The following is a 143,470-nucleotide window of genomic DNA, read 5'->3' as shown; positions in this document are numbered from 1 at the left end:
TATGACTACTTTTGTTACATAGCAGTTCGAAAGCACCTCAAAGTGCAAGTAGATAAGGAGGTACTGCTCCAGCGGGAAGGTAAACGACATTTCCTTGCACTGCTCTGGTTCGCCAGAAGCGGCTTAGTCATGCTGGCCACATGACCAGCTCCCCCGGCCAATAAAGCGAGATGAGCGCCGCAACCCCAAAGTCAGTCATGACTGGCCCTAATGGTCAGGGGTCCTTTAACTTTTAAGCCGCCTTGAGCCTAGCGGGAACTGTGGAAAAGCTTCGTACAATTAAAATTATGTATGTATGTATGTACGACTGAAGAGATGGTGACAGGGTGGGATCCTAACAGATCCAATGCCTTCACCTCCCAAGTCAAAATTCCCTGAATGTGGAAGTCTAGCATTTCGGGGAAGAGTTCTAGTCTAGCCTTCTACCTTAAACGTTAAGTGTCTATGTGCAAAAATAGGTGGTTTTTATATGAGGAAGCTCAGAGTCGTGCAGTTCTCGCGATGCACTCTGTGGTATGAGGTGCCAACAGGATTTTCTGGGCAAAGTACATGTTGATTAGGCCCTCTCTACAAATAAGAGAGAGTGGCTGGAGGTTACACCATGCTTTGCTATGTGTACAGAGCTACAGTCCTCAGAGAAGTTCAAAAGTCAATACCTCGTCTCAGAGAACTCTGGCAATTGTAGTTCTCTGAGGAGAATGTGATGTCAGCACCTTTACGGAACTACAGTTCCCAGATAAAGCACGCCCACACTGCTTAAAGATTGGTTTTCATTCCACCATTGTCCTCTGCCTTCGAAACAAAGGTTTAGGACTTTTCTTCACCTCCGTCTAAATAAATAAAAAAGCCTTCAAGATTTCTTATGGAGAAACTTCAACTACCATATCAAAACCAAACAAAGCCAGAATTTATAATAAGAACCCAAAGGTGCTTCAAAAAAGAAAGATCTAGAACAATGTTCTGTGGAGCTAAGAGGATTTTCCTTATTCCATCCCTTTAGCTTTCCATGACTGCAACAAGTTTCGTTTGTGGGGGGGTGTTTTACCAATAGGCCAATGGAGTCTTGCACATTGTTTAGCAACCATGCAGAAGAACAAAAGATTCTTGATACAACTGATCATACAATTACATAAAGTGAGCTACGTATTTTTGCAGAATTTTATCAGTTCTAAATTACACACACGCATCAGAAGAAATTCACTGCACAAGAATAATATTGGAGTAATCATAGACTGTATATAATGTATACAATCACAATGTAATAATATATTGTACTTAATATAACAATGTGTGTGAATGTGTATATGTAATAGATACTTATGTAACTCTAATACTGTGTTTTTGTCTCTCTCTCTGTGTTATAGATACATATGTTTCTCAATGTGCACATATGTATCATTAATAGGAAGAGGAACTGTGAATGGTCAACACTTTGCACAAATTTAGAAAATAAAAGAAAACCTGAGCAATGGATTGATTGCCAAAGTTTCTGTTCCACTTCAGCATCAAGGCCAGATAATTTGGAGTTCAAAATCCAGGGAGAAAATTTGGTTGGGGAAATTTCAGAAGCCATCCTAATGTTGAGGCAGTTCGACAGACTTTCTTCATGGTGTCCAAATTAGGTTCACATCCCACAAAATCACAAAAGAGATGCATGATAGCTCAGCTGGTTACAACGCGGTGCTGATAGCCCCAAGGTAGCAGGTTCGTTCCCCGTATGGGACAGCTGCATATTCCTGCATTGCAGGGGGCTGGACTAGATGACCCTCAGGGCCCCTTACAACTCTAGATTCTGTGAGTCTATGTTTTGAAAAGCAAGTATATAATAAAAAAGCTAGAAATACTAGAAAGGACTTGGGAATGGCACTTCAAAATATTTGGTTAATCTTTAAAAGAATGACCAACTTCCAGTTGGGCTGTGCCAATTTTACAAGGTGACCTAGAGGGGAGTTATGTCAGAATGTAGAAGTGGAGGAAATCTCTAGGGCGGTGGAAATCAAATATGATCTAATTGTCGTGCAGCGGTAAATTAATCAACACAGAGTCTTCTTCATAAACAGAATACAGTCATACCTTGGGTTACAGCTGCTTCAGGTTGCGTTTTTTTGGGTTGCGGACTGCCGAAACCCGGAAGTACCAGAACGGGTTTCGGCGGTCGCACATGTGCAGAAGTGCCGAATCGAACACTGTGGGTTGTGAACACTGCGGGTTGTGAACGTGCATCCCGCACGGATCAAGTTCGCAACCTGAGCATCCACTGTAAAAACTTTACTGAAGAAAATAAACTTGTTCAGAAACAGCATAGTTAAAGAGCATACACAGAGTGCTCATAGCAGCTATCTGATTCTTCACAGAGGCACACATCTTAGTTACTGATGAACTGAAGTCCTAGAGCCGCTCTGTCTGCAACAAGACACTCACATACTGAGAGCTGAGACTGACTCAGACTCTGAAGACAGACTGAGGCCCAGAGAGATGGCTGGTTACATTTACTGTACAGTATAGGGAACCCAAGATGAGTCACGAGTCACAGTGACATGGCAGTTTACTGCTAACGGTTACAGCTAGCAGGCTTGAAATGATTGTGTAGGTCTTGCCTTAATGCTTCTGCTCTTAAGAACTTTTGTCTCATGACACTAATTACAGTAGTTTGTTATTGTCTCTGAGGTCTTGATCAGCTAGCAGCTTATGATGGACAAAGATCCACACTGGATGTTGCAGCCAAGGAGATATATGCAATCAATTTTCCCTTGGCCAACCGGTCTCACTTCCAGAACCCCACAACATTTCTGGTTGCATAAGACATGCATTTCATCTGTCAGGTCACAAGAAAAAGATTTTAAAAAGAGTCGAGGATCAATGCCCAGGAGATTCAATATCACCTGTGTATGAAATTTCATGTTAATCTGATAAAACATACTTCAGACTTACTGGCAAGACATTAAAAGAAAATGCTGCCACTACCCCCAGGCTCAATTCATCTTGACTAAAAGACATTAAAGGCAAGAGGTGATAAACAAACATTAAGGTGATACTTGTGTGGAAGGGGGAAAGCCCCAGGGTTTGATTGTGTTCCAAATAAAATAATTCTGTCAAAAGGCCTTCCCTTCACTCTTGACTTTAGAACCCTTTCCTTCAGTGTTTTCCCTAAAGTGAAGAGGGCTCCAGACAGTCTCAGGCTAGATTAATACTCTGGCAGGTTTTACCTTGAATTGACACCACTTGAAATTCCCCTGTGGTTTGGTGGCTTAGGGAAGGACCTCTTCATGGACAAAATACAAGATAATCATAAATTTGGTGCAACTGTACCGAACTTGATTTCTCTCTCTCATATGCACATAACATACCCTGTGTCAGCAGCAGTACTACTTTTCTAGAAAGAGTTGCCGGAACTCACCATGAATGCTTCCCTTGTTTTCTTATAATGGTCATGGTACGCATCTGAGAGGTGCTGGAACTGAGTTCCAGCTGGAAAAAAGGCCCTGGACTCAGCAGATATTTTATTTGATTAGGGCTGCAATCCTATACCGATTTACTTGGAATTCAATAAGGCTTACTTCTGAGTAGACATACATAGGCTTGTGGTATAGATCCCACAGGGGGAGGGGGGGAGAGAGAGAGAGAGAGAGAGAGAGAGAGAGAGAGAGAGAATGAGAATGAGAGCACACTGGCCCAGTTGGCTCTTTGGCATGTTGTTGTTGTTGTTTGGATTTGATATCCCGCCTTTCACTCCCTTTAAGGAGTCTCAAAGCGGCTAACATTCTCCTTTCCCTTCCTCCCCCACAACAAACACTCTGTGAGGTGAGTGGGGCTGAGAGACTTCAAAGAAGTGTGACTGGCCCAAGGTCACCCAGCAGCTGCATGTGGAGGAGCGGAGACGCGAACCCGGTTCCCCAGATTATGAGACTACCGCTCTTAACCACTACACCACACTGGCTCTCAGGTAATTGTTCCCCAGATTATGAGACTACCGCTCTTAACCACTACACCACACTGGCTCTCTCACACTGGCATGACCAGGTAATTGTTATAGGTAAAGGTAAAGGACCCCTGGATGGTTAAGTCCAGTCAAAGGCAACTATGGGGTTGCAGCACTCATCTTGCTTTCAGGCCAAGGGAGCAGACAGCTTTCCGGGTCATGTGGCCAGCATGACTAACTGCTTCTGGTACAAAGGAACACCGCGACAGAAACCAGAGCACATGGAAACACCGTTTACCTTCCCACCACAGCAATACCTATTTATCTGCTTGCACTGTACGCTGGTGATGTGGGTTAAACCACAGAGCTTAGGACTTGCCGATCAGAAGGTTGCCGGTTCAAATCCCAGTGACGGGGTGAGCTCCCATTGCTCGGTCCCAGCTCCTGCCAACCTAGCAGTTTGAAAGCACGTCAAAGTGCAAGTAGATAAATAGGTACCGCTCCGGCGGGAAGGTAAACGGTGTTTCCGTACGCTGCTCTGGTTTGCCAGAAGTGGCTTAGTCATGCTGGCCACATGACCCGGAAGCTGTACACCGGCTCCCTCAGCCAATAAAGCGAGATGAGCGCCGCAACCCCAGAGTCGGCCATGACTGGACCTAATGGTCAGGGGTCCCTTTACCTTTACCTATGCTTTTGAACTGCTAGGTTGGCAGGAGATGGGACAGAGCAATGGGAGCTCACCCCATCGCAGGGAATCAAACTGCTGACCTTCCAATCAGCAAGCCCAAGAGGCTCAGTGGTTTAGACCACAGCGCCACCCACGTCCCTGTAATTGCTTTATCATTTTATGAACCAGGTGAGGGAATCTGATGGGTCTCCAACCCTCTGTGAGTTAAGGACTTCCCCTGCATGTGAAGACAGGCTCTGGTAGATGAGACCAGTAGTGGGCCCAAAGGTGTCATACTTTGGTGGTTTCTGCACGTGCTGCAGAGGGAAGTGAGGAGCAGATGGGGCTCAGGGACCTGGGCAAGTAGCTCATCAAGGAGAAGGAAAACTCTGATCCTAAACCTCTCCTGCCTTGTGGCTATATTCATTCATAAGAAAGGCTTTGGGAGTAAACCCCAAGGAAACATTCATAGTTGTTGCCTTGTGGTACATCTTTGGGAGAAGAAAAGGTTAAGGAGTAAACCCTACACAATTCTGGAGTGGAGTCCCTCAGATGGTTGGATGGTGCCTTGGACACCTCCTTCTGGCAACTCCTGCAGCCCATCTGGTGACAAACGCATTGCTCTGCTTTCCTTTGGACCACATCAGCGAGGCGAGGCTGAGAGAGGGGGATCTTGTCCTCTGGGAAGCCTAGGACATCCATATACACTGCACTGGCTTGCACCCTGGAGAGGTCACTTTGGTGCTGCTAACACAGCAAAGACAATGTGGGGGGAAGTACCGTAGTTACAAAGATACAAGTCTCTGCAGCCACAGCAGGTGGTGTGATTCTCCAGTGGTTTGACTTCACCCCCGAAGACACACTGTATGACGTTCTCTGCACTCAGGATTCCCAGTATTTTATTTGACTTTTCTTAAAAGCCTATTCGCAGTCTACGGATATCCCTGAGGGCAAACCCACACATCCCTGGGTCCTGTGGATGCATTTTTGTGATAAAGTTTGCTCATATTGTTTGGCAATCGCTTAATTCAAGTTGAAACATGGCCACTAACTATACTATAGCTATCCCCAAGCGAACCTTATCCTGACTGGAATGTTCAGTCTTAAAGGGTGTGCCCCAAAACTAGCAATATTGTGCATAACGTCACTGTCTTCATATTCTAAGACCCAGGGAATGATCAGCTCCTCCACTTTGCAGCTGCTTCAGAGAAGAGACTGTGTACCTTTCTTACAGCAGTGTCTTCATTTGACCTAGAAACTTCCATATTTATATTTAATGGGTTGTGTCTAAGTCCCAGGCAGACCTACTAAAATCAATGACTCACGTTGTCTAACTTAAGCCATTGATTTCAGTTGGTTTATTCTAACTAGGACTTAGTGGGATAACACAATGCATTTGTTTTAAAACATATCTGCACCTTTTTATATATTCCCAATATACTTGTGATATGATAAACTTGCAGTATATTATTACAGCTTTTTCTGCCACATATTCTTGTGGAGCTGAACATGCTCCAGAGGACTGAAACGCTTTGCTCAAATATAGGAAATTTTTTTTGTGTTCGATGAGTTGCTTATCCAAATACCATTTTGAAGGAAATCTGTATCATTTAGAGAACACCACTTGTAACTCACCATGAGGTGATCTCTTTGGCAAGATTCAGAAAGTGCCCAAAGCCATTTTTTCAACCTTGTTTTTGTCTGGGATAGAAGTATAGTATTGTCTGCATACAGTAAAACAGAAATAATTTTCAGACACAGCAAGTTGGAGATGATACAAACTCAGTGCTCTCATTTATTTAGAAACTGAACATGACGGGAGCCCAAATACAACCTTGCTTTACCCTTTTAGTAGATAGTACAGAGTCCATTAAGATGTGAGATGACCTTGGGCCACAACGTTTATCAAGCATGTTTTCATGCTTCGTTCCGTTCTTAGAAAATTGCCAGTTGTTTTTTCAAGACAGATTTTCCAGACACATAAATTCCTCAGCAGACACCCCACACACACACAAAAAAAGGAGAGAAAGTAAGGACAAATGAACACGATGCGTGCTTTGCTCCTTGCTTACATACCTACTATCAGTGGTGGTTTCTGCATAGAAGACAGCAGTTCTTGCATATTACACAAAAATGTACAGGACAATCCAATAATGATTGGATCGTAGCAGTGTAAATCCCAATTCAGTGACCCACTGTTGGATTCTCCTGAAAGTTGTCTATTCCTGCTGCATCATCAAACTTGTGCTGTGACAATTGGTACTTCTCAAAGCCTGGGCTTCTCTGGTTTTCACCAAGATCGCATGATAAGCAAAACTCAGCTGGTGGCGGAAACTGGTCCGTTTTACACTGCAGTCAATAGGGCCTGCACCACACGGTATTATCACTTGGGTGTTTGGGCTCAAGACTAAGGAACATACATATGGATAAAAAAGAAACCAGGATCACTACTTCCTGACTCAGAACATCCCTGTATAGTGTCAGCAACAGACATTGGCTTGAGCGTGTCCTAATCAGCAAGGAACTCCAAAGATTGCCTATATTTTTCCTCCTCCCTTCTTGCTCAGCCCTTCAACCTTGGTTCTGCTAAGTTCTTGCAGTTATAATCCCCTTTTAGCAATCTCACACTTTGGAAAAATATCACAGGTCAGGCCTCAACGCTTTCTTAAGGGCCTGTGCATGTACTGCAATTTTGCATTGGATGAAGACGGAACACAGAGTGTGATACAGGCCCAAGGCACAAACTAGAGAAGGGTCCAGCCCCAAAGGAAGCAGGGGTGACAAAGGAGATATGTGGTGTGCAGACCCTCCAAGTGTCCCTATTTTCCAGGGACAGTTCCGGCTTCTGATTTGATCCTGGAATATCCTACTTTTCCTTAGGATGTCCCTGTTTTCATTGGAGAAATGTTGGCATGGATGTAGTGTGGTAGTGGCAGTGGGGGGAGAGATCAGGCATCCTACAAGGCCCTCTTGAATGGTATGATTCTATTTATCTTACAAATACATACATTTGTAGTCGTAAGCATATGCATAATACTGTCTAAGGACCTATAAGATCTAGGGCTGCCATATTTCAATAAGTGAAAATTGGGACACAAAAGTTTTTGGGCTATTTTTGAGGCAATTTGCCAAAAAATCAACACTTCCAATATGGGTTGCTATACGCCTGGGTTTTCTGGGAAATCTCTACTGATTTCTGAAAATTCCTTCCATACGTGTCAGGCTTCAGGGGATTGGCTTCTTCTCCCCCAGCAACAGATAAGCAGAACAAGGGAAATGAGTCTTCTTACCAGTTAGAAACGTTAATAATCACAGCAAGAGAACAAAGAACACCTCTCCTAGAAATGGCGGTGCTCCCAGTTAAGGATTCCACCCCTTACATCCCTAATAATCTACATCACTTCTATGTCTTGTCATATGAGCTTGTACCCTCTGCGCTTTCTGTTCTGCCACTTTCTGAGCTCTCCGGAACTTCAGGGGAAGGGGGGTGAATACTATCCAGAGACTGTGAATCTGTCAGCATTCTCTCTCCCAGTGCTTCTTCTCCTAGCTGTTCCCCATCCAGTATTTCCCAGCTTCTGCCTTCTGAACTGTACCCCTCCGCAAACCACTGTTCCAAGTCTATACTGTCCTCTTGCTCCTGGGAAGATTCAGGATCAGGGGGAGGGGGTGGCTCCTCAGTGCAGCCCTCCTCAACATGGTTCCTGACAATGCACTATTTCCAGTGGGTGGATCCCAGATACATCCAGGAAATCCCAGATGTATGGCAGCCCTATAAGATCTAAATTGAAAATCTAAACAAAAACTAAACACGGTCATAGACGTATGATTTCTTATTTATTCATATAGTTAGTTAGTTAGTTAGTTAGTTAGTTAGTTAGTTAGTTAGTGGAAATGGGGTATGCCCTGCTTCCCTGCCCATTAGGATTCTCGGAAATGTTTGCAACATTTATTTTATTTTATTTTTTTTTTAAAAAATACATTTAAAAAAAATCTTGTGCTTGTGAAGGGGAGGGGGAGGATTGCTGAAAATAAAGCTGAGGATGTGAGAGCAGACTCTGCTGGATTCAGAAAGCAGAAGTAGATGAATGAAAGAGAGAGCAGCGAAGCAATGATGTGGAAATAAAGTGTATGCAGGGCAAGAGCTGAAGTACAGGAAAGCACATGACAAGGTAAACAAGCCCTATAAGAGGATGAGGATGTGGAAAGATGGGAGTGGTGGCCACAAAAGTGACCACAGATATGAAACCTGACATCATTATTAGCTTGTGTAAAACCGTGCATGGAAATATATTGATGCACAAAGTCAGCAGGAAGAGCACCATTAGCTTCCTTCTTCTTATGAAGCTTCCTTCCTATGATCATCTTCTGCAGAGATAAAAATCTTTGAAGCATTCACCACTGAGCATGCAGTCCTCATTTTCTTTAAGGACATCTGAAAAGAAAGAAAGAAAGAAAGAAAGCAGGCCACACTCACACCATACATTCAATACATTCAAGCGGGGGACCCCTAAAATCTCAGGCGCTGAAGCCTGAGAACAAGGAGACTCGGTGGGCACCTTCGCGCCCCCCGGTACCGTGAAAGAGCCTTTTTAAAGGCTACGGATCGACATCGGGAGTGAGCGCGGTGCTGAGAGTCGCTACCCAGCCTGCGAAGTGAAGCCGCGTCGCCATAAGCGGAGAGCGCCGATTCCTTCCTGAAAGGAAAATTCGAACCGATTCCCCGTGAGTAAGAACTGAAAAATAACCGGGACTCTTTCAATTTTAAAAATTGGGCTAAAAACGGGGGAGATTTAAACAAAGGAAGTCTGCCTCCCCCCGACTGCATGAAAGCGAAAGCAACGGAGCTCTAAACCTGCATCCGTTTAAATCCGTCTTTTGATCAGCTAAACCGGACACTTAAACCTTTGATCTCCCCTCTAGCAAGCAGGGCAGAGGGGAGGTGAATCTGACCATTAACTGCATGATTTATTTGGAGGAAAAAAAACCTCTGCTGTCTCATCTGTTTGAAAGTACGAAACGGTCTGTCTTCTTAATACACTGAACTGACTTTTCCCTGTGAAGTGATACTTTGATACAAAGTTTCTATACTGCCTGACTATTGCATATTATAAGAAGAAACAGTATAAATTGGGCAACTGTGGCAATCTGAAGTTATAAGTACTTAGTAACATTGACTTTGACTGTGCTAATCTCCCTTTTTCTCACTCTTTGGACTGTCTCCTTTGTTTTGGTATTTGGAAATTTTGCTCTATGGCCATTTTGATTTGCTCCCTCTAGAGGATAAAGTAAAGTTCGGCACGGCTTAAGACAGTGGAATTTTCCAAGGGAGAACAAATCCCGTGGGAATTGACCTTGACATGAGTGGCCCACAAGAAGAGATAGTCACAAGAGCCAAGATTAAGCAACAACAACAACAACAACAGTTGCAGCTGCAACAGGCAAAGAAAAGAGGCTCAATTTCAGGCGCAACAGCCGGATCAGCAGGAACAACAGGTCAAGACAAAGGAGCAGCCGCTTCCATGGAAGCTGTGACAGAGGCCCTGCTCAAGATAAACCAAACCCTGGAGTCTTTGACAAAACAGACTTCAGAGAACACACAAAAATTAACAGAAATATCAGCAAGATTAAACCAGAATACAGAATCTATAAATAAATTGGTAGAGGAGAACGCCACCACGCGCCAAATTGCCGAGGAGGCCAAAGCCACTGCCGGAGAGACACAGGAGAAGTTAGAGCCACTTGCCAAGAAGGTCTATGAGCATGATGCAACTTTGGCCTTGTGGGAGCTACAGAGGAAAGAGAGGAATTTAAAATTAAGACTGATTCCAGAGAATGAAAGAGACAACCTTGTGGAATATTTGACACGGGAGTTTGCGGGCTGCTGGGACCTTGAGGAAGACGAGTTCAAAATTACGACTGCCTTCAGATTGGGTAAAAAGCAAGATAGAAAGACACCGAGAGACTGTCTGATCACACTCAGATCCAAGGAGGAAAGAGACAAAATATTAGGATTACACTTTGAAAAGGCCCTGCAAATTGGAAATTCAGCTGTACAGATCTTCAAAGACATCCCAAAATACTTTTTGGATCTAAGAAACTTCTACAAGGACTTGGTTCTCTTGCTAAAGAAGAACACTATTCGCTTTAGGTGGGAGTTTCCACAAGGATTGTCATTTGACTACAAGGCAAAGAAAGTGAAAATAAAGACAATTCAAGATAAAGACAAATTTTTGGCAAAATACCAGGAGGACTTACAGAAGGGGACTGTGGACGTACTTGCAGAACAGAGGAGAGCACTGGACATCCTGAATCTCCCGTTTGGACAAAAACCACTACCATCAGAAGAAGAGCAACAACTTGGAGCTGTTGGAGGAGCCTTAAGAAAATAACAAGATGGCTCTGCAATTCCTTAGTTGGAATTGTAATGGGCTCAATGGGCCTCTGAAGAGAAGACAAGTATTTCATATATTGAATAGAGAACAATTGGACTTGATATGCTTACAAGAAACTCACATAACTAGAGCCCACAGGAGATTACTTTCAAATAAAAGACTAGGACAAGAATTTATCTCATCAGACAAAGTTAAGAAGAGAGGAGTTGTAATATATGTGAAGGAGAAATGGGCACCAAAAATGATATTTAAAGATGAACAAGGGAGATACCTGGCTGTGGAGATACAAGTACAAGGAGAAAAATTCTTAGTTGTTGGAATTTATGCACCAAATGAAGGCAAATCTGACTTCTTTAAGAGACTTCATGAAACTTTGACGGACTATCTGGATTACAATATGATAATCATGGGAGACATGAATGGCGTGGTCTCCACGAATATGGACAAGGCACAAAGACTAACAGTCACTAAAGAAGGGAGACTCCCTAAGACTTTTTTTGAAATGACAGAAAACATGGACTTGATAGACATTTGGAGAACAAGGAACCCTCTGGAGAGAGAGGGAACCTTTTTCTCCCAAGCAATGATGACCTGGACCAGAATTGACCAAATCTGGGTTACTAGTGGACTGGCTCCAAAGATTAAGAAAGTGGAAATCTGCCCAAAAACTTGCTCCGACCATAACGCCGTGAAGATGGAGATGAAACCCACAATAACTGGTCAATTTAGATGGAGAATGAATGACACCCTCTTTCGAGATAAGGAGATTCTCACGAAGGCCCAAAAGAACCTAAAAGACTATTTTGAAATAAATTTGAGGACCGACGTGGAGAAAAGAGTGATCTGGGACGCAAGTAAAGCGGTTATGAGAGGATTTTTGATTCAACAAAACTCAATAAAGAGGAAAAAACAAAATGAGAAAAAAGAGAAGATCTTGGAAATGATAAAGGAAGGAGAGAGGAAATTAAGAGCAAAACCAAAGTCTCAGGACATTTTAAGAGAGATCAAGTTATATCAAACCCAATATATGGAATTGATGAACCAAGAGATTGAATGGAAGATAAAGCAAATGAAGCAAAAGACTTTTGAATCAGCAAATAAATGTGGCAAACTATTGGCATGGCAATTGAAGAAAAGGCAGAAACTAAATACAGTTACAAGCCTAGAGGTGGATGGAAAGAACATATCTAAACCCAATGAAATTAGAAACTGCTTTTTAAGTTATTTCAAAAAACTCTACACTCAAGGCCCGCAAAATGAAGAAGATATAGATAAATTCCTGGGAAAATATGGACTACAAAATATCTCTCATCAAAGTAAGATGGACTTGAACCAGAGAATCTCAGAACAAGAGATAGAGGCTGCCATTCAGAATATGCAACTGGGCAAATCTCCGGGACCAGATGGATTGACTTCCAGATACTACAAATCGTTGAAGGAATGGTTGATTCAACCATTAAGAGAAGTTTGTAATGAGATTCTCGAAGGAAAAAGGGCACCTGAATCGTGGAAAGAGGCATATATTTCACTCATACCAAAGTCAGAGACTGAAAAGACCCAACTTAAGAACTACCGCCCAATATCATTGCTCAATGTGGATTACAAAATTTTTGCAGACGTTTTGGCAAAAAGACTCAAAAGAGTTTTGATGGAGATGATTCATAAGGACCAAGCAGGCTTTCTCCCTAAAAGACACCTGGCAGACAATGTAAGGAATGTAATAGACATTCTGGAAAAGCTAGAGGTGAATATAAACACTAAAGCAGTACTGATCTTTGTGGACGCGGAGAAAGCCTTCGACAACATTTCTTGGAGCTTTATGAAGAAGAATCTTCATAGGATGGGGGTAGGCCGGGGTTTTGAGAATGGTATGGCTGCAATATACTCTGAACAAAAAGCCAAACTGATTGTAAATAATGTTGTGACTGAGGAGCTTAAGATAGAGAAAGGAACACGACAGGGGTGCCCGATTTCCCCATTACTCTTTATTTCAGTTCTGGAGGTGTTGCTGAATATGATAAGAAATGACCAGCAGGTTAAAGGTGTGCAGGTCGGAGCTAAACATTACAAGTTAAGAGCGTTCGCAGATGACCTAGTATTGACTTTGCAAGAGCCAAACACTAGTACGAAAAAGGTATTAGAAATAATACAACAGTTTGGCCAGGTAGCTGGATTTAAGTTGAACAAGCAAAAAACCAAAGTTTTAGGGAAAAACCTAACAGATATAGAAAAAGAGAAATTTCAAGAGGAAACAGGTTTGACTGTGGTCAAGAAGGTTAAGTATCTAGGGGTTTATTTAACATCCAAGAATCAGAATTTGTATAAGGACAATTATGAAAAATGTTGGTCAGAAATTAAAAAAGACTTAGAAATATGGTCAAATTTGAAACTGTCAATGTTAGGCCGAATTGCAGTAATTAAAATGAATGTATTGCCTAGAATGTTATTTCTGTTTCAGACCTTGCAGATTATTGATAAGATGGAATGTTTTAAGAGGTGGCACAAAGATATCTCGAAATTTGTCTGGCAGGGCAAAAAGCCCCGAATTAAATTTAAAATATTGACAGATGCTAAAGAAAGAGGGGGTTTTGCCCTGCCGGACCTAAAATTGTATTATGAGGCAGCAGCTTTTTGCTGGCTCAAAGAATGGATGCTCCTCGAGAATACAGACATCTTGGATCTGGAAGGTTTCAATAATGCTTTTGGTTGGCATGCATATCTTTGGTATGATAAAGTTAACAGTGCCTTCAAAAATCACATTGTCAGAAAAGCATTGTTTAATGTTTGGACAAGATATAAAGATCTATTGGAAAACAAAACCCCTAGATGGGTGTCACCAGTGGAGGCTAAAGCAGTGAAAAAACTCAATATGGAGGTCGGATGGCCGAAGTATTGGGAAATTTTAGAACAGGATGGAGATAAGTTCAAATTACAAAGTCAGGAGAAATTGAAGCATAAAGTAGAAAATTGGTTCCAATATCGCCAAATAATGGAATTTTTTAAACAGGACAGGAAAGTCGGCTTCCAGGTGGAAAAATCAAAATTAGAAACCGAACTGTTAGAACCCAATACTAAGAATTTATCTAGAATGTATAACTTGTTGTTGAAATGGAACACACAGGATGAAACAGTTAAATCGGCTATGATTAAGTGGGCTCAGGATGTTGGACATAACATTATGTCAGCTGACTGGGAATGGTTATGGAACACCGGTATAAAATTTACGGCATGTAATGCCTTAAAGGAAAACATCATGAAAATGGTATACAGGTGGTACATGACCCCAGTCAAGCTGGCAAAAATTTATCATTTGCCCGATAACAAATGTTGGAAGTGTAAAGAGACTGAAGGTACCTTTTACCACCTTTGGTGGACATGCCCGAAGATTAAGGCCTTCTGGGAAATGATCTATAATGAAATGAAAAAGGTACTTAAATGTACTTTTTCTAAAAAGCCAGAGGCCTTCCTCTTGGGCATTGTCGGCCAATTGGTGACAAAGAAAGATAGAGTTTTTTTCATGTATGCCACAACAGCAGCAAGAATACTCATCGCAAAGTACTGGAAGACACAAGACCTACCCACTTTGGAAGAATGGCAGATGAAAGTGATGGACTACATGACATTGGCCGAGATGACAGGCAGAATCCGTGACCAACGAAAAGAGACGGCAGAAGAGGAGTGGAGAAAATTTAAAAGCTATCTTAAGGACTACTATAAACTTAACGAATGTTAAAATGTCGTGGTTTCCAGAAACAAAGGGGTATAGGGACATAAGATCAGAGTGTAAGAGAGGACTAAGATGATAGAGATTGGAAAGTAATAATTGGGAGTTGCTAGTTGAACTATGGACATTGGGATACAGAGAGGGGGGTATGGGGAAGTCCTAGAAAGAAGGTTTATGAAAATATGTTTGAAACTATACGTGTATGTTTGTCTTTTTTAATGTTTGTTTGCTTTTCTCAAAAATGTTGTAAAACCAATAAAAATTTTATATAAAAAAAAAAGGAAATAAAGTGTATGCAGGGCAAGAGCTGAAGTACAGGAAAGCACATGACAAGGTAAACAAGCCCTATAAGAGGATGAGGATGTGGAAAGATGGGAGTGGTGGCCACAAAAGTGACCACAGATATGAAACCTGACATCATTATTAGCTTGTGTAAAACCGTGCATGGAAATATATTGATGCACAAAGTCAGCAGGAAGAGCACCATTAGCTTCCTTCTTCTTATGAAGCTTCCTTCCTATGATCATCTTCTGCAGAGATAAAAATCTTTGAAGCATTCACCACTGAGCATGCAGTCCTCATTTTCTTTAAGGACATCTGAAAAGAAAGAAAGAAAGAAAGAAAGCAGGCCACACTCACACCATACATTCAATATGGTGGAAACACTCAAATTCTGGGAGCTGTAGTTTGTTAACGGTGCAAGACAGTTGTTAGCATCCCAGTCTCCCTTCCAGAGCTACAGTTCCCAGAATGGTTTCACATTCAAGGCGTTTTCACAGGGAATGAGGGGAACTGTAGTTCTGTGTGGGAAATAGGGGCCTCCTATATGGGTTAAACCACTGAGCCTCTTGGGCTTGCTGATCAGAAGGTTGGTGGTTCGAATCCCCACGACGGGGTGAGCTCCCGTTGCTTGGTCCCTGCTCCTGCCAACCTAGCAGTTCGAAAGCACATCAAAGTGCAAGTAGATAAATAGGTTTCCGTGCGCTGCTCTGGTTCGCCAGAAGCGGCTTAGTCATACTGGCCATATGACCCGGAAGCTGTACGCTGGCTCCCTCAGCCAATAAAGTGAGATGAGCGCCACAACCCCAGAGTCGGCCACGACTGGACCTAATGGTCAGGGGTCCCTTTACCTTTAACAACTACCAGGACCCTTAGCAAACTATAGCTCCCAGAAGCAGCTGTTGATTAAGCAATAAGCATCTACATTTTGTAGACAGCAAAATAAATGAGTTGGGGTTGCCCCCTGCGCAATTTATTACTTTGGGGCTGAAAATATTTAAAGGCAAATATTCAGTGCACCCCCACTTAAAATATCTACTAGGGCTTTGAGACAATCAGGCAGATTATCAAGATTTTAGTGTGCAGCGGGACGCAAAATGTGCTGTTAGGAAAAAAAGTGTGCAGTTGAAAAGTGGATAATATGTAGTTTGGAAATTGGAGATAGAAATGCTAAGCAACAGCGATGGCTTCCAACTTGGATGGCTTTAAAAGAGGCAGTTAACACTTCATCACATCCATGTAAGTATCCTTAAAGTTCTCCTTCTCTCTCTCTATGACCAGGGACATGAAAAAATGGGATTTGCAGCAGTCAAAATACGGTAACTTCTGTGGTTGATATTTTTTAGATTTCCATTGGCATGCGCTCAGGGCAGAGACCACTGCACACAAAAAATAACAATACTCCAGTGCAGAATCCTAACAAGCACAAACAGTTATCCTATGGAAGATGATTCTTGATGGAAACTTGGAGAGTTTGATATAGCCACATCCTTTGTTAATGCTGGATAAAAGACTTTCAGTAGCAGCAGCAGGGCTGCAAGATGGAGGGCTGAATGTTGTCCCTCCCTGACAATTGGAAAAAGGTTTTTAAAAAAGGTAAAGGACCCCTGGACGGTTAAGTCCAGTCAAAGGCAACTACGGGGTGTGGTGCTCATCTCGCTTTCAGGATGAGAGAGCTGGTGTTTGTCCACAGACAGCTTTCTGGGTCATGTGGCCAGCATGACTAAACCACTTCTGGCACAATGGAACAATGTGGTGGAAACCAGAGCACAAGGAAACTCTGTTACCTTCGCACCACAGCGGTACTTGTTTATCTACTTGCACTGGCATACTTTCAAACTGCTAGGTTGGCAGGAACTGGGACAGAGTGATGGGAGCTCACCCCCCTCCCAGCAGGGATTTGAACCACTGACTTTCCAATCAGCAAGCCCAAGAGGCTCAGTGGTTTAGACCACAGTGCCACCCGTGACTTATGTAGCTAAAACAGTGATGGAATGTTTTGCTTTTGAATAATGATCTCCATTTCTGGCTCCTCTAGGTGTGATTTCAGGACTATAGGTGATGGATAGCTCCTTTGGAATATTTGAAGGCTACATTGAAGACAAACCAGGTTGAGTTTACTCCCAGGTTGGCCACTAACGAGCCACATCTTGCTGTTCTAGATGTTTCTGGAAGATGAGGTGCTTCGGGGTTAAAAGTGCTGTCTACATGCTTCCCCAATACAATCAAAAGCACAACCTGTCCTTGAAACAGAACTTGACACCAGAAATGGAGGCAAGCTTTTTATCCTTGAGCTTTGTTGCATCTGACTTTCTCATTGCATCAGCACCCAGCACTCTGAGACAAGCTGTGTACATTTTCCTGAACTGAAAACAGGCGCATTTATCTGCATTCTTCTCTATCGGTTCTACATACAACAGGAGATGGGCAAAACGTAACGTGCTAGCACTACATTCCTTTTCAGCAAGTTTGGCCTTGAGGCTGCCTGTAGATTTTGCATGGTTTTCAAGATGACATACCGCTCCAGAGAGCCAGTGTGGTATAGTGGTTAGCATGTCAAACTAAGGCCTAAGAAGCCTGGGTTCAAAGCTCCATTCAGCCACGAAGCTCATTGGATGACCTTGAGCTAGTCACTGTGTCATGAACTGGCAGGACTACAGGGAGGAGGAAGAGTAGGAAGAAGTTCCCGGAGAGGAGTATAGCCGGCACTTGGAAACACCAGGACAAGCTGGGGATGGGGAAGGAGATGTTGGTGTAGGAAGTACTCACAGGGTAACAGAGAAAGGTGAGGGAATGGGGGGTCAATGCACAGGAACCAGAGCAACAGGCCCCATCACCAGAGCCAGAGGGCCCCTGTCTCCACGTACACAGTGGGCTCTGAGGCGTATGAAGCAGCGGGTGGGGGACTCCAGGAGGCTGAGGCAAGCGTTAGAATTCCTGCTCCATGATTGCAGTCATGGGATTTTTGTCTATCACATGACGGTGTGGGTTTTGACCCCACAGAGTGGGAAGTGACGGAGACAGGATGTTTGTGTTACTGTGTTCCGTGAAGTGGGACTATTGTCCTTTGTTCTTTCTCTCTTTGCTGTCTGATGCTAGAGAAAGAGGGAGCCATGTTGCAGTGCTCCGTGTGTGTTTATATGTAAATAAAGTAGATTAGCCAAAATGCTGAGTTGCTGAGGTCTGTTATGCAACTGCGCATACTCTGCGGATCCCTAAGTGTGCCGGTGTCAGTTGGCATTGGTCGCTGTGATATTCGGGCTGAAGAAAGCTTTTGAAGCTCCTGAACGATTGACCAGGAGGGAGGGAACATGCCAATCGGGCATGTGTCTCTACCAGGGTCCTACTTGTGTGTAGGCCAAGCTCCTGACAGCAAGGACCCACAGCCCAGCTCCCTAGCTGACCAGGTGGGGTTCACTAGCTCTGGGAGGAGGTATGTGATTCCTCAACTGGAGGAGGCTGGCAGCAGGTGAGAGTCCCATGCCTCATCACACCCAGATACTGCAGTCAGCAGACATAGTATAAAAGGGCAGCAGAGATGCAGTGCTGCATCTACTCAGCTGTTCATGTTGAGACACCTTGACTTGGATGCTCCTAGACCTCCATGGGACTGTGCTTCAGGTTTGAAGCGGGGCTGTATCTTGACTGCAGGACTTGGCTACTTGGGTTGACCCTGAAACTCGTTTCCTCACCTTTGGGCTTTTGCTTGTGCTGATCAACCTTCAGATTTTGCACTTGGACTTGGCACACTGACTTGTGGCCAGGTAGGCCAGGAGATCAGGACACACCATTTCTCTACTTAACTTACCTCACAGGGTTGTTTTGCAGATAAAGCAGAGAGGAAAGAGGGATGTAAATGATATTAATAAAATGTTACAGGAAGTACCCCAACACTATCATATGCTCAGTGGCGTAGCGTGGGTTGTCAGCACCCGGGGCAAGGCAAGTAATTTGCACCCCCTAACCCGTGGATTTGTGCCCCCTAACCCGTGGATTTGCGCCCCCTAACCCTAACCCCCAGATGTTGCGCCAGGTGCGGCCGGCACCCCCTGCACCCCCCACGCTACGTCACTGCATATGCTTTCTTACTTGATATGGTTGAACCCATCAGTTTGCCCTTTTCTGGCATTTTAGAGAAAAAGGCATGGAGACTTCTGTATTTGTATTGCAGCTTTCCCATATTCTGGTTTTTAACAGGATTTAGAGCTTAATTGCCTGTATTTGTACTCTGTAATATGCAGCCATTCAAAGCATGACATGAAGCTGAATGTGATGCTAAATTTGCCTCGGTCCCTAGACCAGATTTAAAGTTTGTTGAAGTTTACTTGAAAGCGCCACGCCTGTGGGACTCCAACATGCACTCAGCAATGTATGCACCATCAGATCACTGTGTTCCAATCTTGCTGGCCTTTGATGTTTCTTGCTCCCTTTACATTGACAAATTACATGCTCTGTCAACACAGTAGGAATGCTGTCATCACGGTGCGGTTGATTTGATCAGCGAGCTCGGTTTTATTTGCTGCAGATGTCATGTTGAAAAACATCATCTGCTTATTAGAATCCTTTCCTTAATTTCAAACCTGAATGCATGAAATTACAACAAACAAGTACTTGGAAACCAAGTGCTTCGGAATAAAGATTGCAGGCAATAGATATGACCAAAGCTGTTCGGAAACAGAATGTTCTCGATTATCAGTAGCTTATCAGCAGGCAAAACACTTCATGACTCTACTGGCAGCAAACTACGTAACCTCCATCCTTCAGGGCTGAGCTGTAAGCAGCAATCAAAGGGGATTCAGAGTCAGGAGGTCCCAGCCCAAACAGGAAGACATTTTATGGCACTTCCTGGGTAGCTGAGATCAATCCAGAGCCTAAGAATACTTGCCTGCCCAGAAAGATGCTCCAAACTGCCATTCAGATAGCACCTGCAAAACATCAGTGCATCACAGAATTGGAAGAAGATGTTTAGATTTTGAGATTGCTTGTCTTTTTTTGGAAATGTAGGCCAGGAGCCGAATAAAAACGGCACCAAGAATTATGTGGGAACGGAAGTCAAAGCTTTGGTTGCCATTTTTACTGCAGTGACTCCCTTCTCCTGAAGAGGAAAGTCATTGTTCAGAGACTGAACCAGGGGTCAACAACCTTTTCCAGCCATGGGCAGGTCCACTGTCCCTCAGAACATGTGGTGGGCTGGACTATATTTTGAGGGGGCGGGAGAACAAATTTCTATGCCTCACAAATAGCCCAGAGATGCATTTTAAATAAAAGGACACATTCTACTCTTGTAAAAACACACTGATTCCCGGACCGTCCGCAGGCCGGATTGAGAAGGCGATTGGGCCGCATCCTGCCCCCAAGCCTTAGGTTAGGTTGCCTACTCCTGGTTGCCTCTCCAACAGCAGAGGCAGCATTTAAGAGGCTCGTCACTTCAGCAGAACCAGCACACATATGTCCCTCCACATTCAGGTGGCATCTAGCCCCATAACAGCTCTTTGAATACAATATGGGCATGTCTTTAAGTTAACACCTTACATTAAAAATCTGACAGCACCAAATTATCAAAGGTTATTCACCAAAGCCAGACTAAACGTCTTTCCTTCTGCAGTGTTGGATGGCAGGTTGAGAGGAGTTCCCTACCAGGACAGACTTTGCTCGTGTGCTCAAGACATCGATTCTATAAAAGATACGAGCAAGCCAGGGCTGAACTGATATTACCCTTGCTGGTACCTTTCCCGGGAAAATCAGAGGCTCACTATGTCAGGTTCCTATTGGAAGACCGGACAAACGCTAGAACATTAGCAGTGACGAAGTTTTTATCGGTGGTTGCAAGAACCAATGATCCCTATCTTTAAGTCTGAACAAAATGCTTGTTTAACCTGGAAGTAGGCTGTCTGAATTGTGCATTGCTTTGTAACAATTTGTTGGGTCTCTGGACCATAATAAAGATTGATTGATTGATTGATATAGATCTGATAGAAGACCAGCTCTCGGTCCCATTACTATGTGGGTTCACATAAGCAAGTACAAAAGTATTTTTCTGCAAAGGAATTTTACGTCAGATTGCCTGCCTCAGCTTTCCATGCAACTGTGATGCCATTAATCGGGGGGGGGGGTGTGTGTGGAGCCCCTGCTTGCTTTCAGATGAGGGTCACACACTGCAAACAAGTTGCACAGATCCAATGTTTCTATGAGCACAACAGGCACATTAACTTTTGCACATTCCCATTTTGTCAGCCTTAATGCTCATCCACACCCGTGGGCAAAGTTTAATGGAATATAGGTGCAGTGACAGCAGATGGACAATGCCTTGTTTTTGCTTACTGGATTTTCTGTAGAAAGTAGAAATCTGGATTGAAATATATTCATATGCATATGAAATGTAGCATGCTGATTATGACAGTACAAAACTTGTGTACATGAGTGGCACCGATTCCACAATAGACTCCCATCTGAAAGCTCCCTAATTTAGGCTCTAGAAAATCAGACATGTCTCATGGTTTTGCATGTTAAGTGTGGCTAACCCAGATACTGCTGCCATTTGCTTGCCATGCTGATGGCAAAACCTTGCAATGAAAAATGACCTAGAGGTTTGTAAATTTCAAGTTGCTTTGATTATGTGACCTGACCTTGTAGCATAGCACTGGTATTAGTACAATTAATAATAATAAATGGCAGAATCTATGGCTTTGGTTTCTTCTATTAATGTAGTTCCCTTTCATTGATTTCCAGCTGGACAGGAAGTTACAGTTCTGTTCCAGTGGTGAAGCATTACATTTCATTGACATCTTGATTGAATGAAACAGTCCATTCATAGACTGTTGCTGTTATCTCTGCAGAAACTGCTTAATTGCAACAGGAAATGAAGGCAGTCCTCTCTCTCTCTCTCTCTCTCTCTCTCTCTCTAATGTTGCACTTAATTTTCATAATGCTTCCTTGGTTGGATGTTGGAAGAAAATAATGGAGCCTTTATATTTAGCTCAGCTAGTATTGTGGTGTTTTAGATTTTTGTCCCGTGGACTGTGCATTTAAAATAATCCGTTAGATGCTGTATGCACATAGAAGGATTAGAGGATATGCAAAGTTTAGAAAGCAAAATAGATCCATCTTTTAAGGGCTGTCAGTATAAAATACTCTCACTGCATTTACATTTAGCATTACATGAACAGCCTTAGCCTCCCCCTCCCCCGGCTAGCCTTATGCACTTATCGCCTCTGCCCTGGCATGTCCATGAGGAGAAAATCAAAAGCTTCCACTTAGATTAAGTGCAGTTTAGAGTACCATTATAGAATCATAGAATTGTAAAGTTGGAAGTGACCCCAAGGGTGATCCAGTCCAACCCCCTGCAATGCAGGGATCCAAACTCTCAAATTTGCTTAGAGAAAGCAAGTCAGATTTATAATACAGTACAGTGGTGCCTCGGGTTAAGTACTTAATTCGTTCCGGAGTTCCGTTCTGTTCTTAACCTGAAGCACCACTTTAGCTAATGGGGCTTCCCGCTGTCGCCGCACCGCCGGAGCATGATTTCTGTTCTCATCCTGAAGCGAAGTTCTTAACCTGAAGCACTATTTCTGGGTTAGCGGAGTCTGTAACCTGAAGTGTATGTAACCTGAGGTACCACTGTATATGGTTTGAAGCTGTCTTGTTTTCACTAACCATAGTTTTAACAACCTGGGTAGCTGCTATTAATCTAAAACAGAGGCAAAAACTTCTGAACTTCTCAGGGCCATGTAAGAAAAGGGAGAGGTGGCACGTGAGCCAAACAAATGTGACACTAGATGGCGACAGTGAGCTATGCAAATTTCAATGTATTTTTCAAAACATTTTTTAAAAAGCATTTTCACAGTGTTTTTTACATGTGTGTAGATTCCACCACGGTCTTTCATATAGCGTGGACTTACACCATGTAGGGCTTTATATGTCACAACCAGCACTTTGAATTGTACCTGGAAACAGACCAGTAGCAGATGAGCAACAACAAGCCATTAAATCTAGTCATGGGAAGAGAAACTTACCAAGTTTATTTAGAAGTAGGCTCCATAGTGCCCAATGGGAGTTTTCCCCTAACAAAACAACACAGTGGGACTTCTAAGAAAACATACCTAGGATTGCACCACACAATGAGATCAGTTGCAGGAGAGATTCTCTGCAGCCCATCTGCTGCATATGTAAGAGAAATAGCACATCTATCGGGATTAGAAAAAACAAAAAGTCTTTGTAAACCCTGATACCTTCCGGAGATTTTCATCCTCCTACCTTCACCACTGCGCAGAGCCCTTGTATAATCTTTTATTCCGTTTGTACGACTGGAAAGGGAAAGGAAAACAAGCTAAAAGCCTTGACAAGGCAGCATGGAACCAACATAGCAATGGGCTAATTATATGTAAGAATGGGGCTTTCTAAGCGGTAGGGCTGAATCCAAAGCAAAGCACAGAACTTGGAGAATCCCAAGTGAGCGGAAAGGTGGGGTTGGAGACACAGAAGAAACACCAGGATTTGCGGAGGAGGAGACAGATGTCAGAGGCGGGCAGTGAACATAAAGCACGGTGGAAAGAGAGTGATGTAAACATGAACCCTTCTTCTTCTTCTTCTTCTTCTTCTTCTTCTTCTTCTTCTTCTACTACTACTACTACTACTACACTACTACTTCAAGAAAACTCTTTCAAGTCTCTTGGCCATTTACATTTTTAAAAAAAAGGGGGGGGAGGCGAGTCCATACCTTCCAACATTTCTCTGATGAAAATAGGGATGTCCTATTCAATAACAATAACAACAACATCTGACTGGGTTGACCCCCCAGAGAATCTGGGCAACTTCCAACGTATATAAAAAACATAATAAATCATTAAACACTAAAAAAAAAAGAACTTCCCTATATAGGGCTGCCTCCAGATGTCATCTAAAGGTTGAATAACTGGTCTTGAGAAGTTGGCAGCAAAGGCTAGTCCCTTAGGGCGAATGGGGCCCTGTCCCACCAACCTCGGCCTACCCACTCTCCCCCACCTCACTTTCTTACTTAAAGCCAATCCAGGGGATGGCATGGGCTCTACTGCCTTCTGCCCTACTGGTCCTAGTGCTTTTTTTCTGGGGGTACTCAAGGGTACGTCGTATCAGCTCCCTTTTTTCTCTAGAAGAAAAGCCCTGGCTGGTCCCAACAGGCACCAGCCATTGCTGAAAGCTGCCTAATCTCTATACATAAGAAGTGGAGACACTCTTTTCATCCAAGGATCAAGCATCTGAGGGCCACATATTAATGGTCGGCAGAGTCATTTGGAGCCACATCAAACGTTTTTTGGGGGGCCTCCTTCATTGAAAATTTGTGGGTGCCTGGGACTCCACGGCCCCGCATAGATGGCCCCTGTGATACACACATACAATGTGAAAAGCTCTCAGACATAGGGGAGTTAATTGATATGCAATACAGTCGTACCTCAGAAGTCGAACGGAATCCGTTCCGGAAGTCCGTTTGACTTCCAAAACATTCAGGAACTAAGGCGCGGCTTCCGATTGGCTGTAGGAAGCTCCTGCAGCCAATCAGAAGCCGAAATGGATGTTCAGATTCCAAAGAAGGTTCACAAAGTGGAACAATCAGTTCTGGGTTTGCGGTATTTGGGAGCCAAAACGTTTGTCTCGCAAGGCGTTCGACTTCCGAGGTACGACTATACTATCAAAATGCGGGCCACACAAAAGTGGGGTGATCCCACTGAATTCCACCCTATACATTTGAGGCTACATTTTAATATTTTAATGTTTCAATATTTTAATGTTGTATTTTAATTTTGTTTTTAAGTTGTATTCGTTCAGCTTGTTTTTATTATTGCTTGTTAGCCACCCTGAGCCTGGCCTTGGCTGGGGAGGGCGGGGTATAAATAAAAATTATTATTATTATTATTACATTTAAAGCAATTTCAAAGCGTTCTCTTTCCTTCAAAGAATTCTGGGCACTGTGGTTTACCCATCACAGAGTAATAACTCCAAGCAATCCTTTATAAACTACGCTGCCCAGAATTCTTTGAGGTAAATACTGTGTTTCAAATGTGCTTTAAAGGTATAAGTGTGTACTTTCCAATTTAACATATAGAATAAGAGACCAAGAAGAACGTACGTTTAAAGAAGATTGGAAAACATTCATTGAATATATGGAAAATAACTGTATACAGCTGCAAATGCTGGCAGCATTCAGATAAATTCAACAGAGTGAATAATTTTTGATGGATGGATGTAAAGTGGGAAATAGATTTGAATAGCTATAGTAAAATATGGAGGGATGTATGATATGTAAAATGAACCATGGAAAGAGAAGAAGGGAATTCATTGGATATTTTAAAGTTTGCCAAATGTTTATTTGTAATTGTAAAACAGAAAATAAAATAAAAAATACTATTAATAAATTAAGGTATTAGTGTGGATGTAGCCTAAGTCCAGTGCTATACAATTTTACACTGTCCAAACAAGGATAGGTCACAGGAATTTAGCTGTTCCACATAACAAACCAGACCCAAATAATGGGCATCCATTAGCTTCCTGAACAGATTCTTTGTGACAGTTTTTTAAAATTTATTTAAGTATTGTGACAATACACAATATTAGAGTAATGTGACTGCCACACACACACACAAATCAGGAAGTTTTTGCTCACTTTTCATATGATGTGTGCGTTTGAGGCAGGGGTACCCCTTTTGTTAAAGTGAGAGAGCCTTTAACAGACATTTTTCCAAAGCAGTAACTTTTGCTATTCCATTTGTGCAAACCAAATATGAAGCTAAACCTTGGCACTTACTTTAAAGCACATATAAAACATCAAAAGGAATAACACTCTGCAGTTAATGACATTTTTTCCCCTGCCTTCAAAGAGAATGCCACATTAACAGCAAGTGCTTCAACACCAGTAAACTATCGCCCTTCATTCAGAGAAAGTTAGTTGTATCCAACTCCCATTGAATTCCTGGATTTCTGGTGCATAGTTACTCAGGGCACTTCTCTGCTATAGTCAGGTGGGATCCAATTACACACCAGCAAATTCAGGGTGCACAATCATAGAGGATTAGGAGATGCTGCAAATCAAAGAGTTACCGACGATTGAAGAATGGAGGATGAAGTTAATGGACTATGCAGAATTAGATAAATTAGAAGGATTTGAAACCGGCGAGACCAGAAATTCACGGAAGACTGGAGTAAATTTACGGACTATTTGAAAAGTGAAGAACAGACGACGTTTGTTGGGTTGCAAGAAGTTTTGTGAGGAGTATTATTACAAGTATTGGACAAGGGGGAGGATGATTTGTTAAGAGATGTAAAGGCAATATAAAGTTAAGAAATGCATAAGAAGTGGTTAAAATGGTGGATCATCAGCGGTGATGATGGAAGTCTAAAAAGGTTGTATAAGTGATAAGTTTTGCGGTACATTTTATAATTTATATGTTAAAATTAATAAAAAAATATTATAAAGAATAAGATGCTGCAAATCGGGCCCAATTTTCCCCAAAAATGGACTTTTGTGGTGGTGAAAATGTTGGGGGGACAGCCCTGGAAAGTATGGGACAACACTGGCTTGGTTGCAGTATTCTCTAACCATGGGTAGGCAAACTAAGGCCCGGGGGCCAGATCCGGCCGAATTGCCTTCTAAATCCGGCCCGCAGATGGTCCAGGAATCAGCTTGTTTTGACATGAGTAGAATGTGTCCTTTTATTTAAAATGCATCTCTGGGTTATTTGTGGGGCCTGCCTGGTGTTTTTACATGAGTAGAATGTGTGCTTTTATTTAAAATGCATCTCTGGGTTATTTGTGGGGCATAGGAATTTGTTCATCCCCCCCCAAAAAAATATAGTCTGGCCTCCCACAAGGTCTGAGGGACAGTGGACCAGCCCCCTGCTGAAAAAGTTTGCTGACCACTAACCGCCCCACAAACAAATCAGAATGAATGTTTATTAAATAGCCAAGAACATCTGAGTTTCCTTCAATAAATATCATTTTTAAAAAAAGAACATCTGAGTTTCCTGCTAACAAATCAGGATCAATGTTCAATAAGCAGGTCATCTCAAAGTGCCCTCAGACACAATTCTCACCATGTTCAATGGTGAGACTGCACCTAGTGTGTTTAGAATTGCAGCCTTACAATGAAATCCTATATATGTCTACTCAGAATTAAGTCCTATTGAGTTCTGTGGGGCCTGCTCCTGGTAAACATGTAATTTATAATCAGATTAAGAATTTGTCCTCCTCCTGCAGACCGGTCAATGTAGGATCGTAGATGAATGAGATCAATTTTTAAAAATGCACTATTTCCTGGGCAGATGTATTTTATCTGCTCTCAAATCAATATCTGGGGTTCTGCCAACAACATTTTTAAAAGGTTTATATGAATTGATAGATGTGTAGAGAGATATTTCATTTCCACCGACAAAGACTATGCTATGCTTTCTATTCACCTACCTACCTCCTATTACAGTACTGTATAAACTTTTCTTTGGTGTCAGCAGACATAGTGACAGAAATACTGGATATACTTAATAAGCCTCCGATTTATGCAGATCATACTTTGATTATGTTAACAACAGCAACTGGTCAATAAGGTAACTGAAAAATTGGCATTTACGTTGTTATTGAAAAGAAAATAGGGTTATAAATGCAATTAAAAGACAGCCACAGGAGTAATTTATCTGTGATCTCAGCAATGGCATTGGGAACTAAGTGAGAAGGCTTGGAAAATCACTAATTAGGAGAAACTTTTTGGTCTGCATACCTGACTGCCATGAAACTGGCCTCCAAACCAGAGGAAGAAGATGAGCATTTGAGGTTGAGAATGTGCTTGAGTCTGAGGCTGGTGGTCAGAAACTGGAGCCCACATAAACTAACAGAGATAGTGAGGGCCCTCAGCTGTCTCTCCCCCTGAGGAATCATGTCTCCTGCAGTTCCGCAGTTCCACACCTGCTCAACACTGCAGGGGGCCTACCAGACAGGAGACCATAGGGAGGAAAAGCATCTGCATTCAGACCAGGAATGGCCCTTTAAGAATCTACATTCTTCAAGCAACTAGGTGATGCTTAGGAGGGGTAAACTGGAGGCAGGACTTAATCAGGTTCACAAGGAGAAAGGTGCTTGCTAGGACTAATCTAAAACAGTAGTGGGTGGTACGTTGCTGCTCCCCTGACAGCTAAGGGCACCTCCCAGAATCCTTTCTATTGTGCATGTATTTCATTGTCCAATTCCTGTTCCATTAATTGCAGATAATAAGATAATAGCTAGGTGTCCCCCCCCCCGTTAACTTTTTTAAACCACTTCAAGTCAAGTCATTTTATTATGGTCAATGACCAGTATCAAAACAAAACACTTGTTTTCGGTATGTACTGTATTTTTCGCCCTATAGGACACACCGTCCCATAAGGCACACCTAGTTTTTTGGGGGGGAAATAAAGGGGGGGAAATTATTTTTCCCCCAGGTGTGGGGCTGCGGCGGGGGAAGCCTGAGCTTCCCCCGACCCCAGCCCCCAAACAGGCAGCTCTCTCCAAGCCGTGGGAGCCCAGCGCTGTCTCCCGCTGCTTGCTGAGAGGTCCGTGAAGCCTGGACACGCTGAGCTCAGCGCACGCAGGCTTCAGCATGCAGACAACTCTCCGCAAGCAGCGGGAGCCCAGCGCCGGGTTCCTGCTGCTTGCGGAGAGGTGCGCGAAGCCTGGACACGCTGAGCTCGGCGCGCGCAGGCTTCAGCATGCAGACAACTCTCCGCAAGCAGCGGGAGCCCAGCGCCGGGTTCCTGCTGCTTGCAGAGAGGTGCGCGAAGCCTGGACACGCTGAGCTCAGCGCGCGCAGGCTTCAGCATGCAGACAACTCTCCGCAAGCAGCGGGAGCCCAGCGCCGGGTTCCCGCTGCTTGCGGAGAGGTGCGCGAAGCCTGGAGAGCGAGAGGGGTCGGTGTGCACCGACCCCTCTCGCTCTCCAGGCTTCAGCGAAAGCCTGCATTCACCCCATAGGACGCACAAACATTTCCCCTTCATTTTTGGAGGAGAAAAAGTGCGTCCTATAGGGCGAAAAATACGGTATTTGTTCTCCTCCTCCTCCTCAATGTAAGTATCCATCTTTGTACTGAAAGATTTTTTTTATTCAAAAATTATTGTCTACAGTGACTGGCAATGGCTCTCTAGGGTTTCTGGCAGACATCTTTCCCAGCCCCTTCTGGAGATGCCAAGGATTGAAACTGCAAAATGGATGTTCTTCTACTAAGCTACAGCCCTTCGCCTAACAATATTTTTTTCTATAATCGGATTTATTTACACATAAACTAACAGAACCTATTGGAAGCAAGCAGGCTGTTAAAACAAGCAGGAAAACTAATCATTCTACTTCAGTTACAGGTTGTCTGCCGTAGTCGAAACAAAATAAAAAAAATTAATATTTTTTTTAAAGTTGCTGAATTGCAACTTATTACCAAACTTAAAACCATGGAGCGACCTGGTCTGAATAGAGACATTGGATTCTCATTATACATGATAAAGCTATTTTTAGCCATCTCACCCCTTGCTTTTTGATGTAAGACCAATTGCAGTCGTCAACAGTCAACAGGTTTACCACACCTATCAGCCAATCACCCATTCCCACCACCCTTCTGAGTAATACCCCTCTCCACCCTCTCACTATATAGAAGGGTCTGGTGACTTCTGCTTCAGTGTATCTGAAGAAGTGTGCATGCACACGAAAGCTCTTACCAAGAACTAACTTAGTTGGTCTCTAAGGTGCTACTGGAAGGAATTTTTTTTATTTTGCTTCTACTTCAGATTCTTATCAAGCAACAGGATAAAACTATCACGGGTCTCATCTGCTTTCAACCTAACTCTCTCTCTCTCTGTGTCGACAGATGAAAAAGAAGACTGGGCTTCTGTATCTTTAGTTGTTGAGAGGGAAGGAAGTTAATCTTACTAAAATGCCTTCTTCTTCACAACTAAAGGCGCAGGAGCTCCACTCTCCCTCTCTCTAAAAGCTAATTACCGGTCTGTCTAAATTCAAATGGGAACTGCCTTCAGTCTTTCCCCAAAACTTAAAAGGGTAGCAGATTTTCTAGGTTGGAGGCAGATTCTAGACCAGGCATAGGTACAAACTCGGCCCTCCAGATGTTTTGAGACTACAATTCCCATCATCCTTGACCACTGGCCTGTTAGCTAGGGATGATGGGAGTTGTAATCCCAAAACATCTGGAGGGCCGGGTTTGTACCTATGCCTGTTCTAGACCATTAAGGAATCTTAAATCCTTTTTGTTACATCCCTGAACACTTGGCGTTTTCCTGATAAATTTGATGAGGATATGGCAATTCACAGTAATCAAATCATTATACATGACTAAGCCATTTCTCACCTTCTCACCCCTTGCCTTTTCCTGTTAGACCTATTACAGTCGTCAACAGGCTCATCTCAGCTATCTGCCAATCTCCCATTCCCACCACCCTTCTGAGTAATACCCCTCCCCACCTTCTCACTATATAGAAGGATCTGGCAACTTCTGCTTCAGTGTATCTGAAGAAGTGTGCATGCACACGAAAGCTCTTACCAAGAACTAACTTAGTTGGTCTCTAAGGTGCTACTGGAAGGAATTTTTTTTATTTTGCTTCTACTTCAGATTCTTATCAAGCAACAGGATAAAACTATCACGGGTCTCATCTGCTTTCAATCTAACTCTCTCTCTCTCTGTGTCGACAGATGAAAAAGAAGACTGGGCTTCTGTATCTTTAGTTGTTGAGAGGGAAGGAAGTTAATCTTACTAAAATGCCTTCTTCTTCACAACTAAAGGCGCAGGAGCTCCACTCTCCCTCTCTCTAAAAGCTAATTACCGGTCTGTCTAAATTCAAATGGGAACTGCCTTCAGTCTTTCCCCAAAACTTAAAAGGGTAGCAGATTTTCTAGGTTGGAGGCAGATTCTAGACCAGGCATAGGTACAAACTCGGCCCTCCAGATGTTTTGAGACTACAATTCCCATCATCCTTGACCACTGGCCTGTTAGCTAGGGATGATGGGAGTTGTAATCCCAAAACATCTGGAGGGCCGGGTTTGTACCTATGCCTGTTCTAGACCATTAAGGAATCTTAAATCCTTTTTGTTACATCCCTGAACACTTGGCGTTTTCCTGATAAATTTGATGAGGATATGGCAATTCACAGTAATCAAATCATTATACATGACTAAGCCATTTCTCACCTTCTCACCCCTTGCCTTTTCCTGTTAGACCTATTACAGTCGTCAACAGGCTCATCTCAGCTATCTGCCAATCTCCCATTCCCACCACCCTTCTGAGTAATACCCCTCCCCACCTTCTCACTATATAGAAGGATCTGGCAACTTCTGTTTCAGTGTATCTGAAGAAGTGTGCATGCACACGAAAGCTCATACCAAGAACTAACTTAGTTGGTCTTTAAGGTGCTACTGGAAGGAATTTTTTTATTTTGACCACAGTAATCAAAGACAGCCAAAGTCACAACAGTCCTAATTTAAATAAGGTTGACATATTTTTAACAGTTCTTCCCCCCTCCCACTATATCTTCTGTAGCAACTATATGTGCAGATATTACCACATATACCACAAGCATCTCCTTGGGGAGCAAAGCTTTAGCTGCTTATTTTCTGAAGATCAAATGCCTGGTAAAAGCATTCCCCCCCCCCTGATCCGTTGGAGATCCAAAATATAAATAGCTCTTGATACAGAAAAGATATGAGGAGATGACTCAAAGGAAGAAGGGAGCATTAAAAATCCACAACTAGTAACAGATGGTAACTTGTGAGATAACCTGCTGAGTCATTAGAGAAGTGACTGCTTTGTTTGTAGTGGCAAAGAGAGATGCATATGCTGAAGTCACGTTTAACTTTGAGAACGTTGCTTCTACTAATCAAAGGGCATTTTTTGCATATGGGACTTGCTCGGAGCAGCTCTTGTTTCAATCAGTTTGCAATGCAAACATAAAACTTGCATTAGCCAGAAAGCGAGTTTATATTAACAAGAGTTTCTCTTCCACGGTAACAAGAAGCAGATGTTCACATAAATAGCATGTGAGCGGCTAAAAAGGTTATTTAAGTCTGTCGGCAAAATATGTGTTGCTTCTATACGTCATTTCTCCTTACAGATTTAGAATGCAGAAGTGATACTAGTGCATTTGGAGGCCACTGTAGTAAGTCGCCCCCCTCTCTCAAAACCTTTGTCCTCCTTATTCCCATAATAAAGCACCAATAGACCTACTTCCAACACTACATATACCATCAAATAAATACAAAATCACTGAGATGGTTCTGAGATGCCAGATTCCAGTTTAGCCACAGACAATAGTTCTTCCTCTCTCACAAAAGCAAATTAGCCATATAAACACCCAGTATCAGAGAAGAGGCACCCCACTCTCTCTAACACACCTCCTCCAGTGATAATGTGCTCTTTAAACAGAGAACTATGTCGTGTTTAGAGGGAGGCGGGTGGCGCTGTGGGTTAAACCACAGAGCCTAGGACTTGCTGATCAGAAGGTCGGCAGTTCGAATCCCCGTGACGGCATGAGCTCCCGTTGCTTGGTCCTTGCTCCTGCCAACCTAGCAGTTCGAAAGCACGTCAAAGTGCAAGTAGATAAATAGGTACTGCTCCGGCGGGAAGGTAAACGGCGTTTCCATGCGCTGCTCTGGTTCGCCAGAAGCAGCTTAGTCATACTGGCCACATGACCTGGAAGCTGTACGCCGGCTCCCTCGGCCAATAAAGCGAGATGACCGCCGCAACCCCAGAGTCGGCCACAACTGGACCTAACGGTCAGGGGTCCCTTTACCTTTATGTCGTGTTTATACATTCAGCAGAGTTGCAAAGTTATTCCCAATACCCAAATCTCAGCAGGATTTCAACACATAGTTCTGTAACTGAACCTTGTGGAATAGTAATCCTTGATCTTACCAGTGACTCAGCCAACTGCTAGTTGCAAACAAGGAAAAACATTCACTGTGGGAAACTGTACCAAAAAAAACTTTAAAGGTATGTCTGCCCACAGTGGGGAGAGAAGTCACAAATGACTGTGTGAAACACCAAAATCTCATTTACAGAGGTTTTGAATGACAGGGTGCTAACTTTATAAGTTTTTTGGGGGGACCCTGCAAAAAAATAGAAGGAATAGCAATAGCACTTACATGGCGATTTTGATGTATATCTCTTTAATACATGAAAAGAAAGTGTTTTAACTTCCAAGCATTTATGCATCAGCCCAGGACAGTTTTGAAACACAGGCTGGTAAAATGCCTGACTCATGAAGCAGCTGAGATGTGAGTTTTACCAGAAAAATGCCCATTGCATCACACCCCGCTTTTCCCTTCTCTATACATCTATTGTGGGCCTCATCACAATTCCCCAGGATGCACATGAAATAAATGTACAGTATCCTTATGTTACTCCAAAGCACCAACCTAGATATGCTCTCATCTTTCTTCAACATTTAAGCCAGAAACTTTCACTCTAGCCTGTTAAAACAAAGAAAACCTAAATTTCTCTATGGAACTACAGTGGTACCTTGGGTTAAGTACTTAATTCGTTCCGGAGGTCCGTTCTTAACCTGAAACTGTTCTTAACCTGAAGCACCACTTTAGCTAATGGGGCCTCCTGCTGCTGCCGTGCCGCCGGAGCCCGATTTCTGTTCTCATCCTGAAGCAAAGTTCTTAACCTGAAGCACTATTTCTGGGTTAGTGGAGTCCGTAACCTGAAGCGTATGTAAGCCGAGGTACCACTGTATGTATAAGATCACTTGTAAATGTATGATTCTTGAGCCTATAGTGTGTGGGTGTGGGTGTGATATTGCATTGTGGGAAACTCTGGGTCTTCCATAATCCCTAAAGCCTAGGGTCATGTAGGCAGGATGCCTATCAGGGAAGTGCCTAAAGGAGTTCCTCTTCCAGAATCTGCAAACACTATTGTGTTAATAGCCCCAGAAGGTTGTCCCTGTTTGCTCAGGTACCCTACATAAAAGAAATCTCTGCATCCTGCTGGGCACAGCTGTTATCACATAGACTACCCCAAGAAACTCTTATTTCCAGTGTCAATACTTTGTGTAAAGTCTGTCTGGAACTGTGTGAAAATGTGCTGATCTTCAGGAATGTGACACCCCAGTCTGCCTGACTTCACTTAGTATGTAAAAAAGGTAAAAAGGTATCTGATGTAACCATGACAAATATCCCAAGTGACCCTGAAGAAGAGGATACCCTCCTCCATGCCCAAAATGCAAACCTTTCAAGAGAGTGGGTTTTTCTTTGTTTTGGGTCCGTCACCTCCTGAGGGGGGGAGAGGGGGGACTTTGTTGCAACAGATAATAAAAGATCAGCTTTGCTTTCACTGGAATTCTGCCTCTGTCCAGTAACAAACTTGGGGAGTTGGGCCATCAAAACACCCAGGCTGCTAGTTTAACTTTTTGCTATTAATTATCTATTTGTAGATACGTACAAATGGCTTTTTTCTTTTTACAGAGAGGGACAGGCCCCCTGCCTCAAGGGGGTAACAAGACTAAATGTTGGCACTAAAAGTTACTTTAAAGAGGTGCAAGTCTGAGAGTAGTTACCCTGTTAGCATGCCTTTTCCTGATACAACAAATGAAGGTAGAAATTAATATTCAGCTGAATAAATATTTCCTCTTGACTCAGTGGGGTTGGTTATTGTGGGGAGGGGCAACAAATCAGTGACATTTTAGGTGACCATATCTCGGCTTAGCCCTTCCAGGAGGAGTGTGACGCTCTTGTTGCAATTCATCTTGCTTGAATGTGCAATACCAGAGGTAATGTAATAGAGACAATCTCCTTGCCTCTCCAGGCCAAAGTAGCACTTTCCTTATCAGATAGAGGCTACCTTTCTGGGTTTGCGAGTACTTTGTGACATTGTGAGCAGACTCAATGCACATTTAAAACACATGGCTTCCCCGTAGGAACTGTGGTTTCCCCATCACAGAGCTGCAAGCCTGGCATCCTTAAACTACAGTTCTCAGGATTATTTCGCGGAAGCCATGTCCTTTACATATATGGTGCAGATGCTCACTAGAGAAATCCCCTTTGGAGGATGACCTGGAGTGCACAGAGTAAAATACCACAGAGGAGCAGCTTGTGTTGAAGGCGCACAAGAAGGAGATCTGCAGCCTCAGGGGAAGCAACAATTCAACATTACCCCTCAAAGCACAAGTTGCCCCCATGTCACGGACAGAGGCAGAGGCTGACCCCCTAAGGAGTGCAAGGGCTGGCTCAGATAGCTGCAAAATGCCAAAGTGACTGCCTGAAGGATTCCTCAGGAGTAAATGAATACTTCCAAGTAAGCTAGTATATCAAATATGCAAGCAAAATGGATGACTTGCAGCTGTGTTCTGAAGGCTCAGATCTAATAGCCTTCAGTTCCAGTCCAAGCATGCTATGACACTATCTTTGCATCAGCTCTTTAGTACACAGACAGTACTCACATTTGTGTTTGTTTTTGTTAGCCATTTTCTGCTGGCACCCTTGGCCCCTTTATCGATATCTGCATACTCGTACCTCATCTGTATCAAAAACTGCTGGTACCGAGTTTTCCCTGACCCCCACCCCGTTTTAGATTTCAGACTGTTTTTGGACCTTGGTTTTCCTGTCGCCTTATGTTATGACTTTGAACTGTTTATTGACCTTGCTTCCTGCGTGCCACTCTTGCACGATTAAACTTTGGCCTACTGTGATTCAGGGATTTCTCTTGTTAACTTTCAGTCTCTCTGTGTGCCACATTGTAGGCACATTGATGTAATGCTCTTGAAAAAACTTAGCAGCTGTTTCAATGAAGCTGTTTTAAAATGTATGATTAGAGTATAAAAGCAAGTGCATGGTTTTAAAAGCTTATGTAAATTTCCCTGGGAGGGGAGTTATCGCTGAATAAATGTAGAATTTTCAAGGTGAATTCTTAGTGATCAAGCAATGGGGGAAAGGGAAGTAGTTTCATTTACTGCAGGTTGCTGTTAAAAGTCACCAAAGCACAGCTTGCAATGAAAGTTAGAAATGTTATGCCAGCCACTTGCTTAATGAATTTGTTGAGTAGGCTGGGTGGCAAGGAGGCAGGACACTGGCACCTGCAGTGGTGCCCAGGAGACAATTTCAGACACCCTAGGATCTGCTGGCATTAAGTTTTCACAGAACTTATACACTCTGCAAGGTTATATACGACATCACATAGAAAGCAAGTGCTTTCTGCATTTCTCCATCAGTTTCCTTTCCAAAAAAAGGCACACATACAAATGGCTTTCATTTTTGTAGGGCTGGGGGGGAGAAAGTGGGTTTCTTGCGCCAACAAGCGTCACACCCATTCCATCTGCGTTGCCTAATTTTGCCAGTTCAGTGGTACCTCGGGTTAAGTACTTAATTCGTTCTGGAGGTCCGTTCTTAACCTGAAACTGTTCTTAATCTGAAGCACCACTTTAGCTAATGGGGCCTCCTACAGCCGCTGTGCCGCCGCTGTGCGATTTCTGTTCTCATCCTGAAGCAAAGTTCTTAAGCCTAGGTACTATTTTTGGATTAGCAGAGTCTGTAACCTGAAGCGTATGTAACCCGAGGTACCACTGTATCCTACTTTAGTAGTATTTTAACTTCTTTTTTGTGTGTGCAGGGGGCCGGGGATTGAGAATGGTTTACTATGAAGGATGCCCACAGGTTTCTCCCTGCTGCCTCCTTCCCGCTTAGTGTATATTTGTACCAAAAATGGACAGGGACAGGCAGCCGCTTCCGCCTCACCCCCTGTTGTTGATAATGGTTGGAGCCCATAAAGAAATAAACTTCCCAAAGAATGTCAGTCAGGTCCCAAGGCGGGTCATCTAGTCCAGCCCCCTGCAAAGCAAGGAAGCAACCAACTGCTTTATCGTCTCCGTTTGTTTGTTTGTGCTTTTAACGGTTTGCTGTTTTATCTTTCATTTATTGACTAGATTTGTCAGTCGCAGGGCAACCAAAAGCGACTAACTCCTGGGGAATCTAAAGCAGATTCCTCTCCTCACGTCAAGGCCGCAAAACCTCTCAACATCCTCCACTCAGAAGCCACTAATCCAACCGACAGCGTGAGGGCGGGGCTTAACTCTGAGGTAAACGCGGGCAGGCTGGCGGCGCCAACGGCCAAAGCGCGCGCCTGCCCACATCCCGGCCGCGACCAATCGCATAAGCCGATCCCTCTTCCTCCCCCCCCCCCCCGCGGCCACGAGACCCGGCCTCTTTCTTTCTCCCGAGTATCGTCGTGAGGCGTCGGTGGGCGGGGCTGCATAGCCGCCGGGAGCCTCGTGAGTGGCCGGCTCGCCTGCCAATAGCGCGCCGTAGTCCCGCCCTGCGAGCTTGATAAAGGAAGCCCTTCACTTCCTGATCCGCTTGCTGATTGGTTTATCCGGACGCGTAGGGACGCTTTTAAGGGACCTCCTCAGCGCCTTCAGCGTTCCGTTCCAAGGCGAGCGAAGCGGGCCGGCGCCATTAGCGACACCGCCATGACGTTCAAGCGGGCCCGCGACCGGCTCTACAGCACCCGCTGCTGCGGCTGCTGCCATGTCCGCACCGGCACTATCATCCTGGGCACTTGGTACATGGTAAGGAAGTTCTCGCTGTTAAGGGGAAAGGGCCGCTTTTGTCCGTTCGGAGGGGTTGTGAGGTGACGTTCTGGGTGATGGGGAGCCTTTATTGCGCGTGCGCACAGTCCCGCCGTACAACGTCCCCTTTTTCCTCGGGCGCTGACGTGCCCCGTGGAGCGGCCGCGCATGCGCGTTGTCCCCCCCCCCGTGTTTTTCAGAACTTTGCCAGCAAATACGTAAGACCTGGGAGAGCGGCGATCCCGGAAGGAGACTTGATTGGCCGCCTGCGGTTGGTCTTCCTTAGGCATGGCTGCCTGCGAAGGCTTAACTTCCTCGATGCAAAGCCTTTTGAAAGCAACCCTGCAGCTGCGCACTTGTTGCTGTGTGTTCCCAGTTTTTCTGCCAAGTAGCTCAAGGTGACGTAGGTAGCTCTCCTCCTGAGTGAGGATTTGAACTCTGGTCTCCCAGATCCTAAGGGACGCGGGTGGCGCTGTGGGTTAAACCACAGAGCCTAGGACTTACCGATCAGAAGGTTGGCGGTTCAAATCCCCGCAAAGGGGTGAGCTCCCGTTGCTCGGTCCCTGCTTCTGTCAACCTAGCAGTTCGAAAGCACGTCAAAGTGCAAGTAGATAAATAGGTACCGCTCCAGCGGGAAGGTAAACGGCATTTCCGTGTGCTGCTCTGGTTCGCCAGAAGTGGCTTAGTCATGCTGACCCCATGACCTGGAAGCTGTACACCGGCTCCTTCAGCCAATAAAGCGAGATGAGCGCTGCAACCCCAGAGTCTGTCACGACTGGACCTAGTGGTCAGGGGTCCCTTTACCTTTACCTCCCAGATCCTAATCCAAGGTGAGAGCCAGTGTGGTGTGCAATGGTTAAGAGTGTTGGTCCATGATATGGGAGACCAGGATTTGAATCCCTGCTTAGCCAGGAAGCTCAGTTATCATCTCTTTCAACTTGAACCTACCTCACAGGGTTGTTGTGAGGATGAAATGGGGAGAAGGAGAACCACGTACACCACCTTGAGCTCCTCAGAAGAGAAAGGTGGTATATAAATGTAGTAAATAAATAAAACAACACCCTCTCACCTGTGAAATCTTTACACTCATGGAAGTAGTGTCGGAAAGAGACCTTCCAAGGTTTGTGTGAGAGAATTGGTTTGTGTTTCTCCTTAGGATTCTTCCCTGCTACATGCCCCTTTTGCCAATTGCACAAAGTAGAGTGGGCTCTGAGTGCTAAGCATTCGTTCTTAATCCATACTGGATTAATCCCTTTCCATACTGACTACTCAGTCTGTTTCTGGTCCTATAGTTTCTGCAGTGATGGACAGGAGAGAAGAAGCACTTAAAAAAATAGTTTATAATATGCTTAATTACCATTTCCTCTTGAGAATTATTTTTCATAAAATTCAGTCATCTTCTTGTTCTAAAATTGCTACTCTTCCATAGAGAATTCTGGGAGTTTCAGTTTTTGATGATAGTGGTGAGAATTCTTCTGAAGGTTCATAGTACACCTTCCCCTAAAATATAGATCCTATGGGCAGAATGAATTAGCTACTAGTTTGTTTTGTCTGTTGTTGTAGTTTCCAGACTCCAAACAACAGCTGAGTTTATTCTTTATTTTCAGATGCTAGTGGAGGATGTTACTGAAAGAGTTAATAAAACCAGACAATTGGAACTTTAATACTATGGAGAAAATGCTGACTGAGATAGCATTGTGGCTTTGAAACAGCAAATTGCAAGGTTGTAGTTGTGAGCGCAATTTTAATTGAAATAGAAATTAATTCACTGCTTCTTGTGAAACTTGCTACAAAGTTCATAATATATGTAACATTAGTTTCCACTTCTATAAGGAAGTGGGGAAGTCACTTAGCAGCAAGTGTTTTTTGTAGGTCAAACTCTTGCACTAGTTAGCATGGAGGGGGTTGGGGTGTGACTTCCGTGAGTTTTCAACACCACTTTGTATCACTTGCTTGTCTTCACAAGATCTTCTATTTTTGATGTTTTCAGCTGCTGGTACTCAGGGAAGTGTTGGCATGCAGCCAGTTGTCCTTTCCATGGTGAGAGTGACCAGTCACCCTTACGATGCTGTTTGTGTTGTCTCTTCCTTTCAGCAGGAAGAGATTGCATCTTTGTACTAGGTGGGAGGGAATATTGGGTCAATAGGACACTTCCCACACAGCAGTAGTTAGAGAAGGCGTTTCCGGCATAGCATCTCATTAGCTAGGGTTCATAAATGTGCTTAACACTGGAGAGTTACTTTTTAAATCTTTTGATTCCTTGCCCTTCCCTTGAGCCTGGCATGGGTAGGATTTTTTAAAGAAGCAGAAAATAATCATCTTGCTGCTTTCTGAGACTTTACAGCAGGGGCAAGCCCACCCCATCCTATGCTGTAGTGTAGCAGAATCTTGCACAGAAATGACAGTTGTACATTTCATCCATTTTGACCAACCATGGCTGCTGCATTGTAGGTTTGAAGTTTGCTGTAGTTGTTCTGGCATAGTAGGGTTCAGATTAACAAGGATTAGCTGACGTTTGGCCTTCAGGTGTTACTGGGGTACAATATTTATCTTTGGTCATGCTGGCTAGAGCTAATGGTAGTTGGAATTCCACAACATCTGGAGCACCACAGCTCAGCCACCTCTGCTGTAGGCTGTAAAAGTTAAGCCTATGCACACAAAACTATGCACTGTTGAAATAAATAGGAATTCAGGACATGCATGTTGGCATTGTCTCGAGACAGGTGGATGGCAACATAGCACTAACAAAACTGGTGTGATAGAGTTGCAGTTCCATTGAGTGTTCTTCTGTGGAAGGAGATGTCAGCTCCTTCAGATTCTATGAACTAAAGTAAACTGTAGGAAAATTTGAGATGCAGTTTCTTTCAGCTTGCTGATCTGCTTAAGTTAAAACAATGGGAACTATTGGTATTTATATTGCAACCGTATAGTGGCCTTATGGACTGTGTAGGATATTTAATGTGTTCTCTAGCTGCTTGTTAATAGGACATTGTGAACTTACAAACTTCAAATTTAGAAATGGTGTTAAATGCCTGAGAAATGTGTTTTTAGTAAAGTATGTATCCAAAATGTCTTCTTTCAAAAATAGCTTTTGTGTGACTTAGGTGGTTTTGGAGAAAATTCTGGGGAAAGTACTTGGGAAGTTAAAACTTTAGATACTATAGTAAGGAAATTAAAAATACATTGACTTGAAGTTTCTGTCTTAAATTCATCCTGAAACTGGAGGGGGAAGGAGAGATAATAGTACAGAGAAGGTGATAGAGCAGGAAGATGATGAGGCTTCATATGGCTCCTTGGAGTGCTGCAGAAACTTTTTTTCCAGAAAGTAGCTGTGTCCTCAAAGCTCATACAAGCTCCTTAGCTCTTTGCTACGTGACCAATTACTATGTTGCTTGCAGATATCCTTTGAATTGCAAGGATTTTTCTCAATACTGTATGTGACAAAAGGTCTTACTCCCTGTCCAGATCAGGGTGCCTGTAGGCAAATAGGCACAGCCATCCTGAAATACGCAGTTTCATGGAATGTTATTTTCCTTTAATCTGATGTTTGGCTTAAACAAAATCCTGTTTATAGCCACCAGCAACTAGCTTTGTTCTCTTTGGCAATCTTGGCAGAGCTCGCATTCCACCTCTTTTTATTCACATAATTTACATTGGTTGCATTACAGTACGTAGTAAAATTAAAAATGTAACCAAGTCTGTGTGGATACATTATATCATTGAGATATTCAAACACTTTTCAACAAAACTGTAGGTGCATGACCTTTCCTACAGCTGTTTGTTTACTTTAAAACTACAGAGTGTAGTTTTAAGTTGGAATCATGATAAATAAGACAGATCAATACTCAGTTGAGGGAGGTATGTAATTATAGAGATTTTTATCCAGATATCTTTTCCACATATTATATAGTCACATACTTATATAATGCATATAGTCACATACTTCTATAATGCATAACATTGTTAATGAGGCATATACATTGCATTAATTTTAGAATTGCAATATTTTTGCAATTAACTAGGGATCTAATCCTATTCACATTTACTTAGAAGTAAGCCCAGTTGAACATTATATGATTTCTGAGTAGGATTGGGCCACACCTTGAGTTTTCATAACTAGCATAAGTCTTTAATTGTAGTTGTGCTAAATAAATGCTTTTTAAAACTGAGGGTTGTGTGTAAGACTGCAGTTTTGCTCGTGCAACAAGGTTCCATGTGCACAATGGAACTGCCCTTTCCTCTCTGTCACTTGCAGTCAGGACCATTATGGGCAGATTTTGGAAGAGCCGGAAGGGAAGGGGAAATCCTACTGTTCAAGTGGAAATCCACTTGAGTAGCACTGGATGCAACCCTTGACCAGTGTTTGATCATATTTCACCAGTAAGTTGACCAGCTCCTATAAACCCTTTTTGGTACAGTGAGCCTGTGTTCCTCTGTTTTAACCTAGAAAAACACTTATTAAATGCAAGGCAAAGTGCATTTCAGTCTCTGTTCTTTGGTAAGATTATAATAGGGAAAAGTTCACTGGCTGCTTGGAACACAAATTATTACATAATGCCTGTCTATTCATGAGGCACTTTTGTTTTCTGTTTGTGTTGCGGATTATAACAAACCTATTAAGATTAGCCAAACAAAATCCTCTTTTGCAAACTTAAAGGAAAGTGTTGTGGTTCATTTTATAAAAGCATGTCTCAATTCTGTTCAATTGCTGCCATTTGATTTCCACCCCTCCTTGATGGTATGCTTTCTCAGATTTGGTATGTGAGCAATATTAAGCTAGAATACTTTAAAACAATCACATTGGGGATTCATCCAAATCCTTTGAAATATTTTAAGTAAATGTAAAGCTTTTTACTACTGCATTGGACTGATAGGAAGATTTGGAGCCAAATTATTGCTTTTTATATTTTTCCAACTGTCCACGTTCATATTCAGCCTTTCCTAGATATATACCATATTTTTTGCTTTATAACACGCACTCGACCATAACACACATAGTTTTTAGAGGAGGAAAATCTGTAGGCATGCCACCCGTAGGCATTTCCTCCATAACACGCACAGACATTTCCCCTTACTTTCTAGGAGGAAAAAAGTGAGTGTTATGGTACGGTAGCTCATTTTGCAGTGAATGTAAATTCCTGTTACAAAACCCACCTCTTTGGTGAATAGAATACCGTGAAGTTTGTATTTCTAAAATATTCATTGATGGTGATCATTGAGAGATGAGCAGGGTATAATAGTATCACAATTGTCAGATACAGAATGCTGTACCTAAGTTGCTTAACTGTTGTAATAAACTGAAAAAGCTTGAGAGAGGCTTCCCAGTGTGGCTTCTGTTATTTGGGAGTCAATCTTGCTGATTTCATTTTAAACTAAATATGTTGCATTGGTGATATTTGTTATAAGGTGGGGGGAACATTTTTTAATACCAGTTTGGGAGACTGAAGACAGCATAAGAATTTGTTGAAACAGCCATTTAGGTGGGAAAACATGACCTTTTATGTTACAGAACAATTTTTAGGTGGTGTAAATACTGGTCCTTAAATTGTTTAAAAATCGTTAGCAGTTTTGCAAAGTGAATATTTTATATTGACTCAATGCCTCCTGTACGTAAATATGATCTGAAGTCAACAGAGAGAGAAACTCTACATTGTGGTTGTCGGTGTAATGCCCATGGGCACCCATTTGCTTTCAGGGGGTCTTCTTTTCTGCCTGCAGGACATCCCCACCCTGTTTGAAATTAGTCTTGATACAGGCATTCTAATTTCATCAATATTGCTTGGTTGCAAAATGTGATATGGTGCCCATGAGTTTCTCCAGTTTGCTGATGTGCCCAAAGACCTCAAAAAGTTGGTGATGTTTTCAGTTAATCCATAGGGAATGTGTCGGGAGGGGGAATGGAAGATGAAGATATTTCTTGCTGAGATTAAAAACATTTGGTGTGTCTAGTGCATCTTCACATCTTAAATTCAATCCATGGCCTTGAATTTAGTGTTCCAAAGTTTGGTGTTTTTGGAGACTGTGTTAGAAACTGAGCTATGAAAGCTAGGAGTTAAATGGCACCTTAAACATAGGTTAGGGGCACAGCAACGGAATGTCTGGACGTGCTTTTTTATAACAAGAATACAAAGCTGGAAATGAACGAGCTGCAGCTAAAAATATTATGTTCGTTTTTCACATAGCCTAGTCCTTCCCTTGCTCACCCCCCTAATATTTTTAAGAGAGTCTCTTCTCCAGTCTTCAGAAAGTAGCTGAGGAGGCAGAAAAAGCTCCTCTTTTCCTTCCACTCTGCAGTTTGAATCTGAAATCTTAGGCTCAGTACTGATTCCAGAGCTCAGAAACTGCTTGCACTAATGAAATTCTGTGTCGCAAAATGTGCCTAGAACAATGGGAGTTTCAAACATTTTTGGGAGAGTTGCACTGGTTCCCCCCCCCCCCCATAACCAGAACTATGGCCAGTGCTTCTTTTGGGGGACCAGACTTAAAATATAACATTTAAGTCTGTAACACAGTGTTTCTGTAGGAGTGTACGGACATTTCGTATCCTTTGTACAACACAGGTGGTACCACCTCTGCCTTCCTTAGCTCAGGCTTTTATACCTACAGCTTGGTATCTTAATGTTTAGAAAAGTTCTCAGGAGTTAGAAAGGTCTCATCACAGCATCAATATATATTAATAGCTCAGTTACGTGTAACAAGAGTCGCTTGTGTTTCATTAAGTGTTATTACTCATACAAGTTGTTCCTTTTAGCAACCTTAGTTAGCAACCTTGCCACTTGTCTCCGCAAGGGTGATTTGCATGACAACTTGATCTGTGGGATTGTCACACAGTTTCTCATCAAGTTTCCTTCTTGCAGTGGTTTGCTCTCCAGATTTCTCTGCTTTCACTTTGTGTTGTGTGTCGGTAGCCATTTGGATAGGCGAAATAATGGAGAGTTGAATGTTCATTCTCAAGATCTTGTGGAGGTCATGTAACATAATTTGTAGTTTGTTGGGAGAACATAAGCACTACTAGATCAGGCCAGTGGCCTGTCTAGTCCAGTATTTTGTTATTACAGTACCTAACAAGATGCTTACAGAAAACCTGCAAGCAGGACCAGAGTGCAACACAGTGTAAGAAACTCAGATATATAAGTTAGAAATTAAATGGCTCCTTAAACCAGAGTTGCAGTCGCCAAAACGGAATGTCTAGTTGCTATTTTTGGGCAAGACTGCTTTAAAGTCTTATTTTTCAGATGATGGACTGACTGATTAATTCTCAGATAAACATCTGGCCAGTCCAGATGAAAACCTTGAGCTAGGTTAAGAACATTGAGAATTTAAAAAAAGAAAAGTCCCTTGATCCCAAGGACAGTCCACCTGTATATTGGCCTATTTCAACCTCTTCTTCTTAATGGTGAATGCTCCTGCTCAGGCTGCACAGAAAAAGCATCTTGGTTCCAGAAATTCATTCCAGTTGTACAGATAAAATATAACTGATAGAATTCTACATGATGCTGCATTTAGTGTGTGAAAACAGTCTAGATCCAATGATCCCCAGGCATGTACCTCATAATGGTAGAGATGTCAGGCGCCCTTGCACCCAGGTATCTTCACTTGGTTGCAAGTAATCAATAGCCAGGTGCAAAATGCGCCTGGAGCCTAACTAATTTCAAACACTGACAACACACTTCCCTCTTGTGATTTCCAGCAACTGGCATGCAGAGGTATACTGCCTCTGACAGTGGCAGGTAGTATATAGCCATCATGGCAAATAGTCATTGGAAGGTAATCTTATCCTCTGTGAAACTTAAAACTCTCTCTTCATCGATAACTAGAAAGCATGGACTCTGCTGTACTTGACAGCAGAACATATTCTGGAACAGCAGCTTCTGAATCTCTTCTGTCCTTTCTACTTTTACATTCCTTTCCTTTAAAAACCTCGTTAAGTCCCTTAGAGACATCAAGGACTGGCACAGCCCCATAGAAATATGCCAAGAGCAAAAGAAGGGGATGGGTCACATTTGTTGACTTGATGAAAGAAGCATAGAATTGTAGAGTTGGAAGGGATCCGAAGGGTCATCTAGTCCAACTCCCTGCAGTACAGGAGGAGCAAGTGGAAGTAGGAAGACCATACTTTCTTTTCTTTTTTTTAATCTGAGGCTTCCATGCTCTAAATGGATAAATTAAGCCACCTTTAACTTTCTCAAGCTTGCTCACCCTGTTCCAATTAGCTGTAGTCTTGACATGCAAAGCTGAAAATGTGGAGCTTCTTAAGTGCTTACGTTGTAGAAAACAGAAAAAATATATAGATACTGTGGTACCTCTGGTTAAGAATGTAATTCGTTCCGGAGGTCCGTTCTTAACCTGAAACTGTTCTTAACCTGAAGCACCACATTAGCTGATGGGGCCTCCTGCTGCTGCCATGCCACCGGAGCACGATTTCTGTTCTCATCCTGAAGCAAAGTTCTTAACCTGAGGTACTATTTCTGGGTTAGCGGACTCTGTAACCTGAAGCTTCTGTAACCCAAGGTACCACTGTACAAGTTAAGGAGTGGAAACCAGAGTAAATACTGAGGTGAGGTGAGGGCTAACAGTGGCCTCTGCCCAATTGAATGCAGCCCTTTGCTTGATTTCTTGTGGGTGTCATGGAGCAGGAAGTAGAACAAAAAGAAAAAAGTGGGTCTGCTACTCACCACTGGCTGTTCTAGTTCTGAATGGCAAATTAGAGTTGTTTCGATATCTTCAATATGGTTGAAAGAAACTTATCTAATGTAAGCAGGCGGTCTGCTGTTTTTTAACTTTTGTATCTTCTGTCCCCCAGCTTATCAGACCTGCCAGATTTTAGACAGGGAAAAGAGTCGCTGAAATCTCACCAGATATGACAAGTGGAAACTTCAGACACAAATGTGCTTATTAGGGAGCATTCCTTGTTGAACTTTTTGGGGTTTTGAGTAAATATACTGAGAAAGCTTTGCTATATAAGTGGTTTGTAGTTCAGTATTTTGCTTTCCCCCGTTCTCATGTAGTAGCTTTTGTTTTGTTTTTTGCAGGTGGTGAATCTGTTGATGGGCATTTTGCTGACTGTTGAAGTTACTCACCCTAATACTGTGCCAACAGTGGATATCCAATCTGAAATCATTGGTAGCTACTATCCCTCTGAGAGGGTGGCTGGTAGGTATATATATTTTCTGGAGAGCAATGATTTTTGATATAGTGTGTTGTGTGTTTTTCAGAGTACATAATTCCATATGAAAATGTGTTTTAAAATTCATTTGTGAGGTACATTAATCAGGGATCAAACACTTCACTTAGCTTGCCAAGCCATAATTTGTGGCTTTCAGTAATTTCTCCTCTTTTCTGCATATGCCAGACAACATGGGGAAACATGTCCATGTTTCTCTTTGGTGAGAAGATGATTGATTAGAAGATCCCTCACCACTCCGCAAGTCCTATATACAGGAGGTCTGTTCACACTGACCTCTCATCTTAGAACAGAAAAATGTTCATGGAAGATCTGTATAGAAAACAACACACTCCATCAGTTGGAGGCAGAAGAAACTTAACTAATGCCTTTTTCAGCTAAGAATTATGCTTGTGACTAAGTGTTGCCTAGCATCCTGTTTTCCAACTTTCTTCAGACAAATAAAACATGGCAAAGTATCTTCTATCTCAAGTGATAGTAAACAGTATCTTATTCTATTTGTGTAGAGTCAAGCTGACTTGGTCAAAAAATTGATAAGCAGGAAATGCAGACTGAAACTCAGTTGGGCTTCAACTGGTGGGTCTGGACTCGCTAGTAGGCCATGGCCTGATCCATGGTGGGCCACAACAAGAGCACTACCACTATGCAATTATATTGTAAAAGATTAAGAAATGGGTCTCCAAATGCATGTTTGGGTCAAAGGTGGGCCATGGGTCTGAAAAGGTTGAAAGACAGCTGCTCTAAAATCCAGAGCAGAAGTCAAGGTGCTCCCTCCCTAACAAATGGCATTGAGATGCTCAGCAGAATAGTATTGCAAAGCTGTATAACAACGGTGAAACTATAGAGAACATAAAAAGAAAATGAAGTCTTCTTAAGGAATATGCTTTGTTAAACTAGCTTCTCCCCTTGCAACCAGCTTTCCTAAAATAGATAAAATAATTCATTGTGGTGAAAAATTCATGAGTGTTAAAATTTGTCAAAGATGTAGAGTGTTCTGGTAGCTTAGAGGTGGGCTCCATTATGCCTCTATATTAACTTTTATGCCTACATACTGATAGATTGTCAGTGCGCTGCAATATCCCCTTTATGTGATAGAAATTCTTCATCATATTGTATATTTAAAATAGTGGTTCAAAAAGCAGTTACTAGAGAGGCCTACAATACTCTTGGTCGCATTTCTGACATTTTTTTCTTCCTTCTGCTACATCCTGATGCACTCTTCTGTTAACCAGTGCACAGTGCGTTTGCCATTTATGTTAATTTTCAGTCCATTTTGCGAGGTACTTAATTGGATGTTCAACAAATATAAATCCTTGATGTACTTTTACTGTTAAAAATGACTCTTGGTGTTTTTCTCCCACCAGAAAATGCATGTGTTCTCTTTGCTATCTCGCTCCTCATGTTCACAATAAGTGCTATGATGGTGTATGGAGCAATTGCTGTAAGTATATATGAATGGTTTTCAGCACTAAACTTTCCTCGATTCGATTCACTTCAGAATTAATGAATTCTTCCTGTTTTGCCCTTTTAGCATCGAGTTGGCTGGCTGATTCCATTCTTCTGTTACCAGCTTTTTGACTTTGTTCTCAGCTGTCTGGTGGCTATAAGTTCTTTGACATACTTACCAAGAATAAAGGACTACCTGGATCAGCTGGTAAGTGTCTAAATGTAAATGGTGTATTCTGATACGGAGACAAATTTATTATTTTCCTGATGAAGGGGATGCTTTATCAGAGTTTGATATGCAGATAAAGGCTGAGTTCGCATGGTGAGAATGAGCTGCAGAGAGCCTTGGGCTTATGTGCTCCCCCTCCTCCCCCTTGGCCACAATGAGCAGTTTGGGAGCTTTCATGTCTAATTTATAATTACTCCAGCTTGTAGTATAAAAATTAACACTGTGTGTGTTTGAAACAAGCTGGCTTTAGATCATGGGTTATGAAGCTGGCTTGTTTGCAATGTAGACTTGATGCTAAACTGGTTAATAAACATTGGAAGCAAAAACTTCCAAACTCATGGCTGTGTCAGAGGAGCAGAGGGAAATAAGGGAGTGGCTTGCTGTGGCTCATTCTTACAGTGACTTCCATACATGCCCAGTATGTTTGTATCCTGACTTCTGTACAGTGGTGCCCCGCAAGACGAATGCCTCGCAAGACGAAAAACTCGCTAGACGAAAGGGTTTTGCGGTTTTTGAGCTGCTTTGCAAGACGAATTTCCCTATGGGCTTGCTTTGCAAGACGAAAACGTCTTGTGGTTTTTGCAAGTTTGTTTCCTTTTTCTTAACACCGTTAATACAGTTGCGACTTGACTTCGAGGAGCAACTCATAGAACGCGGTGTGGTAGCCTTTTTTGAGCTTTTTGGTGATTTTTGAAGCTTTTCCAAAACTTTTCCGACACCGTGCTTCGCAAGACGAAAAATTCGCTAGACGAAAAAACTCGCAGAACAATAATTTCGTCTTGCAAGGCACCACTGTATTTCTAAAGAAAATTTCTACATCTGTTTGTTTAACAGCAGGTGTTCTCTCTTATATCATATTGGTTAAAATATATTTACTAGCTATATTTCAGTGGATGAAAATTGCAGCTTGGTTGAATGTCATTATAACTTTAACTCATTTTTAAAAGAACAAGGTCTGGCATCCTTGTTCTGGTTATGACTGGTGTATTCCTCCCTTCTGAAACTTTTGAGGAAAATCTTTGTGTGTTGGCCTTGCATTCCATTCTAATGGAACATCCTAATGACTTCCTCCTTGCTTCCTAGAATGGATCTGTGTCATATTTAAATACGTCAGGAGACTTGTATGGGCCTGCCTTCTGTGGTTCCAAAGCAGAGGTGTATCTGTCACAAGCTAAATGGATACTCTATGAAACTGTTTTCATTTCATCTAATTTTCTTTACAAATAAAGTAGAGCTTAGAAACATAGTTTAAGTACAAAAGATAGCTTTTGAAGTTGTTGAATAACATTATCCTGGTCTATATTTAAAACATTTCTATTTCCTTCACTAGCCAGAGTTTCCGTACAAAGATGACCTCCTTTCCCTTGATTCAAGCTGTCTTCTGTTCACTGTTCTGGTGTTTTTTGCCTTGGTGATCATCTTGAAGGTCAGTTTTTGGATCTATACATTGCATCTTTTAGGGAACACTAGAGTTGTTGCTGAATTTTCTCTCTAGCCTTCTTCAAGTGTTTAACTTATGGCTAAGTAAACAGGGTTTATAGCAAGTAGAGATTAGTGTGCTAATTCCCTTGTTAGCTAAAAGACAATTTTTTGAAGTACTTGAGGTTCCCTGTGTTTTAGACACATTTTTTTTCCTGAACTATACATTGCAAGTATATGGCATCCATACTGTATAAAACTATGTGCTTAGATTGGAGATAATCGATTTTCATGCCTGGTTTTATGTGATAGTCATACGGCAGGCAGGTATAGTCTGCCTAAATGCCCTGGTGGACTAAGTTCAGGAACCTGGAAGACATAATTAAGTATACAGGCTAAAGATTTCCCACCCACTTCTAACAATTAGAAGGCAGCCTCTTTGCAGCACCAGGTTACCTAGTTAATACTGCTTTACTTTTTGTTCCATCATCCAGGAAAGGGTCCACACTTTCTAGACAGTGGAATGCATCAGGAGTTACTGGCCTGTCTTTTTAATTTTCTGCCTACAAATTAGCTTGGGGACAGGTGTGGAGGTCTGTTGCATGAAGCTTTTCCACTCAGAGAGGCATGAGATAATGGATGCACTCAACACCATCCCTTTACTACTTCAGTTTGGTAATTTCAGCTCCTTTCATAGCAGTTTCAGAATCTAGTCTAAAAGTTTTCTGTTTGGTGCACTGGACCTGTCTTTTTAAGCATAAAGAGTACACAATCACAGTTAGGAACTGTTGAAACAATTAAATTCCATCTCCCCTGCAATTCTGAAGTTTACATTCCTCTGTGCTTTGTTTTGTTCTCCATATACATTATGCTGATGTTGGCATGCTATCCAGCTAAAATGAAGGTATTTTAATTTGATGCAATAGAAGTGCTGGCTCAGTGACAACAAGGTGTTTGTGCTGTAGTTTTAGCTGTAGCAGCCTTCAGTTCCTTAGAAAATGATAGCACTTACTTTGTGCTGGAATAAACAACTAAATAAGCTTACATAGCATGTCTGCTAAATGGTATGTATGTATGTATGGTCTTCCTAGAAATGTAATTCACAAATCTGCTATTTATTATTTTAAATTTTTGTTTGTCCTCTTACAGGCCTACCTAATTAACTGTGTGTGGAATTGCTATAAATACATTTGCAACAGAAACTTGCCTGAGATCGCAGTGTACCCAGCATTTGAAGCACCTCCACAGGTAAAATCTTGACAAGACCAAAATAAGCTGCCAGTTATAATTTTGAGTGACAGGGCTGATGACATTATATGTCTTTGAACCAGGGGGTCAGCAAACTTTTTCAGCAGGGGATCGGTCCACTGTCCCTCAGACTTTGGGGGGGGGGGAGGGCTGGACTATATTTTGGGGGAAAAAAGAATGAATTCCTTTTCCCCACAAATAACCCAGAGATGCATTTGAAATAAAAGCACATATTCTACTCATGTAAAAACACCAGGCAGGCCCCACAAATAACCCAGAAATGCATTTTAAATAAAAGGACACATTCTACTCATGTAAAAACAAGCTGATTCCCAGACCATCCATGGGCCGGATTGGGAAGGTGATTGGGCTGGATCCGGCCCCCAGGCCTTAGTTTGTCTACCCATGCTTTGAACCAACTTCATTTTTTACAAGTGCCAAATTAGCATTCTTCCGTCAAGCATTAGTGTCTGGATGCAAAATGCAACAACATGAAAAATCTGATAGCTACAAGCTTTGGTATCAAACTGACAGCAGTGTATTAAGGCAAATGTTATATAATGGCCTAGTTTGCATATTCGGGTTAGCCAAGCCTGGGGCTATGTAAACATACAAGCAGAAAGGAGATTGCAACTGCTGTACTCTTCCCTGGACCTTTTCGCTACAACACCATGCTGAGTTGAGCTAAGGCTTGACTTAGTGTGTTATTCAAAGATGGGTTTCTGGTTAAGCTTTCTCCAGGCAAGCTGTGAGTTTCAACCAAGTAGTGGTCTTGGTTACAGCTTGTGGTTAGTGTGGAGAGAACTTTACCCATGAGCTTGAAGAGAGTATTTCAATGAGGAGCAAAACAGCTGCAAGTTCTTATCCAGGAGCCCACATGGTCAGAGTTTTGCTATGCCATGATTTGGGCTAGCATGATGCACAAACAGCCACTGCAAACATTTTATGGCAAGGCCACAGCTACTCTTAACATTGAGAAACAGTGAAGCAAATGAAAAACGTTTGGCAACTCCAGATCAATGAATTTTTCTGGAATCTTAAGAAGCTTCAAAATTCCACTCATCATTTATGGCCTGAATACATCTGACAAATGATTAAATTAGTAGCTGTTTCAAATTATATCTATTACTAAAGCAGTACAATTCTTGCAACAGCTGTAATGGGTTTCCCTGTGTAAGTATCTGCTGTAATGTATGTTATAACAGAACAACAAATGCTTACATGAAGTGAAATAGGGAAAACTTTTATTTTAGTATTTATCTTTGTGAGTGTGTGATTCTAAAGGAAAGTGAACTTTTCAGGAGGGATGTCTCCGAAATCACATTTTTCTCTTAACTATTATTTATGCTGTCACTCTTGAGGTGGAGTAGTCACCCCCAAGCAACATACTTTCTTTGATTTCTGTGATAAAGTAGTAGCACAAAATGTGAGCAGTTTTCATTTTATGCTAATTTGCAATCTTTCGACATTGGGCGAAGGAGTTCTTTGCAAGTCCACTCGTAACACCAGCCAGGTACTTGCATGACCAGGAGACACAAAGTGATAGCTTCATCTAAAATGTTTATGTTAAGCATAAAGATATTCTGAATCTGTGGATTTATTGTTGAACTCTTAACTGCAGGTATCTTGACACACTGTTCAGCAATAAGCCACTTTGTTCTGTGGCCTGTCTTTCGAAGACAGAGGTGCTCTGGCTGGGTCGGGATGGTATGGGGATGAGGAACCAACTCCCTTCTCTTGCGGGGGCCCAATTAGTGCCATTGCCTTCCGTTAAGAGTTTGGGTGTAATCCTTGACACCTCCCTTTCCATGGAGGCGCAGGTTACAGCAACAGCCAAGGCGACATGTTTCCACCTTCGCTGCATCAAGCAGTTGGTCCCTTACCTTTCCTGCCCCGACCTGGCCACAGTGATCCATGCGACGGTCACCTCCAGGCTTGACTACTGTAATTCGCTCTATGCGGGGCTGCCCGTGAAGCTGTCCCAGAAACTCCAGCGGGTGCAGAATGCTGCAGCGAGGCTCCTCATGGGATCTCTGCCATGGGAGCATATTCACCCAGTGCTTTTCCAGCTGCACTGGCTCCTGGTGGAGTACAGGGTCAGATTTAAGATGCTGGTTTTGACCTTTAAAGCCCTTCACTGCCTAGGACCCTCGTACCTACGGGACTGCCTCTCCCGGTATGTCCCACGGAGGACCTTAAATAGCAACACCCTAGAGGTCCCTGGCCCTAAGGAAGTTAGATTAGCCTCAACCAGAGCCAGGGCTTTTTCAACACTGGCTCCCGCCTGGTGGAACGCTCTGTCTCATGAGACCAGGGCCCTGCAGGATCTGATTTCTTTCTGCAGGGCCTGTAAGACAGAGTTGTTCTGCCTGGCCTTTGGCTTGGAGTCAATTTGATTCCCTCCCCCTCTTTCTTTTTTCCTTTCTCCTCCTGTGATGAGGCTGCATTTTAATGTTATAATGTTGTATTTTAATCTTGTTTTTAAGTTGTATTCATTCAACTTGTTTTTATTATTGCTTGTTAACCTCCTTGAGCCTGGCCTTGGCTGGGGATGGCGGGGTATAAATAAAATATTATTATTATTATTTATTTATTAAAAACACATAGCAGTGAAACTTTCTCAAGAATATCTAAAATTGATTTCTCAACTTCCTCATATATATGTATATTTAAAATCTGTGTTTCCCTTCTATAGTATGTCCTGCCAACCTATGAAATGGCAGTAAAGATGCCAGAGAAGGAACCTCCACCTCCTTACATACCTGCCTGAAGAAAACTGAAAACTTGTGGTTGAACACCCGTACCAGCTTCACTTTTTTATATTGCCAGACTGCTTTAATATTCAGGGCTTTAGGTGCAAAGCTACATGGTTGAGAGGCATTTGATATAACTTTACTAAAATCCATATGAAAATCATCCCCTTGCCAGTAGTTTTTAATTTCATTGATCATCTCAATCATTTTACAGTTATGCCTTAGGGTTTAATTCTGCAAGTACCTCTATATTTGTATATAACTTCATTCATATGCATTTACGTTTTCATTTAATTTGATAAATAAGGATTAGTATTGGACGTAGGTGTTCACATGATCAGGCATTTTACAAATACGGATTAGTTCTGAAGGACAATCTGATCAGTTGGCAAGATAACAGCTTGTGTTTTTCTTCTTCATTTATATTGTAGTGGGAAGTTCAGATGTGGTATACGATATATATATATACACATGCATATGTATATATATATTTACTTGCACTTTCTCTTACCTTTCTTTATTGTTATTCAATGCCTTGAAACAGTATGTTCAGGAAGCCTAAAGCTGGCACTAATTTGAAGTTTTTCCTATATGCTGTGAATGCAGCAAAAGTACAGCAAGAAATTACATTTGTGTCAGTTGCATGCTTCCAATCTGTGTGCATTTCCATCTTTGTTTATAAATGATGTTTAATAAAATCTTGTTAAAAAAATAATCCAGTGGTGTATTTCATTTGTTGTGTTCATTAAAATAATTCTTGATTTTTTTTTTGTCTGCTAAAATAAAACTCATACTTTGAAATCAGTCCTGTAGCTTCAAGCAAAAACAATTACCAGAGAATATACATTCATTTCTCATTGCGGTGGTATAAGAAATTGATTTCATATCTCTTTTCTTTTGTGCCAGTGCTATTGGAGCCAGAGACAAATGTTATTAGCTGTGGGTTGACATAGGAGACTGAGAGTTCAGTAGTATCTCATGTTCTGTTTATCTGAAGGCATAGCTTGGATTCTCTATCTCACTGTGTGTGTGTGTTTGAGATACAGAGAGAGAAAGAGAAAGTAAAAAATAAAGCTACCAATGCAGTTTTAAATACAGTGGTACCTCGGGTTAAGTACTTAATTCGTTCTGGAGGTCCATTCTTAACCTGAAACTGTTCTTAATCTGAAGCACCACTTTAGCTAACGGGGCCTCCCGCTGCCACTGCGCTGCCGTAGCATGATTTCTGTTCTCATCCTGAAGCAAAGTTCTTAACCCGAGGTAATATTTCTGGGTTAGCGGAGTCTGTAACCTGGAGTGTATGTAACCCAAGGTACCACTGTACTGTATTGGCCCGAATATAAGCCGCATCTTTAAAATTCAGGGGGGGGGGAGACAATACCTGAATATAAGCTGCTCCCTTAAAATTCCACAGGCACTCACACCCATTCCGTTTTACAGTATGTCTGTTTCAGCAGCGATATTGTGAAGGCCAATTTTTGTAAGGTCACGAATTGTAAGCCGCACTTTCACAGTTGAAATTTGGAGGGAAAGCGTGGCTTATATTCAGCCCAATACGGCGTTGGCTGGGATTGTGAGGTGGGCACCATTCTTCAAGAGGGGGTTGGGTTATAAGGACCGTCTCCTGCTTGGGTTGAATTGTTAAAAGGCAGTCAGATCTCAGGGTGTTCTTCCTGGTAGATCTTTGGCTCCTCAGTGATCTCTCCCCCCCCCCCCCAGTCTTCCTAAAAAAATCTCAACAACTTTGGCCCAGTGGGTAGATCATCTCCAGTTTTTTTATACTGTGAGTAGACAGTATACTGTGACAGTCTGTTGGGAGTTGGTCATCCCTGCTCTAGATGTTAGGGCATGCTTGGGGAAGCACCTTCAATAGACTTGTCCACCCTTGGAGAGAGTGGGAACATGGGTAAAGACTACCTCTGAGCCTACTCCAGAGATTTTCCCCGCCTACCACCAACTGTCCTTTGGGAGAGGATCCCAGGAGAGAGCTGGGTGGCTGACAAAAGTCCATCTCAAAGCCTGGTCTGGATGGAAGGAGAGATAAGCTCCCTCTTCGCTGTTATGGTCCCAATCCAATATCCCTTAGCTGCTTTGAAGAAGACCTTGGGAGGAATTCAGTGTTGCACTAAGGTGATCATTCCATTAAGGGAAGCATTTTTGGTTTGCTAGATAGAACAACCCTACCTCCTCCCCCCCCTACATACTATTATGGAGGTTCTCCCAACCCCTACCCCCCAGGCCAATTTCAGGAGGCCTAGGGGATTAGAGGGGGGAAAACTCTGTTACAGAAGCCCTTATGCAGGTGATGGGACTCCTTAGCTGAATCCCATCCCCAATATAGATCTGGTTAATGTCTAATTTGGCCTTCAGGACATTGCAACATGTATATTTTCTTTTCCCATAACCATAAAACAGGTGTGAGGTGCAGGCTGGGTATCTGAAGTTCAGATACAGAATTCTGCTATAAACATAGTTCACAGCAATCTCCCAGTCTTCAAAACAGGTTCCTTTCTGTTTGTGCTATCTACTTTCAAGAGGGTGTTCAGGTTTGGTAGGTAAAAACACAGCCCTGAATATGCACATCAACTTTAACAGCAATATCTCAGTCTCCATGGCAGATACCACATAAACATTACTTTTGCAGTGTTCCCCACACACCTTTTAAAAACGGGTGCAAGGAGGGGTTCAGTTGCTCTTCAGATCTCAGAACTGCTGTTAAACATATTGACTCCCAGGCTAATACCTCAATCTTCAGGGTAGATATTGCACTGTGCTGTACGTTTCAATTTTTCTGGCTTTACTTAAAAGGCTATCCAGAACAGACCCATTAAAATTAATGGACACGACTGACTTAGGCCCATTGATTTTAGTGTGTCTACTCTGGTTAATACTCTGGCTGCAACCCTCTGATATGATGGCATAGCCCTCTGATGCTGTCATGATGGGCTCACCTCTTGAATACTTTTCTGTTCTTATGTACATACCTGTGCTTGCGAGAAGTCTGGTTATATTTTTAGGAAGCAGGAGGATTTCAGCTCCATTTGTATCACTGACGTGGATCCTCAGGACTTCTGAATGTGGACTGTTGGTCATCTTGGGAGTTTATATGAGGGTGGTCCATCCACGTAAACAAGCCAAGACTTGCTCCTTGGCTCTCTGTCGATGTGCCGAGAACAACATGTGCAACTTCATTGCCATTATCTAAACACTGATTTGCTTGAATGTGACTTACCTATATTCAGCATGCAGCAGGCATGTTGAGGTCAGAGAAGGTATGGGAACTTTGCTAAAAGGGCCGTCGGGCAAAAGGATGCAGAAAGTCCCGGGTTCAAACCCTGACATCTCCAGATCCTTGCCTGAAACCTTGGAGAGCTGCTTTAAACATTACTTGAGTAGTTTAGGCACTGCTGAGCTAGATGAACGAGTGTTCTGACACAATTCAAGCCAGCTCCCTAGGTTCTTCCAAAATGGTGATACTATTTTACTTTCCAATTAGCTGATCACTTTAAATCTCTCAAGTTAGTTTGAGATGCATGTATGAGTTTTCCCAAAGATATTTGGACAGGGGGTGGTAGAGAGATAAATTCACTTTCCTGGTTGTCACCTATGAATTTAAATCGGATGCTAGTGCCGATGAATTAAATACATTTTTTCCCTACCCTGTCCTGCATTTTTCTTGGATACTGGCTTCCCTTTGTGCCCTGTTTTCATTGCAGCTGATCCCCTTGCTAAGTTGAAGTTGGCCACCCCAAATCCTGACAGCTGAAGCACTTGATTGATGAAGCGAAGTACCTGGCTTTGATTTCCCCCACTGTGATTACTGAGAAGGCTACTGAGGGAACGTGGGTGACTCAATGGAAGAAACTGCCTGGGAAAGGGTGGAGTGAACTGACTGTGCTTTCTCCTTGCCCGCCACACACTTGCTCTCTGGCCAGGAACTTAAAAAATAAAATAAAACCTGTCTCAAGGAAAAGCACACAGACAGTGTCAGGGAGGTAGAGGAGCTGGTCTTCAAACCAAAGCAGCTGAAATGCTCTGGCTACTCAAGACGCCTGGCGCTTGCCTTTTCCTACTACTACCTGCAGTTTTAGGGATCCGGTACAGGTTTCCTAAGCGCTCAGTTCGGGTAGGTTTGCGCTCCATTCCATTGCAGGGCAAGAGATTCGGCGGAAAAGCTGCAGCAAGGGCTGATGAACCCTACTCCGGAGATACCGAGGGTTCAACAGCAGTCTCCTCTACAGGTAATTTAGCTTCTGTGCTATGGGCAGAGGGTCTGGAGAAATGCTAAAGGTCAGGCATATTTTCTAGGTGTTGGCTATATGCTCTGTTTCTTGTATTCCCAAATATTCAGTTAATAATAATAATAGGAGCTGGACCTCAGTGTCCGGGCTGAACGATGGGGGTGGAGACGCTCCTTCAGGTATGCTGGGCTGAGGCCGTTTAAGGCTTTAAAGGTCAGTACCAACACTTTGAATTGTGCTCGGAAATGTACTGGGAGCCAATGTAGGTCTTTCAGGACCGGTGTTATATGGTCCTGGCGGCCGCTCCCAGTCACCAGTCTAGCTGCCGCATTCTGGATTAATTGCAGTTTCCGGGTCACCTTCAAAGGTAGCCCCACATAGAGCACATTGCAGTAGTCCAAGCGGGAGATAACCAGAGCATGTACCACCATAGTGAGACAGTCTGCAGGCAGGTAGGGTCTCAGCGTGCGTACCAGATGGAGCTGGTAGACAGCTGCCCTGGACACAGAATTGACCTGCACCTCCATGGACAGCTGTGAGTCCAAAATGACTCCCAGGCTGCGCACCTGGTCCTTCAGGGGCAAAGTTACCACGCTCAGGACCAACACAATCTCCTTTTTTTCTGGCAGGTCTGCAGGTGGGACACAAATTGTTTTGGTGTATCTTTTTTTATTGACGAGATGTGATGATGGCAGGCATTCTATCATAAACACTCAACAACCATATTGGATTGATGAGAATTCCTGATGATACATTGGGAAACTTTTAGGCCAGACTTTCTCAATGCTGTAGCTGAGATGTTGTGGACTATAGCTCTCACAAGCCCATAGCCAGCATGACAAATGATCAGGGATGATGGAAGTTGTCACCCAAAACACCTGGAGGGTGCTTTAGAGAAAAGCCAAGTAGTAATATAAATATATATATATTATAAATACACATGGAAAAATAGGTTGTTAGAACTTTTAATTATGCCCTTGTGAGTTCCAAAACTTCCCTCTTCCCCTAGCATAGAAGAAGACCCAACATTTGTTAAGTTAAAAATTGGTTCACTTACGAATCCTTCAAAGGTCCGGTCCATGTGCTATTCCATACATCCCTCGGAAAAGTTGCACAGGCAGTATAACTTGGCTTACTTGCAAAGTGGTGAAAGTTCCCAAATCATTGGTATATAGGAACTCAAGAGAGGCTTGTTAGACCATGCAGCTAAGCATAAGTATAATAAGGCAGGCAGGGTGGGGGGTGGAGAGAGGATAGGGAATTTGAAGAAGCTGTAAAAGTTGCACAAATGTTAAATATTCTCCCTGACTTGCTACCATAGTTGGATCTCCAGACAGGGGCTTAAACTGCAAAGAAGTTGTTGAAATATCACAAATGGGTCATTGGTGACATGTTTGTGTGTGTGTCCTGCTTTCAGATTTTCTCCAGAATTGGTAACTTCATATTAAATGGGGGTGGCGGACATCGTGAAAAACTTTCAGGTGTGAGGAGTTCCAATCCCACTATAAACACTTATCTGAAAACACACTATTCCAATTGTGTCAAGCCTGTTGTGATGACCATTAGTGTAGAATTTTTTAAAAAAATAAAAATGACACTGATATTCTCAATACTTTCACAGTGATAAAATCATTAAAGTCTTGACTGCAAACCTATACTCACCTGAGGGGAGTAAGCCCTATTAAACTCTTCTATATTCTTCTTAAATGTACTTCTGAGCAGGCCTAAAACTGTACCTAAAACTGCTACATATTACTATCCCAGGCAGGCAGATTTCTTGATTTTCCATTTGTACCACACTGGAGTCCAACTTGTAAAAGAAAAGAAAAAATCAGGAGTAGTTTGTCAAAGTCTCTTTTAAGTCCAGCCACTTAATTTGGAATATTGTGCTTCAATTGTCTTGCAGAGGCTATATGCCGGAGTCGCCCCATAGACCTTGTATTTATAATAGACAGCTCCCGCAGTGTCCGGCCTCAGGAGTTTGAAAAAGTGAAAACCTTCTTGGCCAAACTGATTGAAGCCTTGGATGTGGGGGAAAGAGCGACTCGTGTGGCGGTGGTGAACTATGCCAGCACAGTCAAGATTGAATTTAATCTTCAGAAGTACTTTGACAAAACTTCCATGAAGAATGCCATCTATCACATCCATCCATTATCTGTGGGGACTATGACTGGCTTGGCCATCCAGACAGCCATCAACGAAGTTTTCACCAGAGACGGAGGGGCAAGGGACTCTTCTCATGACGTTCCTAAGGTGGTCATTATAGTGACCGATGGCCGACCTCAGGATCAGGTTCATGAGGTGGCTTATAAGGCTCAAGCCTCTGGAATCGAGATTTATGCCGTTGGGGTTGACCGAGCGGACATGGAGTTCTTGCGGCTGATAGTGAGTGAGCCGGTCAATGAGCACGTTTCTTATGTGGAGACCTATGGTGTGATAGAAAAGCTGGCTTCCAAATTTCGAAAAACGTTCTGTGGTAAGATAATCACTACATGGTGATTACTCCCTTTTGTCTCTGCTGCTAGGACAAGGATATACAATTGTACCTTGGAAGTCAAACGGAATCCATTCCGGAAGTCCGTTCAGCTTCCAAAACGTTTGAAAATCAAAGTGCGGCTTCCGATTGGCTGCAGGAAGCTCCTGCAGCCAGTCAGAAGCTGCAGAAGCCCCTTCGGACATTTGGGTTCCAAAGGAACATTCGCAAACTAGAATAATCACTTCTGCGTTTGCGGCATTCAGGAGCCAAAACATCTGAGTTTCAGGGCGTTCAGGATCCAAGGTATGTTGTTAGGTAAATCCGGTTTTTTCCCTTTTTCTTTTTTAATGTGTTGTATGGTTTTATTGATGTAAGTTGATTTGTAATATCTTTTCATGATACAGCAGTATACAAATGTTCAAAATAAATAAATTCCCCACATAAAAACTGAACTGTGTCTCCCTATGAGACAGTTGTGCCATCTCAGCCAGGAAATACTTAATACATTATTTGACCAGAGAGCATTAAATGTTTTCTGTGGCACCATCGGACATAATTCTTCTGTACACTCCTTGCCTAGCTGTGGATGTTTGTGCCCTTGGGACCCACAATTGTGAGCAACTTTGTGTGAGTAGCGATGGCTCCTGGCGCTGTGAATGTTATGAAGGGTACACCTTGAATCCGGACAAGAGAACTTGCTCAAGGAAGGAGTTGGAAACTTCTTCAGGTAACATATTTTGTGAGATTTCTTCTGTTTTCTAAGTAATTTATCCATTTATTAGTGGTACCTCGGGTTAAGAACTTAATTTGTTCTGGAGCTCTGTTCTTAACCTGAAACTGTTTTTAACCTGAGGTACAACTTTAGCTAATGGGGCCACCCGCTGCTGCCGTGCGATTTCTGTTCTCATCCTGAAGCAAAGTTCTTAACCCGAGGTACTATTTCTGGGTTAGCGGAGTCTGTAACCTGAAGCATCTGTAACCCAAGGTGCCACTGTATTAATGTAATTCCTTAACATCCATCCTAGGTGGAGAGGGTTGTGTATCCGGAAGCCACGACTGTGAGCAATTGTGTGTGAGTACAGATGGCTCCTGGCATTGTGAGTGCTATGAAGGGTACACACTGAATCCAGACAAGAGAACTTGCTCAAGGAAGGAGTTGGAGGCCCCCTCAGGTATCACATTTCATGAAATTTATTTTGTTTTCTAAGCAACTTAGCAATTTTTTCATTCAACTATTAATTAACTTGCTCAAGGAAGGATCTGGAGGATCCTTCAGGTAACACATGCTGAGAGAAGATTTGTTCTTTACTAATTTATTAATTAGGTATTAATGTAGTTCCTTAATATATCTCCTAGGTCGGGAGACCTGCGGGCCTGGGACCCACAACTGTGAGCAGCTTTGTGTGAGTAGCAATGGCTCCTGGCACTGTGAATGCTATGAAGGGTACACACTGAATCCAGATAAGAGAACTTGCTCAAGGAAGGAGTTGGAAGCTTCTTCAGGTAACACATTTTGTGAGATTTATTTTGTTTTCTGTGTAATTTATCCATTTATTGTTCAACTATTACAGTCATACCTTGGAAGTCAAATGGAATCCGTTCTGGAAGTCCGATTGATTTCCAAAACGTTTGGAAAACAAAGTGTGGTTTCCTATTGGCTGCAGGAAGCATATGCAGCCAATTTGAAGCTGCGAAAGCCCCTTCGGACATTCAAGTTCCAAAGAACGTCTGCAAACCGGAACACTCACTTCTGTGTTTGCGCTGTTTGGGAACCAAAACCTCCAAGTACCAAAGTGTTCGGGATCCAAGGCACAACTGTAATGTAATTCCTTAACATCTGCCCTAGGTGGAGAGAGTTGTGAATCTGGAAGCCACGACTGTGAGCAATTGTGTGTGAGTACACATGGATCCTGGCATTGTGAATGCTATGAAGGATACACCCTGAATCCGGACAAGAGAACTTGCTCAGGGAAGGAGTTGGAAGCTCCCCCAGGTAACACATTTTATGTGGAGATTTGGTTTCTTATCAATTTATTATATTGTTATTAATGTAGTTCCTTAATGCCTCTCCTAGGTCGGGAGACCTGTGAGCCTGGGATCCACAACTGTGAGAAACTTTGTGTGAGTAGTGATGGCTCCTGGCACTGTGAATGTTATGAAGGGTACACCTTGAATCCAGATAAGAGAACTTGCTCAAGGAAAGAGTTGGAGCATTCTTCAGGTAACATATTTCGTGAGATTTCTTCTGCTTTCTAAGCAATTTATCCATTTATTAGTCAACTACAATAGTACCTCGGGTTAAGAGCTTAATTTGTTCTGGAGCTCTGTTCTTAACCTGAAACTGTTTTTAACCTGAGGTACAACTTTAGCTAATGGGGCCACCCACTGCCGCCGTGTGATTTCTGTTCTCATCCTGAAGCAAAGTTCTTAACCCGAGGTATTATTTCTGGGTTAGCGGAGTCTGTAACCTGAAGCGTCTGTAACCCGAGGTACCACTGTATTAATGTAACTCCTTAACGTCCATCCTAGGTGGAGAGAGTTGTGCATCTGGAAGCCACGACTGTGAGCAATTGTGTGTGAGTAGTGATGGCTCCTGGCGCTGTGAGTGCTATGAAGGGTACACCTTGAATCCAGACAAGAGAACTTGCTCAAGGAAGGAGTTGGAAGCTTCTTCAGGTAACACATTTTGTGAGATTTACCGTATTTTTTGCTCCAAGGTACAACTGTAATGTAATTCCTTAACATCTGCCCTAGGTGGAGAGAGTTGTGCATCTGGAAGCCATGACTGTGAGCAATTGTGTGTAAGTACAGATGGCTCCTGGCGTTGTGAATGTTATGAAGGGTACACCTTGAATCCGGACAAGAGAACTTGCTCAAGGAAGGAGTTGGAGGCCTCCTCAGGTAACACATTATATGTGGAGATTTGCCTTTTTATCAATTTCTTATTGCGATATTAATGTAGTTCCTTAATGCCTCTCCTAGGTCGGGAGACCTGTGAGCCTGGGATCCACAACTGTGAGCAACTTTGTGTGAGTAGCGATGGCTCCTGGCGTTGTGAATGTTATGAAGGGTACACCTTGAATCCAGATAAGAGAACTTGCTCAAGGAAAGAGTTGGAAACTTCTTCAGGTAACATATTTTGTGAGATTTCTTCTGTTTTCTAAGTAATTTATCCATTTATTATTCAACTATTAATGTAATTCCTTAACATCCATCCTAGGTGGAGTGGGTTGTGTATCTGGAAGCCACGATTGTGAGCAATTGTGTGTGAGTACAGACGGCTCCTGGCGCTGTGAGTGCTATGAAGGGTACATTTTGAATCCGGACAGGAGAAGTTGCTCAAGGAAGGAGTTGGAAGCCCCCTCAGGTATCACATTTCATGAAATTTATTTTGTTTTCTAAGCATTTCAGCAATTTAATATTCAACTATTACTTAACTTGCTCAAGGAAGGAGTTGGAGGATCCTTCAGGTAACACATTTTGTGAGATTTCTTCTGTTTTCTGTGTAATTTTTCCATTTATTATTCAACTAATAATGTAATTCCTTAACATCCACCCTAGGTGGAGTGGGTTGTGTATCTGGAAGCCACGACTGTGAGCAATTGTGTGTGAGTACAGACGGCTCCTGGCGTTGTGAATGCTATGAAGGGTACACCTTGAATCCGGACAGGAGAACTTGCTCAAGGAAGGAGTTGGAGGCTCCCTCAGGTAACACGTTATGAAGAGATTTGTTGTTTTTTAAATTATTATTTAGTTATTGATATAGTTCCTTATCCAACCTAGGTGAAGAGAACTGTGTACCTGGAACACACAACTGTGAGCAAATTTGTTTGAGTAGCGATGGCTCCTGGCATTGTGAGTGTTATGAAGGGTATACCTTGAATCCGGATAAAAGAACTTGCTCAAGGAAGAATCTGGAGGCTCCTTCACGTAATACATTTTCTGAGGGTCTTTTTATCATTAAAAAAAAAAGTTTAATGTTGAATTATTAATGTAGTTCCTTATCTGTCCTAGGTGGGGAGAGCTGTGTACCTGGGACTCACAATTGTGAGCAAATCTGTGTGAGTAGTGATGGCTCCTGGCATTGTGAGTGCTTTGAAGGCTACGTCTTGAATCAAGATAAGAGGACTTGCTCACGTAAGAATCTGGCAGCTTCATTAGCCAGCACATTTCGTGATGGGAGGTTTTGTGTTTTTTGGGTTTAGAAATATTCAGCGATGTGATTTCTTATTTACATTTGAATAATCTTATTGTTCTTCAAAACTATCTTGTAAGCTAGGTCATTATTATTTATTCCCATATTGCCGGTAAAGGAGGGCTGGGTCTGAGGGAATAGCATCCCCAAAACTTTATTTATACCTTGCCATGTCATGGCTAAAGTACAATTTGAGTTGGAGAGTTCCCCATGTCTCAGGTGACAAACCTAGCTATTATGTCACTTCCACTCTCTCTAAATACCTCCAGAGGGTGATTCAAATCATTTTTCAATTAGCGTGTCTTGTTTTTTCCCCAGTTACAAAAGTCTTTATAAACCAATCTCTCTCTCTCTCCATATATATATAATGGTTGTACCAGGTCATGCCACTTTGAGCCTCCTTGATAGAAAGGCAGGATATGGATGTGCTAAATAAGTAAATGAGTCTTTGTGAAGACCAAGTTACACAGTGTATCTCAACTCCCTCCCTAGCTAGAGAAAAGGATGTTTGCACAACTGGAGACCATGACTGCGAACAGATCTGTGTCGCCAGCAGTGACTCTTGGCACTGCGACTGCTTTGAAGGGCACACCTTGAATCCGGACAAGAAGACCTGTTCAAGTAAAGATATGGCAGCTCATTCAGCATATATTTAATGAGAAAGGGAGGGTGCAAGCCTATTTATCGCGATTCTCTCTCTTTTTTAAATAGTTCATTCTTCAGCTTTGGACGTCTGTGCTCCTGGAACCCACGACTGCCAACAAATCTGTGTTCCCAGTGGCAGTTCCCATCGTTGTGAGTGCTATGAAGGATTCACCTTGAATGCAGATAAGAAAACATGCTCAAGTAAGAATCTGGCCGATACATCAGGAAGGAAAAGCATTGTGTTGCTTCTTTCCCCGCAGTATATATTTCAGTTTGGTTGAGAAACTGCATTCTTAGTGGGCTTACTGCCATTTTTCTTGGGTGGTCTCTCTCCCCTTGGCTGCGTGCATGCCATGCATTTAAGGCACCCACCCCTCAAGAATCCTGGGATCTGTAGTTCACCCCACACAGCATCCGAACAAACTACAGTTCCCAGGATTCTTTGGGGTGTGTGTTTTTAAACGTGTGGTGTGTAACAGCTGCATGACAGGACGACGCTTACCCTTGAAGAGAGATGTACTGAGGAGGAAAGCTATGCTATCATGATATCTTCTGTCATGGAGACGTTTAATGGTTTTCTGTTCAGGACATCCCATTTTGGGGAGCTGTGCTCTTCCATGGGTCTTGTGACTCACATGGGAGTGCGGCCCGGAAGACACACATCCTGGTTTTGTACTGGGACATGCTGAAGGGCATAGTGGCACCATTCACACAGCAAAAACCTACCACAGAGATATCAACATTTTCAAAAGTAAGGGGTTCCATGACTCAGCCTTTTAAAAAACAGGGCGTCCGCAGTACTCGGCTAATTAGGGACCACTGGTTTAGATACTAATGTTTTATTTATTGTACCCTGCTCTGAGATTGCCTATGGCAATGAAGGTAAAGATAAAGGGACCCCAGACCATTAGGTCCTGTCATGACCGACTCCGGGGTTGTGGCGCTCATCTCGCTTTACTGGCTGAGGTAGCCGGCGTACAGCTTCCGGGTCATGTGGCCAGCATGACTAAGCCACTTCTGGCGAACCAGAGCAGTGCACGGAAATGCCATTTACCTTCCTGACAGAGTGGTACCTATTTATCTACTTGTACTTTGACGTGCTTTTGAACTGCTAGGTGGGCAGGAGCTGGGACCGAGCAACTGGAGCTCACCCCGTCACGCGGATTCGAACCGCCAACCTTCTGATCAGCAAGTCCTAGGCTCTGTGGTTTAACCCACAGCGCCACCTGCGTCCCATGGCAATGAAGAGTGGGTAACAAATATTTTTAATATATAGATAACCGAAAGCATATGGTTCATTTTCTCCTCAGGAATAGCAAGAAGCCGTCTTCCTTCTACGACAACGGAAGAGGCCTGTAAATGTGAATCACTTGCTAAATTTCACAAGCAGGCCACTTCATACCTTGAGGCAATATCTACAAAACATATCCTTTCTTTTGAGATCTTTTCAGTGGTGGATACATTGCTGTTTTGTGTGCTTCCTCGTGTAGCAAACGTCTCTGCAAAATCTGATCTGCAACAATGTGATATGTTCCTTAACGGTTGACCACTAGATGATCTGTCCAAGAAATTAGAAGCATACCAGTATGGAGCAGAGCATGTCTAGAGCTGAAGAACCTGCTGCAATTAAAAACAGTTCCTGCCTATTGCACTTTGCAAGCTTTTATTTCAAAGGAGTTGCTTTGTTGTTAAAAAAAAAAAGTCCAAATGCGTGTAGTGACGCCACTTGTGTAATGCACATAATTGTGTCTAATCAAAGAAAGTTCATTCTGCATAAAAATCAATGTTGTTGTTTTTATAGTCGTATGCACTGTGCAGTGCATATTTCTACAACTATATTTGAATGCGGTGGTTAAAACTAAATCTGCCCCTCTCATATCCAACCATTTATAGGTACAGATAAAGCCATATAAATAGTTGTGGCTGGTATGGTGCATTGTAAAAACTTTTCTGCATCTGGCAAAGTAGAATATAAATGCTATCTCCTATCTCTGATTTCGATTTAAATGATATTTCTCTGCCCTTAGAGACATATATGTCTAGTGGGACAAGCTGCTCCAAATGACATTCAGGTCCCTTTAAAACCCATTTTTTAATCCAGAAGGACTCAAAATATATCAGCAGAATGGACTGGCTCAAATATCACTACTATGTGGATGAAACACAATGTACAGCGGAAGGTTAAAAGCCCCTGACATTATTTATCTATGGCATATTAATGTAATTTACATCTTGCAACCTTTCATTTTAATAAAGATCTGCATACTCTGGAAAAGTTTTCTTTTCTATGTAGCTCTGTGAGAATGTATACAATACATTAAAAAACAGGAAATTTGTTTGTCACTGTGAAAGTGACTTAGCCCATGGTTCATTGATTCAGTGCGAGTTCTTATCTTAAAATAGTTGTCCCGTATTCTCTGTTACAGGTCCTTAAAATAAACAAATACTTTTATATCTGGATAGCAAGTTTTTATTTTCCCACAGGGACCCTACATGTACTACTTATTGTTCAATAAGTTAGGATTGTCATATTTCTAGAAGTAAGAGTCAGGACACAAAAGTCATTTAGCTTTTTTCAGGCAACATCTTCCTAGATATTTTGCCGATTTTCCAAACTCCCTGCCGGAATAAATTTCTGACATGTCTAGGAAATTCCAGACGTATGGCAAATCTAACTGTGTGTGAATATATGTTCATACCCTGAGGTGGGAAAAATGAACTGCACAGATATAAACTGAAGCAAGAGAGAAAGTAGACTAGAGCGTTGCTAATAAAGGCTCTGTGTCTCTGATTTTTTGATACTTAATGTCAACACAGAGAGATGCACTGAAGAAGGGAGGTTAAACCTGTCAAAAAAAAGTTTCTTCTCACACAGCTATCAAAGATGTTCAGGACTTGTACAGTGGTACTTCTGGATGCGAACGGGATCCGTTCCGGAGCCCTGTTCGCATCCAGAAGCGAATGCAACCCACGTCTGCACGTGCACGGGTCGCGATTCGCCGTTTCTGCGCATGTGTGTGATGTCATTTTGACTGCGCATGCGCGAGCAGCGAAACCTGGAAGTAACACATTCCGTTACTTCCAGGTTGCCGCAGCGCACAACCCAAAAATACTTATCCCGAAGCTACTTCAACCTGAGGTATGACTGTACAGTGGTACCTCGGGTTACATACGCTTCAGGTTACAGACTCCGCTAACCCAGAAATAGTACCTTGGGTTAAGAACTTTGCTTCAAGATGAAAACAGAAATCGTGCTCCGGTGGCACGGCAGCAGTGGGAGGCCCCATTAGCTAAAGTGGTGCTTCAGGTTAAGAACAGTTTCAGGTTAAGAACAGACCTCCGGAACAAATTATGTAACCCGAGGTAACACTGTATTAGATAAAATAAACATGGGGAGTAGTAACTCCAGCCTCTGGGTGGGCAGACACAGAAGTTGCACCTGGACAACGAAGTTATAACTGGTTATACTGCTGAGCTCTCCCTCCAAGGCACCACCTCACCCCATTTCTCGCTTTGTCCCTCTCCATTCTCAGCAGCCCCCACTACTAGCTTCCAAAAGCCAACCTTTAAGGGAGCCCATTTTGGGGGGGACGACCTTTTGTTTTGGAGACGATCGCCCCAGGAAATGGTTACTCCTTTTTGAAGGTAGGAAGGTTGCCCACACCTCAGAAATGATGGATGGATGGATGGATGGAAATGAAAGCCATGATAAAAGAACAGGTGCCACATTTGGGTGGAAAAGTGAGGAGAGAGAACCAAACTTTCTTCGAAACAAAATACAGTGGTACCTCAGGTTAAGTACTTAATTCGTTCTGGAGGTCCGTTCTTAATCTGAAACTGTTCTTAACCTGAGGTACCACTTTAGCTAATGGGGCCTCCTGCTGCTGCCGCACCGCCGGAGCACGATTTCTGTTCTTATCCTGAAGCAAAGTTCTTAACCTGAAGCACTATTTCTGGGTTAGCAGAGTCTGTAACCTGAAGCGCATGTAACCTGAAGCGCATATAACCTGAAGGCGTATGTAACCCGAGGTACCACTGTAAAAAAAATTCCTTCCAGTAGCACCTTCGAGAACAACTTTCCTCAACATGGAACTAGAGCAATTTATCCCTAAAATACTTGGCTGCCTCTGCGTAGCTTTCTCCTTGCATTGAGAACTCCACTGTCGGTCAGTATATTCCTCTTTTTTATGTGTATATCCAGTTATGGAATATCAGTGACCCTATTTAATTTGCCATGCCTAAATGTTAAGTTACGTTTACATTTAATATATGAATATCATTTAAGAAATAAATCAACCAAATGCATTCACTGAATTGCATGATTCCACATACGTAAATTCATGTGCATTCAGTATTTTCTGCTAATAGATCAGCATATACAATATCAAATGTATAATAAGCCAAACACACTCTATTCACAGTGGCTTGGATCCTAACTTCCATGTGTCATCTGTTAAAAATACTAGATGTCAAATATCCACCACCTTCACAGAATGGTAAATACCTGAGACTAGGACTATTTGCATTTTTTAATTGCCAAAGGTTTCTGTAGCCTCACTAGTTCAGACTTAACAAACACCACTTTTCATAAACACAGCAAAATAATTAATGTTTTTGTCTTGTGGGTATCCTGTCAAATTCCTGTCACAGATTGCCTGCCAAATTTATGAAAAGGTCTGGCTATTTTTTTTAAAAAAGGCTTTGAAATACCCGATTCTGATTCACATATTTTTCCAGTTTTTGTTCTGCCTCGCTCTGTAATAATTTAAGACCCTCCCCTGCAGTGGCGTAGCATGGGTTGTCAGCACCCGGGGCAAGGCAAGTAATTTGCGCCCCCTAACCTGTGGATTTGCACCCCCTAACCCTAACCCCCAGATATTGCATCCGGTGCGGCTGGCCCCCCCTGCACCCCCCACGCTACGCCACTGCTCCCCTGGTTTTCTCATTTTTTCCTAAGTGGTGGGAAAAGGCCCACAGTACTTTTTCGGAGGGAATATAAGGTGAGCTGAATTTGAAGGTTTTGGCTCTCTATCTTCACTGTCATGGAATGCACCTAAGGCACAAAATAATAGCAATTGCTGAGGCTGCTTGTTAAATGCACATCTATCAGCCACCTTCACCCGTGCATCGCATGAAGGGGAATCACTGGAAGAATGAGGCTGGTTCCTCTCGCCCACTCTCAATATTGCATAGTGCTGATGATTCCTACTCCGATTGTTCACATATTAGCCGTGGACATCAGAGGGATGCCATGTGCATAGCTGTCAAGTGTCCCTTATTTGGCGGGACAGTCCCTTATCCCAGCACCATGTCCCGCTGCTGTCCCTTATTGATGAGGCTTCATTTAGCTGCTGGCTGGGCTTTCTGCCTTTGGCTCAGAGGGGCTCAGAAGTTGAACATACCTGTGCCCGGAAAATCCCTTATTTTGGCTGCTGATCCCTTATTTTCAAATCTGTAAGTTGACAGCTATGGCCATGTGACTTCAGGTATGGGACCAGAAGTACAGCCCCATTCTAAGCATGTGTCCCCCCCCCAATACACACCTGAAGAGCAGTGTCAGTTTTACATATAAGCTAAACAAGCTATAGCTTAGGACCCCACTCTCTTAGGGCCCCCCAAAAAAAAAACTTAAAGGAAAAAAGAACTGGATGTACATTTCCAAAATATAAGATAAAATACATATTTTGTTAGGTGCAAATGGCTTTAGATACCTATTAGGTCCATAAATTACCATATAGCGTACAGTGGTACCTCGGGTTAAGTACTTAATTCGTTCCGGAGGTCTGTTCTTAACCTGAAACTGTTCTTAACCTGAAGACCACTTTAGCTAATGGGGCCTCCTGCTGCCGCCGCATCGCCGAAGCCTGATTTCTGTTCTTATCCTGATGCAAAGTTCTTAACCTGAAGCTATTTCTGGGTTAGCGGAGTCTGTAACCTGAAGCGTATGTAACCCGAGGTACCACTGTATATTCAACACAAAAAACAGAGACAATTCATTGTTGACGAAGGACAGCTAGACATATAAAGGGCCCCATTCCCTTCAGTAGCTTAGGGCCTCATCACACCTAAATCCGGCTCTGCTGAAGAGGGCTATCCATTTTCATAGCAAAACCCGAATGGCTTTAAAAGAGGATTAGACAAATTCATGTAGGAGAAAGGCTATCAGCGACCATGTTCTCCACTCCAGAGTTGGAGGCAGTAGGACTCTGAATGCCAGTTATGGGGAATCACCAGAGTGCTGCTATGGTCAGATCCTGCTCTCAGGCTCCCTACTGGTGTCTGTGGAAAAAGGATGCTGAACTAGATGGGTCAGTCGTCTTCTGGCTGATCCTCTTATGTTCTTTATCTTGCACAATACTTTGATCAGAGGTTAGGACTATCTTGTTTTGCAATGTGTGCCTCCTTGCTTTAAATTGTTTTTACTCTTTCTAACATGGCCCTGTTTCTCCTGCTTCAAAATCCAATCTTCCTGGTCGCCCATCAACACTTCCTTGTTTTCTTTCAGAGTCTACAATGTAGATGAATGATATGCCTTTTGAATGATGCCCAAAGCCACCTGGGTAAGCTGCAATTTCAAACAATACTTTATTTTGCCAGTCTTTGATGAAAGCTACCCAGGGTTGCTGTTTCCAAGATAAAACTGCCTGAGATCACCTTTGGATGAATCAAATACTCACAACTTGAGAGATACTTTATTAACTACTATCACAAACATATTAGTGGTTTTGCTCTGCATCTCTCTCTCTCTCTCTCTCTCTCTCTCTCTCTCTCTCTCTCTGTGTGTGTGTGTGTGTGTGTGTTTTAACTTATCCCTATTTTGATTATTTAGATAATAACATTTATATGGTTTCAGGGAACAAGGAATCCAATTTGTCAAATAACAGCATTTTATAACAGACAACTATTATTATATACAGTGATACCTCTGGTTGCGAACGGGATCTGTTCCGGAGCCCTGTTCGCAACCTGAAATAAATGCAACCCGCGTCTGCGCATGCACAGGTCGCAATTCACCGCTTCTGCGCATGTGTGTGACATCATTTTGCACGTCTGCGCATGCGCGAGCGGTGAAACCTAGAAGTAACCCTTTTCGGTACTTCCGGGTCACCATGGGATGCAACCTGAAAAGACGTAACCTGAAGCTAACATAACAAGAGGTATGACTGTAGTGACCTCCCTGGGGCACATGTCTGGGCAGTGTGTATGGAGGTCCTGGAGTCCCCAGATGATAAGACCCTGCTCTCGACCTTGCTGATGTGGTCCAAAGGAAAGCAGAGCAATAGGTCTGGCACCATTTTAGCTGCGGGGGTTGCCAGAAGGAGGAGTAAAAAGGTAAAAGGTAAAGGACCCTTGGACGGTTAAGTCCAGTCAAAGGCAACTATGGGGTTGCGGCGCTCATCTTGCTTTAGGTTGAGGGAGCCAGCATTTGTCCACAGACAGCTTTCCAGGTCATGTGGCCAACATGACTAAACCGTTTCTGGAGCAACGGAACACTGTGACGGAAACCAGAGCGCATGGAAACGCCATCTACCTGTTCGCCGCAGCGATACCTACCGTATTTTTTGCCCTATAGGACGCACTTTTCCCCCTCCAAAAATGAAGGGGAAATGTGTGTGCGTCCTATGGGGCGAATGCAGGCTTTCGCTGAAGCCTGGAGAGCCCCAGCGCCAGCCCCACAAAGTCGGGGGACAGCGGGGAGGCGGAACGCCACCATTCCGCTGTCTCCCAATGTGGTTTGGAGGCTGACGGCGGGGAGACCCCCGCCACCAGCCCCGCAAGCTCCGGGGAGAGTGGGGAGGCGCAGCGTGTCTTCCCGCTGTCCCCGGACCTGGTCTGAAGGCGGGCGGTGGGGAGAAGAGCGCTTCTCTCCGCTGCCAGACCCACAAGCGCTGGGGAGGGGGGATAAATTTCCCCCCTTTATTTCCCCCCCCCCAAAAAAACTTGGTGCATCCTGTGGGCTGGTCCGTCCTATGGGGCGAAAAATACGGTATTTATCTACTTGCATTAGTGTGCTTTCAAACTGCTAAGTTGGCAGGAGCTGGGACAGAGCAATAGGAGCTCACCCCGTTGTGCGGATTTGAACTGCCGACCTTACTATCAGAAACCCCAAGAGGCTCAGAGGTTTAGACCACAGCGCCACCTGTGTCCCAGCCAGGAGGAGGAATACAAGGTGACATCCTACCGTCCTAGGGACTCCACTCCGAATTTGTGTAGGGTTTACCCCTTAGCCTTTTTCTCTCCCAAAGATGTCCCACAAGGCAGCAGAGGTTTAGGTTAAGAGTTTTCCTTCTCCTAGATGGGCTACCTTCCCAGGTTGACAAGCCCCATCTGCCCCTCATTCTCCCCCCCCCCCACAGCACATGCAGGAAAAAAACACCTTATTGACTGTTGGACCCACTATTGGTCTCATCTGCCTCCAGAGAAGACATCAACAATATCTATCAAAGCCATGTCAACTCAGGAGAGTAGTTTTATTTGGTTTTACTTTTCATTTCCAAGGCCATACCCATTTGGGTTTTTGACTAGGCCTGTTGTGCATACACTCTTTGAAAAGGAAAAAAGCAAGAGTATCAAACCAGGCCTGGAAACTTATGCAATGGTCCATTGCTCAGAGTAAATGTGTCACTGCCATAGTAAACAAAAAGTTGGTAGTCAGACCAAAGTTCTGTGAGGTAGGACTGAGAGGTTTTTTTGTTTTTTTAAGGCTCACATTTGTTCAGATTTTCAGAATAATTTACAGCTTTGTTTTGGGTATTCTTAGAGTTATTTTTGCAAACCCTGTTTGACGGCATGACCTAATGTGTATTTGAGGCTTCTTTTGTGGCCCTCAGGTTATAGAAGATAATTCTGCAGAGAAAACAAATCCTGGTTGAAATATGTTCCAATAGAAACAACAAAGGAAACTTATGAATGGGCCAATAATTGGATTTCAAAACTGCACAGCCACTGGTGACATGATTAATAAACTCAGCAGCACTAATCGGATTTGCAATCTCACTATGTCAATATCTTACTTGTAGGGTTAATTTCCCTTTCCCACATGCTAATTTAACTCAATATAGAATCATTTCACTCCATGTCCCTGGAAGACAGTTCAGAAACTTCAATTGGTTCTGAATGCTGCAGCCTCAATGGTGTCTATGATCCACATTGGCTGATTCTGCTGCAGCTTGACTGACAGCCCACTAAACTTAAAAGATTGTTCTTTTGTGCATCTGATAGCACTGCAAGTTAGTTGCACTTAAGCCTCACTATTTTCAATGAGAACTAAGTGATGATAAATTTGCTCTACAGCGTCCAATGGAATCTACATGCAACAAACTTACAGTGCAATCATCACATAGGAATACCTTCTCAGAAGTAAGCTCCACTGAGTTCAATGAAACATACTTCCAGTTAAGTGTGTACTGGAGCCTTAGCCTGGATCCAAATCACAGTTTAGTGAAGTAGTAAACTGGGGTAAACAGATAGTGTTATGACTCACAGCTGTAACCAGAGCTTTGATTAGAGTAGCTCGTTTGTTTTCATGCACAAAGGTGCCATACGTCCGGACATTACCAGGATTTCAAGAGCAGAAATGATGTACGGGGGGGAATTCCTGAGATGTGGTGCAAAAATGTGGGTTTTTGGCATTTTTGTTTTTTAACATCTTTATTAAAAGTTCAAAAAGTACATAATTATATGTGCACTGAACATGGTGAGATGTAAATAAAAAAGAGAAAAAGAGAAACAGAACCTGCGTAGAAGGAAAAATAAAGGGGGGAGGGGGAAACCAAAACTGTATATTTTACAAGGTTGTTATTCCACGTCACCAGATTTTAACCTATTACAGTACAGTATTTGTAAGAATGGATTCCAAATATCATTGAATTTGTCCATGGCAAGTCTGCGTTTATATGCAAGTTGTTCATATGCTTGTATAAGTCTCTTTTTTTGGTGTTTTTGTAAAAGAAAAGCTCAACAACTTTCAGGGTGTCCTGGTTTTTACTTTTTGAAACATGGCAACCCTGAACAAAGAGCAATTCTGTTGTTGCATGCCATCCCAATCTCAGAGTCGTGTGAGATTTCAGGGGTTCCAGGCGCTTACACAGATATTCAACCTGAGCTTACAAGTCAGGGGCTCACAGCATTAACCCCCCAAGAAAGCCTTGCTTATTCCATAGCCACAGCCTTGGATTTCCTTAGAAATCAAGCATGTCTCTCCCTTACATGCTTCAGCCTGTTGACTGCTCTCACACACCTCCAACTCTGGCTTTTGTCTTTCGGCAACCAGTTGAGGAAAGGGAGCACCACACATTTGTCCTCTGGCACAGAGCCATTTCCTTTGTTACCTTAACAACACATACAAGGGCCATTACCTCACCAGGAAGACAGCATGGCTATTTCAGCAACTGATTCTTTGCTGGGCCCAGGAAACAGAAGAGACTCAAGCATACAGCCTAACCACCTGCATAAAAAACCCCCCTCACAACACTATAATGTTGAGTTTTGGGGTTCTTCTGCAAAAATTATGCTGCTTCAGTGTGTTTAGTTGGAGAGAAGGGAAGCTTCTAACGTCTTTCCTGTCATATGGTATTAGTTCTGGGATTCTACACACCTGATAGATATGGTCTGAAAAGTTTAGAAACCCATTAAGGTGGTTAGAGGACAGAATGAACTCAGAAACAGCAACAAAAAGCAATTTAATGACTCATCCATTCCTGCAACTGAAATGATCTGAATCTTTTCTTCAAATCTGGCAGGACACTTACTTAACATAAACGAGGTCTGAGACATAACACAAACAAAATGAATGCTTGTCCTGACTTTCTCTGGTTTCTTGAAGTCACTCTCTACTTCACAAGGCCTCCCTTCTTCTTCTTTTTGTATGGACACTATATACTGGGCCAAAGAAGTTTCCAAAAACGTTGGAAGGAAAGAATTTGTGATGGCAACCCATGCTCAAACAGATCAGTCACAGCAGCACATGGAGTGGTTTTTTCCAAAGCTAAAACACCTTCAAATCAGGTACTGGGTGAAGACTGAATCCACGCTCTGCCCAAGCAGCCGATCAGCAGAATATTAGCGATTTTTAAAGGCGGCATGTGAGAACTACATACAGAGGATGCATTTTGCACATTCAATTTTCAACTCGGGCGACAATACGCACCTGTAAGCTTATTTGTGTATGTGTAGTGCCCCTGTCCAGATTGGGGTAAGGAGAGGGCGACCAAGATGTTAAAGGTGTGGCAACCCAGCCTTCTGAGGAACAGATGAGGGAGTCAGGCATTGCTAAGCCTGCAGAAGAGAAGACTTGAGAGGTGATGATAGTGATCTTCAAATATCCGAAGGGCTGTCACGTTGAAGATGGAGAGAACTTTTCTGATCTAGAGGGTAGGACCTGAACTGATGGAATGAAAGAAGGGGATTCCGACTAAACACGAGAAAAAACTTTTCTGAGGGTAAGAGCTTTTGGACAGCAGAAATGTGGAAATGTCTTGGAATGGGGTGGACTCATTTATTGGATGTTTCTAAACAGAGGTTCAATGGCCATATATCAGAGATTCTTTTGCTACGATTCCTGCATTGCATTGCCTCCTATTTTCCAGGCACATCCCTGATTTAGAGAAGCCATCCTGGTTTCTGATTTAACCCCAGGACGTCCCGTTTTTCCTTAGGATGTCCCTATTTTAATTAGAAAAATGTTGGAGGGTACAGAGTTATCCAACCCCACAAGCCGTCTGAAGGTGGATGGTTTTTTAAAAATGTTTAATTATGTTTTTTATATGTGTTGGGCAGCCCAGTTAGATGGGTGGGGTAGAAATAGTAAAATTATCCTTATGGACGTCCCTATTTTCATAGGAGAAAATGTTGGAAGGTATTGCTCAGGGTCCCTTCCAAATTTTTGCCTTTTAAAATTTAGAGTTTTATGTTGTGAGAGTTGGAAGGGACCCCGAGGGTCATCTAGTCCAACCCCCTGCAATGAAAGAATTTCAGCTATAGCATCCATGACAGAGGGCCACCCAACCACTTGTTTTATTAATATTATTACAGGGGTACCTTGGTTTAAGAACAGCTTAGTTTATGAACAACTTGGATTAAGAATGCTGCAAACCCGGAAGTAGGTGTTTTGGTTTGGGAACTTTGTCTTGGAAGCAGAACATGTTTTGCTTCCTGTTGAGTTTTGTTCCATTTTTAAATTGAGTCCCCCGCTGCTATGGGAAAGCGCGCCTTGGTTTAAGAACGCTTTGGTTTAAGAACGGACTTCCGGAACAGATTAAGTTCATAAACCAAGGTACCACTGTATTTTTATTTGCATATATAATGTTCGAGATATATATATATATATATATATATATATATATAATTAGTTTTATATATATATGTATGTATACACATACACACAAACTGCCATAAATACTATTAGCATTATTTAAAATAATAATTATTCCCCGTAAGATTCCGTAGCCCATACCCATTAAAAACCGCATGTACTCCGTTTAGCTGCCATCGGAGCGAATATCTCAAACTAACCCGGAAGCTCCGAAACGTTCGGCAGTCTTCATTTCTTGAATAGATCTATAGTTGGGGCCTTCCCGATGACGTCACGGCAGGAGAGTCGCGCGACGCTGCCTCAGCCCCAACGGCTGCCACGAAGGACAGCTGGGCGCGAGCGGGCGGGCGCGCGCGAGAGAGAGAGAGGGAGGGAGGGAAGGGGGCTTTGTTCCCACGGTAGATATTTTGTGGCGGGTTGGGAGGGAGAGCTGCGTGTTGGGAACCGAACTCACATCCGAACAGCGGCCGTTAAAATAATAATAATAATAATAATGGACCGAGGCTCGACAGCTGAGTCTGCGCCTGCGCTGAACGTCCTGCGTGATGCGCACGCAGCGTTTGGGGAGCAACGGTACGAAAGGGCGGAAGAGCTGTACAGCAGCTACATCGAGTACTGCGCATGCGCCAGCAGGTGGGAAGTCCAGTTCCAATAGACGAGATTAATGTCGCGTGTGTGTTTCGCGGGGAAGCTGTTACGTATTTTCTCTCTCCCCCTCATCCAAAACCCTTCAACGTCTCTGCTGCAGCCCCTTCCCCTCGCTTTCCCTTTTAAAAGAGGGGGAGGGAAGGAAGGGGAGGCAGTGTTGTGTAGTGGTTAGAGTACCAGATTGCGTGATCTGGGATGGCAGGATTCAAATCCTCCCACTGGGCCATGAAGCTCACTAGGTGACCTTGGGTCAGTCACTACTGCCTCAAACTTCCCTCCCAGGGTCGATGTGGAGGATAAAATGAGGAGGGGGAGGACTACTGACGTCACATTACAATCCTTTGAGTAAAGGGTGGGATTTAAATGCCAACGACATGAGGATTTGGGAAACAGACCTCAGTGTCATTTACACAGGAAGTGATTTTGCAAGCAATCCCAAGGCTGCAATTCTGTGTACTTTTACTTCAAAGGCAAGCCTCACTGTACTGAGTAAACATGCACAGGATTAGCCCTGGGTTGTTGCTTAAGATGTTGCAACAGATCTGTGACTACTATGTGCATCTTCTTCCTGTAGTTCCAAAGTATGGATTTTAAGCAATTTTTTTTTGTTTTGTTTTATTCACCTAATTTTTAAAACTCACTTTATTTCAGCCGGGTCTTAACTTTTTATAATCTTGACAGATTTTCTGTGTCATTTTATGTTTAGGCAGCACAATTCTTTGTAGGTGACAATAACTCTCTTCCCTTTCTTTTCATCAGTCATGATCTGGCAACAGCATTTAACAACAGGGGACAGATCAAGTATTTGAGAGTTGACTTCTATGAAGCAATGGAGGATTATACATCAGCTATAGAAGCCTGGCCTGAATTTGAAGTCCCATACTATAACCGAGGATTAATATTATATAGGCTAGGTATGGAACTAAGCTTTCCTTATTGGATATTTAAATGCATTTCTTTGTCCTAATTCAATTGGCAACATTCAGAGTAGGTTCTCTTGACATATGACTTTAAAACTTTCTACCTTCTGGGAACCTTTTCCACTTTGTTGAGGAACCCCTGTCTAGCAAGATTCTGAGGTAGATTCTTGTGTGCACATCAGTGCTTATCAGGCTCTTAGGCTTCACTTGTATGACGTGAGGCTGCACCCTATCATCATCACTATAATTTATTATTTATACCCCGCCCATCCAGCTGGGTTTCCCCAGCCACCCTGGGCAGCTCCCAACAGATTAAAAACAACAAAACATCAAATATTAAAATCTTCCCTAATCAGGGCAGACTTCAGGCTTGCAGGATCAATCCCAAGATCCACAGAATAGCGGCTAATTCTAACTTAAAGGTAAAGGGGACCCCTGACCATTAGGTCCAGCCGTGGCCAACTCTGGGGTTGCGGTGCTCATCTTGCTTTATTGGCCGAGGGAGCCGGAGTACAGGTTCCGGATCATGTGGCCAGCATGACTAAGCCGCTTCTGGCGAACCAGAGCAGCGCACGGAAACTCCGTTTACCTTCCCGCCGGAGTGGTACCTATTTATCTACTTGCACTTTGACGTACTTTCAAACTGCTAGGTTGGCAGGAGCAGGGACCAAGCAACGGGAGCTCACCCTGTTGCAGGGATTCGAACCGCCGACCTGATCGGCAAGTCCTAGGCTCTGTGGTTTAACCCACAGCGCCACCCATGTCCCAATTCTAACTTAAAATTAAATAATTCTATGTGCAGGAATTAGTTTTGAGCTGAATTTCTGCTTAGCCCCAGCTTCCTTATATTCAACAGTATAATCAGAGGTTCTGCTGCTGCTAAACATTTGAGAGGTATCTATTTTCTGCTCCTTGCCCTAGCATAAACCCAGTGCTCTCCTGTGGTTGTGCACTGCCAGGGCTTATCAGGGGTCCTCAAACTTTTTCAGCAGGTCCACTGTCCCTCAGACCTTGTGGGGAGCTGGACTATATTTTGAAAAATATATAAAAATGAATTCCTATGCACACTACACATACTGTATTCATTTTAAATAAAAGGACACAATATTCTATGCAAGAGCACCAGGCAGGCCCCACAAATAACCCAGAGATGCATTTTAAATAAAAGGACACATTCTACTCAGGTAAGCCACCTCCTGACTCTCCCCTCCTCCACAGCACCGAACGAGCCCCGGTGGCTGCTTACCTGTGTCTTGCGAGTGGCAGGGGCTGGTGGTGGCGGAGGGGGGATGATGAGCGGTGCACAAAAGGGCTCTGGAGAGGAGCTGGCACCAACAAAGCCCAGCCCCCTTCCTCCTTTAGGCAGGGCGGGGAGAAGCCAGGAGGAGGGAGGGAGGAGGCACTGCTGCCGCCGTGTGAGGGAGAGGGAGGGAGGGAGGAGGGAAAGAACTCGCTCGCTGGCGATCCATGCGGTGATTCCCGGAGCTTCCGTGGGCCGGATTTAGAAGGCAATTGGGCCTGATCCGGCCCATGAGCCTTAGTTTGCCGACCCATGGCTTATTGCTAGTGTAGGTGAGCAGTCTTTCCAGAAACCTTGTTGCCATTATCAGTCCTTCCACTGAGGAAACCCAGATTTCAGCAGAACACAGAGTAAGCCCCCCTTCTGAATGCCAACACATCCCCTTTAACAAATGGAATAAAAAGGTAATGCAAAACTGTAGCAGCACATTTCGTGATTTCCCTTGGGTTTACATAACACCATATTCCCAAAAGATTCCACTTTAGAAATGCAGTACTGTAAAAATAAAGTGTTTGTGCAATGTTTGACCCTAGAACACAATGACCCACTATCTGAAAGGGCACAGTGTCCATAATGTGTGTTGACTTTGTAAAAGCTGCTTTGTTTCCTGTTTGTTTGAAGATTCTGCCCTTTTACTTGTGTGCTGTGATTTATTAGATAAAGTTTTATGAAGAAGATTCAAACTAATGTATCAGAAATAGATCAGTTCCAAGTATGATGGCAGTGACTGAAACCTTGCTTAATCTCCTGCTCAACCTGGTATATATACTTCTACTGTACATGTAAATGGTTTACTCAAGCATTTGGATAGTTCCTAAACACAAGTCTACACAATTGCACTGTAATACCCATTGCTTTGTCTTATTGGGCCTATGAATTAGGATTAGTATTGCTAACTAATATATGAGGTGAAAACACCCACTGTAGGCAAAGGAACAGTGCACTGAAATGGCCTCAGAGGCAAGGGGGGACATAACTGCTTTGTAATAGATTCTATATCCTACATTGTAATTCTGTCTACTCATGCATCCAGATGATTGAAGCCTCACTCACACAGACATACAAACATAAATTAGTTCAGAGTTTATTATTCTGTATATTAATCATTACACTATACCAAGGAATAGTATGTGGTGTGCACTTTTTGTGTCTTTGGAAAACAAAAGCGTGCAAATAATTATTATTCATTTATGAAATTTGTTAGGGCAACTCAACAAATTTGGGTTTTGTGGGAGGTTCTGTGAGAGACAATGAAAGTAAGGAGTTGCAGTTTCTGTAGGGCAACAAGATTAAATATACTGTATTGATAGAAGAGATACAGAAAAATAGTACAATAGTCATATGCAGAGTAAGACAAAGGGATCTTTTTCATTTCTTTTTTGAGGCAGGTTTCTTTGATGACGCCATGAAGGATTTCAACAAGGTCTTGGAGCTAAACCCTAAGTTTGAAGATGCTTCTCTGAGTTTAAAGCAGACAATTCTTGATAAAGAAGAAAAGCTAAAAAGAAACTATTGAAATTCTACTCCAGATGAACCTGGACAAACTTGAGATTTGATTACCTGGTAATAGGAACACACATATTTCCTCTGCCTTAGATTACCTGGTAATAGGAACACACATATTTTCCCCACTCCACTCCACTATGTTAATTTGTTAAATTTAAAGTCAGTTGATTTGAAGTGTAACCTGTTTGTACTGTGGATTTTTTCTAGTGACAGAGCAGATTATTTTTTAAAAGTACTGTATTAACCTTGCCTCGGGTTCTCTTCATTGTAGATATTGGAACCAAGGGTGGGTAACATTTTGTCTTTCTCAAGACAAGCATTAAATTCCTTCAGGGGCCACATTCACTTATTTAAGGATTTTGTGTAGTATGAAACAACCTGCCACACTTAGGACATTAGACAAATGTGACAACCAAGTCACATTGGCTCTTCCAAGCAAGTTTAATAATCATTGTGTAAAGCCTTCATAGATTGATTAGTAGAGAGACTGCGAAACAAAAAAACAACCCCTACATTTTAATAATATATTTCCAACGGAAAAGAGCCTGCTGAGCTTCAGGGAGACAATAAACTATAGAGATTCTATAGAAAAATAGGTCAGCATGCAGGATTACAGCCTTCCAGCACTATATGACAAATGCATGAAGCAATTCTGGCAGTGCCTTTCACAGTCCTGGGGGCCTGTAAATTTAGCAGATGGGCAGCTGCTGATTTGTAGGTTTGGTGGACTCTCCCTTGGCTAGAATGTCTTCAGACATGGACAGTTTATGGGAAGCCTTCGGTTATATTGTAAGAAAAGCCTTAGAATGTCCAGAACAATGATGCAGATTATTTTATGCACTTTTCACATTTCTTCTAAATTGGGGTGCATCACTTCCTATAAGATCTGCGCCATTAATGTCAAACAATGGCCATACTTTTGTCTGGTGATCCTACTATAGTTGTCTAGAAGTAGTTCACTGCATTACATAAGGCTTTGTTTTATTCTATGAGGTAGTTTGGCCCACATGCACACCTGGCAGGAGGTCTAAAGTAGGCTGTTGCTTGACAGCCAGCTATTCAACTCTTGGCCTTACAAAATGGGGAATAAAGTTACATTGGTGTTGCTTGAAATGGCAAAGACATGGGTTGTTGCAAAATGTTTTACTAGCTAACCCTGGATATTTGCCAAGCTGTCTAGTACAATTGAGTAGATACAAAATAATGTGATTTTGCCTCCAAGAACAAATGAATTTGTCATGCAGAATGAGACAGTTTGATTCTTTCTACTGTAAGACACTTAAAGCATTTTAAGTTGAGGCTCTCATTTTATCCTTGTAACTAAGACTATGCAAGAAGGTGATAGCTTAGCATGAAGTCCATTCGACTTCCAAAACATTCGGAAACCAAGGCGCGGCTTCCGATTGACTGCAGTAAGCTCCTGCAGCCAACTGGAAGCCGTGGAAGCCGCGTTGGACGTCCGGGTTCCAAAGAACGTTTGCAAACCGGAACACTCACTTCCAGGTTTGCGGCGTTCGGGAACCAAAACTTTCGACTCGCAAGGCGTTCGTCAACCAAGGTATGACTGTATCCTTTGGCAAACAAAGGTCTTGACCCCCTCACCAGTCCAGCACTGAATATTTGGGTTTGTAACTGCACCCCACAGGCCTCTTGGCTCCCAAAATTCAAAATTATTCAAAATGCTTTTGTCGAAGTAGCAAATTCAGTCCTAAAATAAGATCAACTCACATTTTGCACCTCCAGATTTTTATTTATGAAGTGTTGCCATAGGAAGCCAATATGTACATTTTAAATCAGTCCCAGGTAATGCACCAAATCCAAAGGCCAGCCGTAGCAAGTAGGGTTGTGCAGCTATATCTGGAAAAGAAAAATAATTTTCAGTTTGTCCCCTTACACATGTGGGTGCCTACTACATACATAGACCACACACAGACTTGCCCTTGTCCTATAATTCAGCAAATAAGCATGGGTTTTGTACCAGGTAGGTGTTTGGGGTTGGTTGGTTGGTTTGTTTATTTTGGAGAAAGGAGGAACTTTTAATCTTCTTCGTACTAGAATAATCAGCAGTCGACGGCTTGTGAAAGTTAAGTCAAACTTCTCATTCAGCAGGTGTGGCTACATCAAGCTGCTAAATTTGTCAAAAGGTTTCTGGATCCAGGTGGTGGGCCATTGTCTTGGACTGTTGTCTATGCCTGTGGCAGGATCAAGAACAGGATTGATAGGCAAAGTGTCTTCATCTCCTCACCAGCCCTGCGGGTCTGTGATTACGGGGTTCATTTTTATGGTTTCAGAGTCTGGGAGAAAGACTCTGGCCAAAATTCAGTGTAGAATTTGTTGTTGTTTAGTCATTTAGTTGTGTCCGACTCTTCGTGACCCCATGGACCAGAGCACGCCAGGCACTCCTGTCTTCCACTGCCTCCTGCAGTTTGGTCAAACTCAAGCTTTGAGAACACTGTCCAACCATCTTGTCCTCTGTCGTCCCCTTCTCCTTGTGCCCTCCATTTTCCCCAACATCAGGGTCTTTTCCAGGGAGTCTTCTCTTCTCATGAGGTGGCCAAAGTATTGGAGCCTCAGCTTCACGATCTGTCCTTCCAGTGAGCACTCAGGGCTGATTTCCTTAAGAATGGATAGGTTTTATCTTCTTGCAGTCCATGGGACTCTCAAGAGTCTCCTCCAGCACCATGTAGAATTAGACATGCTTAAATCTGCCACCAATGAAGTGCAGACAGGTTAAATCTATTTGTCATCAGCAGAACCTAACTGCATATGTATTGCAGCACCAATTGTGGCCTAAGTTACTGATCTTAAGACCGAAGGCATTATTTCGTCCTCCATACACAGCATCTTGTATACCATCTTGCTATAAGGCTGAGGCCTAAAGCTGAGTAGAATTTATGCTTTGCATGCAGAAGCGTTCCAGGTTTAATCAGAATTTCAAGGTAGGTCTACGAAAGGTAAGTTGGAGAACCCTGGATTGCCACAGGCAATCAGCAATACTGATAGATGCACAATTCTATATAAAAAAGTAATTTCTTCTGTATATTGTTTATTGAAATTCCCCAAACATACCTTATATATCTGCGTTTCAGACTACTTTATTTGTTCAGGAGTGATTAACCAAGACTGGTCCAGCCACTGCGTAACCGTGGATTTCAGAACGCTGATCTGAAGTATGGCAAGTATAGTCAAATGTTCCTGGAATTAATGGGTGCATATTTACCAGGAAGTTTGAAAAGAGCTGGTGACCCCCCCCCCCATTCTTTAACAACAACATTGCACTGAAATTATGGCATAAGTCAAGTAACCTTACAATATATTAAAAGTTCAGCATCTCCCGAGTTTTCAGTGGTGCACCTACCAAGCTTCCTTCCTTGTAAACATTGTCCTTCTGGAAGACCATTACCAGGCAGATGAAGGCAGGTGCTGACTTTTACAGTACAGTGGAAGTATACCTAGAAGCGGAAGAGAGAAATTAAAGGACCCTTTGTTCAGGCAGGCTTAGAAAATTGCAAGAATAAGTTCTACAGCTGAAAATGTTGTACCCAAGTGCTCTCATTCAACAAGCCTTATTTCTATGGAGAGGATCCCTTAATTGAACTTTTCTTTCTTTCTTTCTTTCTTTCTTTCTTTCTTTCTTTCTTTCTTTCTTTCTTTCTTTCTTTCTTTAAAAAAAGCTTTATGAAAAGATGCTAGCTTTGTTGTAGTGGGATTTTACATTTTTGTTTCAAATAGCAATATGCTAAGCGCCAGCATTTAAAAAGTTGCTTAAAAGTGACACACTTCTGATCAGTGCTTGGATGACAACAGTATAGAGCAGTCCTGCGTAACTGTGATGCATCAAAACTCATTTTGTGTGCGAGAAGGTACTCAATAAAAGCACCGATCAAGCCTAACCAACACAGCCCCCTCTTGCATTCCAAGGCAAGGAGGTAGGGAACCATTAAAACAATTGAGTTCTCTGCATTTGACCTGATGGATCACAACTTGTGCAGGCCAGGTCTATGCCATTCAGAACTTTTAAGAGAGAAAGACCTACACAGACCTCCCATCAATGTTCACTAGCAAAGAGGGATGATGTCAGATGTTTGTGCCAGTACTCTAGGGCTGCTTATTCTGTTTCCCCTGCATGACATCAATTGCACTGGCCCTTTGTGTGCCATTTCTGATTTTACTGAACTTCAGTAGGAGTTTGGCTTAAGCGGCTTTTGCCATATAGAATGGAATCCCAAAGAAACTAAAATTAAGTACTGCTCACTGGGTAACATTATCATGCACTTCCCACCCAATATATTTGAAAATGCGGGGTGGGACATTTGATTGGGAATGCACAGTACGTAATTAAGTGGTTAAGAGCGTAGACTCGTAATCTGGTGAACCGGGTTCTCTTCCCTGCTCCTCCACATGCAGCTGCTGGGCAACCTTGGGCCAGTCACACTTCTCTGAAGTCTCTCAGCCCCACTCACCTCACAGAGTGTTTGTTGTGGGGGAGGAAGGGAAAGGAGAATGTTAGCTGCTTTGAGACTCCTTCGGGTAGTGATAAAGCGGGACATCAAATCCAAACTCTTCCTCTTCTTCTTAATTAGTCATGCTCAAGTAAAACTGAACCGATTGCCTCAACTATGGAAGTTGCACAATGAATATTTTCTAGTCCTGTCTGTTTCACTTGGATTGTACCTTTCTCAGAGGAAGACTCTGCATCTGTATTCTCAGCCTTTTGAAGTGATTGGGATATTTCACTCTGCCACTTTTAGTAACTGGGCTGAAGCTCACAGATCCACTGTCTTTGCTCTCGCATCTGTTTGAGAGAGGAGACATAAGAGTTATTAGTCCACAAAGCTTGATCAATACGGTTATAGAACAGTTGTTTTGAGCCACTTGCCCATCTTCAATGATGCTCCATTGGGGAATGGCGCCAAACTCTTCAGACCCAGCCATCCAGCAGTTATCCAAGAACAGTTCAACACCAGGAGCTTCGTCTTTTAGTTCGACTTCAAGATAAACAGGTTCCCTTGAGTATTTGAGAGCTACCGAATGCTGCCCATAGGTTTCTGTGAAAGATTCATCTGCCAACAGCAAGAGCAATAAAGAGAAGGAGATCATTATTTTTAAAGCAATTGATATATTCAGTTTTAGTTCTAGTATAGCTCTCCTTCTCCCTTTAGGAAAATATTACCTTTGAAGATGCTTGAGGTGATATGTAGAACTTGCCTTGCTCTTCTAGGGCCTATAGGAGAAGAAAGTATTTAATAATTATTCTCTTACACATACACACACACACAATGAAGTAACATACTTCCAGGTTTTTGCATTTTACAAGATTGCTTACCTGCTACATTTGTCCTAGTCATCATTGTGCCATAGCCAGTAGGAAGAGTTCTAGAAGAGGAGGAGCCATAGATCACAGCACTTTGCATGAGTGTTTCTTTGATTGGGTAGTAGCACAAGATAGTCAGCCTGCAACAGAGGGACATTTCTTAGATACTAGAGTAGTGCTGGTTTCATCTTTTTTAAAAAAGTAACTCCTACCTGTATGCTGGATCTCTTGTGATAGTTGGTGGTCCCTGTGCTGGAAGAGTCTCTTTTTCAAATAATAATTCATTTTCATAAATAAGGTGATCACCTTCAAACTGTCGGGAAAAAATATTTCAGGTTCATCATGCTTGGAAAGAGCACACTTTCCCCCTTCTGTTCTCCACACCCTTTGCCCAAGGACTAACCCTTAGTGAAGTGCCACAAGTAGAAACATGAAACTGGAAGAAGACTTGTTCCTTTGTAAACTCCTTAGGCCTACAGGTGCTGTCCTTCAGCCTAGTTTTGCCCATGTCAATGGATGGCACAGTCTTCATGAGAGCAGAGACGGTTACTGTTCCGTTAGGGTAGCACACTAAGAAAAGCCCATGACAATAAACCAGGTCATAAGAATCATTGAATATTTACAGATAAATTGTAAACAGATAAAAACATTAGCAGGATTATTGTAATAACCTGCACTTTTATGAGAGTATATATTTACAGTACATAATTAAATAAACAAGTTAAATGAATTTGGATCTCCAGAAGATACTAAAAAATAAATTTAAGGAACTGCAAGAAAGTCAAATTTTGGAATGTGAAATGTATAAATTTGAAAAGTATAAATAAAAAACTTTTTTAAAAAAAGATCATAAGACATCTCCACATTGTTTTAGTGATAAACTGGACTGGAATATAGCTCACCTATGAATTGTGAAGAGTGAAAATTGCATCTAACAGAGAAGATATCCAAAATCTCCATAGTGCTTGTTTTCTTCAGAAGAAGATCAAACCTGGCTCGAATTCTCTCAAATGACACTTCCTTTAAACATGATAAGAAATGTATCTATAAGGATAACTTCATTTATATGTTCTAGCATTAGTTAAAAATTATGCATTTGAGCCATCATCTCATCAACCAAAATAAATTAAAAGCCCATCGTCAGTTAAAACCCATATGACTAACTGTGGTGTTTGCCTGTTCGTTTAGAAAATGTCTGTACGGGGGGGGGAGAGAAAGGGTTAAAATGTAGACCAATAGGAAAGTCGGAGGCGGAGCCTACTTGATTATAAATGGGCTGAGCTTGAGGTTTGAGTTAGTTGTTGGTGGTGGGTAGTTGGCTGGTTTTAGTGGGTTGGTTGGTTGGGAAAGGCAGTTGGAAAAGCAGTTGGCAGGCAGTTGGAAATAGAGAGACAGTTAGTGCAGTGGGTTCTTGTGTGAGGGGAGGTAGAAGAGATAGAGGCAGGATAAAATAAGACTAAAAAGGTAAAGAGTAACAACGTTTGGAATGCAGTTAAAGTTTGTTTGTGTCTGCAATAAACTACACTCTTCTTTGTTAACTTGAGGACCTGACTGAGGCTAAGTGATTTACCAGGGAGGACCTGATTGGTGGCAGCAGATTAGTGATGTATGGGTCAATAGTCCATGAGACGACCGGGGGCTCCGTACAAACGCCACACTAATCAGCTAGGATTGCTTTGAAAGGATAATCGCCCTAGCTTACACAGTCCTGTGAATACCCCTTTCTCCATACCTAGAACCTGTGCATGGCCCACCCCTGCTATCATCTGAGGCACCCTCCACCCTCTCTTGGCATCCATACTTCGACACATATCCTTGCAGAAGAAAAACCTATGGGGAACCTGTGCACCTTCAGGTGATTTTGGATTACAGCTTCCTATCATCTCTATTAACCCTGATAGAACTTGCAACATCTGGAGTTCTGCTGGCTCCCCATCCCTAGAAAATCACATTTAGTTATATCACTGCTTTTTCCATCAAGTGAGATAAGGAAGCTTTAGGCGCCAAGGCCTTCATGTTGTATACCTCATAAATAATCCCAACAGCAAAGAGAGGCACTTGCAATATTAGATGAGTATCATTTGTAGTAACAAAATACCCATCTGCGAGGGCAGTGGCTTGACTTAGTGGCTTACTGCCTATATATAGGCTCCAGTATTTGTATAGGCCTGCAATCGGAACAGCTAAATACATGTTCTCTTTGTCGCAGTACCCAATGCCTTCTGGTAGTTCTGTAAAGGAAACAAGAAAGTTGCTAAGTGAATGTTGTTGTTGTTTTTTGAAAAAAGCTATATGAAAATATAGCATCTCATGAGGCTTCTGACAGAAGTGGCTTAACATTGAATTGCCTAACAGGTAGGGACACCAGAAACTGCTTCTCTGTTGGGTAACTGTTCTCCATTTGGTTGCAAATATAAAGAGTATCAATATCAGGGATGGGTAACCTGGTGTCCTTCAGATGTTGTTGGGACTCCCAACTCCCAGCACAGCCAACATCTGGAAGGCCACAGATTTCCCACAGTTTATCCGCATACTTGGTCTTCCAACTGGTGGTACATAGTCAAATTTGGGGTTGTGCCCTAGATGGGTTACACTAAAAAAAAAAAAAAAGTGATTAAATAATGTATATAAAAATAAAAATGGAGGAGTCATAGAGTGAGAGAAAAGAAAAGAAAAATAGAAGTAGGTTCTTTGTTTCAAATTAGGATTGATGGTGGAACCCAGAGGCCTAAAGAAGACTGCTATCATACAGTTTGGGGTTACGTATTGCAAATATTTGCCTCTCCTTTGGATAACGAGACCTCTTTAGGACATGCTATGAGAGTTTTAAACTGTTAAAAAGCAAAGAAAGAAAATCTATCCAGACAGTTTACTGGCTCATCTACTCAGTTTCACACAGATTTCATTGCTCCCAGTGGTTTATATTTCTAGAGGATACAATAGGAATTGTCTAGCTATTGTGCATGCAACTTAAACAAGCCATTCAGGAGTTATAACTTTGTCAGTTTAGACAAAACAACTTACCAACATCTGCAATTATGCATTCTATGTCGGCAGGGTGGTGATACAACTTCAGCTGAGGTCCCACATTCAGAGTGTAGTTCACATGAAGGTGATACTTGGTTTCATTTTTGTTCACATACTTTAAACAAGTTTTATAAAACCCATGAAGAGAGAGAATTTGACTGCATTAGCTTAATCAGAACGGATTTTCAGGGCAATAGTCACATTATGCCAAAATCAATTTGGAAGGACGACAATAGAAAGATCTCTAGTGCTGCACAGATGTTTTTCTCCCCACCACCATATCCTAGGTATGAACTTCTCCCACATGTATCTTCATATTAGCTTTCAACACCACTTCCCAACAATATTTTACCATAAGATGCTAGAAAGCACAAGATCAAACTTATTGAGGCAAAAGTTTCCCAATACTCTCAATACTTGGAGTGGTCAGTGCAGGGAAACACATGCATATTTGCCAAGATCAAGTTAATTATATGCACATTAGTATGGTTAGAGTTAGTGTCTAATTCCGGGGTCAAGAAAATACATGCATAAGGAGACTCAGATAGCTTTTGTATCCAACCTACCAGTAGCTCAACCATTGTGTGTGTACAATGCTTGCCCCAGTGAGATATCATGCCTAGCTGCCTTACCTCTCTTAAGATGTTGGGATCGTCAAAAGGTACTACCAGTTGAAAGCCTATTGTTCCACTGGGGAAGTGAATGTCAGAGATCTTGTAACCCCTTTGCTGTGCTTCCTTACGGGATAGCTGTTCCTCTCCTATTTTAAGTGCTACCAGAATGACATCATGAAGGAAGACTCCCAAGGTTACATCAAAGAGTCGTGTTTCTGGAACAGTGTCTGTGTTAAGACAAAAGCATTTTGTCACTGGGAAGGCATGAATATTAGAACAGTGTTCTTCAGCCTAAGGCACCCAGGTGTTTGTTGGAGATCATGGGAATTTTAGTCCAAGAATATCCGAGGACTCAAAGTTTTAAGAACAGTGCATTAGAACACTATAAAAAAACTCCAGTAGCACCTTAGAGACCAAATAAGTTTGTTATTGGTATGAGCTTTCGTGTGCATGCACACTTCTTCAGATACATGCACATGAAAGCTCATACCAATAACCGTTTGTCTCTAAGGTGCTACTGGAAGGATTTTTAAAATTTTGTTTCGACTATGGCAGACCAACACAGCTACCTACCTGCAACTAGAATATTAGAACACAGTTTGTTTCATGTGGTCTCTCAGGAGAATTTACCACTAGTTTACTCTCATTTAAGAATGTGACTGGGGGCGTGGGGAGAGAGAATTCAAGTTTCTGTAAACTGATCCTCCCTCTATTGTGTGGGCAGGTAATCCCTCCCCTACCTGGCCTGGTCTCCTTGGCAACGCTTCCCCCAGGTGGGATTGGACAACTGACTGAGGTAGGTGGAGACCTCCAGGTATCCCACCTGAGGGAAGGCAAAGCCAAGCCTATGCTGTTGGAGCCGCTCCAGATCTAGGGGCTGCACGCGTCCACGCAAAGGGCGCCCCCCATTTTAAGCGGGGAGCGGTCATTCTGTAAACTGATCTACATGTTTTTTGTAACTAGATGATGGAAGTCAACTGGTATCCACAGGTAATAACTGGTAGGTTTAGTAAACTGACTCCCAAAATCTTTCCATGCAGAAGAAAGGGTCTTCTTTAAGGATCTATATTCTGCCCATGTGTTGTTGGATCTATTTTGCAAAGGAACCTACAAAATAAACTTGTTCAATAAGAAATTGGGATCTTAGTCTTCTCCCTCCAACAAGACCCTTTACTGCAGAATTGTTTTCTTCACCTTTGAGACAAAAAAGCTACAAGTCATGCATTTTGCATGCTTCCACATACCATCTTTGAGTTAATATTAGGACCCAGGACTAGGGGATTAGATCCCAAATGGTAAATTAAGATTTTATTTTTTTAAAAAAACCAGCAGAGGAACTAATGAAAGTACATTCATCTCTTAATAAAAAAACAAAAACAAAATACTTTATCAATAAGGTACAGCTTTGTACAACGACCCAGCAGCAATCCTATGTTTTACATATAACTGAAAAGTAGATGCATCTTATCCCCACTTACTATTGACTACTCTTGGTATTCTAGGCATGAAGGGTGTGGTGATTTGCTTAATCACAGTGTACTTGGTCAAGTGCCAATCTGTATCTGTCCAGGTATGCTCCAATAATAAGTCAATGCTATATACTGCCCCATAGACACCATTGGATACAGTGCTCTACAAGAGGGAAAAAAGTGTTAAGGAAAGTAGATTCATTTAGACCGGGCATGGCCAAACTTGACCCTCCAGATGTTTTGGGACTACAACTCCCATTATCCCTAGTTAACAGGACCAGTGGTCAGGAATGATGGGAACTGTAGTCCCAAATCATCTGGAGGGCTAAGTTAGGCCATGCCTGATTTAGACGAACAGCAGTGAAAACCACCTGTACAGTTAAGTAGTTATATGCCCCTGAACTCAAAACATACAGGGTTTGTATCTTCCCACATTCTGTTCTGCAGTGCTTAAATGCATCTATCATTGTCCCGAATAACAGAAGTTTAACACTTTATATTTATTGACTTCAAAGCTTGCCCCATCCAGAGGGTTCTGGATAGATTGACAGTACATGATACTGTCAAAAGCTATTCTGAATAGAAATACCGTATATCACACTGCTTTCTGAAGGCAGGCTCAGAAAACTCTAAAGGAAGGGCACTCCAGAGTTAAAAAGCAGCCATCAAGAATGTCTTTGCACACCTTTATAAAAATCTGATTTGGTGCATAGATATATTTAAGAGGACTCATGTCACCCTTATTTGATTTCTCAGGTATGATGATTTCAACCATCTAAGGCTTCATAACACTTCAGTGGCAATATGAAGTCAACACGAACACACTAATCTTTCTGTCGCAAGGTTTTAGTGACCTCATTCCTTCAGAGACCCAAAAGGCAGGTCACAGTGTTGTACATGAGCAGAAGTTTCATGGGGCGAGTTTATACAGTTTTCTAGTTTGTAAACCCATATCATGAGGCCTCAGAGTTCACCTACATATGCAGAACAAGTCAGGAGACAGGCCTACCCTATGCCAGCTGGGTTGATTGCAATATCTATATGCAAAGGAAATAAGTAGTTGGGTTTTGCTTTGCTGCAGTGCTGATCTAACAGCTGACTGAATTAATGGAAACTTCCTTTGCATTTTTTTTGGTATACCAACTTGAGTCTGCTTCCATATTGTTTGATTTTATAAAAATCACATTTACCTTTAACCTGCCCCCAGATGCTCCAATTGGGATAGTAGTTACAATGTGTGTGATGTTACGATCCAGCGTATAACCGAAATGTTCAGGATTCTCTATTCTTTGCCCATCGACTGCCATTGATATATTATGGGATGTAAAGGCGGGTTCTTGAAGGACCAATCGGGGGACCATACTTGGCACAGTCCATACTATGGCAACATCCGTAAAGCTGGTACCATCTGCCGATTAGTAAGACTCAGATCAGTGCTTGACAAAAAACAGGCAAGATCACCAGGAGGTAACATTTTAATGTTTGTGAATCACCTTGCAACACCACCCATGCACATACTGGCCAAATCTTATTTTAAAACCTAGTACTAATACATGCATTATTATTATTATTATTATTTATGAACACAGTAGGCATACAACTCAAGTTGCTGTAGGTCCTGGCTTGTATTAACATTCATGTAACAGTTTCCCAGAAAACTGGCTTCCTGCCAGGTAGATACATACACAGTAACATGAGGAATGTAATAGATTTACTAGAATACCAAGAAGAAAGCTCAGACAAAAAGGCTGTTTTAATATCAAGAGATGCGGAAAAGGCATTTGACCAGGTGTCATGGGACTTCATGAAAAGGGTCATAAAGGAAACAGTTTCCCAGAAAGGATCAGGTCACATTGGATTGTAGGAATGAACTATGCTTTTTTAGGGAAAGGGAAGGGAGGTACTCACCAACTGGGCATGACACTGTGGTGTCAATCAACAGAAGCAGCCATCTTTGTCTGTACATGGAAGTGGAGCTGATTGTGCTCATAGTGACCCCATTAGCCTATTGAAAAAAACATTTGGTAAAGTTTTATTAGTCCAGCTGAAATATGAGACCTATCTGAGCAATGCCATCTTCTTCCTAGTAGGATTAACTCACCACTGAATGTTCTGTTTCATTTGTGGAGTAGGGAGACCTGAGGAACACTCTTGACAGCGTATTATTGAAACTGTAGCCAAGCTTGTCAGCGTCACTCACCAATGTTTTCTTTCTCCCCGAAGGAGAATAGAATATCAGCTGCCATATCTGATACAGAACTTTTCGTGCCTAAAAAGGGGGGGGGGGGAGTGTATTAGGCTGATAAGCATTTTCAAGCGGCTTAAGCTTCAGAACAAAAATGAGCAATTTTTCAATTTCATTACAAGCTTTTAAAAAATGTTATGCAAGGTCTAGACTTCAGTACAAATCTTCAACCAGCCATAAAATCCACCGGCATTCATGAACTAGATATATTCCAGAGGAATACCCAACTATTTCTATATTAGTAAAGTGTGATGGGTACTTTTTTGTCAGTGGGTTTGAAGTGCTGTAGATTTTTGTAAGCTAGGAACATAAAAGGGGGGCTGCTATCTATCTATGGCTGCAGATCCACCATGCAGAATGGAGATATTCCTCTCAGTGGGCACTTTGAGGTTTTGGAGAAACTATGCCTTGACCAGAATTGATGTGATTTGTCGTAGCAGACAAAATGCTAGATGTTGCCCAGTGAGACTTGGGTTTGAATACCTGCTACCTCACTAGGTGACTTTGAACCAGTAATTCTGTCTCAGTCTAACTTACCTTACGGTTGTGAGGATGAAGTTTTAACAAGTTCCTTTGGTGGACCAGAAATAATGACTGCACTTGGCTCTGCATTCCATTATACAGTGGTACCTCGGGTTAAGTACTTAATTTGTTCCGAAGGTCCGTTCTTAAGCTGAAACTATTCTTAACCTGAAGCACCACTTTAGCTAATAGGGCCTCCTGCTGCCGCTGCGTCGCTGGAGCATGATTTCTGTTCTCATCCTGAAGCAAAGTTCTTAAGCCGAGGTACTATTTCTGGGTTAGCGGAGTCTGTAACCTGAAGCGTATGTAACCTGAAGTGTAACCCATGGTACTACTGTATATACTTAGGATGGAGAGCTTATTCCAAACCATTTCTTTCAGAGGGAGAAAGGGGCAGAGAGATTTCAACTGATATTTCATTGGATTTAAATTTAAGTTTTTCTGTTTTTGAATTGCCATAAGTCAACTCTAGAGTGTTTCTTACCATGAAAGGTAGGTAATAAAACTTACAAAAACCAGCATATCATATACTTTCCCCCTTACCTCAGGCAATGCAGACATCCATTCTGCAGTCTCATAATCCGAAATCACAGGCACATCGGTCTTCACTGATACCTTGAAACGAGATTATACTTATTTATAGAATGTGCAACAGGTTATGAGGTCCAGATTTGTTCAGTTCCCTCCTAGCAGTTTCCTTATTTTAGAGAACTTAAGTTTCCAATGTTTTTATTTGTTGTGCAAAGGAGGAAGGCTGCTCACATCCTGTACGTGGCAGGATCATTGGTAGCACAATTCATTCTTTTTATATATATGTATAATTTTTTAATTAGATTTTACAATTTAATATTCAACACATTTATCATATAAGAGAAAAGAAAAGAAAATTCCCCCTACCCTGTGACTTTCCTCAACTTCCCTTTCTGCTTCTTTAAATATTTGCTACTTCTGCTTAATTTTTGTCTTATTTTGATAATCTTTTAGCTAAATGCTCTTATATTCTTATCATTTTTATACCAACTCATTCTTATGAAGCATATTGAACCATTTCTTACCTCCATGTAATTCTCTTCACACAGAATTTCCCTTGGAGCCCATGTGGGGTAGGAGCAGCGCATAGGGTATTGGTAGTTTGTAGCTGCCCTCAGGTCTTGGAATAATGACACTCTGATGTTTAAAGTAAGAGAGAAGTTTTCATCCATCTGCAATCATTTGGGATATTGGTTTGGGAAGAAAACACTGAATTTAGTGACAGAGATGCATCCCCCCCACACCAAAGTGCTTAATAAAGCCAGGGTGGTGATCTATACAAGTTTGCTGCATTTACTATCAGTTGTGCCATTGTAGTATACATCTTCAAGGAGGAGATAATATCTGAGGAGAACACTGAGCTTCTATAGATTTTGTCACTGAGCATTACCTGGAGCAGATTCTGCTGCTGCTGCTGTTCTATTGCAAAACCCAACCCAGAGCTTTTCACAGAGAATCTGACATAGCTGGTTCCTTAAAATAACTTAATTTAATGCTAGCCAGAGTTGTTTTCTCATTGGTTCCGCATCTATGGCCTTTCATTAGGATATTTTTAAAATGTCTGATGTTGCAAAACCCAGTCAGATGGGCAGGGTATGTATGTATGTATGTATGTATGTATGTATGTATGTATAAATAAATAATAGTCCCAGCTTCCCCATCACACATTTCTCTTGACAGTCAAAACACAAATGTGTGTGGGTTAGCATGCTTGGGCAGCAGAACACCTATAACAAATAGTTCCTTGTTACAAAATACTGAAGTATGGAGTGTTCCTATTCAGTAGTCAAGCACATCATTGATGGCTCTTTTCCTGGATACTCCATTTCATATCTCTCTTCACACTTCTCCCTATATGTTTGCTGAGCTCACTTAGTCCTCATGGTTTGGGGGTGCCCCTCTTTAGGTTTATTTTGCCTGATTTTTTTTTCTTTTCATTTTCAGCTGATTTTCCTCACCTGTTTGAATGGCTCCATTTTGACAACATTGGGCCCAGCACTAAATTGTATGAAAAGAAGAATGATTTATTCTGCTTTTCTGCACATGCAACTTCAAAATTACCAGCTGGATTTATGTATAGGAAGTGTGGAGGACTGGTATCCACAAAGATGGCAATCATGTTTTCACTCAGTGCTAGTTGCTTCCCTGGATATCCAGGAAGAGAAAGACTCTTGCCCATCTCATGACATTTGTCATTGTGTGATCCAAAACTGGGTGGCCTCCGGATAAAAAACATTTGAGCAACTGCATGGAGATGATAAAGCGTGGCTGTTATCCTGCACATTCCACGGTAGTTTTCTGTAACCTTTCTTGCCTCAATAAACTAAAACATTTTATCATTATTTTTTGCATGGGGGAGCAGATTTGTTTTGCAAGAGCACCATTGCTAATTTATTGCAAGGTATCCACTTTCTTTGCAATGGGATATGATGTTGCACTCCTGTGTCAGCATCTCCTCAAATGTGTGAGAGATCTTTGCAAAGTGTGGAAGCCTGGAAGTGCACCTGGTGTTTTTTAGCATAATACGTACACAGAGGGCAGGCAAAAAGGAGGAAAAAAGCACAGGTGGTGTACTCATTACTTAGTGACTGCAATGTTTGGGGGGATAGGGACACAGGTGGTGCTGTGGGTTAAACCACAGAGCCTAGGACTTGCCGATCAGAAGGTCGGCGGTTCGAATCCCCACGATGGGGTGAGTTGCCGTTGCTCGGTCCCTGCTCCTGCCAACCTAGCAGTTCAAAAGCACGTCAAAGTGCAAGTAGATAAATAGGTACCGCTCCGGCAGGAAGGTAAACAGCGTTTCCGTGTGCTGCTCTGGTTTGCCAGAAGCGGCTTGTTTCCTGCTTGGCAGGGGGTTGGACTTGATGGCCCTTGTGGTCTCTTCCAACTCTATGATTCTATGCTGGCCACATGACCCGGAAGCTGTATGCAAGATGAGCGCCACAACCCCAGAGTTGGCCACGACTGGACCTAATGGTCAGGGGTCCCTTTACCTTTAGAGTGTTCTGTAACTAGTGCAGCAAAAAATAAATTTAAGCAGGCTTTCTGAAGTCAGGAAGGGACATAGGAATGCATTGAAGAAAGTCAGATGAACAAATGAGTAACAAGAAGAACACTCTACAGGCAAATCAGGATGAATGCACTGCTGAATTATGTCTAAGCTTACATGCAAACTTTGTTCAAATAAATCAAGATAAATGCTCAGTGTTCATCCAGAAGGTCCCCAGTTGGGTAAGGGGAAATCCAGCATCTCTGGAAAATCAAATCCAGCCTCTGCTTTCCTTTCTCTACCATCCATCCTCCTTTGAGCTAGGGATCCTAGCGTTGCAAGACTCAAAAGCAGCCACCTCAATGTAAAACCAAAGGTTAGACTGAATGAGGGGAGCTTTCAAAGTCAGGAGTCCCTGCCACAATCCTCAGAAGTTTCACAGATCAAATGTTTTGTTTCATTCTGGTAGGGTGCACCGAACAGTAATACTGCACATTAACCTTTCCTGCACTGCTGATATTGAGAGTATAGAATCAGAGCATTAGTTGGCCTCACCTCATTTATAACATGACAGCCAAGAAAAGAAGCCCGGAATATTGTATTACCCCACACATCATTTGACAGGACATAGCCACAGCGAGCTTCTAGCTCCTCGTCAAGCAGAACCGAGACACCAGAGGGATCTAGAGACACACACAACAGAGTGTTAGCTGCTAGTTTATTCTGGTCAAACAAGCCATCACAATTAAGAATGTGAGCCAGTGTGGTGTAGTGGTTAAGAGCGGTAGTCATGTAATCTGGGTAACCGGGTTCGCGTCTCCGCTCCTCCACATGCAGCTGCTGGGTGACCTTGGGCCAGTCACACTTCTTTGAAGTCTCTCAGCCCCACTCACCTCACAGAGTGTTTGTTGTGGGGGAGGAAGGGAAAGGAGATTGTTAGCCGCTTTGAGACTCCTGAAGGGGAGTGAAAGGCGGGATATCAAATCCAAACTCTTCTTCTTAAGAATGTACTACCATCTTTAGAGATTTTCAGTGGAGTTTGGAGCCAACTGTTTATCCCAGCAACATAGTTAATTGCTAAAAATAGCCTTCAAATGCAGTGTTCATGGTGCATGTCCTCTGGTGTGTGTGTGTGTGTGTGTGTGTGTGTGTGTGTGTGTGTGTTTTTAAAAAGAAGGTATTGGTTTAAGACAGATTATAATTTCAATTTAGCATACTTTTGTCATTGCAATTGAATAAGCAGTTTTTGGAAATGGGATTATGAATCCATCCCTCTCGCTTTCAAGGAAAACTATCTGATGAAGATGGACACTAACAAACTTGGTTAACAGACAGACACACCCTTCCTTTAAACACTTTCTCAAGTGTTATTTTAATGCAACTGAAGGGCTTGTAGTTTTCAGTTCAGTCTTCCTACCCACAGTAGGAACAGTTTTTCGCAATCAAGGTCACCCAGGAACCCAATTTGGCCATTAAACATTTCCCCTTCAGAAACTTATTACTTCATGGCTTCCCCCAGTAATTTATTAGATCTCTGTCTGCAAGAAACTCAAGGAATACATGGAAACATAGATGGTAAATGAACTTTTCAGGTTAGAGCTACTGAATTCTCACTGAGAAAAACCTACGTCCTCTTGTAAACAGCTTAATTGGGTCACACTTGCTTCCAAGTAAGCCCCATTGATAGAATCTAGGGTTTCCCCAAGCTTGAGCTCCCAGCTGTTTTTGGACTACAAATCCCATCATCCTTGACCACTGGTCCTGCTATCTAGGGATGATGGGAGTTGTAGTCCAAAAAAACAAGTTTGGGAAACCCTGATATAATTGAATGATACTCCCAAAGGAACATGTACACATAGGAGTAAGGCTGCAAGCATGAAGTGATACCCTCTTTATCTTTCCCCATGGATTACAGCTCACCAATTATTTCTACTGTGAAGAATTTGTCCTGAAGAAAGGACTTATCCAGCTTCACCCAAAACATACTGGAGGAACAGGTGCTTTCTATAAAACCTAAAAGGGATTAAAGGTTTTACAGTTACAATAATAATACAGTAATCACACAACGCGAAGATACACAATTTTTAGAGTTCCCCTAGAGGGCAGGAAGCAATTGAGTCTTTTATCCAACCTGGAGGAGCAAATGCTGGTCCATTCCTCCCTACTCCAGACTGGAACCAGAGAAACAGCAGTAATATTCTATAAACAAGAGAGAGAGGAATTAACCATGTAAATAGATCAGACAAAACTGAGTAAGTGTGAGAGGAGGACCCCTCTCTCAAAGCACTTTACCTGCAAAGCAGTTTTTCTGCCTTCTTCATGTTTCCAAAGGAGTGTAGTCCAAATAGTCGAAGTTCATCCAGTTCTTTTTATAGGATAGCTCCTCACTGACACAACACAGACCACAAACGAAACAGACATATTCTAAATGGTGGAATCCAATTGGGTCCCCTTTATAAAGAAAGACTGTCCCACAATTTCACTAAATTAGGGGCAGGTGCTCCAGCAGCAATTGATAATCACCAGAAGGGATGATGTCGATCTGTATGCAATCCCATGGGAGCCTTCTGGAGCAAAACCCGGGACCTAAAATCAATTGAACTCAATGAGATTTACTTTTGAGTAAATCTATTCAAGATCTGGGATGATTATTGAGGATGCCTCACCCCTGTGATTCTGATAGCTGTCCCCAACACTTTCCCTTCCTTGCCACAGAAAAAGCCACCTGCTAAGTCCCCATTGTTAAAGGTACAGGACAAAATATTTTGGGTTAGTGCAGTGGTGGCTAAACTCAGCCCTCCAGATGTTTTGGGACTACAATTCCCATCATCCCTGACCACTGGTCCTGTTAGCTAGGGATGATGGGAGTTGTAGTCCCAAAACACCTGGAGGGCCGAGTTTGGCCGCCACTGGGCTAGTGTGTGGCTGGTTTCCGATGATCAGCAGTTTAAAAGCTAATCATTCTTCAGAGAAGTGGTCAGCTGCAGCCTCCAGCCATGTCGCTTAGCCTAACTTTGCCATTCCCCTGTGCTATCACATTTCTGATTTGTTAATAGGATTTGCTTCCCAATAAACACACGAAGCTGCAAACTGCAATCCTAACCAGCCTGACTGCTTCATATTTACTCTGAAGTAAGTCCAACTGATTTCAACTGAACTTGTTGCCACCTGTCCTGCATAATACAGGATTGTCCCGTGTAATGTAATGTCCTGTACTATTGATACAGTTTTGTCTTGTATTTCAGGTCTTCTCTCTCTTCCATGTTAGAGATCCGCTCCAAATGCATGTGTTCAAAAGGGTGTTTGAAAGGTCATGTATTTAAGCCAAGCACGGACAGATTAACAAATTCGTGTCTCTCTGTGTGTCAGTTTCCAGAGGAGCCATCCCGTTAGGCTGCAATAAAATGTAATGGATTTCTTTGAAGACAATTTAGCACTAGATTTATTTATTTCTTAAAACAGCCCCTGCAACCTCCCCACTCGGTCCTGTATTTTGCCAGAACAAAGGTGGCAACCCTACTCCCAGGTAAACATGCATAGGATTGCAGTTTTATTTGGAAGCAAACGAAATTGAATGAACCTTAATTCTGCATTCTTAAGTTCCCACTGCAATGTTGCATTACTAAGCATACCTGCCAGGAGTAGCGGCTACTCCTGTTGAAGCCGGAAACTTTCCTTCTCAGTACGCATGTTTTGATCTGGGATATTTACGGGTACCTTTTTGCCACCTGGATCTTCCTTGTGCAAGTTTATTTCCCTCTGAACTTGCTGTATTATTTCAAATGCTAACGTGTTGCAATGAGGTGCTTCAGGACCTTTGCCCTAATGTAGAATTACGCTATTTATAGGCCTGTGTTTGCAGAGAGGAAAAGGTACAGATAAATGAAGCTATATAATTAGGTATTTTTTTTAAAAAAATACGACAACACCAAAACCACTGGGTGTTTTTTTTTTTTTAATCTTTCATGTTTGTGATCACTTTTCTAAACAATAGAACTTTGTGTGTTTTTCCCTGTATGGAAATTTAAAACATCTGGGTTTCTTTTTTTTTTTTTGCAATATGAAATAGTAGTTATTTCATTCTTTTCTTTTCTTTTCTTTTCTTTTCTTTTCTTTTCTTTTCTGTAGAAAATCTGGCCTGCTCTAACTAAATACCAGTCCTGTGTCCATAATGAGTTACTATTAATATGTGGGAAAGGCAATTGTCCAAAGCCAGTGTAATGTCAAATAACTGGCAGAAGTATGCATTTTATTGCCTAAAAGTGACAAATAAAAACGTCAGGATTACAAAAACAATATTTGTTGGATGAGTAATGGTCCGTATAGATGTTCCCTACAGTCATTTGAACCAGCTAGAATAACCTTGTGGTTAAAGTTAAACACCAAGGCTAAGATCTTCTACAAAACTTTGGTTATTTGAATCCTGGAGGTTGTGTGAATACAAAGTAAGTACTGTATGGCTGTGTGATCACATGTTGGCTCAGGAGTTGAAACTGCTCATTTTTATGAGTTTCATGAATGCTCGTGGGAAAACCTCTTAGGCAATGGGTTCAAATCCGAGCTGTGGGGACGGCCTGTGCCGCAAATGTATCATTGTACATTCACACTTGCAGTGCAATTCTATCAGGGTCTGCTCAGATTTAAGTCCTGGCATCTTCTGTGGGGCTTACTCCCAGGTAAGTGTGAGGAGGAGCACAGCTGTAGAGTGAGCAAAGGCAAAGGCAGTCAGGGATCCCTTGTCTTTAATAATTGAGGGAATTTCAACAGGTGGAGTTTGTCAGAGACCATGGGTGAAAGACGGCTATTGTGCTCATGTCTGTTTGTGGTGTTCTCATTGGCTTCTGGTTAGCTCCTGTGAGGGGGGGGGGAAATGGTGGACTAGATATGTCTTCGGGCCTCAGTGAAATTCCCTTTCCCATATGATAACAATTAAAAGTACAGAAGCCCTCTTTTGCCTCTACTCAGCCTATGTGTGAGAAAGCGCTTGAGGAATGCTACACTTTTTACTGTCTACCTTCCAAGCTGCTGTAAAGTGAGAGTAACACAACACTGACACCCTATCATTTCCCACCGTTTCCCACAAAGGCAGCTCATTCACCCTCGGACTGCATTGCGGTTCATCTCCACGGGATGTCTCCCTTCTCCACATTTGAGGCAAGCAATTTTCTCTCGCACGTGCACCTTCTTGTCATAACTGGAGACAAGTGAGTCTCGGTTTAAATAAACCTGAACTTGGAAGAATGCAAGTCAGGGTTATCTTTCGAACGGAGGTAAGTTTTTAAAGCAACATGGGGGTGAAACTCGCCTTAATTCATGGAATGTTCAGGCTTAAGGTTAGGATAATAATGTACCAGAGACAGACATTCTGACCTGTTTAAGAGCGACTCTTGGGAAACATTCGGCAGGTCAGGGTGAGCGGGTTATTTTTCTTGGCCTTTCTTTATTGCTGAGCTATCTTTTCTTTCTTTTTTTTCTTTTGGGGTGAGGTGAGACCTGAATACATGCAGCTTAAACTTTGAAAAACTTTGCGCTGAAACTTTGAAAAAAAGTGAAAATGAAACAAAAAAGTGTTGCGATACAGTGGTACCTCGGGTTAAGTACTTAATTCGTTCTCGAGGTTCGTTCTTAACCTGAAACTGTTCTTAACCTGAAGCACCACTTTAGCTAATGTACATTCATTCAAGTCACAAAGCTTGTTCCTGTGCTTTGTGCTCCTTCAAACTGGAAATAAGTCCCGCTGCATTTCTGGGGGCTTACTCTCCAAGTAAGTGTGTGCAGGATTGTTGCTTTAATGCAGTACATTTTCTGTTGGCAATTACTGGTGTCCTATGCATGAAGGAGGCTGTGAATTTGTATGCAGTTGAAATTTGTGTACGGTTTTGGTTTTAGCCGAGGGTGAGGTGTTTGAGAGAAACAGTGTGAGAGGGAGTGAATATAAAGCTGTTGCCATTGCACACCCACCCACTATTCCAGTACATTGTTATTGCAGAGAAAAGCACACATATTTACATTATGCCAAAAATATCCACAGCAGTTTAAATGATTTAAAAAATGCATAATATCCACAACAGTAAAGTCCACTAACACAATGCAACACAAGCACATTAAGGCAGGCAGTTAGAATGATCACCTGTACAGTCTAATAGTGTGTTATTTCACAATTCTTAATTAATTGGCTCCCAGTACGTTTCAAAGTGTTGGTGCTGACCTTTAAAGCCCTAAATGGCCTTAGCCCAGTAGACCTGAAGGAGTGCCTCCACCCACATCATTCAGCCCGGACACTGAGGTCCAGCTCCGAGGGCCTTCTGGCAGTTCCCTCACTGCAGGAAGTGAGGTTACAGGGAACCAGACAGAGGACCTTCTCGGTAGTGGCACCCGCCCTGTGGAATGCCCTCCCATCAGATGTCAAGGAAATAAACAACTATCTGATTCTTAGAAGACATCTGAAGGCAACCCTGTATTGGGAAGCTTTTTAAGGTTTTAACTTGTTTTTAATATTCTGTTGGAAGCCGCCCAGAGTGGCTGGGGAAACCCAGCCATTTGGGGGGGGGTATAAATAATAAATTATTATTATTATAATAATTATAATAATTATTAATGTTAGCTGCACCCACAATGTATGCTGCCGCAGCATGGGTCACTTTCTCATTAGGTGCCAATCAGCAAAATGAATTAAAGCCCTGTTATAAAGCGTATGCTCTCCTTTTTTTGAAACAATGCCTTTTCAAATATGAATACAGTGGTACCTCGGGTTAAGAACTTAATTCGTTCTGGAGGTCCGTTCTTAACCTGAAACTGTTCTTAACCTGAGGTACCACTTTAGCTAATGGGGCCTCCCGCTGCCGCCACACCACTGCAGCCGCACGATTTCTGTTCTCATCCTGAAGCAAAGTTCTTAATCTGAGGTACTATTTCTGGGTTAGCGGAGTCTGTAACCTGAAGTGTCTGTAACCCGAGGTACCACTGTAGTTCATCCATGTTCTCATTTGATTCATAGGGGAATAGTTCTACGAGTGCTTCTGGTCAGTTCAAGAAATCTCAAGTTTGTTCAGCTTTGCTTCCTCCCCCTCAAAAAAGTGTTATGCAATTAATCAAGGGAATATCCCACACTGCTGGCAGGTACTTCATTCTCAGCATGGAAGTGTGGCAATGAAAGTGGAGAAAATGGGAAGAAGAGTCAGCATGTAAACATGCATGCTGTCAATCATACATACTTAGTTGCTGAGTTCACACTGCATGGAGCTCATTGGTTATCTTTCACTGCCACCTAATATTTTCCAGTGGGGATCTGATGACCATATCTGACCACACTTCCATACCCTTCAACATTTCTTTATACCCATCCATTGAGGTGCCAACTTGAATAAAATATTGTGGGGGACCAGGTAAGTCCCGCCCTGGATAATCGATCCCATGATGCAGTGCACACACATCATGGGAATGGGAATGTCCATCAACTTGGGGGGCAGCCCCCTCAAATATTTCATTCTGGGGGCTAAAGCCCCACAGCCCCTAGGAGTTTGCTCCTATGCCACCCAACTGACTGGGTTGCCCCAGCAACTCTGAGTGGCTTCCAACATATATAAAAACATAATAAAACTATACAGGGCTGCCTTCAGATGTCTTCTAAAGGTTGTATAGTTACTTATCTCCTTAGCTCCCCCGCCACTTAATGGATCCAAATGGTTTCCAGAGAGTGGTAGGGGATGCTTTATCCCATGTTGATGGCCTTTCAGCTGATTCCCTGGTGGCCCGCTGGAATGCGGAGTTAACCAGGGCTATCGACTGTCTGGCTCCGAAGCGCCCTCTCCGATTGCATGGAGCCCGGACAGCCCCGTGGTTTTCTTCGGAGCTGAGGGCGATGAAACAATCGCTGAGACGGCTAGAGCGTCGGTGGCAGAAAACTCACTCCGAATCTGACCGGACACAGGTTAGAGCTCAACGTCGAGCCTACCAAGTGGCGATAGCGACGGCGAAGAAGACTTTCTTCACCGCCTCTATTGCATCTGCAGAAAATAGTAGCAGGAGTAGCAGGAGACTCTTTCAGGTGGTCCGCAATTTAACGGCCTTCTAAAGACCCCAAGATCTCCTGCAACGATTTTGCAAAGTTTTTTGCAGATAAAATCACTCATATTCGGAAGGAGCTAGACACCACCGTGGGAGCAGGGCTGGGGCGGGAGAGTGCTGGAGCTCTGTCTGGTCAAGTTGCATGGAATCAATTTCAATCCGAGGATGTGGACAGGCTGCTTGGACGCATGAAACCAACCACCTGTCTCCTTGATCCTTGCCCATCCTGGCTAATAAAAGCAAGCCGGGAAGGGCTGGGCGATGGGCCCTGCGGGGTGGTGAATGCTTCCCTCTGTGAGGGAACATTCCCAGATCCGCTGAAAGAGGCGGTCATTAAATTGCTTCTTAAAAAACCATCTTTAGACCCGGCCAGTATGGCCAACTATCGCCCAGTCTCAAATCTTCCATTCTTGGGCAAGGTGATTGAGCGTGTGGTTGCTGAACAACTTCAGGCACGCCTGGAGAATGCGGACCATTTGGATCCCTTCCAATCGGGGTTCAGGCCTCATCATGGGACTGAAACTGCCTTGGTCGCACTGGTTGATGATCTCCGGCGAGCTAGGGACAAAGGTGAGAGTTGTTTCCTAGTTCTGCTGGATCTCTCAGCGGCCTTTGATACAATCGACCATAACATCCTTCTGGACCGTCTAGAGGGGTTGGGAGCTGGGGGCACTGTTATACAGTGGTTTCGCTCCTTCCTCCTGGGCCGTGTTCAGAAAGTGGTGGTGGGGGATGAGTGTTCAGACCCTTGGGCCCTCACTTGTGGGGTGCCTCAGGGTTCCGTCCTCTCCCCCATGCTTTTTAACATCTATATGAAGCCGCTGGGAGAGATCATCAGGGGGTTTGGACTGGGTGTCCATGAATATGCAGATGATACCCAGCTCTACCTCTCTTTCAAATCAGAACCAGTGAAGGCGGTGAAGGTCCTGTGTGAGTGCCTGGAGGCGGTTGGAGGATGGATGGCGGCTAATGGATTGAAGTTGAATCCTGACAAGACAGAAGTACTGTTTTTGGGGGACAGGGGGCGGGCTGGTGTGGAGGACTCCCTGGTCCTGAATGGGGTAACTGTGCCCCTGAAGGACCAGGTGCGTAGCCTGGGAGTCATTTTGGACTCACAGCTGTCCATGGAGGCGCAGGTCAATTCTGTATCCAGGGCAGCTGTCTACCAACTCCACCTGGTACGCAGGCTGAGACCCTACCTGCCCGCAGACTGTCTCGCCAGAGTGGTGCATGCTCTAGTTATCTCCCGCTTGGACTACTGCAATGCGCTCTACGTGGGGCTACCTTTGAAGGTGACTCGGAAACTACAGCTAATCCAGAATGCGGCAGCTAGACTGGTGACTGGGGGCGGCCGCCGAGACCACATAACACCGGTCTTGAAAGACCTACATTGGCTCCCAGTACGTTTCCGAGCACAATTCAAAGTGCTGGTGTTGACCTTTAAAGCCCTAAACAGCCTCGGCCCAGTATACCTGAAGGAGCGTCTCCACCCCCATCACTCTGCCCGGACGCTGAGGTCCAGCGCCGAGGGCCTTCTGGCGGTTCCCTCATTGCGAGAAGCAAAGCTACAGGGAACCAGGCAGAGGGCCTTTTCGGTAGTGGCGCCCGCCCTGTGGAACGCCCTCCCATCAGATGTCAAAACGATAAACAACTACCTGACATTCAGAAGACATCTTAAGACCTGACATTCAGAAGACATCAGGGAAGTTTTTAATGTATGATATTTTAGTGTTTTTTGGTTTCTGTGGAAGCCGCCCAGAGTGGCTGGGGAAGCCCAGCCAGATGGGCGGTGTACAAATAATAAATTATTATTATTATTATTATTATTATTATTATTATTATTATTATTATTATTATTATTATCTCAGGGATCAGACAATGCCATAACCTCCAACATTTCTCCAATGAAAATAGGGACCAGTGTGGCATAGTGGTGAAGAGCAGTGGACTCGTAATCTGGTGAACTAGGTTCGCTTCCCTGCTCCTCCACATGCAGCTGCTGGGTGACCTTGGGCTAGTCACATTTCTCTGAAGTCTCTCAGTCCTACTCACCTCACAGAGTGTTTGTTGTGGGGGAGGAAGGGAAAGGAGATTGTGAGCCGCTTTGAGACTCCGCAGGGTAGTGATAAAGCGGGATATCAAAACCAAACTCTAAGGAAAAGCGGGGCATTCTGGGATCAAATCAGAAACCAGGGCGGCTTCTGTAAATCTGGCATTGTCCCTGGAAGTGAAGTGTGCCCTTCTGATTAGATTTAACTCAATTGATCAGACACAATGGAGGCAGAGTTCTTGTAATTTTTAATAGATTTTTTTTAATAGATGTTTAGAAAAGGTGCAACTCCTGATTGTCTCTCCTTATTCTCTAGCTCTGTGTAGGCAATAAGCCTGCACCTATCTAAATTTCCTCTTTGAAAAAATGCACAAGCTCGGCTCTTTGCATTTTGGTCACCATGGGGATGCCATACAGGGTTTTCGCCCCCGACGCTTCACTGACTCCAATGTCAAAGGTCACCTGTCTGTGGCATGATGGGTAGTAGAAGCCCATTTTCATGCTGCAAAGACTGAACAGCATTTCACCCTCTCTGCTCACTGTGTGTGAAAGAGTGAAGCAGGCTTAACAAATTTCTACAGAACTAGATCACTGTATTATTTTTAAAAATTTGGTCAGTTTGCTTGCTGGCCTGCGAACCTGAGCTGACTAAAACAGCCCGTATTGTTTTCCAAGTGCTCACCTTTCAGAATCACCACATCCATCACAAAAGGAAAAAAAAAAAAACTATGAGAGGAAAACTATCGTAGACTTGTTGCCCGAGCTGAGAGACAAAACCTCCACTGTTCGAATGCTCTTGGTCGCTGCTAGCCTTTGGCATGAAGGAGCACATGAAAGGAAACACAAAGTGGATTAAGTATGATGGCAAATAATCTGCAGTGCTCAGTTAGGAAACTTGCTTGTCATTATCCTCTGATTTCGGTTCCAAACCTTGAAACATTTATAAGCTGCCTTCTCCTACTACGCTTTGCCACAATTGTGCGCAAAATGTAAAAGGATCTTGGACCGACTAACGTAAAAGGGGAAACCATGAACACCAAAAGATAGATATCTCCCCGAGTCATACATGTGGTCTGCCAGTGATTCCTCATCGCCAAACTGAGTTGTTCCTCACTCCCTTCTCAAACCTTTTCCCTGTTACTGTGGTGCGCCTTACCCAGGTTGGTTAAGTTTTATGTGTCCATAAGATGACAACAGCCAAGGAACATCTTATCAACCAGGGCTCTTGTGATGTATCTTGGGTTTTTGTTCTTTGGTCTCGTGATTCAAGAGAAATCTTTAGCCAGTGACTTCATAGAAGGGAGATATTTCTGTCTTCATAGATTTGTTTCAGCATTCAGGGAGAAAAAGGGACTGTGCTGCTGCTTCAAGACTGCCTGCCAACCAGCTGCCCCACTCCTTCTCTCTGTCCTAGTTTGTTTTTCTTTTCCCTGTTGGGAAAGCTACCTTCACTGCATAATGGTCACTAGCACAATTTCCACTTTGTGTTCATGCTTAAACTATGTAGGCAGTATATGCACAGTAGGGGAGGTAGGCTGTTTGGTTTTATCCAGTGTACCATTTTGCGCACTTTTCATCTCCCCCAACTGCAACGAAACATGTCTCTCCCATATCGGTCTCTACAGCCACAGAAGGTGCTGCAACCATCCAGTAGCTTGACGTCACCCCCAATGGCACAGAAGGTTGTGGGATCTTCTGGAGCAGTCTGTTTTGGGGTGGGGCAGGCAACAAGGGATGAGACAAAGGGGAATGCCACCCATGAAGTCTTGGCTGCAACCCTGGGCTCATCTGGTAGGAATTGTAGAGTTGAAAGGGATGCCAAGGGTCATCTAGTCCAACCCCCTGCAATGCAGGAATCTCAGCTAAAGCAGAATATAAATTTAGTAACTAAATAAATAAACCCTAAATAAATAAACAAACGGCTTGGGACCGCAATACCTCAAAGACCGCCTCTTTCCATATGAACCCACCCAGACCCTGAGATCATCTTCTGAGGCCCTCCTTCGTGTGCCCCCTCCTCGAGAGGTCCAGAGGGTGGCAACACAAGAACGGGGCCTTCTCTGCAGTGGCTCCCCATCTGTGGAATGCTCTCCCCAGGGAAGTTCGCCTGGCGCCTTCATTATACACCTTTAGGTGCCAGGCAAAAATGTGCCTTTTTAACCAGGCCTTTGGTTGATCTGATTGACATCCTATGCCTCTCTCTCTCTCTCTCTCTCTCTCTCTCTCTCTCTCTCTCTCTCTCTTGGAGAGAGGGTGTTATTGGGTTGTTGTTTTTATTTTGATTATATATATATATATTGTGGTTTTATATTCTGATTTTTGTTCTGTGAACCGCCCTGAGACCTCTAGGTGTAGGGTGGGAGATAAATAAAATTTAATTAATTAATTAATTAATTATTAAGCAAAAGTTTAAAAAAATCCTGTTTGAAGGACATGTTGACAAGTAATATTTGGATGAAATGCAGATGCATAATAAAGGCACGATCTAGTTGTATTTAAGCGCTTGTGAATCCCGCAGATACAAGTGGGAGAGAGCTAGGCATATGCTTTAACACTCCCAATGAAAATAGTGTGGGACAACTGCTTTAACTGTCTAAGGCAAAGTTTGTTTTTTATCTTTGGCGCATACATTTTATTATTGGCGCATACATTTTTAATCTCCTGGAAATAAACAATTACAACAATGCACTGGTTTTTTTTTAAATTTACATCCATGTTATTTAAAAACAACCCTTCGATATTTTCCCGCCTTAAAGTAGATCTTTTCTCTTACCCGAGCAAGTTTGCCAAGAACTGGCGCCTAAGATCTGGAAATACTTCGCGATCTTCTCACGAACGCTCTTTAGAAAACTACAGTGCTCGTCATTCAAATGCTTTTACATTTAAACAGAGCTGAAATGGGGGAACTCAAAGCGAAACGCAAAGGAAGCTGAAACATAAGCTTATTCATTCTGTTGTCCAGTATGTCGGGGAAAGAGCAAGCGATAGGAACACTAATCTCATTGTTGATTTACATCAGAGTCCTTTAACTTCTTAGTCTGGATAATTTTCTGTACCTGTTGGACTGAGTTTGTAAATGTAGATTGAAGGAATAATTTATCTAATTATCTTGACAAGCAGATCAATCAAGATAATTCATTTAAAATGTCCATTAAAAAAAATCAGCATCCTAGAAGCAGTGCCTTTTCATTTCATTTCATTTTCTTCAAACAAGTAGCCATTAGTGGCCGAGGAAACAGGAGATTGATGCCAACTCTCCCCCCCCTTTTGCCCACCCCCTCAAGTCTCTCTTCTAGAAAACAGATGTAATGTTAGTGCTGTTACTTTCGCAATTGCAATAGTTGGAGTGGAGACGTTCTCCCTCACCCTGCCCCTAGGATTTTAAGAAAAAGGACCATTGAACATTGATGGCACATATGGAAAAACCTATAGAGGTTGCAGTGCATATTTTCCATAACAGGGGTGCCAACATGAATAAAATATGGGGGGTGGGACAGGTAAGCTGATCACATGACACAGCACATGCACACCATTTGAATGGCAATGCCCATCAACTTTGAGGGCCCCTCTGCCTCCTCAAATATTTTATGGTGGGGGGGGGCACAAAGGGATCTCAGCCCTTGGGAATTGGATCCTATGTTCCACAATGAGTGAACAAACCTTCGTCCTGCAAATGTAAAGGTAAAGGGACCCCTGGCCATTAGGTCTAGTCGTGGCTGACTCTGGGGTTGCGGCGCTCATCTCGCTTTATTGGCCGAGGGAGCCGGCGTACAGCTTCTGGGTCATGTGGCCAGCATGACTAAGCCGCTTCTGGTGAACCAGAGCAGTGCACGGAAACGCCGTTTACCTTCCTGCCAGAGCGGTACCTATTTATCTACTTGCACTTTGACGTGCTTTTGAACTGCTAGGTTGGCAAGAGCAGGGACCGAGCAACAGGAGCTCACCCCGTCTTGGGGATTCGAACCGCCGACCTTCTGATTGGCAAGTCCTAGGCTCTGTGGTTTAACCCACAGCACCACCCGCATCCCTATGAAGATAAATGACTGATGTACTAATCTGAAATGGTGAAATGGTCATTGTACTTCCCCCCCCCCCATGCTACTGGTGGGCAGTCCACCTTTTTTTTTTAAAAAAGGGAGAGAATATTCATTCCTCCCCATTTTGAAAGGAACAACAACCCAAACACAGTGTTTAATGTAGCAACGGGGTTTGATGTAGCAAGTGCTTACCCGTCCATTTAAAGAAAAGCAATGGAAGTCATCATTCCTCTGATTTCAGTGGAATGCGATCCTGTGGATAAACACGTTGAGTATCAGGAATGTTGCCAAGGACAATAATACACATTGTTTAATCCAAATATATTTGAGCGTAGTGCCCTTTTCAGGCTGCCATCAGAAAGCAAAGGACAAATCAAATGGGTAATAATGATTGCGTGCGAATGCCTAGTACATACTGAAAGACTTATAAAGTTTCACTTCGGCTAAAAATGTTGATACACTGCTGGTCTAATGAAATGAAAAAACACCATCATTGCCCAGTTCACCATAAAGGAAATCAAGGATACAAGTGGCTGTGTAAACTAACCCCTGTTGTCTATCAAAGGAGCTGTCCAAAAACCTTTTTAAAAAAACACAAAAAACCATAATGAAATTTGATTGTGGTAACAACTGAAACTAAACCTCTTAATGGAAGTCCTCGCTCATTTACTTTTTATTTTTTAAATTTGGTAATGTTAGTCAGTTGCATTCCTACAGGGCAATAAGTCCTGAATGGAAATGGATGCCATGGACCTCTAAAAATCAGCCCATGTCTGTAAACTTTATTTGAGAGAATTGGCACCTTCAGTGGGACAAAGAAAGGCTACAGTTAGTGTGCTTGTGAGGTGTTCTATGTAGTATACTGGTGGTTTGTTTGTGGTATACTTGGCTCCCTATTGCTTCAAAAGTGTACACAAAAGAAGCAGAGAACAGAAACCAAAGGGATCAGTGTTGTACAATTTGCTCCACACCTCAGTCTCCTGCGACATAATTCGTACAAAGTGTTCAGCAGCAAATATTAGTGAAGAAAGCAAAGGAACCAGAACCTTTGAAATTAGAAGTAATTAAGGATAAAATCAGAAAAGAAGCGAATATGAATATAGAAATGTTTTATAATTTCCCTTTGGCTAGCATCCATATGCACAAGTTCAAACACGATTATGCTTTTGCATATTTCACGGTGATGTTAATAGACTCCTACCCAATCATTTAGTAAGATGCAAAGATAAATATTTTCCAAGAAAGTGGCGTATTGGAATAAAAACGAATGTCGAAGTTTTGTTTTTTTGCAGAGTTTCTATGCAGTATGGATTCAGCCCTGGAAACAACGAGGAACAGGAAATCTGTCAAGTGTTCATTGGTGTTCCTAGACGGATGTGAAGGAAAATCTGAGGAAACCTTAGGTCATGGACATTTATTCTTACTTTTGATCCTGAGTGGCTTTTTCAAGCTATATCCTTAAGTAATCAGGCCCAGTTTTGGGAATCAGCATCAGCGGGCAAATGTCAAGGCCTGCACAGCAGCAGGAACCATTGCCAACCGCTGGAGCCATCTGCTTTTAACTCTCATTTCTGCCTTGGCCTGTTCAGTTGTCTCGTCTATGCGAGGGAACAGTGACAGGAGTTAGGAAAATGAGAAGCAGCCTCCATTTGTCTTGCCATTTCTCTCTGGGCTGTTTTATGGATTGGGCCCAAGGGGAGAAAACCCAATGGCCAGTGCCAATTTGCCAAGTGGAAAAATTCCTGCCTGGGGCTTGCGTACGGTGCAAGCCTATAGGTGTTTAATCTGAAATTAAGTCCCACGCAAGTTGATATTTCTCAACCTTCGTCTGCAATTTCACAGAAATTTAGTCTAACTAAAGACTAGTAAGAAATTTAGTCTAACTAAAAACTAGTAAGATCAAACTAACTAAAAACTAGTAAGATCAAACCTATCCATTCTTAAGGAAATCAGCCCTGAGTGCTCACTGGAAGGACAGATGGTGAAGCTGAGGCTCCAATACTTTGGCCACCTCATGAGAAGAGAAGACTCCCTGGAAAAGACCCTGATGCTTGGAAAGATGGAGGGCACAAGGAGAAGGGGACGACAGAGGACGAGATGGTTGGACAGTGTTATCGAAGCTACAAACATGAGTCTGACCAAACTGCGGGAGTCAGTGGAAGACAGGAGTGCCTGGCGTGCTCTGGTCCATGGGGTCACGAAGAGTCGGACATGACTAAACGACTAAACAACAAGATGGAAAAACCAAGTCTTCAGTGATGCTTAGACACAGCTGCCCCCTGTATCATAAGCCGAGGAGGTTCATTATAACAAATGTCCCTTGAACAAAAGCCCTCACCTTGCGGGGGAAATACTGTATGGTAGTTACATGGGAGAGAGAGAGAGAGAGAGAGAGAGAGAGAGAGAGAGAGAGAGAGAGAGAGAGAGGTGGGGGGGGGATGGGTTATGAATGTTGTCCAGGACACACGTATGTCTGTTCCACGGGAATAGCACCAAGAATACCTTTTAAATTAAGCATGCCTCCCTATAGGGGTTACGGCATCGCTTGATCAAAGTCCACTGGAAACAGCTGCTACAAGACTGTTCTTCTCTGTAACTCTTCACTGGTGAAACTGAAGAAAGGAACAGGGATTTTGGAGGGAAACGGGGTCAAGTGTTGTGATGGGCTTTTGAAAGGGGGTGGAGAAGGCAACACTCTTGAACAACAATTGCTTTTTGGCTGGATCCAAATTCTGGCAACAGCACACCTGTTTTTCGACAAGCCCCGCTTCCCCATCCCACCCTACTCCCCAAACCCTTTTGTGCCCAACAAATTGGCTCCGCTTGGGATTAAAAAAACAAATTTTTTTTTTAATGCAATACAGGCATCACAAAATTTCAACATCTTATTTTGGCATCCGCAGGCAGATGCATTGTCATCAGCTGCAGTGTGCTGACAAACTCGATAGAGTTAAAGAATGCCTGGAACCTTCCCCACCCCCCCTCTTTTTCTGGTTGGGTTTCTTTTCTTAATGAAAGTCTGGGCAATCATCGTGTCTGCATGGCAGCTCGCGGGGGACACTTTGCTTGTAATTATTTCTAAGTTAAACTGTCTATTTGACCCCAGAGTACAAACGGCGAATTTGTATACATTTTATATGGTCTATTTCCATTAGAAGATGCCCACAAATTAGGTTCAGGCTGACTTGGCAGCATGTAAGGGTCTCCCACTGCCCCGCCTTCCCACGACATACGCTAGCGTTAAAGATTAACACAACTTGTGAGCGATGGGGAGATGCTAAGGAGGTTACTAGATCTTTCCTCAATGCCTCATTGTTAAATGAATAACAATAGGGTCAAAATGGGGCAGTTTAGCAGAGGGAAGTGGTGCTCAGTCCTTACCCACTTCTTCTCTTTGCCCAATCTTCTCCCGAAAACACATTTTCTTACAGAGGTCTAGATGCATGTTTGCAAACGTCTGCTTGGAACCCTAACTTAGGGTTGCCATATTTGTGGGGGGCTGGACTATATTTTGAAAAAAATTATAATGAATGAATTCCTATGCCCCACAAATAACCCAGAGATGCATTTTAAATCAAAGGACACATTCTACTCATGTAAAAACACCAGGCAGGTCCCACAAATAACCCAGAGATGCATTTTAAATAAAAGGGCACATTCTACTCATGTAAAAACACGCTGATTCCCAGACCGTCCGTGGGCTGGATTGAGAAGGCGATTGGGCCAGATCCAGTCCCTGGGCCCTTAGTTTGCCTACCCATGCTCTGAAGCAAGCCCAGTTGTAGAAAGAAAATTAAAGAATCTCCAGTCTGGTAGGGGTTAATCCCCCCTTCACAGCCAGCCCTCCCTCAGTCTTCTACTGCATTCTGTTCTTCTCTGTCCAGTTCTTAGCATGTTTGCTTTCTTTGTGGCCTGTGTTTTTGAATGTGTAATAGGTGTTCCACCATCTGAAAGTTAATGCAGGCTAGAAGGCCACTTTCGAATGGAGGCAACCATTTATGCATTTCGAATTGCAAGTGTGGGACGTGCAAAATAAACATTGCAGGTGGGAAGGCCTGTCTCTTTCCCCATCCTTCAAAAGTCAATTGGCTATTTACCCTTCTGTAGTGTTGCTGTCCTCAGTGTAAAATCTACCCACCCCTGCAGGAGGCTACTGAATTGAGGCCAAAGAGGGTTTGGTAATTTCGAGAGCGGAAATTGTGCCTGATAGAATTTTCAGCCCCGGGGGGGGGGGGGATTGCACTTAAGGACCCAAATGATGTGAGAAGAAAACAAGTCCTGTCCTTGAGAGCAGTGTTGGATTTGTTGCAGGGAAGGACCAAAGGTCAGGGTACAGCATGTGATTTGCTGCAAAAGGTCTTTGGTTCAACCCCTGGTAACTGCAGATAGGGCTGGGATAGACTTACGTCTGAAACCCAGGAGAGCCACGTCCAGTCAATGCACTGAACTGGGTGAACTAACACTCTGACTTGGTATAAGGTATCTGTGTATCTGAAGAAGTGTGCATGCACACGAAAGCTCATACCAAGAACTAACTTAGTTGGTCTTTAAGGTGCTACTGGAAGGAATTTTTTTATTTTGGTATAAGGTAGTTTACCTATGTTCCTGAGTCTCTGTTTCTGCATGGATACCTCAGTTCAGGATTCTGTCCCCGGGTTTCCCTCACGGCAGCCATCTGCGGTCCTTCTGAACTGAATCACGCCTAGCACGATATTTCTGCGCTCTCCAAAGCAAGAGAGAACATGCAATAATTATTTTAAAATAAACATCAGAGGGGCACAGGCTTGTGTTCTTTGGCTTTGTGTGTATCGGGATGAAATCATTGTTCTGAGCAGGGCTGCCAGTATCTAGTTTCAAAAGCCTGAGGTTTGGAAAAGCTTCGCATCCATCGAGAAAGTGTGTCAGCACCAGGAAAACCACAGTTCTCAGCCAGCCAGCCAGCCATCAGTGGCAGTTGTCTCATGGGCAAATAAAAGTCCACGATTCACAGCTTTTGCTGGGGGCTTCTCTAAGTCGCATTTCGGAAACCTGCCCTCCGACGTTCCTCAGAGGAAAATAGGGATATTTTTCATTCCCTGCCCACCTGACTGTTATGTACTGAGTTGAATAGGATCCAAAATGCAGCAGTCTGATTGGTCCTAGAACAATAGGATCCAAAATGTAGCAGTCTGATTGGTCCTAGAGCAATGCAGCAGTATGATTGGTCCACAGGAGCCACCCAATCCAGCTCCAGGTGGAAGTGAATCCACAACCTGATTGGCCTACAGTAGAATCCCGGAATTAGCCAATCACGTGCAGCCCATTGTGTAAATAATGTATATAAAGCAGATATTGTGGGGGAACTTCCATTCCTCCTCACCACTATGAGCTGAATAAAGAGCATGAAATCCAGTCTCGACTCCAAGTATATTTCACTGACCCTCCTCGAACCCCCTCATCTTTTTTTTGCCCCCCTTTCCTACCAGAAGAATGGTGAGTGCCCCCACTGCTCCACCAACATGCCTTCCATCATCTGGAGAAAACGCCTTAATCCCAAATTGAGTTTATTTTATTCTTTGGTAGATTAAAAGAAAAGAAAAATACACACCAAATAAAGAAATTTTTAGAAAGGAGCAAGATTAGGGCAAGATTAGACACTGATGCACAAAGTATTTTAAAAAAATTAAATCAAAACTCCTTGTGCTCTGCTTCCTCTTTCTTCCCACCCAGGGTGACCCAGTCCTCTGCCTGCCCCTCAGAGATGGCAGGCAAAAGGTAAAGGTAAAGGACCACTGGACAGTTAAGTACAGTCAAAGGTGACTATGGGGTTGTGGTGCTCATCTCGGTTTTCAGGTCGAGGGAGCCGACGTTTGTCCACAGGCAGCTTTCCGGCTCATGTGGCCAGCATGACTAAACCACTTCTGGTGCAACCATGATGGAAACCAGAGTGCACGGAAACACTGTTTATCTTCCCGCCATAGCGGTACCTATTTATCTACTTGCACTGGTGTGCTTTCGAACTGCTAGGTTGGCGGGAGCTGGGACAAAGCAATGGGAGCTTACCTCTGTCATGTGGATTCGAACCGCCTACCATCCAATCGGCAAGCCCAAGAGGCTCAGTGGTTTAGACCACAGCGCCACCCACATCCCCTCATAGATGGCATATCATGCAGGGCTGGGCCTTGGCAATGGTAGCCTCTCTTCCTCCTCTCCATCCATCCACTTAAACCTACTACATACTGTATATCTCCAGCATACCTGTACTGTGAAGGGAATTTCTATTGCTTCTATATGGGACATAGTGTTGGCCACACAGCTGAAAAATGGTCAGAAAAGAACTTGGCTGGGTGTAAGGCTAGGAGTACTCTTGGCCAGGGGTTCCCAATCCCATCCCCCAGACAACTCAAAAATTGCTGTGGGTCTTGGCAGGCCACGTAACAATTTATTTTTCCTGCCTGTTGTAATGCTCTGTGTTAGATTTTTAAAACTGCATTTTAATTGCTTCTTCTTTTAAGGGACACGGATGGCGCTGTGGGTTAAACCACAGAGCCTAGGACTTACTGATCAGAAGGTCGGCGGTTCGAATCCCCATGACGGGGTGAGCTCCCGTTGCTCCGTCTCTGCTCCTGCCAACCTAGCAGTTTGAAAGCATGCCAGTGCAAGTAGATAAATAGGTACCGCTCCAGCGGGAAGGTAAACGGCGTTTCCGGGTGCAGCTCTGGTTCGCCAGAAGTGGCTTAGTCATGCTGGCCACATGACCCGGAAGCTGGACACTGGCTTCCTTGGCCAATAAAGTGAGATGAGTGCCGCAACCCCAGAGTCGGCCATGACTGGACCTAATGGTCAGGGGCCCCTTTACCTTTACCTTAATTGCTTCTTTTATTTATTACAGGGAGTATTTTATTGCATTGCAATTTGAATTCCATAGAATTCAAATTGTAATCTAGTCAAATGCAATGCAAAAAAGTAAAGGAAGCAACAAATATACAGTTGAAAGCAATACAAATATCTAGTGCAAAGGATTTGGCATCTCCTATCTTCAATGACAAATTCAAGGAAATACTGCAAAACACTTGAATGAAGCATGTGAACAACAGTTTGGGAGCCCCTGCCCCAGCCATTTTTCAGCCTCCATGAGGAAATGCACATTGGGACAAACTGAAACACATGTTAGATTGGAGTGAGCATTTATGATTTATTGATTTTTTTAAAAAATTGCAAGTTTATTAAAGAAAAAACACAACACCCAAAAGGGGAAAACAAGCAAACCAAACCAAACCAAACCAAACCAAACCAAACCAAAAAGTCATCAACTCTCATTCACAACACAATAAATATCAGCACATCCATCTTAACTGACACATACAATATATGCCCTCCAAATGTTCGAATAGATATGCTGGTGTTTGTAAGAAAGCACCTTCAAATCTAGCAAGGGAATTAAGATCATGAATTTTTACCCTCCCAAGCTTAAAGTATATGTCTGGATAGCAACCACAAGGGTTCATAAATTCCTTCCCCCCCATTAGTCAACATATTACAAGAATGTAATTTAAAATAAATTTACATCCTGAATATCAAGGATTTTTGCCAAGACAGGATTAATATGGGCAGCAACTTCAGAGCAAAACTGAGATATTACTGGACAATCACTGGAGTTAGCTTTTATAAAACAATAGCAATTGATAGGTAACATAATGAGATGGACTCTGCTTCACATGGGTGCTGCTATAGTTCTGTCAACTGAAGTCACTCGCTTTAACCCCCCTAGAAAGAGCTAAGACGATGGTACAATTATCCAACTGCTGTTTTGTTTTACTGTAATCAGTAACTGGGTCAGACAATACAGTCGAAATCTGATTCCTAGGTCTCTTTTAATGTCAGGCCTTACTCAATAGAACTACTGTAAACCTGTGTTTGAATGGTAGTTACTCCAGAGTTGAAACAGATTAAGGATTGCAAGCTAAAATGTTACTAGGCAGCCACTCCCTTGCCTTTTATTGGATCAGTTTCTGTCAAGTTGATACAGTGGTACCTCGGGTTAAGAACTTAATTCGTTCTGGAGGTCTGTTCTTAACCTGAAACTGTTCTTAACCTGAAGCACCACTTTAGCTAATGGGGCCTTCCGCTACTGCTGCACGATTTCTGTTCTCATCCTGAAGCAAAGTTCTTAACCCGAGTGCTATTTCTGAGTTTGCAGAGTCTGTAAACTGAAGCGTCTATAACCTGAAGCATCTGTAACCTGAGGTACCACTGTATAGAGTTCTTCTTTTGACCATTTCTGAAAGGAACTTGTTTGTTAATTTTTCCATTTCCCCCTACCCCATGGAAGAAAAGAGGCACAATTCTAGAGCCCTTTCAATAGCAGAAGACTCCTCTACAGGGAAACCTTTGGCCAGCTCTCAAAAAGAGCCTAGGACTTCTCAGAGACTTGCAGGTATGTCTCCCCAAGCAAAACACGACAATCTGGAGAGCAATATTCTGACCAGATGTTTCTCCTGCAGTTTTTTCTCAGTGTTGTTCTGGTATGTGTAGAATTGAGCAACGTACTCACATCTGGTTGAAAAGAAGAGAAGGGTTTGTTTTCTCAGCCACGAAACGTTTGATGCACAGTAGCCTTTGAGGAGCGGCACCCCTCCTCCCCTCAGAACTAAAGCAACTCAGTCAATCAAAGTACATCTGCTCAGTTTTAGCCATGTTTGTCAGCCAGTTGTTGGAGGAAACTGTTACTTGCCAATCTGTGGGAAATGAGTCATGAAAGAAGCTCAGATGCTGGGGACAGGTCCAATGCGAGCCTGAAACAATGTTCGCTATGTTTGGGAAGAGTTATTTTTGCAGAGGTTTTGGCCCATTTCTTGATTGCGCTCCCTTTTTCCCCGTTTTCCCCATGGTGTGTTTCAAACCCTGTGCCTTGATTTATATCTGTAAATAAATCCCCTTATTTATGACGATGTAATGTCTCTGGGGGCCACCAAGGCCCCAGCCACTTCATCGTGCTGAAAGAGACGTTACCTAAGATATCCATGATTCAGAATTGAAGCAGATGGAGGGAGCTGTTTTTCATGTAAAAAAAACCCCACTTAACTCTTGGGGAAGGTTGCCCAAAAAGGCAGGGAGGAGGGGGTGCCTGCAGAGGGGAGGGGGTGCTGGCCTTTGGGCTTGCCTATGAGTATTACATTCTGGGTATTTCAATGACCTGATCTATGTCTAAGAGAGGATGAAAACTTCACAAGGACAGATGTGTGTGAAATGAGTTTTTCTGAGTTCTCTATGAAAGTCCTGAGTATATTCATTATGCAGGTCCTCTTTTAACCAGTTCAGGCACTGGAGCTCTTACACCAAGCAGTGATAATGTTCAGACTGAGATTGAACTGGGCACGACAACAGGGAGGAGGAAGAGGAGCCAAGCGAGGGAATAGCCGGGACTGAGACACACTGGGGATGGGGAAAGGAGAAATTGGTGTAGAGTTTGGATTTGATATCCCTCTTTATCACTACGCGAAGGAGTCTCAAAGCTGCTAATATTCTCCTTTCCCTTCCTCCCCCACAACAAACACTCTGTGAGGTGAGTGGGGCTGAGAGACTTCAGAGAAGTGTGACTGGCCCAAGGTCACCCAGTAGCTGCATGTGGAGGAGCAGGGAAGTGAACCTGGTTCACCAGATTACGAGTCTACCGCTTTTAACCACTACACCACACTGGCTCTCTGTAGGAAATACTCACAGGGTGGCTGAGGATGATGAGGGGATAGGGGGTCGGTGAGCAAAAATCAGAGCAGCAGGACCCATCACCAGAGCCAGGGGGGCTCCTATGTCCATGAACATGGTGGGCTTTGAGGCATGGGGAGCAGCAGGCGGGACACTCCAGGAGGCAGAGGCAGGCCAAGGCCCACAGCCTAGCTCCCTAGCTGGCCAAGTGGGACTCAATAGCTCTGGGAGGAGGTGTGTGATTCCTCAGCTGGAGGAAGCTTGAAGCAGATGAGAGTCATATGCCTCATGAAGACCAGATGCTGCAATCAGCATGTGTAAAAGGGCAACAGAGATGAGGCACTGTGTCTGCTCACTTGCTCGTGTTGATGGACCTTGACTTCAATGTTCCTGGACCTTCATGAGACTGTGTTTTGGATTTAACTCTGGACTGTATACTGACTACTGGACTTTGGATTGATCCTGAACCTCATTTCCTGACCTTTGGACTTCGCTTGTTTGGATAGACCCCTGGACTTTGAGCTTTGGATTTGGCATACTGACTTGCTGACAGGTAGGCTGGACAGAGATCTTACACAGAAACTGGAGGCTCCACTGCTTCCTGGTTCTCTAGCATGCTCTGATCCAGGCAGGTGTTTACATGAGTGTTTTCCCCTCCAGTCAAGTTGACCTGTGCATAGACTAATTGGGCACTTTGCTAGTGGTTCTTGAGCTCCTGCTCTGCCCTGTTGCCTCCTCTCCTCTGGCCTCAGGGTTGAGGAGGGAGGGATTTTGAGAACCAGCCATGAACCCAGGCAACTGGACTGGAAGACATTTTGTTCTGCAGTTGGAATGTCTGGGTATGGAGGCTCCTCAGCGCTGTTGTGTTGGGGTCGGCTGGAGGTCCTTCTCCTGTTTCTCTCCTCTGAAGAGGCCCCAGGTTCCAGGTCTGAACCCTGACAAGAGGGCAGGGAATGGCCATCTTAGAAACAACTGTCTGATATCGAAGAGAGCAGTTTGCTCTTGCCCAAAAGAAAAGAAAAGAAAATACACCCTAGCCAAACAGAAGTGTAAGAACTCAAACACTCAGAGGGGGTAGCATGTTTTGCTCAGCATGTTTTGTGTGTCATAAGGGAGCTTCCCCATTGCTGGAAGGGGAAAGAGGCTATCAGGAGCTTCTGTGCCTAAAACCAGGAACTTCTGGGCAGGGGGTGTTGTTTTGTGTGTTATAGTTGCTGAACTGCCAATACATCAGGAAGACCTTGTTGCTTAGGCAAGGGTGAATGGAGCCAGTCCAGAGCACAATAGCGTACATTCAGTACCCAGAAAGGTGCTCCAACCTGATTGAAATTTGGTACAAATTCCTGGCCCTGAAATATCATATGGGCTTGCCCTGCCCATCTAAGCCAGTCATTGGGCATTCCTGAACAAGAAGGGCTTTAATAGGATTCCTGTTTGGGCTGGACATCGCCTGAGCACGCTATGTTTCGGTTCAACTTGGCTTTGGCTCCATCTCCCTGGCTTACCTCTGAGAGCTGTTTGCAGCTCAGCTTTGACAAAGCCTCATGCACACACAACCAACAGCACCCTCCTTGTTCAGCAGTGGGAACTATGTATGTGCAAACTCTGATTAAAATAGTGTCCTGGGTCTAGGGAAAAACACACGCTAATAAGGGCCATATTTCCCTTATTATACAGGTCTTCTTTCCTTAGTTGAATCAGGAAAACCCCCTGACAGAACTGAGAACCTGCTGGGAAAGCCATGGAGGCAGAACATGATCATCATGGCCAGTAGCCTTATAAATCAAGTACTTTTTTCCTGACATGGGCTCTCTGACATTCAGCATCATTACATGTCTACAAATTCTAGTGTTATGAGAGAGGCAGAAAAACGTTTTTGCTATCCACTTTCTCTATGCCATACACAATTATACGCTTCTCTTACTCACCTTTTCTCTAAAATAAAAAGTCCCAAAGGCAGCAACCTCTTCTCATCGGGAAATTATTCCATTCCCTTGATCATTTTGGTTGACCTTTTCTGAACCTGCCCCAACTCTACAAGATCCTTTGTAAGGTGAGGCAATCAAAACTGTACACAGCATTTCAAAGCATTTGCACCATAGATTTGTATAATGACATTCCAACCTAGGCAGTTTTATTCTCTTGCTAATGATCTCTACCATGGAGTTTTCCTTTTTCACAGCTGCTGAGCCAGTGTGGTGTAGTGGTTAAGAGCGGTAGACTCGTAATCTGGTGAACTGAGTTCGCTTCCCTGCTCCTCCACATGCAGCTGCTGGGTGACCTTGGCTAGTCACACTTCTCTGAAGTCTCTCAGCCCCACTCACCTCACAGAGTGTTTGCTGTGGGGGAGGAAGGGAAAGGAGAATGTTAGCCGCTTTGAGACTCCTTCGGGTAGTGATAAAGCGGGGTATCAAATCCAAACTCTTCTTCTTCTTCTACCTGCCATGCCCCCAAGGACTTCTTCCTGGTAAGTCACTGCCTGTTCAGACCCCATGGGTGTATGTATGCCTGCCTTTATATAAAACATAAATTTTGTACTTAAACAAACAACAACAAACAAATTGAGGGTTTTGGACTCTCTTCAGTTGTTTGGCCAAGTTGCCTGCCTTTTTGGGTCTCTAGCTGGTTTTTTGGGTGGTGCTTCACCTGTTTGGGGAGCATCTTCTGAGCATCATCAGTTTTTCTTCTTCTGTGAAATGGGTTTTCTGTGATGTCCACATGGCTCTTTTTTCAGCTGGAACTCACTGGAGCTTAGTTCTGGCACCTCTCAGGTGGGAGCCATTGCTATTATAAGAGAACAAGGGAGGCATTAGTGTTGAGTTCCAGCACCTCTTTTTCTAGAAAAATAGCCCTGAGTGTCCATAACAGTTTCTTATGTTTCCTAATGTGCCGCCCTGGCCTGAAAAACTAGTTTAATTTGATGAACTTTAATTTGTAAAGGGTTGTAAAGACTGCGGAGAGAATAATTGGGTGAACTTTCCCTACCTTGGATCAAATCTATGCTTCCAGGTGCCATAAGAAAGCTGCAGAGATAGTGCAGGATAGTGCGCAACCCATAAATGATCTCTTTCAGCTTTTGCCTTCTGGAAGAAGGTACAGGGTTATAAAGACTAGGACTAGCCACCTGAGAAACAGTTTCTATTCAAATGCGATTTTGGTTTTAAACGCAGCGTAAGGTAGTCTCTATGGGAGTATGTTGTATTTAATTATGGGGTATCAGAGTTTTTAGGGGGCTAAGCAGGCTGGGATAACTGGGATAGCAGGCTTGTTGGTTTCTGAATGTCTGATGTAGATTTTCAATTTTGTTGTTCTGTATGGGACAATGACAATAAAGATTATCGCATCGTATTGAACACCACTAGCTGGCCTTAGAATTTTTGGGCCGAGTTGACTTACGCTTGCAGGTTACCTCCATGAAGCTGGTAGGTAAAATGGCTTCAGGAATGGAAGAACAGGGAGAGGAAAGAATCTGCTTCCTCCCTCTTCTTCACCAACTAAATTATTGTGGTTCCTTATATCCTTGTATGATGTGCTACATAGTGATGATCAGTTGTTACCCAAAAAGCACGTGCTGAACCTGAGGTTCCTTTAGCAAGGGGCAGAGGCAAATTGAAATTCTCTAACTTCCAGGAACAGATCACCAGGATGCGATGGCAGCAGCATATTCGTGTGCAGAGTGTTGTTGAGGAACAAAGACCCAGAGATGCCTCTTGTGTGACATACTTTCCCCAAAAGCCAGTGATGATCAACTCAGTATGGATTGAATTCATTACTTGGAGAGCTTCACTGCGTTGGGAGAGTTGGGCCATTGCTGCACTTGGCTGAATTCCTCCCTTCGACAATCTGGCATGGATTATGTAACTATTCTGACAGGGTTTTCAGAACACAGATTTGTATAACCCAGGGAGGTGATAAAGGTTTCAGCCATGCGAACAATGAACTCCCCATCAACAGGTCTTGAACTAGGGATATGGATTTCTCAAAATGTCTGTGGTCCTTCTCCAAAAAGTAGAATGGGGAGGGGGTGAAGGGGGGAGAAGAGGCTAATGCAGGCATACACAAAATTGGCCCTCCAGATGTTTTGAGACTACGATTCACATCAACCCTGACCACTGGTCCTGCTAGCTAGGGATCATGGGAGTTGTAGGCCAAAACATCTTGAGGGCCGAGTTTGAGGAAGTCTGGGCTAGTGTGTAGGACTGCCATACGTCCGGATTTTCCTGGACATTACTAGGATTTCAGCGGTGGAATTGGCGTCCAGGGGAAATTTCTGAAAGATGGTGGATCTTCTTAGGCAAGTCAATTGGAAAATTATTTTGGCATCAAAATCTTTCAGGTTTCCCTAAGAAAAGCTCAACAATTTTGGGTTGTTTGAAATATAGGGCCCCTAGATGGTATATGAATAATTAGTTGATCGAACATGTTAGGGTCTTTAAATACCTCGGTCTTATTTTTTCAGTCAGCAGGCTCATGGGGAGCACATCAGAAATATGCAAAGGAAAAAGCGTCTCAAAGCACCAAAATTCTGACACGCTTTTTCCATATGAAAGGTGGCGATCACATATTGTCAGCACTTGAAGTATTTAAAGCTAAACCCCCAGCACAGTTATTATATAGGGCTCAGATTTAGACCTTAGATCTACAGAAGCTGTTCCTAAGGAATCCCCCCCCCCCCCCCGTTTCATCCTGCGTTCCAAATGCTTCCTTGCACTTAGAGGATAATCTCCCCTTTGTTGTATAGTTAAGTTTTTTTACCTCTATCCATTTTGGCTAGTGGCTGATGCAAATAATGCTTCTTCTGATTCTGATACTTTTTGAAATATGGCAACCCTACTGGTGTGACATTGCCAGTTTTAGGAGACCAATCCCATCGCTTGCCTTTATTGTCTGCCTGGAAATGTCCTGGCAAATAAAGCCCAAACAAAATAGTGATGTCTACAGCTGATATAAGAAGTAAAGCTGCAGGTTTGATAATGACTTGGTTCAGGAACTCTGTTAAGACGGCGACTAAGCCTCACTTAAGTTTTCATGTTGCTCAAGTCAGAAAATTATTTATGTCTCAACTTTCCCCCCCCTTAAAAAACCCCAGATAATTAATATATGCCCTTCAAACAGAGTGAAAGTGGATTATGCATTCTGTGTGCATTGAGTTGCAAAGTTGTATTGACCCAGGTAATTTTGGAATTTAAAAGTTTAGCTCTGTCAACTTTCTCTATTTTGTTATCTCTAGCAGTGTCTTTTCACCATGTGATAACCCAGAACCACTTTGAACCTGAAAGGTACCCCTTAGGAATGTTGTGACAGTTTGCCTTGATATAGACAAGTCCTATGATACAGTCAATATTGCTTATGGGGCACACATTTGCCCTGTGTTCCACTGTTGTCTCTGCTTTTATAGGTTTTTTAAGTAATAAAAAAAATGCAGCATCTGTTTGGCCAGGGATAAAAGTGGAGCATAAGAACTGAATGTGTATATATCTTGGGTAATGCCACTTTCAACTCGGGGGGGGGGGGGAGCTTTAGCTTTAGCTGTCAAGGTTTAATTTCAGGTCTTCAGACTTAACTGTTTCACTTTCTATATCTATGTCTTTAAAAGAAAAAGCTCCAAACCCAAGTTCATTTTTTCTTATTGGTCTCTCCGGGAACTTTGCTTTCACCAGCTAACAATTCATGTTGCCTTCCTATGGCTGAATATCTGCATTTTCTGGTCTCTTGTCTCTTTCCTGTCCTGTCATCTTTTGTTAAATTGTGAGATGCAGGCTGAGTGTTTTTTCTTCTTCCTCTTTTTAATTGCTTTGTTCAGCTTCTGATACAATTATTAGGGAGTTACGTACAACGGCTACTATTACAGTAACAATGGAAGCGTGCCATTTTCAAATTAGGCATGTTTTGGTCAATGTGCTCTTTAAATGACAATTTTAGAGTTACGGAAATTCTTGTTGTGGACCCATGTGCAGTCAGGGTGTGTTGTATGGGATCCAATAGATAGGCAATGAGGCTAATGTGAGATTAACGAGGCCAAAAGTTTATTGGTTACAGCTCACAGGTTTGGCATGCCATAGGGGCAAAGATCCAATAACTGGGCAACCAAAACACTCTCTGATGTCCCTGTTCCAGCTTAAGTGCTGAGACATCATTTGGAGAATTGCATGATTCTTGGGCACATCATACTTAAGCAGCTCCTGTGAGCTCCTCATGCAAAACATATGGGAAGCACCAGATTGGCCAACCCTGTAATAAAAAGGTAAAGGGACCCCTGACCATTAGGTCCAGTCGTGGCCAACTCTGGGGTTGCGGCGCTCATCTCACTTTATAGGCCGAGGGAGCTGGCGTACAGCTTCCGGGTCATGTGGCCAGCATGACCAAGCCGCTTCTGGCAAACCAGAGCAGCACACGGAAACGCTGTTTACCTTCCCGCCGGAGCGGTACCTATTTATCTACTTGCACTTTGACGTGCTTTTGAACTGCTAAGTGACCAGGAGCAGGGACCGAGCAATGGGAGCTCACCCCGTTGCAGGGATTCAAACCGCCAACCTTCTGATCAGCAAGTCCTAGGCTCTGAGGTTTAACCCACAGGGCCACCTGCGTCCCTAAGCCTGTAGTAGGTAGTAGCTTTTTCACTATGCATTTTGAAGGTTCTGCTAAGGATGGGAATCTATGGCAGTCCAATTCATTTCCCCCTTGGCCCAAACTGGGGGTGGATAATGGATTTTACCGAGAGTTGAAAGTGCTGTGAAATGGGCCTTATGGTTTTTGGTGTCCAGCCATACCCCAGCTTCTGTTATAGGTTCTGCAGGGTTTTCTTTGAAACACTTCAAAAACCTACAAAGACCAGTTTGGGGCAAAATAATGCAATCCTTTGTACTCCATGGGCAGTGGTCCTCATGGCCAGTGCTGCTTCTGCCATACCACTTTCAACTCGTTTTAAAATATGGTTCTGGCCACTGAAAAGACCTCCGGTGTTTCATGAATGTCCAAACAGATGGGACCTACTGGTTCTGCAACCCAGGGTCTACAACCCAGACTCTGCAAAAGGAAAGACAGTCCTGTCTTTCTGCCAAACCTCTATACCTGTAGATGGATGAGTACACAAAATCATGGGGAATAAGACTATCAATGGCTTCTAGTCGTGATGGTTATGTATTTCCTCCACTGCAAGTGGCAATATGCCTCTGAATACCAGTAGCCAGGTTTCCAAAGTGGGGGTAGAGTGTTCCTCCACTTAGGTCTTGCTTACAGGTTTTCCATAAGCATCTGGTTGGCAACAGTTGGACAAGATGGGTTTGGGCCTGATGTTGTACAAATTTGTTGTTGTTGTTGTTGTTTAGTTGTGTCTGACTCTTCGTGACCCCATGGACCAGAGCACACCAGGCACTCCTGTCTTCTACTGCCTCCCGTAGTTTGGTCAAACTCATGCTGGTAGCTTCGAGAACACTGTTCAACCATCTCGTCCTCTGTCGTCCCCTTCTCCTTGTGCCCTCCATCTTTCCCAACATCAGGGTCTTTTCCAGGGAGTCTTCTCTTCTCATGAGGTGGCCAAAGTATTGGAGCCTTAGCTTCAGGATCTGTCCTTCCAGTGAGCACTCAGAGCTGATTTCTTTAAGAATGGATTGGTTTGATCTTCTTCTCAAGAGTCTCCTCCAGCACCATAATTCAAAAGCATCCATTCTTCAGCGATCAGTTGTAGAAATAGGCGGTGTCAACAATAAAAAAAGGAAATTTGTGGAAGGGAAACAATGGATGTTAACTAGAGCAATATGTGGAAACCGGTTCCGCAGGCGGAGAGGTCACTTTTGGGCACGCCTGCTCCCTTGAGTGAAAAATCCACATTGTGATTGTCTACTGCTGTGTCAAGGCATGATTAGTTTGCATGAATTGTTACGCGCACAAACATACACGTTGCATGGATCTGCCTTTTGTATCAAATCTGCCATGGCCGTCTCCATGCTGTCTAAAGGTTTATTTGATAGCCTGTCTCCAGGGGGTTTATGCGCAGCTTTTCCTTAATCCAGCCAAAGCATAACTGCTTTTGATTGGTAAAAGACAGTGACAGGTAGGAGTTAGCTTCCTTGGCTTTCCGACATTGATAAGACAGACTTTTGGCAGCCGGTTCTCCTAGAGACCTGAGAGTTATTGGGAATCCGGAGTTTTCTTTTCCTTTTAAGCATCTCTGCCACTCACAGGCTCCCTCCGCCTCCCATCTATAAACAACATCTGGGATGAAATATTTGTTTCTATAGAACAAGTGCTCTGTATGCGGCCTTGTAGGATATTGGATTACGGAGGGTTAGATTTACTACAGCATCTCCAGCATTTGTGGAGTCCGCTACTTTTGTCATGAAATCGGTCCCATTAATCAACTCTAAAATGTTTGTGCAGAGGAAAAGAGGGTAAGGTCACATGGCCAAGATGTGACAACAGATATGAGCTGATTGGAAACGGACTCGTCATTGCTCTTGACCTCTCAGGGGTTGTGTGGGCCCACTGAGATTATTCCAGATGAAACTGATAAGAGTCTAGGAAAAGGATAGTCTCCTATCAGTATAGCTGCTGCTATGGCAGCTAGGAAAGCAAAGCCCTGAACCAGGGGGAATATGACAACTCAGTGATCTTGTAGGGGGTCTCTCTTGCTCGTATGCTACTTTGGGGGCAATGAAGTGACAGTGTCATTTTTTATTTTTTTTTGAGATCCACAAAGGACTAAAGTTCCAAAGATGTGTTGCGACTTTTAGTGTATAGGATCTGTCCAAATTCCTAACTCATGCTACAGGAGGAAATAGTTTTGTCACATTTAGATAGAGGGGACAGCCCTAAACACAGAGGTGTTCGGGATCCGAAGTTTGACTGTACACAGCAATTCTACAGAAAGGTTCCCTGGGGAGACCGAGCCAGATGGGCAGGGTAGAAATAATAAATTATTATTATTATTATTATTAAGCATAATTGAAAACAGTAGTATTTTACTCCTAAGTAGACATGCATGAGATTGTGTTGTTAGTCACTGCCGGGACGTGGGTGGTCTGTGGTCTAAACCACTGAGCCTCTTGGGTTTGCTGATTGGAAGGTCAGCAGTTCAAATCCCCACAATGGGGTGAGCTCCTGTTGCTCTGTCCCAGCTCCTGCCAACCTTGCACATCAGTGCAAGTAGATAAATAAATATGGTGCTCTGGCACTTGTCATAGTCCTCCATGTGCCAGTAGTGGTTTAGTCATTGCTGGCCACATTACTCAGAAAGCTGTCTGTGGACAAATGCAGGCTCCCTTAAAAAAGTAAAGGGACCCCTGACCATTAGGTCCAGTTGTGGCCAACTCTGGGGTTGCAGTGCTCATCTCGCTTTATTGGCCGAGGATGCCTGCGTACAGCTTCCAGGTCATGTGGCCAGCATGACTAAGCCGCTTCTGGTGAACCAGAGCAGCACACGGAAACACCATTTACCTTCCCGGCAGAGTGGTACCTATTTATCTACTTGCACTCTGACATGCTTTCGAACTGCTAGGTTGGCAGGAGCAGGGACTGAGCAACGGGAGCTCACCCCGTCGTGGGGATTCGAACCGCCAACCTTCTGATTGGCAAGTCCTAGGCTCTGTGGTTTAACCCACAGGGGTCATTAACCTTTACCTGTTAGCCACTTCTTTAGTATTAGTTCAAGGTGATGCACACAGCTTTTCCTATTTAATGAAACAAGATAAAACTGTTTCATAAGCACTAATAAACCGTTCTATAGTGGGGGTGGAAAATAGTCGCTGCAGCAGTAAAAAGTGAGCAAGATGCTTTCTTTGGGGGGGGGGTGAGGGGGGAATCGAAGAAAGGTCTTTACTGGCTTGTCAAAGGCACCTAAAGATCATGCAAGACAGGCATTTTTGGAGAGGCTATTCTGCAGAATGTGAACCACCAAAAAGAAGGCACCGCCCATGGATTAACTGATCCTAGATTTTAGATGACATTTGAAGCATGGGGACAATATGGGAGATTCTCTTTCAAAGGTCACAGAGCAGAAGAAAACAGATGAAATGCTCCAAGCCAGATGGTTAGATCTCTTGCTAATTTATGTGACTTATGAACACAGTCTCCTAGGGACCTTCCATAGTTTTGTTTGATCTTTATTTTGATTGGTTTGTGCACTGAGTAATCTCCCCCACCCCACCCTATGTCCAAGAGCTTTTCATGCTGTTCCATGGCTGTGCCATAGGTTTCTTGTGACAATCCAGTCTGGCCAGATGTGTGGAAAATCCAAAGAGAGAACTGGCCCTCTTGATAAACCAGTTTTGGAAGGGATCGTGAACAGCTCTCTTTGAAGTTTCCACAGATCTGCAGGGAAGGGTGGTCTCCTTCCACCTCCCTTTCTTTCCATGACCCCATTCCCCAGGGTCAGTTTTTCATTGGAGTTCCTGATTGCCAAACCGCACACTTCCAATTATTGCCTGGCTGGACTTCCCTCTCATTTTCCAAATGACATTCTCAAAAAAATACCCCAACAACCCCCACTTATGTCTGTATTCTGATTGTATCACATCTCTGCATAATCACAAAACCTGTTGTCTAAAAAATGAAAGGACCCAACCTCTCCAGAAAATGGAGGAGGATAAGGAAGGACCAACAAGCCCAGAAGCCCAGAGTGCCCTTAGCAACCCCTTTTAAGTACAGGGAGGGAAGAGGGGGCAACAAGTCCTGGAAGGCAGAAACTCACAGAAAAAACTGGACTAAGCACAACCCAACCTGTGGGCAAACACAGGTTTTCTAGAGACAGTTCCTGGGAAAAATAGAAAGTTCACAAGCATGGACAATGTTAAGTCAGGATTTTGCTGGAAGGTGTGGATTGACCCACAGACAGTGAGTGAATAGATGCAAAGTCCTGTTTCTTTTTCAATAATTCCACCACATGGCAACATGCATGACTATTATATCATTTCTTGCTTTGTTTCACTTGAAAGAAGCATAGTTTAACATTGAACTGAATGCAATTTAAATTACTTGTAAATCTTCTGATGTGTATACTAAATGCAGGTCACAAATTGTCATTAACGCATAGTGAAAAATAAATTGCTATTCTTGAAAAGAGAGGTTAATTTTTTTTAGGTTGTTGATTCACAAGCAGGGTGCATGGATTTTTAGGGAAACCTTTATAGGAATATGTGTGATTTTAAATACAAACGTAGCTCTAATGAATTTTGTCAACAATACCAAGCTACTCTGCTCGCCCTCCCAGTTTGTGTATGTGTGTGTTGAATTCACATAAACCGCTATTATTCTTGGAGTGCCAATCTAATAAAAGCCAGCCTGTCCGAATCTTGTAGCTTTCATATTTTTATTACAGAAATTATCCAAAAATATTTGGCTCGTCCAAGTACAACTTGACAATTTGCTATAAGTTGCCGAAAAATGTGTCATCGCATTATTCTCGTAAAAATAAACCTTCATGGCTTCCCCCACCCCTTCGGATCTGCTGACATTTTGTTGGGTCAGAGATCTGGGGAGGGAATAGGTTTGGAACTCAACTCATAAAGAATCCAATGTGAGTTATGGATTCTGTTTGGTATGATTTAGCATTCATGTGTAGGCCTCAGCTTGGTCATATAGAAGAACCATCAGATAGCATTTGCTTTTAGAAGACATCTGAAGGCAGCCCTGTATATCAGGAAGTTTTTAATATTTGATGTTTTACTATGTTTTTATATGGGTTGGGGGCTGCCCAGAGTGCCTTGGGCAGTCCAGCTGGATAGGCGGGTTATCATCATCATCATCATCATCATCATCATCATCATCATCATCATCAAGGAACCTTTTTGGCCCAGTTTGTGGCTCGAACCCACAACCATGAGATTAAGAATTTCATGCTGTACCAACTGAGCTATCCAGCCACAGCCTCACCCCCCAGTTTTGCCCCCCAGAGAGGACCCATCATCTGGACCAGTACTCTAGCATGAAAGATAGGAGGGCTTTAACTCTTGGCTCAACACTATGGTTCTGACTTGTATTGAGCTTCCCTAGTTTTGCAATTTGCATAGGAATAAACCTCTCGTTCACTTCAGTGGTAGCTTTCTTACAATGCAATTTGTGAGCAGAGGGTCCCTGACGTGGACTGAAGCTGTATCAGGGCTCCCCTTCCTACACTAGCATCTTAATTCAGATTATGCCTGGCTTTGTGTTGAGAAAAGAGTTTGCGCTCAATATGAAAGCTATGAAGTAGTTGCAACAGCAGTTTGGCCCTCAGCTCCATCCTTCTGGGATGTAGTTAGATGGGTGAGTAAGGTAAAGGGACCCCTGACCATTAGGTCCAGTCGTGGCCGACTCTGGGGTTGCGGCGCTCATCTCGCTTTATTGGCCGAGGGAGCTGGCGTACAGCTTCCGGGTCATGTGGTCAGCATGATTAAGCCGCTTCTGGCGAACCAGAGCAGCGCACGGAAACGCCAGAACGGTACCTATTTATCTACTTGCACTTTGAGGTGCTTTCAAACTGCTAGGTTGGCAGGAGCAGGGACCGAGCAACGGGAGCTCACCCCGTCATGGGGATTTGAACCACCGACCTTCTGATTGGCAAGTCCTAGGCTCTGTGGTTTAACCCACAGCACCACCTGCGTAGCATTCGATAATTGGAATTTTTAGAATCATAGAATCATAGAATCATAGAATCATAGAGTTGGAAGAGACCACAAGGGCCATCGAGTCCAACCCCCTGCCAAGCAGGAAACACCATCAGAGCACTCCTGACATATGGTTGTCAAGCCTCTGCTTAAAGACCTCCAAAGTAGGAGACTCCACCACACTCCTTGGCAGCAAATTCCACTGTCGAACAGCTCTTACTGTCAGGAAGTTCTTCCTAATGTTTAGGTGGAATCTTCTTTCTTGTAGTTTGGATCCATTGCTCCGTGTCCGCTTCTCTGGAGCAGCAGAAAACAACCTTTCTCCCTCCTCTAGACACTAACGCTTTCAATTTGGGAAACCGGCATCAACACACAGCCCACCTCAATGATGTCAATTTAGCTTTCCTCAGCACCAGCTCACCTTAGCCTTCCCTGCCTCCTGTTTGCCTCTTCCCCACACCCATACTAGGAAAAGGAAAACGGAGGATAATGGATGTCAGGGAATTTGACATCTTCAAATTCACCATGTTTCCCACAACAGATCAAAGAGTCCAAGCATGTCAAGGACACGCCAACCTCAGTGAGAACAGTTGGATCTTAATTCAGTCAATGCAGTTAGGCAGAATGAAAAATGGCAGGTCCTCCGCTGCCTTCATCCTGGTTACTGTTGTATTTTCCCGTTACGCAATGAAAATTTGTCAAAGTGTGAAGGAAAAAGTGACGAAGTTAGGAGTCTTTGTCTCTGACCAGTCTCCTTTCAAACTGACATGGTTCTGTGCCCCTACCCCCACTTATCTCTAGTTAGATGCTTTATCTACAGACACTTGGCAACCATCTCCATCTTCTCTGTGTTAACAAATATGTTGAGGAAAAACCACCGACTTCTAACTCATTTGGGGAACACTTATTGTTGTTCAGCAGCAGCAGCAACCACCCAGATACACACAGTGTCATGGGCAGAGAGACTGAAGAAGATGGAGAATGGGAAACTATGCACAGTGTAACTGTATCAAATGGTGGAGCGAGTGTAGGGCCAGTATAGCCAATGTGCTACCCTCCAGTTATCGTTGGATTATACCCCTGAATTCTTCAGCAATGGTGACACAAAGGTGATGGCTGCAGAGGCACCAGCTAAGGAGCTGGAAAAAGCTCAGGACTCTGAGTTGGCTGCTGGAGATCAGAAGATGCCTGTGGCTGAAGGTGTCAGGCAGGAGCCCCCAGAAGAGATCCAGTGTGGTGTAGTGGTTGAGAACGGTGGACTCGTAATCTGGGGAACTGGGTTCGCTTCCCCGCTCCTCCACGTGCAGCTGCTGGGTGACCTTGGGCTAGTCACACTTCTCTGAAGTCTCTCAGCCCCACTCACCTCACAGAGTGTTTGTTGTGGGGGAGGAAGGGAAAGGAGAATGTTAGCCGCTTTGAGACTCCTTAGGGTAGTGATAAAGCGGGATATCAAATCCAAACTACTACTACTACTACTACTACTGCTACTATTCTTCTTCTTCTTCTTCTTCTTCTTCTTCTTCTTCTTCTTCTTCTTCTTCTTCTTCTTCTTCTCCTCCTCCTCCTCCTCCTCCTCCTCCTCCTCCTCCTCCTCCTCCTCCTGCTGCTGCTTCTGCTTCTGCTTCTGCTTCATCCTTGTACTACCAGGGCCTGTAGGGCCAGATCCAGGACCCTCACAGATTCCCTCGGTACCCCACTGGTCCAGCAGTGCAGGGTGTGCAGGAGGCTATGGAATGGAGTATGAGTGTCCATCTTCCAGCTAGAGGGTTGTCCCATTAAGATTTGAAGTTCTTCGTAAGGGGGTGGCAGCTAGAAGAGGTAGTCTGGAGGCTTAAAAGGCCTCAGTCTGCTCTCAACTTCTGGTGGAGCAAAGCCACACCACACATTTAAAGCATATGGCTTCACCCGAGAATCCTGGGAACTGTCATTTGTTAAGGGTGCTAGGAACTCTAGTTCTGTGAAAGGGAAGCTACAGTTCCCATGATGGTTTGGGAGGGGAAATGCATGTGCTTTGAATGTCATCTAAATGCATGGCGTGGCTCTGCCCCAGTTGCTAACTGGGAGCTATCCATGGTCCTGCAATGCCTGACCTGCCTTCCCTTTGGGCTCTGGCACCAGAACACAATACAACATCCACCATCCCTGGCCAGTGGTCATGTTGGGTCTGATGGAGCCCACAACATCTGGAGTGTACCATGTTGACTACCTCTAGTATAGGGGATATCTGGGTTCAAAATCTTGGTTAGCAATTAATCCCACTAGGCGGCTTTGGTCCAGGAGAGTTGTGGAGTTGGAACGGACCACGAGGAGCTCCTACTCCAACCCCCTTGCACTGCAGGAATATGCAGATGTGCCATATGAGGAGTGAACCTGCAACATTGGCATTATCTGCGCCATACTCTAACCAGCTGAGCCATCCAGTTGGGTAGCCGTCTTTCATATAGTTACAGATGGGTAAGTCCTTTTCCATAAAATTTAAGAGCTGATTTCCCCAGCCTTGTTCCCTTAAGATGTTATTGGACTCCAACTCCCATCAGCCCCAGCCAGCATGACCAATGGTCAGGGATGTTGCAGTCGAACAACATTTGGTGCACACGAGGTTGGAGAAAGCCAAGTTAAAGCATGCTATAATTTGGGGTGGGAGTGACTATAGCAAACAAGGACACTTGTTTCATATCCATGAAACTTTACATGCAATTCTAACTCTAGTTCTCCCTGTACATATGTCTACCTTTTCAAGCAAGTATGAGGCCTTTTTGGGGGGTGGGGATGGCTTGTACTTCTTAACCAGAAGCATTATTTCCTTTCCAAGCTAAAATAAGACCACAGCCCTCTCCCAATAATCAGGAAAGGAAGCATACAACACTGGCAGGTTGGAAACCAGCTTGTTAGAACGTTGCTACAATTTCCTTTCACCTTGACTCATATATATTTCCATCCTAAGTGAAAACTCTGGTGGTGAGTGACCAAGTGTGTAATTTCCAGGGAGCGAGAAATTGGATTTTCGTGGCTAATAAATCCTTACCCCATTCATTGAAGGTGCTACAAGAGTCAGTACATATCTGTGAACATTAGGTGGAACCCTTTGACCATATGAGGAAATGGCCTCAGTGGCCGATCTCTGCAGCTTTTCCCATGACTTGAACACGACTAAAAGCAGTTGAAAAACATGCTACAGATAAGAGACTGAGAGAGCATGTCCAGCAACAAAATATAAAGCTGTCCTCAGTGCCATAAAGAAAAAGTTGGACTTGTGAGGTAAACAGCAATAAATAATAGGTAAAATGTCCTCACTGGATCATCAGGTGGAAACAGAGTATTCCAGTTGATACTTAAGGACCAATTGCTTCTTCCCTCTGGAATTTGAACATCAATATATGTTGATTTGAAACTAGTTTGAAGAAAGATGACTTTTCCTTAACAGACAATAATTTTGGGACACATGTTTGCACACACTGTGTCCCTAAGGAAATTCGCAGCTGTTCCACCACAGTTGAATTCAGCCTCCAGTATGACACCCCTCCAATTTTAATTATCAATTTCTTGCTTTAAATCCCACGTCTTTCTATTAATGAGCTTTTCTGTTCCGTGATGCAATAGCACTGCATCATTCTTTCCCGCCATCATTCGAAGACTGGGCCTTTATCAATAAATTATTAAATTCCTTCTTCTATAGTTACAAACACACATTCCATTTAATCATGATGCCTAATACACACATTCCTTTATCTATTTCTATCTATATTGAGCAATAAATACACATCTCATTACTGAATAGTCACTAATTGCATGTTAATACCAACCCCCTATATGGCAAAATGGAGCAGGCCAGCAGACTCTGCCTGCTTCCTCCTGTGTGCAGTACGGGGGGGGGGGTGTCTTATCCGCACTGCAGCTGAAAATCCACATTTTCCAAATCCATGTTATGCACTGTAGCCCTCCATGCTTCCTTACTTACCCAATTTGTTCACTGCTCTTACATATCAAAAGGACCACACATTTGTATACATTTGTTGTGCATTTTGTGTAATGTTGCCTGCTTTGAATATTTTGCCCATGGCTTTGCAAAAGCAACCTCGTAACTCCTTCCCCTCGGAACTTCCCGCTGCATACTCCTTTTGGGGAAAAGAAGGGAAATTCAGGCATTGTGCAGGGTGCTTTTTCTGTTTTGTATTTCTGGGGTTTCATCCTATTGTTTCTTGGTTTTTTGCTCGACTGCATCACATAATGCAGCTTTAAATGTCTTAGATTGAGCACACACACATTAACAGGAGGTAACAAAGTACAGTGGTACCTCGAGTTACAGACGCTTCAGGTTATGGACTCTGCTAACCCAGAAATAGTACCTCAGGTTAAGAACTTTGCTTGAGGATGAGAACAGAAATCGCGTGGTGGTGGCACAGCAGCGGTGGGAGGCCCCATTAGCTAAATTGGTTCCTCAGGTTAAGAACAGTTTCAGGTTAAGAACGGACCTCCAGAACTAATTAAGTTCTTAACCCCTGGTACCACTGTAAAAGAAGTAAGAAAATTTGATTTCTGAAACAAATAGTGTTATATTTCACTTTAGCACTGCTGTCCTAAACAAAATTACTCTGAAGTGAGTCCTATTGATTTTGATAGTGTTGTCTTTCTAGTATCCATGCTTAGGAGTGTAGCCTCAGGTTAATTTCCGGTTTACGATGACTATTTGTACGTGAAAAAGTGTCTTTCTATCAAGTAACTACAGGGATCCATTTATTGCAACTAGTGTATCTAAATGGGGCTCCGCCCCCCCTTTTGATTGCCACCCATGCTAGCACATTTCCTTACTGATTTTCCTACAATGACCCTTCACTAGTCCATCACTTATAATTTCTTAATATTCTTTCCATCTGGATGTCTGATGCACTCAGAGATTATGTATTTATGTCTCTTGATTTCTGACAGCAGACCCTGCTTCTCTCCAATAACATTTCTAACACAAGCATCTGTTGTCCTTTCTATCCAGGAGATGCGTACGAGTCATCACCAACACCACATCTTAAAGGCTTCAGTTTCCTTTCTGTCAGCAGATTAATTTGCTGTGGCTTGCCTCCCAGAGATTAGGGGAGGGCAGAGAGAGATGAAGTCTCTCGCTGACAATCACCCATTTTCCTTGATGCTATGTGGAGTTCCTTTTTCCAAATTTTCTTAAGGAAGGTTGTGCTCGATTTAAGCTGTTGCTGGATTTTTCATAATAGCTTCTTCCAAATGTCTCTACACCAGAATCAATACACAGGGGGCCCATTTCAGACATAGTCAAGATTACATATCAGAAGACAATCGGGTATTTTTAAAGATGATTTGCTGTGACTACTTTTCACACATAATAACAATGGCAACGTTAGACAGGTCAAGCAGTTATCTACTTTTAAGCAATGGGATTTGCACCTTTCTGTTTGTACCTGTCATGTCTGAGCAGGGGTCTGCTCTTGGCTGTCAGGTGTTGAGACAAAAAGCATCATTCAAACTGTCATGGTCAATGCCAAATTCCAGAGTAGACACCAAGAATGTACTATTCACAGCAACAAATTGTTCATACTCTGAGATGCACCTCAATCTCCAAACCGTGTGAGAGACTTCAGGAGTGCCAACACATATCTTGGGTTTGGCTTCCTTGGAATTGAGGTCATGGGAGCCAGTGATGTCTTTGTGATATATGGTTTTGGACTCCACACAGAGAGAAAATCAGACCTCTGTGTCTTCCCAATTTCCAGTTCTAGATGAGAGCAGACCAGACTGGCCCCTGACCTATTGTTTTCCTATACCTAGGATGACATGGCTTTCAGCCAGGTGAGGGAAAAGGCTCCTCCCGCATTCTGGAAGCTTCTTTGGCCAGCTCTCTAGTCGTGTAAGAAGATATTGGCTAGGATCATTAACTTCTCAAAGAGTCTGGTTCAACCAGCTCTACAGTTCCTTCTACTACAGAATCCCACCTTACAGATGTAAATCTCCAGGCTTTGGAGTGGACCAAAAAATGGCATTCAAACCAACCCCTCAGCCCGAAAATGCTATCCCTTCCTTGGATTGAGGTCTGTTCCAGATCCAGACCTGCAAGCAAACAACAGAAGCATGCAGCAACCATGAGTCCTTTGATCCCAAGCCCTTGATGGCTGTTGCATCCCTCACACGGCGCCCTCCCTGATCTAGCCCTGCACCACTTTGTGATCAGATCCCAGCCCCACAAAGTGGCACAGGGCTGGCTCGGGGACAGCAGTGTGAGCAGCTCACCCCCCTGAAAAATGCACCCAGGGCAATCACCCCAGCAGCACCCCCATGCTACGCTCCTGCTGAACCATGCCTAAATGTAAGGTAAAGGTAAAGGGACCCCTGACCATTAGTCCAGTTGTGGCCGACTCTGAGGTTGCAGCGCTCATCTTGCTTTATTGGCCAAGGGAGCCGGCGTACAGCTTCCGGGTCATGTGGCCAGCATGATTAAGCTGCTTCTGGCGAACCAGAGCAGCACACGGAAATGCCATTTACCTTCCTGCCGGAGCGGTACCTATTTATCTACTTGTACTTTGACGTGCTTTCGAACTGCTAGGTTGGCAGGAGCAGGGACCGAGCTACGGGAGCTCACCCCATTGCAGGGATTCGAACCGCCGACTTTCTGATCAGCAAGTCCTAGGCTCTGTGGTTTAACCCACAGCACCACCTGCATCCCTTATGCCTAAATGTACCCCTGAGCTAAAGGTTCAACATAGCTGCTCCAAAGAGTGCACCACACTGTCTGTACATGCCATCATCAAATGCTTAAGTGATTGGGTTTTGTCCAATCCTGTCACAGACAACAAAGTTTGGCTCTGCTGCCAAGCCTGGGCTAAGAGTCAATTTCCTATAAATATTTGGACAGCAGCCATTTGATTGGAAGAAGAACACACCAGCACCAAGGGTCGGAGATCCTCTCTCAGCTGTCTTTTTTGGGAATAGCTGGAGTGGATATGGGAATCGAAATGCAGAAATGGCCGGGGTCTGAGTATATTTTTCTAAGTCTGGGGTAGTCTCGTGTTCTGTTCTGTTTGACTTCTGAGAACGCTTGCCTCTGCTCCGTCAGATGAGGAGCGATCCGTTGCTCCCAAGCGAAGGTTGCATGGATGTCCAACTAAAACAGGCGCATGTTGCCCCCAATTAATACAGAAAATTGTTTCCATCAACAGTTCCACCAGACTCCACTCGGCAGAGCCTGGAATCTGCTGGAACTGGAATGTGCTCGGCAAGCACCTATGTTCAAATCACTTGTTTTTAGATTGTCTGTACAAAGAAATCCCAGGCAAAATTAACGTTTCTGTGAATGATGGCTGTTTGCTATTTCATTTCAGTTTTAGATGAAATATTTGGGTTGGCTTGAGAGGGGCCGCCAGGTGCCTAAACATGCCGAGCAAATGCAGTCAGCACTTACAAGTGGCACAGAAGGCATCCAGGACATTACTTTGGACTTTTATGCTGTCTGCCAATCATTGTAGCCTGTTTTTGCATCACACCTTCCACTGGAGTGGGGCAGGAGAAGGACAGATAGGGAACAAACTCCCTTAAGTCATCCATTCCGTGCCTGATTTGAAACGACAACAATGATAGCGGCTGCCAGCATTTCTCTGGGAGTTTGGTCTGCAGCTCAACCCTGATGAACCGTGTTCATTTTTCCTTGCTTAGCTTCAAATTCTACTGCTTGAAAGCCCGAGATCAGTGTGACGGAAGACAACTCAGTGCCCTCAATGCCACCTCCTCAGAATGGAGATTCTGGGGCAACAATTACAGTGGTACCTCGGGTTACATACGCTTCAGGTTACATACACTTCAGGTTACAGACTCTGCTAACCCAGAAATAGTGCTTCAGGTTAAGAACTTTGCTTCAGGATGAGAACAGAAATCATGCTTCGGCGGCACAGTGGCAGCAGGAGGCCCCATTAGCTAAAGTGGTGCTTCAGGTTAAGAACCGTTTCAGGTTAAGAACAGACCTCCGGAACGAATTAAGTACTTAACCCGAGGTACCACTGTACTGCAGTTACCACATGCTGTATGGAAGTGATGTATGGAAGTGAGAACTGAATCATAAAGAAGGCTGATCGCCGAAGAATTGATGCTTTTGAATTATGGTGCTGGAGGAGACTCTTGAGAGTCCCATGGACTGCAAGAAGATCAAACCTATCCATTCTTAAGGAAATCAGCCCTGAGTGCTCACTGGAAGGACAGACCCTGAAGCTGAGGCTCTAATACTTTGGACACCTCTTGAGAGGAGAAGACTCCCTGGAAAAGACCCTGATGCTGGGAAAGATGGAGGGCACAAGGAGAAGGGGATGACAGAGGATGAGATAATTGGACAGTGTTCTCGCAGCTACCAGCATGAGTTTGACCAAACTATGGGAGGCAGTGGAAGACAGGAGTGCCTGGTGTGCTCTGGTCCATGGGGTCATGAAGAGTCAGACACGACTAAACGACTAAACAACAACAACCACATGCTAGTGTGCTATTGTACAGTACTGTACAATAGATTGCACGAGCAAGTTGTGTATTTGTACACCAAAGCTTCTTCCACACACATCTATTTGAATACATTGTTAGGAAACTGGTTAATATTTTCTGTGGCCAGTGTCAAGAACCAGCACACAGCATAATGCAAATGCCTCTTATTTGTCTCTCTGCCTGCATGTGTGTATGTGAACTTGTTTTGTTTCTGGTCTTTTCTGGGAGGAGCTCTGCTGAAAAGATCTCGGCCCCTCTCCAGGTGTCTTGTACAGAGGCATGAGAAAAGCTTTATTCCAGTGACATTAAAAG

General features: G+C 43.3%; 4 protein-coding genes and 2 long non-coding RNA genes across 9 annotated transcripts; 4 read left to right on the top strand and 2 right to left on the bottom strand.

Moving 5' to 3' along the window:
* The first annotated feature begins 37,248 nt into the window (after window positions 1-37,248).
* On the top strand, window positions 37,249-54,522 carry LAPTM4A (lysosomal protein transmembrane 4 alpha). Its single transcript, XM_081189238.1, has 7 exons — window positions 37,249-37,528; window positions 46,561-46,681; window positions 48,077-48,153; window positions 48,244-48,366; window positions 49,718-49,813; window positions 50,956-51,054; window positions 53,750-54,522. Exons 1-7 carry the CDS (start codon window positions 37,430-37,432, stop codon window positions 53,822-53,824), a joined length of 690 nt encoding a protein of 229 aa, XP_081045364.1. The 5' UTR covers window positions 37,249-37,429; the 3' UTR covers window positions 53,825-54,522.
* Window positions 54,523-57,731: 3,209 nt separating this feature from the next.
* MATN3 (matrilin 3) lies at window positions 57,732-66,911 on the top strand. Its single transcript, XM_081189074.1, has 14 exons — window positions 57,732-58,048; window positions 59,955-60,524; window positions 61,105-61,251; window positions 61,550-61,696; window positions 61,881-62,027; window positions 62,599-62,745; window positions 63,054-63,200; window positions 63,279-63,425; window positions 63,507-63,653; window positions 64,086-64,232; window positions 64,308-64,454; window positions 64,539-64,661; window positions 65,431-65,565; window positions 66,675-66,911. The coding sequence occupies exons 1-14, from the start codon at window positions 57,838-57,840 to the stop codon at window positions 66,908-66,910; spliced, it is 2,598 nt and encodes an 865-aa protein (XP_081045200.1). The 5' UTR covers window positions 57,732-57,837; the 3' UTR covers window position 66,911.
* Window positions 66,912-78,057: 11,146 nt separating this feature from the next.
* Window positions 78,058-82,300, top strand: TTC32 (tetratricopeptide repeat domain 32). Its single transcript, XM_081189288.1, has 3 exons — window positions 78,058-78,310; window positions 79,085-79,239; window positions 81,934-82,300. The coding sequence occupies exons 1-3, from the start codon at window positions 78,171-78,173 to the stop codon at window positions 82,059-82,061; spliced, it is 423 nt and encodes a 140-aa protein (XP_081045414.1). The 5' UTR covers window positions 78,058-78,170; the 3' UTR covers window positions 82,062-82,300.
* A 1,480-nt stretch (window positions 82,301-83,780) lies between these two features.
* On the bottom strand, window positions 83,781-100,597 carry LOC308584355 (uncharacterized protein). The gene is made up of 23 exons (XM_081189070.1): window positions 100,554-100,597; window positions 100,393-100,460; window positions 100,182-100,274; window positions 98,817-98,944; window positions 96,298-96,444; window positions 95,786-95,857; window positions 94,577-94,744; window positions 94,384-94,480; window positions 93,666-93,883; window positions 92,485-92,638; window positions 91,025-91,233; window positions 90,390-90,507; window positions 89,391-89,596; window positions 88,268-88,385; window positions 87,769-87,935; window positions 87,578-87,678; window positions 87,378-87,505; window positions 87,225-87,275; window positions 86,931-87,114; window positions 86,726-86,846; window positions 85,410-85,503; window positions 85,121-85,246; window positions 83,781-83,908 (listed from the first exon to the last, which is right to left on the bottom strand). Exons 1-22 carry the CDS (start codon window positions 100,580-100,582, stop codon window positions 85,155-85,157), a joined length of 2,763 nt encoding a protein of 920 aa, XP_081045196.1. The 5' UTR covers window positions 100,583-100,597; the 3' UTR covers window positions 83,781-83,908; window positions 85,121-85,154.
* Window positions 88,634-97,709, top strand: LOC308584487. 4 transcript variants are annotated; one of them, XR_014006827.1, is made up of 5 exons: window positions 88,634-88,829; window positions 89,575-89,720; window positions 91,970-92,006; window positions 96,322-96,369; window positions 97,217-97,709. It is a non-coding gene; the product is annotated as an uncharacterized lncRNA (long non-coding RNA). The 4 variants fall into 4 exon arrangements; XR_014006828.1 differs by having other exon boundaries at window positions 96,322-96,421; XR_014006826.1 differs by lacking the exon at window positions 91,970-92,006 and having other exon boundaries at window positions 96,322-96,421.
* An 8,415-nt stretch (window positions 100,598-109,012) lies between the features above and the next one.
* On the bottom strand, window positions 109,013-117,049 carry LOC308584547. The gene is made up of 3 exons (XR_014006907.1): window positions 117,013-117,049; window positions 112,608-112,668; window positions 109,013-109,189 (listed from the first exon to the last, which is right to left on the bottom strand). It is a non-coding gene; the product is annotated as an uncharacterized lncRNA (long non-coding RNA).
* Between the last annotated feature and the right edge of the window lie 26,421 nt (window positions 117,050-143,470).

The sequence above is a fragment of the Podarcis bocagei genome (assembly GCF_964188305.1).
Source record: "Podarcis bocagei genome assembly, chromosome: 3".
In the NCBI taxonomy this organism is placed as follows: domain Eukaryota; kingdom Metazoa; phylum Chordata; class Lepidosauria; order Squamata; family Lacertidae; genus Podarcis; species Podarcis bocagei.
Note: the sequence above shows the minus strand (reverse complement) of the source record. Positions and strands in the feature narration are given on the sequence as shown.

What these genes read in the sequence shown, in the direction of transcription:
- LAPTM4A (XM_081189238.1), top strand. Translation starts at nt 37,430, where the DNA reads ATGACGTTCAAGCGGGCCCGCGACCGGCTCTACAGCACCCGCTGCTGC. An exon ending in TGGTGTATGGAGCAATTGCT is followed by an intron (nt 48,154 to 48,243) that starts GTAAGTATATAT and finishes TTGCCCTTTTAG; the next exon opens with CATCGAGTTGGCTGGCTGAT. An exon ending in CATTTGAAGCACCTCCACAG is followed by an intron (nt 51,055 to 53,749) that starts GTAAAATCTTGA and finishes TCCCTTCTATAG; the next exon opens with TATGTCCTGCCAACCTATGA.
- MATN3 (XM_081189074.1), top strand. Translation starts at nt 57,838, where the DNA reads ATGCTCTGGCTACTCAAGACGCCTGGCGCTTGCCTTTTCCTACTACTA. An exon ending in AACAGCAGTCTCCTCTACAG is followed by an intron (nt 58,049 to 59,954) that starts GTAATTTAGCTT and finishes ATTGTCTTGCAG; the next exon opens with AGGCTATATGCCGGAGTCGC. An exon ending in GAATCTGGAGGCTCCTTCAC is followed by an intron (nt 64,455 to 64,538) that starts GTAATACATTTT and finishes TATCTGTCCTAG; the next exon opens with GTGGGGAGAGCTGTGTACCT.
- TTC32 (XM_081189288.1), top strand. Translation starts at nt 78,171, where the DNA reads ATGGACCGAGGCTCGACAGCTGAGTCTGCGCCTGCGCTGAACGTCCTG. An exon ending in TACTGCGCATGCGCCAGCAG is followed by an intron (nt 78,311 to 79,084) that starts GTGGGAAGTCCA and finishes TCTTTTCATCAG; the next exon opens with TCATGATCTGGCAACAGCAT. An exon ending in ATTAATATTATATAGGCTAG is followed by an intron (nt 79,240 to 81,933) that starts GTATGGAACTAA and finishes TTTTTGAGGCAG; the next exon opens with GTTTCTTTGATGACGCCATG.
- LOC308584355 (XM_081189070.1), bottom strand. Translation starts at nt 100,582, where the DNA reads ATGAAGAAGGCAGAAAAACTGCTTTGCAG. An exon ending in GACTAGGACAAATGTAGCAG is followed by an intron (nt 87,276 to 87,377) that starts GTAAGCAATCTT and finishes CTTCTCCTATAG; the next exon opens with GCCCTAGAAGAGCAAGGCAA. An exon ending in AGAGTCTTCCTCTGAGAAAG is followed by an intron (nt 85,504 to 86,725) that starts GTACAATCCAAG and finishes TTCCGCTTCTAG; the next exon opens with GTATACTTCCACTGTACTGT.